The following is a 144,179-nucleotide window of genomic DNA, read 5'->3' as shown; positions in this document are numbered from 1 at the left end:
TCTTTACCTTCGTTCTGCTTTTGCTAGGTGTGTGTTCGATCACACTAAGAGATATGCTGAAAGCCAGAAGAGACATGCTTGGGAGATCCATAATACTTTGAAAACAACAATGACGACAATAAAAAAAGCATCTGGCACAGAGGAGAGGTTGCCTAAGCCTTTCTTCCCATGCTGTTTTCCTGACCAAAAATAAAGCTGTTATTAGCTTCACAAGGGGGAAAACGTGCTTGCATCAACACCATCCGTCTGTGAGGCTAAGAGCTGCTTCAATGGCCAATTTAAAGCGAATAAATGACATCTGGGGAAAACTGTTTCCCCCCAATGCTGTTCCCCAGATTCACAGTTGCTTTAAAAGTACAGTGGTACCTCTGGTTAAGAACTTAATTCGTTCTGGAGGTCCGTTCTTAACCTGAAACTATTCTTAACCTGAAGCACCACTTTAGCTAATGGGGCCTCCCGCTGCTGCTGCGCCACCACCACACAATTTCTGCTCTCATCCTGAAGTAAAGTTCTTAATCTGAGGTACTACTTCTGGGTTAGCGGAGTCTGTAACCTGAAGCATTTGTAACCCGAGGTACCACTGTAGAAAGTCCAGCCATAGGACTGTCATGTCATATCATCATATCATATCATATCATATCATAGTGTTGGTTCTTCATTCCAGACACAGCCAGCCCTTCCATTTGACAGACTGAGGCAACTGTCCCAGGCAGTTGGTTTTGGCTGTCTTGAAAGGGCAGCAAATTGTTGTTTATTTACTATTACTGTATCTTTACTGCCAGGCAGGAGGAAAACGCTTGCGAGATTTCCTGTGTCAAGTGCCAAAATAACTTGGCTGACCTTGGATGCCATGTGCCTGTTTGTGTTTGTTTGTGTGTCATTTTCTGCTCTGCCTCAAGCGACAAAAGGTCTTAGGCTGGCCTTATGCTCTCCCTTTTGAGTGGAAAGATGTTTTGAGTGTGGGGATGATTAGGGAGGCAGGAGAGGATATATTATTTAATGATATCCTTCCTAACTTGAACTAGCAAGTTCCATATTCTAGCAGAGTTCCAAACATCCCCCTTTTTTAAATTACACAGCGATCATTTTGTTGCTGACTCATCTGAGTCTTACTATTAAAGATTCCTTCCTGGTAAAATCCCTTCTAAACCCTCTTAAAAAGAATAAACACAAGAATCTGATTAACGCTAACATAAAAGTAGTTTACTCACAGATTCATTCAGGTTCACAGATACAGTGGGACCTCGGGTTAAGAACTTAATTTGTTCTGGAGGTCCGTTCTTAACCTGAAACTGTTCTTAACCTGAGGTACCACTTTAGCTAATGGGGCCTCCTGCTGCTGCCACACAATTTCTGTCCTCATCCTGAGGCAAAGTTCTTAACCCGAGGTACTGTTTCTGGGTTAGCGGAGTCTGTAACCTAAAGTGTCTGTAACCTGAAGCATCTGTAACCCGAGGTACCACTGTATATCCCTGAAGGCAGGCTTAGGTTACGTAACAACTAGAACTATTCCATAAAGATGGTGGGAATGCCCAAAGGTTACAGAATTCTGGGAAAGTATATATGATGAGATGAAAAAAATGCTAAGATATAGCTTTAATAAAAGACCAGAGGCGTTCTTGCTAGGTATGGTGGGAAAGGAAATTAAGAAGAAAGACTACAAATTGTTCCAATACGCAACAACAGCAGCAAGGGTTCTAATAGCAAAAAATTGGAAGCAGGAGAGTATTCCAACAACGGAGGAATGGAGAAGTAAATTATTAGAATATGTGGAGATGGACAGGATGACATGTAAAATTAGATATACAAAAGATCAGAGGTTTGTTGAAAATTGGGAAAGTCTTACGAAATATCTGGAAAGCTTAATCGATGAACAGACAACACTAGTAGGTTTTCAAGGAGCTCTGTAAGAGGTAAAGGGTAAGGCTAAAAGAAAATGGATGGTTGAGAATGACTTATGGCTTTACAAACATGGAAATGCGGATTTATTGTTCTAATGTTATTTTGGACGATTCGTGGAACGACTGAAGGAAGTCAACCTATTTTCTTTAAGTGAACAGATATGAGTTTTGATAAAGTTTGTTTTGTACTGTGACTTTTGTAAAACTAATAAAAATTATGCATAAAAAAAAAGAAATATTATCCCCATACGAAATGACAAAAATATAAGCTACAATGTTGTGCTACCACAAAGCTTTCAAACATGACATTTTGTAATGACAAAAGATTAAAGAGCTCAGGATAACTTCTCAAAAAAAAAAAAAAGAACTATTCCATAAAGAAGTTAGTCCCAAGTGACTGCGACTAAGCAGTCACTTCTCCAAACAAGCAGCAACATACAAAATGGAGAACACACACTGATCAGAACATAGAGGCTGTGTGCTCCTCCATGCTAGTACAACAGACCACACCCTCATCAAGTTAAATGTAATGGAAGTCTGTCACAGCTCAGGAGGAAACTGGAAGTCTTCTCCTGAGTGGTACAAAACATCCCCTAACATGTCCACTGTAGGAATGTTGTACTTGACTGCAGTTTTACGTCCCACAATGAGAGACAGGGAACTGTAGCTACTCCATGTATCTTCTTGTCTTCCTTATAATGCCTTAGTTTCACATAAGTGCAGCATCACATAATGGCTTGCATTGTCAGGACCAGATCTATCGTCAGTCAGAGTTGTGGGATGTGAAACACAAGAGCAGTTAAGTACAACATTCCTAGAGTGAACATGTTTACGCATGGGGAGGAAATTTGTCCAGCCAGCAGGTAAACTTCCTGTTTTCTTCTTGGCTCGGGCAGACTTCCTCTGCATGTGACTAGAGGTGGGTGTGGTCTCACCTGTGTACAGTGGTGCCCCGCAAGATGAATGCCTCGCAAGACGGAAAACCCGCTAGACGAAAGGGTTTTCCATTTTTGAGCTGCTTCGCAAGACGATTTCCCCTATGGGCTTGCTTTGCAAGACGAAAACGTCTTGCGAGTGTTCCGATTTTTTTCTGCTTTCCCCCCTTTTTCTAAGCCGCTAAGCCGCTAATAGCCTTTTAGCCGCTAATCCGCTAAGCCTTTAATAGCCGCTAAACCGCTAATAGCGCTAATCCGCTAAGCCGCTAATAGGGTTGCTTTGCAAGACGAAAAAACCGCTAGACGAAGAGACTCGCGGAACGGATTAATTTCGTCTTGCGAGGCACCACTGTAATGACAAAAGCACAGGGCAGGGAAGCCATCTTTTTCTCTTTGACTACATGCATCAAAGAAGCAACATCTGCTTAGCCAAAGATGCTCTCTTCCAGCCAAGAGAGGACAAAGGGACTGTCTTCTTATGGAATAGTTTCCAAGAGTATGTTACTTTTCTAAGCTAAGTCTGCTTTCTGGGATCCGATTGTGAACAGAATGATATGTGAGTAAACTCTTTTTTTAATACTTTTATAGAAGACTGTTTCGTGTCTTATCTTTTACGAGGGAATAAGGGGAAAATACCAGAACAGTTATTATAGAGGCTTTAGCGAGCCTGAGCAAATGCATCCGCTGCAAGTTTAAAAAGGGGAAAGCTACTCTGCTAAATAGTGGAACTTTTTAACACAAGTTGGAAAAAGATATAATCAGACAATATATCCTCTCCTGCATCCCTGAACATTCCCACAAGAGTGAGGCACCCCAAAAGGAGGAGAATGGTGGCAAGGCGTTTGACGAGCAGATGTGCGTGCCATGCAAGGCCTACCCTGCATCCCATAAACTAGCTTGCTGCCCTTAGGTATGGTAGCAGATGCTGTTGTCCTATCACCAGTGTTAAAATAAGATTCAGCCACTGCTCTGGTCAGTTTCTGTACATGGAATGGTGGGACACCATTTTGTCCTTTGCCTCAGGAAGCGAAATGTCTTGGGCTATCCCTGTGCATTGCATTGCTGCATTGCTGACCCCCAATGATGTACCTGCCCCGATTTTAATGAGGATGTCCCCTGGAGAATCCCTCATTTGCCAGGGATTTGGTTTGAGTCAACCTGAGAAAGGGCATTCTCGATTCAGACATCCCATTTGTGGAACTCCCTCACACCCCAGAGACCATTGGTGCTTATAAGCTTTTGGCACCAAATGAAGACCTACCCAGGCTTTTGGCTGAATCTGTGTCGCAGCACTTGGTAAAAATAGCTATTTACCTGTGTATGTGCTTTCGCCTGGTTTTATTGCATGACCTCCAAGATTTCCAAGATAGTTTATTGACTGACTGATTTTATTGTGTCTTTCGGCAATTCACTCTGCTCTGACGTTATCTTGTAATGAAAAGAGGGTAACAAAATTTACAAATAAATAAAATAGAAAGCAAATTATATGAACGGGCATTAGATCATGTAGTGGGCTAAATTAGTGGTTTCTGAAAGCAGAAAAGAAACACAGAACAAGGTCAGCCCTCATATATTTAACACACATGGCTTCCTCCGAAGAATCCTGGGGTGTTTAGTTTGTTAAGGGTGTTAGGAACTGTGGTTCTGTGACTGGTAAACTACTGTTCCCAGTAGGTTGGGGGGTGGGGGTGGGGGTGGGGGAGAAGCCATGTGCTTTAAATGCATGTCATGGATGTGACCATAAAATCTAGCACCAGCCTTCCTCACAACCATAAGATGACTTATCACAGACACAATTAGGGGACAGTCCAAGTTAAAATCCCCAAAAGAGTGAGGAATGTATAAAGAGTATCTTAAAAAACAGTGTCCTCAAATAAAAACCTGGACTTGCTTTGAGTAATTTTTGCAAAACAAAATAAGGGTTACAAGTATATTATATGGAGAAAGACAGTAATGATGAAAAGAGAAAGAAGCAGTTTATAAAGAAAGGAAAAGTAGAACCTCATAGAGGAGGAAGGAAGTCTATAAGAACAAAATAAAAATCAGGAATAGAAAAGAAGATAACGTGAGTCTGTTTGTAAGATTTTTCGGATTTACTGTATGCTTATGTGTTTGCAATTTCTTTTTGTGTGTGTTTTCTGTTTAGTTTGTTTTTCTTTTGTTTTTCTTCACGTTTTGAGTGTTTATGTGTTGTCACAAAAATTCAGTAAAAAGCACTTTAAAAAGCAAACAAACCATAAGATGACTTATGATGGTGCTTTCCCTCTTTCTATACTGCATACGCACCACACATTCAAAGTGCACGACTCCCCCCAAAGAATCCTGGGAGTTTACCCCTCACAGAGCTGGGAATTGTAGTTCTGTGAGTGGTAAGCTACAGTTCTGCATTTGCTTTCAGGGTGCCTTCAATCACGTATGGTGTGTATACAGCCAAAGAATATTTGGAAGCTAAATGGTATGCAAGAGAAATCCCTCCCACATAACAGCAGCGTGAGTTTGTGCCCTTGTTTTTTAGCTCTCCACTTATTCTTCTCTGAGTAGTATTGATCGCCTTGGCATAAGCTTGCAAACTGCCTCCATCTTTCTTACTAGCGCCACCTGCCTTGCTTCAGGCCTGCAGGAGTCTCCTCTTCCCACATCACAGTTCAATCTCCCTGTGGTTATTGCACCTCTATCTTTCAAGGATCCTCCTTCTACTCTGCAAAAACGCACACAGAGACTCCTGAGGCCTTCCAGTTCTTTGTAGCTCTCAAAATAGCAACAACAGAGCAGCGATAAACTAGCTGGCCCAGTTTGTATCAGGAACGCATTGATACTTCTTGGGTGGCATCCCTGCCATGTGCCGTGGAGGAAAATAAAATATTCCTCTCCTTAGGGCCTCTAATTATTTAACTTTGGCTTGGAAATGTGGGCCAATTCCTGGCTTGTTGGCACAGGCAACTTCCTCCGAAATCTATCCTATAACCGTAGTTTGACTTTCATGTCTGCATACTGCTGTCAGGTGATCTTTGATAAAATATAATGAAGGAGAGATCTGACGAAAGATTGTGACATACCTTTGTTTGGTGTTGCTGAAGCTCTGGGGTTGAATGCCTCTGGGCTGAACAAGGCACTTAAAGATGTGCCAGAACCTCAAAGGTCTGTTTTCTTTACCTTCCTATTGTTGTAAGAAGAACTGCTCTTTTAAGATTAGCACGTTGAGCCAACGTTTTATGTCTAAAATGAGTGAGGTGTGCTTTGTAAAATAAAGGATGGCTTTAATAATGGTGGTGTTTTTAAAAGTTAATTTTATAAAGATTTATTTTGCAATTTTTAAAAAGAGTTTGGGGGCTAACGTGAGTGTAATTTTGATACTATCAGAGTGTGCAGCCCCTGCCTTTCTGCTGGAGGGAAAGGGTGCGTCTCCACAGCTATTCCAGGAAACCTTGGTCCCAATGCCTGGAGTCACACCACTGATCTTGCCCTCTGCCAGCTCTCCAACCCAGTCAATTCTTAATTAACAAGCGGTAAAAATGCCTAGCGTGTAGGCTGGTGGGGGAGAGAAGAGGGGCCATATATTACTTCTTAATTGTTTTATTTGTTTTTTTTATGTTTTTGTTGTTGTTTAGTCGTTTAGTCATATCCGACTCTTTGTGACCCCATGGACCAGAGCACGCCAGGCACTCCTGTTTTCCACTGCCTTCCGCAGTTTGGTTAGACTCATGTCGGTAGCTTTGAGAACACTGTCCAACCATCTTGTCCTCTGTCGTCCTCTTCTCCTTGTGCCCTCCATCTTTCCCAACATCAGGGTCTTTTCCAGGGAGTCTCCTCTTCTCATGAGGTGGCCAAAGTATTGGGGCCTCAGCTTTAGGATCTGTCCTTCCAGTGAGCACCCAGGGCTGATTTCCTTCAGAATGGAGAGGTTTGATCTTCTTGCAGTCCATGGGACTCTCAAGAGTCTCCTCCAGCACCATAATTTTCATGTTACTGATCATCAAAGAGCAGTAGACAAGCAAAACTTCCTGCTCCGCTCCCCAAGAGGTGAGATTGAGGCTAGCACCCCTTAGATCAACACAAATTCCAGTCACTTATGCAAACAAATAAATTATAGTTTAAAACTACATTAGTTGGAAATTTTGTGGTTCTGCTGCATCCTTTGTAGCTTTCTTCACAAATAAAGGCACAACCAATCCATTGTAAATGTGTCCTTTCGTTCCCAACTCTTCGCAAGCATTAATTTGTTAGGTTTGGATTTGGATTTGATACCCCGCCTTCCACTCCCCTTCAGGAGTCTCAAAGCGGCTAACATTCTCCTTTCCCTTCCTCCCCCACAACAAACACTCTGTGAGGTGAGTGGGGCTGAGAGACTTCAGAGAAGTGTGACTGGCCCAAGGTCACCCAGCAGCTGCATGTGGAGGAGCGGAGACGCGAACCCGGTTCCCCAGATTACGAGACTACCGCTCTTAACCACTACACCACACTGGCTTGTGTTATCTGTCAGGAAATGGTTTGTGTTATCTGTCAGGAAATGGTTGAGCAAAGCCAGCTGAGGGGATTTAGCAAAGCTTGGGGGCATATAAATAAGACAATGTATGTATAAAATCCTCTTTTAAAGTCATCCAAGTTGGTGGCCATTACTGCCTCCTGTGGAAGCTTATTTATGCACTGTGTGCATAAGAAGTTCTTTCTCTTGCCTTTCCTGAATCTTCCAAAATTCAACTTTCTTGGATGTTCCCAAGTTCTAGTGTTATGATGGAGTGAGGAAAACATTGCTCTAGCTACTTTCTCCACATCATTCTTAAGTTTATACACCTCTTTCATTGTATATCCTCTAACCTGCATTTTCTAAAGCACCTCAGATATTCCAACCTTTCTTCACAGGGGAGTTGCTCAATCCCCTTTATCATTCTGGTTGCCATTATTATTATTATTATTATTATTATTATTATTATTATTATTATTTTATACCCTACCCATCTGGCTGGGTTTCCCCAGCCACTCTGGGCGGCTCCTAACAGAATATTAAAAACACAATAGAACATCATACATTAAAAACATCCCTAAATAGAGCTGCCTTCAGATGTCTTCTAAAAGTCAGATAGTTGTTTATTTTCTTGACATCTCACGGAAGGGCATTCCACAGGGCAGGTGCCACTACCAAGAAGGCCCTCTGCCTGGTTCCCTGTAACTTGGCTTCTCGCAGCGAGGGAACCGCCAGAAGGCCCTCGGAGCTGGATCTCAGTGTCCGGGCAGAACGATGGGGGTGGAGAGGCTCCTTCACGTTCTCTACAATATTCTTTCGAAGGTGAGGCAACCAGAACTGTACGTCCAAATGTGGTCGCACCACAGATATAATGGCATTATGATATTGGCAGTTTAATGTTGTTCTTTTATGTTTTATATGCATTATGGGAATTACACTAGTGTGTTGGTGTTTTTGTTTTTTTAACAAGGTAATGACTCACAAACATTATCAAATAAATAAAATAAAAATAAAGATCATTCAAAGATCATCGTGAACGGAAAGGTCAGCCCGTGTGGATGAGTGGTCCTCCAGTATGCTGCTACCACGACTGACGTCTCAGATAGCGAGGGCCTCTTGGTTTGCAGAACACTTTCTGTTGAGATCAACCATCTCGCTTCTAGTTCCTAGACTTGCCGCTTCCACAAATTACAGCACACAGAAATGGAGCCCAACCCCAGCAGTGGTACGCGTTGGACCCTGAGCTGGAAGAAATCCTGGTGCCAAGGAAGATGTCGATCTCCCCCCTTGAAAGCTGGCTGATGGTCCAGTATGTCCTCCCTAAAGGTGGAGGCGCTGTCAATGTTTGTGAGAAGCTAGGCTATGAACCCAACCATCAGTATGACCTCCCCACATTCTTCCTGGGATGCAGAGGCTGAGGATGACAGTGAGGAGGGAGGAGGCGAGCTGAACCGGGGCAAAATGGAATGCAAGAACATTCTGAAGATCCGGAGAAGGAAGATGAAGAGACACAAGTACAGGAAGCTGATGAAGCGGACAAAGTTTTTGCGGAAGAATGTCATGGAAGGTCGGGTGCCAGAGGAAACAAAAAAGGTTTGAATGATATCTGGAGCGCGTCTGGAGGAGACCTGGACTGGGGAAGGCTCCTGAGGGATGGACAACACCCAAGATATATCTCAAGAAGTCCGATTGATGTCTCCATGAGGTTTTTTTTTTTAAAATTAAGCAATATTTAAAGGGGGGGGAATAAAAATAAAATAAATAATAATAATAATAAAGATACACACCCAACAAACAAATGGAAATCTATACATGCTCAGCCAACGTAGCCATCTCTGGTGATGTGTGCATTTCTTTAATATGCAAAGTTTAATAATTAGGTGGTTGAATAGCTGAATGATGGTCACAGTGTGCAGAAAATCAAATGGAAAGCTAATGATCCTTGTGGGCATTAAGCTCTGCACCAAATAATAGTAATTGAATTATTTCTTGCATGGTGTGAAGCCTGAGACTTTCCTTCAGTCCCTGAAGGCTTTGCAGGGAAAAGGCAGACACAGCTCTGCATGCCCCCTGTTATTCCCTTCTCTGGAACTGACTGGCAACAGATAGGTATGGCATGAAAGTTACCCAACAGCAGCTGTGGTAGAAAATCAATGCGTGGACATTTGGAATCATCAACAAAAAAGGTGCATTTCCTGTTCTCTCTGTCGTTCTGATTTTTACAGTGTTCTCACAATGCATACACTTAAGCATATAGTGTAGGATAGATGCATCTGCCAATTTTGGCATCTCATTTTTTCCAGTTTTTTCTCCACATTTCTGCATCGGTTTGTGGATTTTTTCGAATCTTCACAAAAATTCACCAGCATTTTAATGCACACTTCTCCAAATATGTATATTTTGGCACACAGCTTTCCCTATTTTTGTGTGTGTATATTATTTTCACTACTGTGTGCATCTTAGGTACACGTCCCCCTGAAAGACACATTTATGTAGACATTATTTGGTTGAAGAACCACATGACAAAATTCAGAGAAGTGTGACTTTCATAGGGTAGCTGTGTTTTGCTTCACTTCTTGTTTTGTAAAGTTCAAATTAGGGATAATCTCGTTGAAATATAAACTGAACCATATTTTTCCTCCATTCTTAGTGTAGAGAGAGATTTCTTACATCACATCCCAGAGGAGACAGATGATCATCCCTTCTCTCACTTTGGGTGTTGGCAAAATACCCTACCTTTCTACAAACAAGACAAAATGCAACCTAAAAATAAATAAATGAGCAAAGCCTAAATACATCCAGTGGAATTTATTTATGAGTATACATCTATAGGATTGCACCGTGAGTGAGTTTAGGGAAAAGTTGTTTGTTTGGGGAAATATTATGACCTAATAATATGAACTAATTTGTTATATGATTGACTTCTTTCATTTTTGCATAAAAAGGGTTTGGACAAGGGTTTAATGGAGTGTTGTTGTTCAATATCCTGATGTTTACATATGACTATGAATTGCATCTTGTGTTGTTCTATACATTGTGGAGCGACTGGTTTTGTTGCTTTTATATTATTGTTAATTTCTTGCCAGTTTGATGAAAACTGCCTTGAGTATGCTGGCAATATTATGTATAAATATAATTGACTTTGACCTTGATTAATTGAAACCAAGAGCATTTTTCAATAACTGCTTAGGACGAAGAGCTATTTATTCTCCGATACTATACAGAATCTCCAGCAAGACAGAATGAATGCTGTAAGCAACCAGGAAGGAAAATCCAAACGACTTATCCTGTGATTAAGAAATAAAGCATCTCATTGATCTTTCATGCCTTCCTAGCTCCTGGAAGCCACGATTGTACGGAGTTGCCTTAACTGAATGAATGTCAGTAGTTGGGTCCCTAAAGCCATTACGTCATGTAATAGAACCTTCAGGAATACATCCAGTCGGAAGACATGTGCAATATGCTCTGAATCAACATCTTTCCTTTGGAATTTGCAGTGAACATAGCGACACCAAATATGTCAAGCTGACAGCCCCGGGGATTGAATTCTTTAAGAGACAAGCAGAGCAGGAAACAGCGGTAGCAGGTGTTGGCATAATAATTAGACCCATGCGCTAATGGATGGGGGAAAGATGAAAACAGAGCGACATCTAGTGTTCAGTGAGGACAAAAGCAAAACTAATTTGATTATCCAGTTGCCAGGTTGCCAACACAGAATTTTTCAAAAGGGGTCTAAAAGCCACTTCCCCACACAACCCCCCCCCCTGTTATTTTATGTATGTACTTATTAAAATGATATCCAGCCTTCCTGTCAAAGTAGCCTAGGGCAGCAAAAGCAAAAGTTCTAAAACAACAGAATTCATTCATTTATTTATTTTTTAAAAAATATTCAGGACATTTAAAAACATGCAAAACATCACATACTCGCATAGTTAACAACCTTAAGGTGGCCAGTGTATCATTCAACCATCAGATGCCTGGGCAAACAGGAATATTTTAAAATTCACCCTGAATGTTAATATGTAGGGAAAGAGATGTACTTCGCTTGGAAGGGCATTCTACAAAAAAAGGAACTATCATCCAGAAGCTTTATATCATGGTTTGCTTTATTTCGGAATGAGTCCAAAACAGGAATAATGAGGGAAAAAACTCTGCTAAAGATGAATTTGTGGAGAACAGGATGGTTTGACATGATGAACACAATCCATCACTGAGTTAAGCATTTTCCAGTGGGGTAAGGTAAAGGTAAAAGGACCCCTGACCATTAGGTCCAGTCGCGGATGACTCTGGGGTTGCAGCGCTCATCTCGCTTTACTGGCCGAGGGAGCCGGCGTACAGCTTCCAGGTCATGTGGCCAGCATGACTAAGCCGCTTCTGGCGAACCAGAGCAGCACATGGAAACGCCGTTTACCTTCCCGCTGGAGCGGTACTTATTTATCTAGTTGCATTCCGACGTGCTTTCGAACTGCTAGGTTGGCAGGAGCAGGGACCGAGCAACGGGAGCTCACCCTGTCGTGGGGATTCGAACCGCCGACCTTCTGATCGGCAAGTCCTAGGCTCTGTGGTTTAACCTGGTAGAGCTCTGTTAGTCCATTGTGATAAGACTGCTTCAGAAACAACCCTATGTGGTAGGGAGAACCGTACATTGGTTCTGAGCATGCTCAGAGCTGTTTTCCTGAAGGCCAGAAAAGCAACAAGGAACGTTTCCTACTTTGAGGAATCATAGAATTGTAGAGTTGGAAGGGACATTGAGGGTCATCTGGTCCAACGCCCTGCAATGCAGGAATATGCAGCTGTCCCATATGGGGATTTAATCTGCAACCTTGGTGTTAGAGCACCATGCTCTAACCAGCTGAGCTAACCAGGTTCATTGAGCACCTTTCTTGTTTACTTTAGTATTCGTTTTGTGACCTTGCTAGACAAAGAGAGAGAGATCAAGCAAGCAAACGACAAGTATCTATCTATAATAAACATCTATTTTTACTCAATCATTTTGCATTTATTTTTTAGAATTGGGAGGAGAAATAGTGAATGTCTTCTGTATGTGTCGCAACAAATTCTGTATTAACCGCCCCCCAATGTCATGTCAATATCCCCCCCCCCACAATGAGAGTAGGGACTGCAAACTGGATTCAGGTGTCAAATTTCCAAATGACACATTTTCCAGTTGATGGTTCATCTATAAACTATGGTGCTGTGTTATGCAGAATAGACCTATCCGAGTCATGTTAAATAATTTCTTGTCGCTCACAGAAAAGCTGGTTTTTGGCTGGCATAAGAAATATGGACCTACACCAGTGTTAAAGGACACCGTATAAAATCAAAGTAGTACATAACCAAAGCGGAGGGGACGTGTCCCATGTGGGAAACGTAGGTGCCTTTCTGAGCTGTGCAGCAAATGGAGGGTGGAAAACTGCAATGTGTAGTTTTACCTTTCGTTGCAGTGCTGTGATGATATATTAAAAACCAGCGGAACTGTTCAAAATAAAGTAGAAGGTTGTCTTGGCTGACGGCATGACAGGCAATTTTAATGCAGGGAGTCTACGGAGGCATAGCAAAGCAGCTGTATCTCAGTTGTGGAGAGCATATTTTAAACAGAGATGCTGCCTTGCACTCCTTGCTTCCGAGGAAGCTGGCTTTTCCCCCACCACTGGCCAGCAGAGTGAAAAGCCTGCCTTGCCCCGATTGATTGATTGATTGATTGATTGATTGACAGCCTACCTGGATGACTTCTGGGGAACATCTTTACCTGGGCCAATAGTAGCCAGCAGTACCCTTAGTGGTTGCAGCCTTGAAGCATCTAACGGCCAAGGCATTGCGTAGGCTTAGTCCTGATGTGAGGCAGGTAGGCTATCTTGCCAAATAGCGCCTGTTTGATTTGATCTGGGGCTCTCTTGTTTTCTCCTTGTTCTCTTGTTAGGTTTTGCCATGTGCCTGAGTCAGGATCAACTGGGGAGAGCTTGAGGCTCCCCAGTTGTAGGGGTCAGAGTAGACGAACTTTGAGGTTCCTTCCTACTATGCGAGTCTACATGTAATGACTGCGTCACAGTTCTTAGATATTTAACTTCTGGTTCCCCAGGCGCTGCTGGGTTCCAATTTCCGCCAGCCCCACCAGCATGGCCAACGATCAAGAATGATGGGCATTGTAATCAGCATTCACAACTTTCCTCTAGTGGCCTAAATATTCATGCTACAAATACTATTTTATGTGAAAATACGTTTATTCAGTGCAACATAAAATAATGCAAATTAGAGATATCCTCTGGTTCACGTAGGCTCCAATAACTCAGTATATGCTATTGCATATATGTTAGCAGCCCGGTATAGCAGTTGGTTACACATTCAATCATCTGTTTTATGTGTTTGCCCATTGATTTTGTATGTGGGTGGGTGGGTTACTTTGAAGTTCGGGTGCTCATTGTCAGCCGTGGACTAGCTTTAGACACCTTTCAGATGCATCGCAATACCTGCCTCAAATAACAGGTGCAATTTCTTTCCTCGAGCCGTTTCCTGGTAACCAGAGCATCATGTGCTTCTCACCTGCATGCAACATCGAGGGGGTTGACTTGCTGCTCTCAGATCTTCGCCATGGCTGAGGAATTCCCCCTGGCACTGAGCAATGATCAGCAAATGCGAGATCATCATGCAGATAAAAAGATATCAGATAAAGAAAGAAGCATGCAGATTCCACCTCCCACCTACCCCAAAAAACACTGAGGCTCTTTTGCTTGCTCATTAGGTCAACAAGATTTCTCGTAGCAGAAATATGTTTGTGAAGATAAGACTGCAGAGTCCAGGTGGAATTTCTTAGCAACCGCCTCCAGGAAGATCTGCTTGTCCTGTGGGAGGAAGTTCATGCTACCTGACCTGTATCTAATTGAGAGAGAATCTTCTGGGAGTATTTGCCTAGAAAGAGATAAGAGGACTGCGGGATTCACGTGAATCTGATTAGGCAATGAAGTCTGGCATCCTAGCATGGTATTGTAAATTAACTCCAGAGCAAAACAAAAACAAAACCTGCTCAGTTTTAACAAGCAAGATGTTTGTGGATTTGGAGCAATATGTGGCAAAGATATTTCTAGCTCAGAATTAAATCTGGGTGCAAACTCTGGCTTTCCAGACTGCTAATTAGTCTTCTTGTATTTTTAAAAGCTGCGTAGAACCTGTTACTATCAAATTTCCCATTTGTTATGTGAAAATGTGACTTGGAACTTGGGTGGCCTTTTATGCATTGGCCCCCAAAAGGAAAAGCATTAATTAAAAAAGGATACCAATTTGCAATAAATATGCATAAATATACAAATTTGTGTGCCTATTTGTATGTATAGATGCACATTTAGAATTGTAGATTAGAATTTAAATAGAAACAGAGTACATCTTACCCTAGTGAAGAAGACTATCCCCTGTGGCTGCTCAGTCTGCTGTCCAGGGCATTTATTTATTTATTAGATTTCTACACTGCCCTTTGTCATAAGATCTCAAGACGGTTCACAGAATAAAATATAGGATACAAACAAGTAAATGAGTAAAACAAAACAGCAAAACAATAACTCTCTCATCCCACAGGCACATTTAAAAAAAACTGTAGAAAATTAATCAGCATTCCACAAATGAGGAGCTACTACAGAAAAGGCCCTGTTCTTGTGTTGCCACCCTCCGGACCACACGTGGAGGAGGCACACAAAGAAGGGTTTCAGATGATGAATGCAGAGTCTGGGATGGTTTATATGGGGAGAGATGGTCCTCGAGGTATTGCAGTCCTGAGTCGTTTTAAGGCTTTCAAGACTTTGAATTGGGCGTGGCAGCTAATTGGCAGCCAGTGCAGTTGGGCCAGGATTGGTGTGATATGTTCAAACCGTCTTGTCACAGTGAGCATCCTGGCCTCTGAATTCTGTACCAGCTGAAGGGCAGGTTCAAGGCCTCTGAAGTCTCCCTTCTTATGGTGCTATTTTTAAACCAGACTTAGTCCATTAGGCCTTCAGATAGAGCACTCCCTCAAACAGAAGGTTCTGACAGATATTCATCTGTAAAGCAGGGTGCATGACCACCTTACTTAGAAAGAAAAGCACTCAGGTTGCAGGTGGAAAGTGGCTGGTGTCTGAGAAAATGTGTCACCTCCACCTGCTGTTTTTCTCCTAAAACAGCAACCCAAGTGACGAGACCAGAGTTTCCCACTGATTACTCGGTGTGCCCCTGAGTCTAGAAAATGTGTGGACCACTCAGAGTAGCTTTAGAAACTATTTGCGGTGACATCTTAGTTCTTCTGTATATCGTCTCTGAAAATAAGGAAATGAATAATAGAGTTTGCTGAAACTGCAGTAAACTAAAGGCCCACGTTCAAATCCCCGCGCGGTCATCAAGCTCACTGTATGACCATGTGCAAGTCTCTTTCTCTCAGCCTAAACTACCTCACAGGGCTGTTGTGAGGAGAAAATGTGTACTGGGGGTGCAGGGAGAGATTATAGGTCCTTGTGCACCATTTTAGCTACTTGGAGGAATGGTGGGATATAAATGTAATGAACCAAATAAATAACCAGAGTTCATGATTCAGTGACTAATGGAAGACAATAGGTTGGAGTGGAAAGAACTCCAGATTGTTCAAAGAACTGTGGGTGGAAGGGAAGAAACCCCTGAGGTGGTCTGCAAAGGATGATGTGGAACCTCCTGTGAAAGCTGAAGACTATCTCTGGATTTAGTTTCACAGCATGTAAAAAGCAACAACTCTTTTTGTAGTGCTGCAGCTTTTGTTCATTTCATTTGGGTTTTGTAGGGTGAATTCCTCAGTGGATTGTTCTGTATAGTATCAATTACCTCCCTGAACTCTTTTCCTTAAGTGCCACGATGGACAGCATGACATTATTATCATGGCTCCTATCTCTGTCTTAGTGATCTTTCTTGTAATCTTATGTGGACACCCATCAGGGAAAGAGTAGTTACACAGATTAGTGGCCATTAAATCCTTTAGCAGGTCTCTACAGTAAGGTTAACAGATGTCCCCGTTTCCAGGGACAGTCCCTGGATTTACAAATCAGACTCCTGACAAAATCCATCTATTTAGTAGGAAGTTGAAAAGTGTCCCCAGATTCATTGAAAAAAATCTGGTAACCTTACTCCACAGGGTACACCAGAGAGCCAGTGTGGTGTAGTGGTTAAGAGCAGTAGACTAGTAATCTGGTGAACTGGGTTCACGCCTCCGCTCCTCCACATGCAGCTGCTGGGTGACCTTGGGCTAGTCACACTTCTTTGAAGTCTCTCAGCCGCACTCACCTCACAGAGTGTTTGTTTTGGGGGAGGAAGGGAAAGGAGATTGTTAGCCGCTTTGAGACTCATTCGGGTAGTGATAAAGCGGGATATCAAATCCAAACTCCTTCTTCTCCTGTGGGCACCACAGTCTAGCAGGACCTTGGAGAGCTCCAAGAAAGCAACTTGGTCTGACAAGACCTGGGCTCCAAATCCAGCTGTTTATCTCTCTCAGCCCACTATATTCTTTTAATGATTGTCTCTTCCCCAGAGGAAGATGAGCTTAAAGGGCTGGAGCCTAGCACTCCATCTCCTGCCTATTATTTCCCTCCTGGATTGTTTCCTATGTTGGTGCTGAGGAACACAGGGCCCCAGGTGAGGAGGCAGTGGATGTTGGTTTCTGCTCTCTTCACTGTGCAGCGAAGTGCTTGTCACGAGACAATGTTTACATTCCACAGTCAGAGTACTGTTGGGTTTTCCCACGGGAATGGGAAGCTGGATGTGACGTACACTGGTTTCCTGTTTTTCACTGCTTCTTTCGGTGTTCTTCATTCCGAGGAGAAGGACAGTTGCTTCTCTGCTCCCACAGAGGCAAGATGCATGTTTGTAATTTCTCAACTTTGAACTGACAAATAAAGCAACATTAAGCATGTGGCACGTACTGTTCATCATTCCGTTGTGCAAAGGACTCTGAAATAACAACATTATGGTTATGGGCCCAGAAAGACGTAAATCAAACTGAAGAATGCCGGCAGAGGTACAGAGGAACGGATCGCGTTATCTGCTCTGCGCGTCAAGTTTGATTGATGAAGGTATGTGCTCATGCTCCGGAGCAGCCTGCCAGTTTCTAATTTATACTTTATGGCTGGACTTTGAACTTTCAAAGCCGTTTTGCCGCGATACAGGCTATGAGGCACAAGCTCACAGGCTTGGATGGCTGGGGAAAACGAAAGTACTTTTTTTAAAAGTGCTTTTGGAAGAAGCTGCAGTACTGTGACGCAGCTTGATTAAAGCAGCAATGATGGCTGATGCAAAGCTGGTTGATGCTTTTGGGATTCCTAAGCTTAATAAGAAGAATTACACGGAGTGGGTGCTTTATGCAGAGGCTGTTCTGCGGAAAGAAAGTCTGTTTAATGTTATTACAGACAACCCCCCAGCTCCAATTACAGCTGAATGGAATGCTAAGGATTCCAAAGCACGGGGAACGCTTACGTTGATAGTATCCCCAGAAGAGCTCTGTCTGTTGCGTGGAAAGACCACAGCCAAAGAAATTTGGAACACTTTAAGAGAGGCTCACTTGAGGACAGAAGCTGGTTCCTCAATGTACTACTATGCCAAGCTGCATGGTATGGCTCTTGCTGAAGGTGGAGATGTGCGTACACACCTGATGGAGATGCAGAATCTGAGACATGAGTTGCAACAGAGAGGACTCAACTTTCCAGAGGCTGTGTATTCCTTCATGATACTACATTCTTTGGGTCCAAGTTGGGAGTCCGTTGCTACTCAGATTGCTGTTCAACCAACTGCTCAGCTCACAGTAGCCTATGTTACTGCCGTGATCCAGAATGAAGCAGATCGCCGGGGTGCTAGCTGCATGGATAAGGGGGAGTCTTCACAGACGTCATCCCAGAGTGCAGTGGAACCACCAGAGGGCGCCAAAGCTTTGAAGGCAGTGAAATGCTACTCGTGTGGACGTCTAGGCCATATGAAGAGGGAATGCAAATATCCCAGGGCCAAGACAGAGCAGCGCAGCGGAAGCTCATCGCGTGGAAAAGGCCAAAGCAAAGGCAAAGGTCCGGTGTCCAGGACAACGCAGCACAAGGCAATGGTCTCACGCTTCACTCCAAACGTCGCAAAGGTCCAGAAGACGTCTAGATCTTTCTTCGTTGTTGATTCAGCAGCTACCCACCACATGTGCAACGATAAGCGACTGTTCGTGTCTTTTACACCGCAGGAAGGTGCGATTCACCAGGCGGATGACCACACGATCCCCAGTCAAGGCTACGGAACTGTTGTTCTTCACAGTTTGGACTTATCGATACAGGATGTACTTTATGTTCCAGATGCCACACACAATCTTCTAAGTGTGATGCAGCTGAATGAACGGAACATTGACGTTTCCTTCAAGAACAAGAAATGCACCATCACAAAGAAAGACGATTATGTTTTGCATGCTGAATGTGTTGATCGTTTGTTTGTTTTGTATTATGATGATGTTGTGCAGAATGAGACTTGTTGCATTGCAGGTTCTAACAAAAGTTTGCATGCAGGATGTATTCATGATTTTCACAGGAAATTTGGTCATTTGCATTTTGAGGCAGTATCTAAAATGCCTGCCTTGGTTGAAGGTATGACTATTAACCCTGCAGGTACCACATGAAGTGCAAGGCATGCGCAGCAAACAAAGTGAAAATGGCTGCGAAAGGTAAGGTGTCTAGTAGGCAAGCTACAGAACCATACCAGATTGTTCATGCTGATTTAGTCGGTCCACTATCGCCCTCTTTGGGTGGCAATAGGTTCTTCATGGTTCTCATTGATGCATTTTCCAGGTATATTTACGTGTACAATCTCAAGCAGAAATCAGAGGCTTTTCCAAGGTTCAAGGAATTCTGTGCTTGGTTGGATAATGTGCATGGTAAGAAGATAAAAATTCTTTTCACAGATCGCGGGGGAGAATTCACTTCTCAGCAGTTTGAAGCTTTTCTGACTGAGAAAGGAATTCAACACGATTTGTCCAGTCCTCGCTCGCCATGGCAGAATGGGCTTTGCGAAAGGGCAAATCAAACATTGCTTCAAGGGTTAAAAACCTTGCTGCATGATGCCAATCTTCCAGAGAGTTATTGGGCCGAAGCTCTCTCATGTTTTGTTTACAGTTACAATCGCAGGTTATCTTCAGCGATTGGTTGTACCCCCTATGAGAAGATGTTTGGCAAGAAACCGTACATCAAACACATGAAAATCTTTGGTTCTGACATGTGGATTCATTCACCACAAAGCTCCAAGTTAGGCAAACGTGGTTTGCATGGTATCTTTCTAGGTTATCAGAAAGGTTCTTACAGAATAATGATGACTGACTCTAAGACAATTAAACTCACAAGAAGTGTTGAGTACAATGCCAAGTGGGGGGAGAACGTGGGAATTTTCCAATGTTATCCTGATGACAGTGATGAGACTGAGGATAAGCAACAACAACCCACACCCACTGATGAAGGTTCTGATTCTGAGTCTGAAACTGAATCGGATACTTCAGAGGATTTCAAGAGTGCGAAAGCCTCTATGCGACCCTCTGAAAGCTCTGATCAGGAATTGGAAGAACCATTGTTCACAATAGGTCATTTTTCTCCTAAGAAGGAAGAGGAGAGTGTTGAAGACCAAAGGCTGATTCGCAGGTGACAAAGAGCCACAAAAGGCAGACCTCCAAAGAGATTTGCTGATGAATTTGCTAAGACAGCAGTAGCAGCTGTTAAAAGCTCCAAGAAGGTATTTGAACCTTCAAGTTTCCAAGAAATCCAGGATTTGGATTCTAAGGAAGCTGAGCCATGTTTAAATGCTATGAAGGCTGAGCTTGATTCCTTAGAAAGGAACAAAACTTGGGAGCTAGTTCCAGTAGTTCCAGGAATGAAACTGCTTGGAAGCAAATGGGTCTTCAAAGCGAAGACTGATCAAAATGGCAAGATAGTCAGACACAAAGCCAGATTGGTAGCCAGAGGTTTTGCACAGGTACCAGGTGAAGACTATCACGAGACCTACTCACCCACTGTGAGATATGAGAGCATTAGGCTTATGTTCAAGCTAGCTGCAGAGGAGAATCTACACATTAGTCACCACGATGTGAATACAGCGTTTTTGTACGGATCTCTAGGTGAATCACTTTATATGCTTCCACCTGATGGCGTACAGGTAAAACAGGGATTTGTTTGTGCTCTGAAAAAGTCCCTTTATGGTCTCAAACAAAGTGCACGGTGTTGGCACACTAAACTCACTGAAGCACTGTTTTCTCTAGGTTTTCAGCAAGGGAAAGCTGATCCATGTGTGTTTGTCAAAGAGGAGGGGCAAAAGAAGCTGTATTGTTTATTTTATGTTGATGATATTTTATTCTTTTGGAAAGATGTCACAATGTACAATAACGCCCTAGCTCAACTGAAAGAGCACTTTGACATGAAAGATCTTGGTGAGGTAAACAATTACCTATCTCTGGAAATAGAGAAAGATCAAAGTGGTAACATTCTAGTACACCAGTCAAGGAAAATTGCTGATGTGTTAAGCAAACTAAACCTGATGGATGCTAACCCTGTAGACACACCGATGACAACAGGTTATCAGGTAGAAGACACTGAAGAAGCATTTTCTGACACTACACTGTACAGAAGTGTGCTAGGTAAGCTAAACTTCATTGCCAGATGTTCAAGACCTGACATTGCTGTTAGCTGTAATTTGCTAAGCAGACAAGTCAACAATCCTACTGTTAAGGATTGGAAAGCTCTGAAACGCATAGCACGCTATTTGAAAGGCACTATGCATTACAGACTAAGATTTAACAATCAGAAGTCTAGTGGTCTTGAGATTTTTGCAGATGCAAGTTTTGGAAGTGACACTACAGACAGGAAAAGTACGTCTGGAGTTTGCTACATGTACAATCAGAGTCTATTTGATTGGTCATGCAAGAAGCAAACAACAATTAGCTTAAGCACTTGTGAAGCTGAACTGAATGCACTGTCTTATTCACTTAAGGATTGTGAATGGTTGTTACAATTGTGCAAAGACATGAAAATTCCTGTCAAATGTCCAATCCAGGTTTACCAGGACAACAAAGCATGTTTGGCTTTGCTGAATTCGGAAGGTTGTAAGCAAAGCACGAAGCACTTGCAATTGAAGTTGCAACATGCTAGGGAACATATTCAGAAGGGACTCGTAACGGTGTCCTATATGCCAGGTAATGAAATTCCTGCTGATGTATTGTCCAAGGTTGTATCAAGGGATCAACACTGTACCTATGTACAGAAGTTGGGTTTGTACTGATATTGTACGAACACGCTGCCCAGTGATGTTCACAGAAAGGGGGAGGATGTTGGTTTCTGCTCTCTTCACTGTGCAGCGAAGTGCTTGTCACGAGACAATGTTTACATTCCACAGTCAGAGTACTGCTGGGTTTTCCCACGGGAATGGGAAGCTGGATGTGACGTACACTGGTTTCCTGTTTTTCACTGCTTCTCTCGGTGTTCTTCATTCCGAGGAGAAGGACGGTTGCTTCTCTGCTCCCACAGAGGCAAGATGCATGTTTGTAATTTCTCAACTTTGAACTGACAAATAAAGCAACATTAAGCATGTGGCACGTACTGTTCATCATTCCGTTGTGCAAAGGACTCTGAAATAACAACAGTGGATTCATGAGGGGCCTCAGGCATTCTCTGGGGATAATTGTTTGAAGATTTCTTGGTAGACAGGCTCTGTCTTAGCCCAGCATCTAGTTCTTCTGTGGCCTTTGCTGCTGGTTCTTCTGATCTAGCTCACTCCTCCTCATTTACTCTGGACTCCAGTCTGCTTCCCAGGTTGGGATTCACAGCAGTGGAAATGGCAGACCATAATTTAATGCAGAGTTGTGAGACCATACAACTGCATGGATTGAGTGTGTTAACGATTAATGCAGCTGAGATAAGAGAAATGTGTGTGTGTGTGTGTGTGTTTAATGGCGCATTATTGCTCAACATCTTGCATTTTCCATGACAACATATGTTGAATGTCACTAGGTAGATAAATCTCAAATTGTTTGGAGGGATTATTTAGGCTGCAAAAGAAAGGGTTGCTATGAGAAGCGGAAAAGCTGAAGCTGTTCTGTCTTGTCAGTAATGGCAGTAAAATGTTACCTCCCCTCAGTTATATCAACAAAGGAGCAGATACAAGTGATTTATAGTTCTCCAGCTGACATGACAAGCTTACCATGAGAGAAACCAAGAAGTTCAACTACAAAGTTGAACCATCTGACAAGTACAAGAACTAAAGGGTGGGTTGAGGCTCAACTACGAGCCTGTGGCAAAGTGTTTCTCATATCCTTGCCTCCTTCAACTTCATATGTCATTGGGAAACCCAGCCAGATGGGCAGGGTATAAATAAATTATTATTATTATTATTATTATTATTATTATTATTATTATTATTATTATGTCATGGTGAGCTTACCTGATGGTGGCAGCAGCTGGGAGACACCATTTTTACTTTTCAAAATAACCCAGAAGTAGCATTGCTCTGTGACATTGTGTTATGTTAAAATAGTGGTTTATAGATTCAGCTATATGGAGGTAATTAAAGGGTGGGAGGTGCTATGGGGAACAAAGAATTGAATACACCACATGAGTTCTGTAGTGTGAGGAAGAGGACAGGCATGCATACCTATAGCCATTATCTATAGCATCCATGGCCAAGTAAAATTCTGCAAGTCAAGTAAATCCTATAAAGCAAACCCCTACCCCCTGTCCTCTGCAGACACACCAAACCCAAGTGTGGGGTATTTGTCATCAATATTTTCATTTGTTAGAAAATAAAAATTGTTTTCAAAAGGGTGTGAGAAACTGAGCTGCATATCTGTGTTGCTTGTGTATGTATGTACATATTTGAATATTTTATTATATAACTATTGTAAAGGCTGATAAAATACATTTCTGGCTCATCACTCTGTGATGTTTCTTTGCTTAGGAACACCTCTGCATGGGAATTCTGCAGCAATTATTTCACTGGGTTATTGTGGAAAATAAAAATGGGGACACCCAGCTGCCTGGGAGCTACAGCAATGGCTCGTATCTCCCAATGGGTATGGGAGAATGTGATGCTAATATTCTGGCAATGAACTGTCAGGAGCTCGTCCTACACTAGAGTAGGACCCTGGCAGAGAGACATGCCCGGCTGGCATGTTCTCTCCCTCCTGGTCGATTGTTCGGGATCTTCAAAAGCTTTCTTCAGCCCGAACACCACAGCAACGGATGCCAACAGACATCGGCACACTTGTGTAGAATTCACCCAGCGGTCTGGATATTGACCTCCTTTTGTTGTCTCAAGTACAATATACTTATTATATATTTATTATCTCCCACCTTTTTCCCTGAAAGGAATTTAAGGCTGCTTACAGATAAAATAGGAACAGCTAAAAATACAGAAACTAAGTTGTTATTTTTTTAAGTGTGTGTGTGAGAGGGAGAGAACTATTAATATGTGATTTTGAAATGTAATAGCATAATAGGTAAAGGTAAAGGTACCCCTGCCCGAACGGGCCAGTCTTGACAGACTCTGGGGTTTGTGCGCCCATCTCACATCTATTGGCCGGGGGCCAGCGCTGTCCGCAGACACTTCCGGGTCACGTGGCCAGCGTGACAACGCTGCTCTGGCGAGCCAGAGCCGCACACGGAACGCCGTTTACCTTCCCGCTGGTAAGCGGTACCTATTTATCTACTTGCACCCGGGGGTGCTTTCGAACTGCTAGGTGGGCAGGCGCTGGGACCGAGCAGCGGGAGCGCACCCCGCCGCGGGGATTCGAACCGCCGACCTTTCGATCGGCAAGCCCTAGGCGCTGAGGCTTTAGCCCACAGCGCCACCCGCGTCCCTAGTAGCATAATATGTAATAATAATAAGCACAGTAATAATAAATGCTATGTAAAACTGTCTGGCCACAGCAACAAGAGTAAGAAGAATCAGGTGTGGGATCAATGCCTTATGAAGCGGACTGAAGCATTAAGGCTCATCTGTGAAACATAGGAGATGAACAGTCTCATTCCTTCCAAATGAGTCATAGCCCTGTAGCCAGACACACAGATTCCAAGCCCCAGGAAGCAGCAGCAGCAGCAGTATGAAGCCCAGATATGGCAGGCAAGATCAAATTGCTGATCAGGCTGGAAGAAAGCAGATTTTTCACAGAAATTTTTTTTGAAAGGCTGCATTAAGTTATCCAGTTCAATCTAAATCATGCTCTCATGGTTAAAAAAATATATTTAAAAATAAAATCCAGTTCCCTTAAGATAAGAACAGTCTTAGTGGATAATATTCCATTACTGTATTTTTTCTTGTTTTTAGTTATTTCTTGATGGCCACTTCAAGTATTATTTTAGCAGAATTGCAGAGTATATAAATAATTATGCAAATAAGATCAGAGATTCTTCTAAATCGGAATAATCTGTCCAGTGATAGACAAATGCATACCACACACAACAACATGCATCGTGGGTAGGCATCTCTTTGGACAGACAAGACAATTGCACTAGAAAGTGCAGGATAACAACCACATTTAGTGTGAATAAGCAGCCCATCTGAAAGTGCTCTGGGTAACTTTTACTGGGTATCATGGATGGAGTTGGTACACTGGTTAACTGACTAATCAAAATATTGCCAATAGATTGGTCAAACATTGTCAATTGTCCCATGACACCATGACATTGATAAGTAAAGAATAGACCTGCTGCTTACTTAGCAAAACTGTCTTTAAAACATGATACTTCAGTACAGGTGTGTGTGTGTGCTTGAGCCCCATGGCCCCACATATATGGTACACCTATTTTAATAGTTTCTGCTACTTTATTTGTTTTCATTTTAATTTTAAAAAATGTAACTGTAGGCTAACCCTGGAATTTCAATACGAAACCCAAAGGGAAGAGTGGTTTTGTGAACGAATCATTCACACTTATAGAAACCTTGCCTAATGAAGTTCAAACTTTTGTCCTCTGGGACCCCATAATGCTGTAGATTTCAAGGCCAAATTAGATATCAGGGTAAAAATACAACTGCCTCTGGAGTTACTGGGGTGAGGGGTGTCACAGGATGTGTTTTGCCCCCATCCCTGTACTGTTCTCAAGCGTATCCAGTTATTTTCTCCCAGGAAAGTGAATGGCTGTCATTTATTCCCTCGGAGCAAAGGAAAATGTTGCAGAGGAGATATAGCTGTGATGGTGGCAGCTACTCCTTCCCTCCCCACCACCTGTGACCCTGGTCAGCGTGGCCTTCGCTAGCAGAGGAGCCACATGAGGAGGGCATTTTGTGGGTTCCCACAATTTATATATTCCATCTCATGCTCCAGGCATAGTTAAGTGCTTTTCCGTTCCATTGTTCCTCTGTAGAAGTGATTTAAGCATGCAGAAAGCTAGGGAACTTAAAACCTCTTCAATCAATCTAATCCCTCATGTGAAAAGAAAGAGTACGTATATGACTATATGACTGTCCATTGGTAGTCCCATCGGCTTCCATCAGCTGGAGAGGTGGCTTCTGTGGCAGGGAACTTTTTTAAGTTGTGTGGACTCTATGCATAACTTAGAACCCTGTTCTTCCGGGGTTCTAAGTCATGCAGGGAGAAGAAGAAGAGTTTGGATTTGATATCCCACTTTATCACTACCCGAAGGAGTCTCAAAGCGGCTAACATTCTCCTTTCCCTTCCTCCCCCATAACAAACACTCTGTGAGGTGAGTGGGGCTGAGAGACTTCAGAGAAGTGTGACTGACCCAAGGTCACCCAGCAGCTGCATGTGGAGGAGAGGAGATGAGAACCCAGTTCACCAGATTACGAGTCCACTGCTCTTAACCACTACACCACACTGGCTCTCCGCACAAGTAAATCAGGGTCGGGGTGAGTAGAGCTAGCACAATCACTCCCAGTCTTCTTCTTGCAGTCATTACTATTACTATTACTATTACTATTACTATTACTATTACTATTATGTTTACATTTATTTATACCCCACCTTTTCCCCTCATAGGGACTCAAGGCGGCTTACAGATAAAATAAGAACAGCTAAAAAGATAGACAAAAGGTCATTTTGAAAAACAATTAAACATTCATAGATATATACGAGGTATTAAAATCATACAGGCAATGGCAAGAAAAACAGCACAGCACCAGCCTCCTCGTTTAAAGCCATTGGTTCCCAAAAACCTGTTGGAGCAAGGTCTTCACTTGCCTCTGGACGGACGAGAAGGAGGCAGCCTGTCTAACTTCTCTAGGCAAGGAATTCCAAAAGTCTCTCCCATGTCCCTACCAAGTGTGCCTGTGAAGGTGGCAGAGGGGCCTCCCCAGAAAATCTCATAATCTAGGCACATGCCCAAAGAGATATTCCTGAGTCATTTATACAGTAGATGTAATGTTATTGATCTCAACTCTGGTCTATTCCTTTGTTGTGTTATGCTGGTCTTGTTAGCAACCAGCATTTTCACTTCTTCTACTTCCTTAATATTCTCTCTCCCCCTCTCCCTTTTTTCAAATTAGATTAAGAAAAGCCTCCTTTTCAACAAGCCCTACTTGTGTGCTACGGTAAACTGGCTCTGCACAATTGTGCCACATAAGCCAATCTGCGCTGCCCTTTAATCTGCAGCAGCTGCAAGGACCACATGAGAAAGTGGTGACAAAAAGAAACAGGAAACTTGCCTCTATCCGGCCAGCACCTGCTTTTGTAGGAAGGAAACAAACTTGACAATAGCATTGGGTTAAATCTATATTTAGTAGAATCCTGTAGTTTGGTAATCACAGAGATAGCTGATGGCACGTCGATTCATATCCAGTGGCTTTCCTCTCTAGAAACGGGCAACCTGCTTCGAAAGAGATTAATCTATGTCATACTAAATTTTCAAAGGCTTTCCGAGAGGGACCGGTGTGTAATTTTAGCTTTGGGTATACATTTCAACTCCCAAGTTCATAAGCCCTTGCTGGAGAAGGACAGCTGATGGCTCATCAAACACTTTGATGGACACCCTCCTTTGTTCTGAGCCGAGGTCATCATAGTGTTGCTGGAGTCACTTTCTGTATTTTTTTTTAATGTTCAGAATCTGCGGGCAGGGGGATGCAACTGCTGCTTGCATAGGTTTGTTTTAAAAAGGTTTTTTGTTTTTTAAAAAACCCTTATATATGATAGAATCGTGGCAAATTGAAGCGCATTTATTTCAGTGAGTCTAATCTGAGTATGACTGAGGGTGAATTCAGACATGTGGAATATTGTTCTTCTCCCACTTACATTGCTGGCCCTTCTGTCCTGATTTCTAACATACCTTTCCAAGTTCAGTACCTGTTGCCTTAAAGAACTGTGGCTATTTGGCCAATATACCTGCATGTCCTGCTAAATTTCATTCACGCCAGTAGATGTGCCATTGAACAATGAATGTTGCTGGGCAAACATCTCTACTCCTCCAACCTTTTCTGCAGATGTGTACTTCTGATCCCTCATGATTTTTTACCCATGCAAACAGCAGGAAAGAACTGTATACCAGCATATCGCCCCAAATTTCACACTTTACCCCATCATTTTTGGGATTCATGGGATTTCAGACAGATTTTTCTGGAAGTAATCAACATGGAAATGAGCACTAAACTTCTGCTAAATTCTACTAGAGTTCCAGAAGTGGCTTTTACATTGTGTGAAAGCTCAAATACAGGCAACTCCCCAGTTACGTGGCGGTTACATTCCAATGTTTAAGTGAAAACACGTATTTTGGGAACACCATTGAAAAAGCCTGCAAATGCCACAATTTATGTCTTCTTGCTCAAACACCAGCTCTCCACAGGCCTCAAAGATTGGTGCAAGGGCTCCTGGAATTGCACTTGCAAAGGTTGGCGGGATTCCTAGATGATGTTTTCATGCTATTTTTGCATTTTTCATGTTCTTTTAGGGTCGTTTTTGCCCATTTTATAGCCATTTTTCAGGTTTGCAGCAATGCGTATGTGCACCTTTGCAGGTGGCTTGAATGCTTAAATGGGGAGTTGCCTGTATAATGAGAAATCAACAGTTATGGGGAAGTCGGGGAAACTGAATAAACTGCTGTGTGAAAGCAGCTAGTATCAGATACCACCCTATGGATTTATTAATTTTGCTACACCCATGCTGCCTTCTATCTGACCCTGGGCAACAATACAATTTAACAAAACAAAATCCATTAATACTGTAGCCTTTTTTTTTTTCATAAGCTGTTCCACCATATTCAATACTAAGCAATTACTAAATGTCAAATATATTGTAGTGCTTGTTTTTCAACATGTTCATCTACCTTCTCATTTCTGCCCAGCTTTTTTATTAATTATCTGCCTTCTCGTATCCTCTCCAAATATCACCACGACAAGCTAAACTCTCAGTGAGTTTCCAGCACTTAGAAGAGAGTGGTAAGTTTAAAACACAAAAGCAAAAAGCGGGGTGCGGGATAGGGGAGAGAGGGTGTGCCTAACATTTTCACAGATGAAATTACTGAGATACCTGTAATACTTTGATTTGCACATTAAGAGTGCCTCCAGCTTGCTGCTATTTTGGGGTGGGATTCAAGTATGCGCCAGGGAATGCAGGCTGCCCAGTGATAGTGGATTGGGAGTTCTTGCGTAACAAGTCTGCTTTCCCCAAAAACCAGACTTCTCCTGATAAGGGAAATGTGGGAGAAATGCCCTCAAAAGTGCTGCATGACACTTGCTTTGACGCAACATCACCTAACTCCCAACTTCTCTGCAAACAAGTCGGATGAACGTTCAGTAAACTGGAAGCACCCTCAGAATCACCATGGGGTGTCTCTGCCCCCCCCCCCGTCACACATTGCTAAATGCGCTTCTCTGGTGATTGTGTTATATTGGCTGCGCCTGTCACTCACCCGCCATTGATTTAAAACTGAGCAAGAGTGTTTGTTCTTTGGGCTCAAGAGAAATGTGGAGGGGGGGGTACCATAATTGCCTTACAATATGTTATCAGCAGGTTGGAATCTGCCTCAGCAGCTGCAGTGTGGGAAATGGTAGGCCGTGCACTGCAGGATGCCTTCGTGTTTATGCACATGCATTTACCTGGATCTCTGTTAGACACAAGATATATCTCAGGGATTTAACTTCTAGAGACCCTGGACAGGGATATAAAACCCTGAAGAATGCAACTCAGCACGGGAGAGAATGGCAACGCTAGCAACTTAAGTTTTAGCAAGGCATTCCCCAAAGGCAAAAACAAGGACAAAGCAGAGGTAGCAGATTTGCCAGGGGATCAAACAATATCTTCTGCCTCTTCTAAATAAGGATATTTGGAGCATATGAAGTGGCCTGGCCTCTTCATCATTTGAGTGGTTATCGGCTGCGGCTGTTCGTGCAGCTACCAGCATGACTCACTGTGCAGAAAGGCAGAGATCACCTCCAGACACTTAGCATTTTTTTGCAGTGTGGATTTGCGTGCATTCTGAAAATTTAGGTTTGCATAGTTAGAATGGATTAAAGTGCTCTGCTCCCCTGGTGCAGCACACCCACTTTATATATATTTTTTCTTTATTCGGTCTGTATACTGCCCTCCATCCGAAGATGACAGGGCAGTTTACAGCATAAAAATACAAAACAAGAACACAGCATGCATAACAAAAACAAACAAACAAACAAACAAACAAACAAACAAACAAACAAGCCAATAACCTCCACACCCACAAGCACATTTTAAAGGCCCTAGATTGTTTAATCAGCCAAAGACCTAGTTATAGAGGAACGTTTTTGCCTCACGCCTAAAGATACATATCAAATGACTTTTTGAAGTTAGGAAAGGTACGGGGAAATGGACTCAAAAGTGTGGGGTGAACGAATGATGTACACACACTCTCATGTGCTAGCAATAAAGCAGGTAAATATTGAATAAATCAGGAAATATCACATCCACACAATACACTTAAAGTGAGGTGGGTGGGTCCCATGATAGAATGGAAATAATTGCTTGCACACACTAAACTGCCATTTCAGGAAGAGTACACTAAATCCAGGGAATTTGAAAAACTGAGTAGTATTCAGTCCTGTAGCGTTCATCTAAAGGAGATAGTCCCAAGATAGATTTCCTGTTTCAGTGAGAATTCTACAGTGAGCTCAACTCTTGACATCCTCAGCCATCACACCCTATTCTCTTTGGCCCATTGTGAAATGCCTTGCCCAGATTAGATGTTCTCTAATTAATCCTGCAGCTTCCCTCCCATATTTACTAAAGCTATTTGCTGTAGATATGGATGTCTCATACACCCCAGGTAGTGTGGTTGCTGACCTTGAGCCAGACATCCTGGAGAGTGAAGTCAAATGGGCCTTAGAAAGCACTGCAAATAACAAGGCCAGTGGAAGTGATGGTATTCCAGCTGAACTGTTTAAAATTTTAAAAGATGATGCTGTTAAGGTGCTACACTCAATATGCCAGCAAGTTTGGAAAACTCAGCAGTGGCCAGAGGATTGGAGAAGATCAGTCTACATTCCAATTCCAAAGAAAGGCAGTGCCAAAGAATGCTCCAACTACCGCACAATTTCACTCATTTCACATGCTAGCAAGGTTATGCTTAAAATTCTACAAGGAAGGCTCAAGCAGTATGTGGACCGAGAACTCCCATAATAATAATAATAATAATAATTTATTATTTATACCCCGCCCATCTGGCTGGGCCTCCCCAGCCACTCTGGGCGGCTTCCATAAAAACCAAAAATACAATAAAATATCACACGTTAAAAACTTCCCTGAACAGGGCTGCCTTAAGATGTCTCCTGAATGTCAGGTAGTTGTTTATCGCCTTGACATCTGCTGGAAGGGTGTTCCACAGGGCGGGCGCCACTACCGAGAAGGCCCTCTGCCTGGTTCCCTGTAGCTTTGCTTCTCGCAGTGAGGGAACCGCCAGAAGGCCCTCGGCGCTGGACCTCAGCGTCCGGGCAGACTGATGGGGGTGGAGACGCTCCTTCAGGTATACTGGACCGAGGCCGTTTAGGGCTTTAAAGGTCAGCACCAACACTTTGAATTGTGCTCGGAAACGTACTGGGAGCCAATGCAGGTCTTTCAAGACCGGTGTTATATGGTCTCGGCGGCCGCTCCCAGTCACCAGTCTAGCTGCCGCATTCTGGATTAGTTGTAGTTTCCGAGTCACCTTCAAAGGTAGCCCCATGTAGAGTGCATTGCAGTAGTCCAAGCGGGAGATAACCAGAGCATGCACCACTCTGGCGAGACAGTCCGCAGGCAGATAGGGTCTCAGCCTACGTACCAGATGGAGCTGGTAAACAGCTGCCCTGGACACAGATTTGACCTGTGCCTCCATGGACAGCTGTGAGTCCAAAATGACTCCCAGGCTGCGCACCTGGTCCTTCAGGGGCACAGTTACCCCATTCAGGACCAGGGAATCCTCCACACCTGCCCGCCTCCTGTCCCCCCAAAACAGTACTTCTGTCTTGTCAGGATTCAACCTCAATCTGTTAGCCGCCATCCATCCTCCATCCTCCCAGAAGTGCAAGCTGGATTTAGAAGAGGCAGAGGAACCAGAGACCAAATTGCAAACATGCGCTGGATTATGGAGAAAGCCAGAGAGTTCCAGAAAGACATCTACTTCTGCTTCATTGACTATGCAAAAGCCTTTGACTGTGTTGACCACAGCAAACTATGGCAAGTTCTTAAAGAAATGGGAGTGCCTGATCACCTCATCTGTCTCCTGCGAAATCTCTATGTGGGACAAGAAGCTACAGTTAGAACTGGATATGGAACAACTGATTGGTTCAAAATTGGGAAAGGAGTACGGCAAGGCTGTATATTGTCTCCCTGCTTATTTAACTTATATGCAGAATTCATCATGCGAAAGGCTGGGCTGGATGAATCCCAAGCCGGAATTAAGATTGCCGGAAGAAATATCAACAACCTCAGATATGCAGATGACACAACCTTGATGGCAGAAAGTGAAGAGGAATTAAAGAACCTTTTAATGAGGGTGAAAGAGGAGAGCGCAAAATATGGTCTGAAGCTCAACATCAAAAAAACGAAGATCATGGCCACTGGGCCCATCACCTCCTGGCAAATAGATGGGGAAGAAATGGAGGCAGTGAGAGATTTTACTTTCTTGGGCTCCATGATCAGTGCAGATGGTGACAGCAGTCACGAAATTAAAAGACGCCTGCTCCTTGGGAGAAAGGCGATGGCAAACCTAGACAACATCTTAAAAAGCAGAGACATCACCTTGCCAACAAAGGTCCGTATAGTAAAAGCCATGGTTTTCCCAGTAGTGATGTATGGAAGTGAGAGCTGGACCATAAAGAAGGCTGATCGCCGAAGAATTGATGCTTTTGAATTATGGTGCTGGAGGAGACTCTTGAGAGTCCCATGGACTGCAAGAAGATCAAACCTCTCCATTCTGAAGGAAATCAGCCCTGAGTGCTCACTGGAAGGACAGATCGTGAAGCTGAGGCTCCAATACTTTGGCCACCTCATGAGAAGAGAGGACTCCCTGGAAAAGACCCTGATGTTGGGAAAGATGGAGGGCACAAGGAGAAGGGGACGACAGAGAATGAGATGGTTGGATGGTGTTCTTGAAGCTACTAGCATGAGTTTGATCAAACTGCGGGAGGCAGTGGAGGACAGAAGTGCCTGGCGTGCTCTGGTCCATGGGGTCACGAAGAGTCGGACACGACTAAACGACTAAACAACAACATTTGCTGTAGAACTCTATAGCAAGTCTCTTTGCTTAATATAAGCTCCCTCTAGTGAAGATCTTCTCGGTGGGCTCTAAGTCAAGAAAAATGATGCAGGTATTAGATTTCAACCCTCCTTGGAGGGATTCCAAAAGTTCTAAAACTCCAGCAGCCGCTGTGCTCTTTTGGACATGCTAGCCCCAGACAAGGAAGAATCATGAAGTCCCATTGCAAATTTTTTTGGGGGGAATGGAGGCTTTGATAAGCCATTTTAGGTCTGAGTAAGATCATGGCCACTGGTCCCATCACCTCCTGGCAAATAGAAGGGGAAGAAATAGAGGCAGTCAGAGATCTTACTTTCTTGGGCTCCATGATCACTGCAGATGGTGACAGCAGTCACAAAATTAAAAGATGCCTGCTTCTTGGGAGAAAAGTGAAGACAAACCTGGACAGCATCTTAAAAAGCAGAGACATCACCTTGCCAACAAAGGTCCGTATAGTTAAAGCTATGGTTTTCCCAGTAGTGATGTATGGAAGTGAGAGCTGGACCATAAAGAAGGCTGATTGCTGAAGAATTGATGCTTTTGAATTATGGTGCTCTTGAGAGTCCCATGGACTGCAAGAAGATCAAACCTATCCATTCTTAAGGAAATCAGCCCTGAGTGCTCACTAGAAGGACAGATCGTGAAGCTGAGGCTCCAATACTTTGGCCACCTCATGAGAAGAGAAGACTCCCTAGAAAAGACCCTGATGTTGGGAAAGATGGAGGGCACAAGGAGAAGGGGACGACAGAGGACGAGATGGTTGAATAGTGTTCTCGAAGCTACCAACATGAGTTTGACCAAACTGCGGGAGGCAGTGGAAGACAGGAGTTCCTGGCGTGCTCTGGTCCATGGGGTCATGAAGATTCAGACACGACTAAACGACTAAACAACAACAAAATCAACTTTAACGTCACACACATACCCACACCCCACACACATGTATAAAAGATGTCTCCACCGTCTGCTGTCCACACATACAGCCAACATCCGAAGGGGTTCTACACATGGACATTATTATGTACAATCAGAGGACCTGGAGGGAATGGCTGCAGTGGGCACCAGCAGAAGGGGTCATCTGAACCCCTTTGCATCTCTTTGCTTCCAATACATAAAGCAGCCTCCACACATGCCCTATAGCTCCCCAGATATTGTTGGATTCAACTCCCATCATCGCCAGACAACATGGCCAATGGCCTGGGAGGGTGGAATTTACAGTACAAAACATCTTCTAGAGGGCACCAGCCTGAGGGAGACTGGCATTCAAGAAAGAAGCCTTTTCCTTCATAAGCTTGTTTGTTTTTCTTGTCTGCTGAAGTTTCTGTTTATTTTTACTTCCTGGCCAGATGTGGCAGTTACTCAGGAATAATTCCTCAAACACCAGGACTAGCCCTGCTGTGCAGCAGAGTGAAGTGACCCTATTCAGGCCGCACCATGAAGTGGAGAGAACGGGATAGATTACTGCTGGCCTTAGTGAGGGGGGTGGACACCATTTGATGCAAGCAGCAAATTGCCCTGGAAGAGCACTGTTGGGTAACTTCAGTTAGTTTACAGGCCCAAACCCTAACATAACCAGGCTGAACAAGCTGCACAATCATACCTCTCATAGTTTACAGCTGAGTGCTGCTTTTTCTTCCGGTCCTCACTCCCAGAGTGAGTAAGAGATTTGGCAGACACACTTTGGCTGTGTGGACATTAGCAGCCTGAAACGCAGTGATGCTGTTTCCATCTGCGGCATTTCAAGCTTCACTCTTAAGTAACCCTGACCAAAGAAGAATGGCAAACCAAGTTGCGTGTGAAGACCCCCAAAACCACCCCCAAATGAAGACACAATGGACACAGATTTTAGTTTAAGGTTTTTGGCATTAATTTTGGCTACAACATTATTGATTACAGCATGTGAGCGGCTGCTTAGGCATTGGTTCCAGACTACCTGAACCTGCACGGTGGCAGGAACAGGACTGACACTGGGCACCACCATATGTCAGTAAGGGAAAGCGTCCTGGGGGAGCGAGAACTCCTTCGATCTCACATCTCACCCCAGATGCTCCCAGGGGCTCTGGCGTGGCCCTAGCCCCTTGACAGGGTTCGGACAAAAGCAAGGCGAGCCCCTGGATTCCTTTAACAGAATTCCCTAGCAGCAGCAATGGAGGGGCAGGCACAGCCAACCATGTCCCCTCCCCAAAACATTGAACCAAATGCCTAACCGCCAACCTTACAAAGCTGTGATGATGTGCTACATGGTAGGCAAAAACCAAATGGCACCAGCCAATCAGCCAAATGGCAAAATTCCTACAGGGCCCCTGCTCCAAAACAGACGGCCCACAGACAGGCATAGCAAGCCCATAAGAACAACCCAAATATAGGGAGAGGAGAGCGGGCGATCCGCTGCACGTTGCAAGAAAGTGAAACTCTCCAGCGATGTGCAGCAGCTTAAGTAGCCCCACAGCAGCCAATAGCCAACCCAACTGACCAAATTTCTGCCCCAGCAACCAATGGGGTGCTGTGGTCATCCAAATGGTCCTGCCCCACAACAGGGAGGCAGTTTCTGGTGATCTCACCGCAACACATGCCCTCCTTGATGGAGGACCCAGCTTGATGGACTATGCCCAAATGGCAATATTAACAGGGAAGCTCAGAAGCCATGAAGATGAGAACTTTAAGAAAGAATGGGAAAAGCTTGTAATTTATTTATGAGACCACTGTAAGCAGGTCAAAACATTAGCAGGCTTTTAATCAGAGTTGTAAAGTAACAGAAAGTATGGATGATTTAGAAGGATAAAATTTTGGATAAGTATTGATATGCAGCTGTAAAGATTATCACTAGGGCCCATGAAAGGGATGGGGGAAAGTCAGAATAATCTCAATATTTGGATTTGGATTTTTTTTTGTTACATGTTTATACTTTAAAAATAAATAAAGGTCAAGGGACAGCCTGGGCTGACAGGTATAAGGTGGCTGTGCCAGCCCTCAGACAATTCAAGTAATGTTTTCCTGAACTGTCAACATGTATACAAGTTAGTCTTATATGATCTGGAAGATAAAGAATCCATAGCCTAGTCCTTCTTGGATGTTCAGCCACATGGAAAACATCTGTCTGGAGCTTTCATCCTTTCCCAGTTGACTTTGGACGCATGTGCAGCTGTGGCTGGGTTAATTCATGGCTGGTCCAGTGTGAAAAATCCAAATTCATCTCCACTGCCTCCAGCGGGTCCCAGGAGAGATTATATATTCGATGCATTTGGACAGGTTTTTCAGACCCCCTAACAGATGCCTGATTAAACCTGTGCTGTTCACCACATTGGGAACTAATTGCCTGAATGCAAAGAAGCTATGGAGCCAATATATAAAGAGCACCAGTATCTAAGCACAGTCTTTCCACTGTTCCCACCCAATTTCATACATTTCAGACACAGGCAGCTGATCTACATTTTTCAGTATTAGTGGCGGAAAAGAAACTCTCAAGACTGATATCATATGAACCAACTTGCAGCCAAAATGGAATGTGCAACACTGAACTATACATTCCAACAAACAGGAGTCTGTGGTGGGAACGATTTGCCAAAATTAACAGTTGGGGCAGAGGGAAATCCTATACTTAAAATCTTTACAGTTTTCAGTCAGCCTCACAAACAACCATACTAATTTTCTTTAATGACTAGGTCTTATCCACAAACCCTAGAAAATGTACTTGCCCTGTAACCAGTTTTAAGTTGAAAACAATTTGCTTTTAAGTGGCCTGCACAGGTAGATAACTATTTTTAAAGCAGTGAGGAAATATACATTATTTCTGCTTAGATACCACAAAGCCAGTTCTGCAACATGCAAGCAAATGCTGCGATAGAAGCAACCATTGCTTGTGAAGTATGTAGATAAAGATTGCATTACGGAACAAGCTTAATCTATCAAGCCAGAGCAAGCCAAGTCCTTTGTTTACAAAACCTGTTCCTAGCGGCAAAAGCTGCATGAACCCAACTTGTCTCCCAAGAACTCTATAATACCCATCATCAACAACTGATAGCCTTGTAATCCATTCAAAAAGTGGAATTGCCAGTTGAACTGGGGTAGGAGGTATTCGTGTCAAACTAGCTATTTCTGGGAGCACTGCTAATGCTGTTAATCCAATATGGTTGAAACACACCTGGCACAAACTGGGATTGGCTTCTCTCCAAAAGCACCTGAAATCATGAGGCCACTAGGGAATGAAGGGCTATTACTGGTTCTAGAGCCAAGGAGTAAAATGTGACTTTCTCCTTCCCAACCATGCAACTGACTGTGCCAGTTTAAAACAAACAAATGGCAAGCAAGAGGCCTTTTGAAGAAGAAGAAGAAGAAGAAGAGTTTGGATTTGATATCCCGCCTTTCACTCCCCTTCAGGAGTCTCAAAGCGGCTAACAATCTCCTTTCCCTTCCTCCCCCACAACAAACACTCTGTGAGGTGAGTGGGGCTGAGAGACTTCAAAGAAGTGTGACTGGCCCAAGGTCACCCAGCAGCTGCATGTGGAGGAGCGGAGACGCGAACCCGGTTACCCAGATTACGTGACTACCGCTCTTAACCACTACACCACACTGGCCCTCGAATTGTACTCAAAATACAATTTTGAGTTTTCTAGGAAAAGATGGAGGCTGTAGCTACATTCTGTCATTGCATTCTCCCACAGGAGGCCGTGATGCCCACCAACTTGGACGACTTTAACTCTCTCTGCATTAATGCCCAGGTTGTAAACATGTGTAAATAAACCATGTTTCATAAAGACACTGCAGACTCCGTTATGCCTCATTTCCCACCCCCCAAAAGGAAACACAAACCCTGGTTAAGTGCCAAGACTTCTGGAATCTCGGCAGAGATCGGGGTGGCCTGTAACACTAGTATTTCACAATATTAGTTTTGCTGTTGTCAAGCTCATTTCCTTTCGGAGGAGCGGAAAAACAGGAAATTTGGATTTGGTCTGTTGGCGGTACTGCACAGCTCCATAGTTTACAGTGGTACCTCTGGTTGCTAACGGGATCCGTTCCGGAGGCCCGTTCACAACATGAAAAGAGCGCAACCTGCAGCAGAGCATCTGTGCACGCGCAGGTTGCAATTCACCGCTTCTGTGCATGTGCGTGACATCATTTTGCGCTTCTGCGCATGAGCAAGCGGCGAAACCCGGAAGTAATCCTTTCCGGTACTTCCAAGTCGCTGTGGGACGTAACCTGAAAGAACGTAACATGAAGCGGACGTAACATGAGGTATGACTGTATTGGGCAAATGTGCTTACCTTATGTACACCTTTTTTGCTGCAGCAAATACGCAGCAGGTCTCTCTCTCTCATACAAAGACACAATCCTTAAGCACCCGTCTGTACTCAGCCCAATCAGGGTCACTCCACATGTGTTTGCATGGGCATTTAAAGATGCATGCACATGTGTGTATGTTGTCCAGCATATATATTCACTGCATATGTATAGAGCTGCCCTGAAGCCCCACAAACCAGCATCTCTGCTATTTTAAGCAGCACATATATTTATCTCCCTAAATGACTTGCTGTCTTTCGTTGGTCAAAATCTGCCTGCTTATGATCTTCTGATTTCCACTAGAGGGAGCATTGATAATTCTCAAACAGGAGTTGAGGATTTTACAAAGGACCCTTTGCTCTAGGCAGCACCCACGCTCTCAGGTATGCTTCCTCAAGGATAATGTTCCAGTCCTAAATAAGGCAGGCATTTGTGTTAAGGGTAGAATGGGCCGAGATGCAAATGTATCTGTGTAAGATTATAAGGGTGGGATATATCTGTACAGACCAGGCAGCTTTGAAAACAACCAGGAACGTTCAAGAACAGGAGGGCTACATCCTCACAATACATTGAAACCACCAGGCTTCTCCCAAAGAACCCTGGCATCTGTAGCTTAAGGTGTCTAGGAATTGAAGCTCTGTAAGGACTAAAATACAATTCCCAGTACTCCTTGGAAGAAATATGTGTGCTTAAAATGTATGACGTGGATGTGACTGAGGTCTGGAAATACACGCAGAAGAACAATTGGGAAAGGGAATGGCAGGTAGCATCCTAAAAAGCATGGGGGATTCAAGTATAGCATTGCTTTTGCTGCTGGTTCTATACACAGCCCTTTCTAAAAGTCAGCTGGGTAGATGCCCCAGTAGAGGAGAAGGGAAGAAGGTAGCCTCAAAAGAAATACTAAATCAAAACACAACACATTCAACACCAGGTCTCCTCAAATCACGGGGCAGTTCTAAGGAATTGAATGGTGGTGACAATATTGGAAATGCCTCTGGAAGTCATTGGTTGAGTTGCTGGCACTGAATGCCAGAAATGGGTGTAAATAGGGACACTCTATGGCTGCCGTTTGTTTAGGTGTTCTCATCCAAAGGATCTCCGGCAGCTATTGCCTGAACAAATAAGCCGGCCAGATATTTGTCTGCAAGACTTAGGAGCAGTAAATGCGCTTGTCTGGGAAAGTAGCACATTTTCCCAGGTACGAAAGATGCAATATCCCCACTAGAGATGCCTGGCCTTGAAGGAAGGTATGAGAGCTGTGTTCAACAGTAAATAAGCAGGGAGTGTCTGGGGAAATCTGGTTGGCTGCTGTGAGGATGCTGTGGTCTAGATGTGCCATTGGCTTGATCCAGCAGAGCTCTTCTTGTGAAATAATTGCCATGAAGAAAAGCTTCTCCCGTCTGAAACTCTGGAGAGCTGCTGCCAGTCAGTGTAGACAATACTGGGCTAGATGGACCACAGATCTGACTCAGTATAAGGCAGCTTCCTATATTTCTGTGGTAATTTTGATGGTGGCTGTGGCGATCACACAGGGTCCCCGGTCGTTTGACGGTCTATTAATCCCTGTGCCACCACTGTGATTGCCTCTTCGCTGCCACCAATCTGTTTCTCTCGGGTACACACGGAGTCCAGACAGTTTTTAACATTAACAAATAATCAAGTTTATTTTTATAAGCATGAACAAGTTTAAGGTTTCAGTTAATTTTTCTTGTCAGTTTCTTAATCTTAGTTTCTTTACTGACCTATTTGTTCCTAACAACCTCAAACTGATCATCCCAACTATCTATCTGACCCCACCTAACAGTTCCTCTTACTCTCTCACAACACAACTCAACCAAACTCACAAACTATCCTCCCTCTTCCTTCTCCAACTCCCCACACTCAACTAACTTCCACACAACTCCAACCCTAACTCTAACCACTCTAACTCCTCCCCTTGGGTTCCCACTGGCCAATCACTTCACACTCATTTAACCCTTTCCTTATGTCCCACCTAGGAGGCAAACGCCACAGTGACAATTGTGGGAAGCGTTATATAAAATTCGGCACCTTAGAAAATCCTGTGTGAATGATAATGCATGCATCATTGTACCCGGGTTTAATATACTTAAACTAACCTTCCCCCTGTTGTTCATTAGCTTTCATCATTAAAGAACTGAATCCTCTTGGTAGAAAACTAAACCCAGTCAGGAAATTCTTAACAAACTACTACACAACAGAAAATAGCTTTTCCGGCATTACAGTGTTTAGACAGAAAGTAAGAACTCTACTCCTCTCCAGTCTACTCCTGGAAGAATTTTCCTTTGGGATGAAATTTTGACTGACAAAAATTCCCATGTTATCAGAACCAGCAACCTAAAAATATTCACATCTGAATATCTCGAATAAAGCTTTCATTTTGGGCATAGCGAGTTTGCCTGCAATGAATCCGTCACGGAAAAAAAAGCCCCTTTGAGAGCACTGTAGGCATGTCAAGTTTTCTTCCTGATTCCGAACAAAAAATGTAATTCAGCTCAGGACTTTGGAATTTCCTGTGGGATGGGAAACCTGATTCCTGACCAGTTCTAAAAGGTTGCAATAAAGAGGACAAGGATCATTTGTTCACCTTGACCACTCTGGTTAGAACGAGAAGCAATGGATTTAAATTGCAGGAAGGAAAACTCACTCCTAGGATATATTAGGGCAAACAAGCCAAAAAGAAAAAAGAAAAACGAGATGATGTGAAAACCTGTTTTGTGGCATGAATTTTGAAAGAATCTCTGTTATTCAACATTTAAAGCCATATGCCGTAAATTCACTTCAGAGTGCGCTCTGCATATTTGTATGCAAAGTGGTACAGCTGTCTTTCTTGATGCAGCAGTCATTCTCTCCTCACACCCCTCCCCCAGTTATAAGTCAATTTGGTGTCAGGAGCAAGCCAGCAAAAAATCACACGGAGTAAGTGAAATTAACTTTTTATTAGAAGAAACAGGATCTGCTCAGGAGTGCCAGGCCTAATGAGCACAGCAACACTTCTTCGGTAGGTCTTGTCCCTATGAGGCAGTTGCAGAGACTGAAGGTCCCTGCCTTCCCAAAACTTCGTAAGTCTCCTCCTCTCCAGGGTTTTCCCTAAGCAATTGGAGACTGTGCCGGAGTCTCTACTCCTGCCGCTTCATGCCTCCCCTAGTCCAGGGGAGCTTGTAGCAGCAGGAGCGAGAGACATCCATTCTTCTGATGCATCTGTGCCTCTTGGCTTCTCTCATCCCACCCTCCTGCTTCAGCTTCTGGACTTCTCTCTGCCACTGATTCTCCCTTCCCATTAAGCCCTGTTACGTTTTCAGCTTCCAGCACCTCCTCCTCCCAGTCTTCTCTGTCATCTTCCTCTGGCCACTCATCCACCAATCCCCAGGCTCTGGGCCTTCTTCCCTTGGAGGTTCCCCAGCTAGTGCCTCCCACCCAGTCTCAGCATCCAACCAGTCCGTGACACTCATGTTGGGATTGTTGAAGCGGACTGAAATATACTCAGAGTCGCAAAGTGATTTCATGCTCTTTATTCAGCTCATAGTGGTGAGGAGGAATGAATGAATGTCCCCTCACAGTATCTGCTTTATATACATTATTTACACAATGGGCTGCACATGATTGGCTAATTCCGGAATTCTACTGTAAGCCAATCAGGTTGTGGATTCACTTCTATCTGGAGCAGGATTGGGTGGTTCCTGCCAACCAATCATACTGCTGCATTGTTCTAGGACCAATCAGACTGCTGCATTCTGAATCCTATTGTTCTAGGACCAATCAGACTGCTGCAGTTTGGATCCTATTCAACTTAGTACATAACACGGACTGAGCATCTTTGGTGCTACTGTGTTACAGGAAACTGAATGTACAGTCCCTTGCGCCCATGTAAATGAGCAAGGTGGATCACAGAGGTGTAAATAAATACTTTCCAATAGACTTCATGTTTAAAACTGATGGGGAAATCTGCATATAATTTTAAGCCCTCTCTGGGATGGAGGACATGCTTTGCATGCTAAAAGGCCCAGGTTTAATTCCCAGCATCTCCAGGCAGCGCTGGGAAAGACACCTGGCTGAAACCCTAGAAAGCCACGACCAATCAGTATACAGCTAGGGACATGGAACCACTGGGCTGGGTGCCAAATGCAGCCCTCCAAGCATTTCTACCTGTCCTGTGAGACTCCCTGAAGACCACAGCCCTCCCCAGCCGCATCTGCTATTGCCTATTGCCTCATACCTTCCTTGAGTGCTTTTGTGTAGCTGGCCTGGTTCTGGAGCTCTGATGGTGCTTCCTGCTTCCCTGGATTGAGAGGGGTGAATGAAAACTAGCCTACCGTATGAAAGTAAACTTCACGGTCATTGTTCTGACCACATCTGCCTCTGGCTCCACAAACAATTGGCATGTGTGCCCTAGAAGGTTGCACAGAGGGGAATGTGGTAAAATGTTCCTAAGACATATTGTTGTGTTCTACACTTGGGGTCTACAGGCCACCATTATTCTGTGAGCTTCATTTTGGTGGTCTGTGGCATGTCTGCATTAAATGTCCACATTAAGTACCGTATTTTTTGCACCATAACACTCACTTTTTTCCTCCTAAAAAGTAAGGGGAAATGTCTGTGCGTGTTATGGAGGGAATGCCTACGGGTGGCATGCCTACAGATTTTCCTCCTCTAAAAGCTACGTGCGTGTTATGGTCGGGTGCGTGTTATAGAGCGAAAAATACGGTATATTGATTTTAATCCCCCCATAGTTTTTTTTATTCCTTAGATTTTATTTTATTGTAATACAACATAAGAAATAAAAGATGCAATAGAAATACAATTAAAAATCAAACAGCATCTAGCACAGCACAGTACAATTTCTATCGAAGGCAGAAAAACCATTAAGTGGTCCACAAAGACTATCAGCAATTTTCAAGGGGTCGGGGGAGTTTGTGAACTGCTGTTCTATACAATGTGATTATTTTAAGTAGAGCCATTAGCACATTAGTTCCCAGATACCAAAATTAAAACTATTTTTTTATTAACTTTTTTTCCTGCTAGAACAGTATTGAGCAAGAAATAACACTTTTCTGACAAGTAAATTCAAAAGAAGCATAATATCTTCCTTTTTGACTCCGACACCACCCATCAATGCAAAGGTTGTTTCATTGTTGTTACATTAAGGAACAAACAGGGTGTGGGGGATTGGTGTGCATACATTGGTATGCCTCCAAACAGGGAAAAAAATCGTGTTGGCTATTCATCTTCTTTTTTCCCCCCTAGCAAGTCTACCGTGCCTTTAACAACTTTATGACAAGTAGAAATTTAACTGAAAAAGCAGCCCACAGCCTATTTTTGCAGCAACGTTAAAGCTGAGATTTGTTAAATTTTGTGGTCAAAAAGAAATCAGCCAGGGCAGGGGGCCATTGCTAAAGCAAAAGGATCTTAGTTTTTGGTTCAGCAAATGAACAGTTGTGCTTTGTTTTCCTGTTGGGATCCGAGATGGTTCTCCAGCAACAGAACAATATCGGGACCTAGGATCCGTCTGCTAGTAACTTCATGATATTTACAAAATGGCAAAACTCTAATCCTGAGAGTCAGAGAGAGCTGTCTGGCACAAGAATAGGAGTTTGTAGTGCCCGGAAAGTGAGGACGCTGACCAAATTCAGTGCAAACAGAGGTCCTTTAGACCAAGCTGCTTTTGCCTTACCCTGGGTCAGTCAGGCTCCAGTTCTAAAATATAAGACCTTGTAATTTCAGTCTACACAACTAGAAGATGAATCAATAAAAGAACACTCAGTCCCAGAGTTGAATTCCTTCAGCGGGAGAAACATGCCTGTAAGGCACTGTACGCCACAGAATTTACCTTTTGTGTCGTTCGCTGAACTGCCTTGACCCTTATTAATCTGGAAGTATTCTCATTGTGAAAGGTTTGGAGGACAAGGTCTGAGCTGTAGAAGCTGCGTAACCCATGCTAAAAATGTGTCTCCATGGGGAAAACATATCCAACTACAGATACAGTGGTAAGAACTTAATTCGTTCTGGAGGTCCGTGCTTAACCTGAAACTGTTCTTAACCACTTTAGCTAATGGGGCCTCCCGCTGCCGCCATGCCACTGCTGCGCAATTTCTGTTTTCATTCTGAAGCAAAGTTCTTAACCCGAGGTACTATTTCTGGGTTAGCAGGGTCTGTAACCTGAAGCATCTGTAACCTGAAGTGTATGTAACCCGAGGTACCACTGCATCTGTGATATGGGTGGGGATATGGGTCTTCCCCTGCATCTGTGATATGGGTGGGGATACTGGGGCCCTCCATCTGCTGTTGGACTCCAATTCCCACCAGCCCCAGCCAACGCAATCAATGGCCAGGAACGATGGGAGATGGGAGTCCACAGGACCCCCCATCCTGCTCTGGGGAGAATATCCATCTAGGAGTAAGGATCATAGATCAGTAGCAGAGCAAAGACTCTGCATGCAAAAGGTCCCTGCTTCAATCTACTGAGCAAGTCTGAATCCTACCAATCAGCTTTTGTTTCTTTGCTTTTTCAGTATTCCATTAGCCACTGTGAGCACACATGTTTTTGTCAAGGTCTGGGAAATAAATAAATCAGTAATAGAAGCAGGTAAACCAGCGTAACATTCGCCATATGGTCAGAACAAAACAAATATTTTGTTAACTCTCCCCAGCTTTGCAACATGTGCATTTGAACTTCAGCTTTTCCAAAAAAATGTGCAGTGGTTTTAGTTACTTTACATTTTACTCATAATAAAAATAAAAATAAAAATAAAAATTTATTATTTATACCCCGCCCATCTGGCTGGGTTTCCCCAGCCACTCTGGGCAGCTCCCAACAGAATATTAAAAGCACAATAAAGCTCATCTTTAATGTGGATTCTTAGGTTTGTTGATAAAATCGTATAGAAATACATAACTTAATGGAGGATATGGTTTGGGGCCCCAGTTACAGGACAATTGCAAACATAGGCCTTTGATTTTAATATGAAAGTCTGCCACAAATATGTTTGGAAACTGCAGCAATGGTACAAAAATATTAATTTATTCTGAGATAAACATTTACTGCCCCCGCCTTGTCAACAATTCAGTGCAGCAATAGAAAACTTTCTCTTGGCACACTAAAAGTGAATTATGTTTGCTGGTAAATCAGTTGTTGGTTCTGTTTTGGATTATATTTTAAAACACCTTTTCATCATTATATAAAGAGCTACTTTCACTTTCAGCACGAATGGCTGGAGTTGGAAGAGTGTTTTGGGTCAAGGCTTCATGTTAAACTGAAACGAGGGCCTCAAAGCACATATTCCTGGAAAACCTGCCTGCTTTGAAAGTACGCGTTCCTTGTAGTTTTAGGCATTAGCTTATATGATGCTTTACACATACTCAAAGATGATATTTTCTTTTTCGCTGAACATATAATCTGCTGATCCTTCAAGATCTTTATGGATAGATTTGGGGTTTTGATGGGCGATCATGCAATAAAGGCTTTGCAATATGGGGTATAGAATAGCATGTAATTTGATGCACTTGACAGGCACTCCAACTTTTTCCATGTGTTAAGCAATTGGTATGCTATGGATTTCAGGGCTTCTCTTGCTAAATATAGCACACATTCAATGTGACTCAATGGTATTGCCATGCCAGGCTTTGACCCTGTCCACAAGTTGTACCACAGCTGTGTCAGCAGGATCCAAATGAAAATGGCCCGCGCTTTGAAAACAGCAGACAATGTCCTGGCTATTGTGCATTAAGCATATCAGTTTTATTTTACTGTTAAGATATGAAGGGCAGCCAAGTAGCGCTTTTTCTTTTGACGTTGCCAAAGCTCTTCCTTCCTTTGGCAAACAGCATTCTCATCTCCAGTTGCTACTGCTAGGAATGCTTGGAAAACAGGAGTGACCCTATTGGCTGGACGGCTCTCCATTCCCCTCCACTTTGGCTGTACAGAGGTCCGTAAAGGTTTGCATCAATGTCACTTTATTTACACATTCCTTAGATGCAGCCTCCAGCTCTTCTGAGTTCTAAAGCTACTATCCAAATATGCTAAAAAGAGCTGCATCTGTATAAACATCAGGAAGCCAGGTATCAGATTTCCACCTCCTTTTAAAAGCAGTCGCTGGAAGAATCCAGACACAGCAGGTAATGGGATTTATAAGATCAGATATCTTGGGTGGTTGGGAGGTGGAGGGGGGAGGATTTGTATGATTTTCTTCAGCTTATGAATGTACTATACACTTTTTAAAAGTGTGTTTCTGGTGTGTTATGGTGTATGTAATACAGACTCAAGCTGGTGCGTGCCACCTGGAAAATCTTGATTCATAAATCCAAGCTAAGCCACAGAACTATTGGCTTATCTTGGGCAAGCCTCTATCTCTCTGCTTTATTAGTTTCCCCGTGTTTAAAATTGGAGTAATAGTGACTTCCCAGTGAAGACGAATGAAATACGCCTTTTAAAGGACTTTGCACATTCCGAGAGCTGTATAAGCGATTCATTCATCCCAGAGTACCACATGAGTAAAGAGATGACAAGCCTAAATCCTGGAGAGTGAGCTCACTGACAAGCTCAGGAGATCCGTATTCTGCTTGCAGATAGGTAAGGCTAGGAGGAAACAGGAAACAGGGCCTGAGTTCTGGCAGCTTTCCCTCTGACTACCCTTTCATTTGCCAAGGAGAGAGACAAGAGTGTGAGGAGGCTGTACTCCAGCTCTGCTGGGGATCTGGAAGAAAGAGGAAGGTTCTTTCCTCTGAAATTTGCCATAACCTAACATGGGTGGTGCTGTAGGTTAAACCACAGAGCCTAGGACTTGCCGATCAGAAGGTTGGTGGCTTGAATCCCCGCGACGGGGTGAGCTCCCGTTGCTCGGTCCCTGCTCCTGCCAACCTAGCAGTTCGAAAGCATGTCAAAGTACAAGTAGATAAATAGGTACCACTCCGGCAGGAAGGTAAACAGCGTTTCCGTGTGCTGCTCTGGTTTGCCAGAAGCGGCTTAGTCATGCTGGCCACATGACCCGGAAACTGTACGCCGGCTCCCTCGGCCAGTAAAGCGAGATGAGTGCCGTAACCCCAGAGTCAGCCATGATTGGACCTAATGGTCAGGGGTCCCTTTACTTTTACCTTTACCTAACACATGGAGAGATGGCCGGGGCTGATCAGTTTGTTTCCTTTACAGAGGAGAGTCCTTCTTTTTTGGAGGGCTATCCCAGGAGAGTCTGCTATCTGAAGACATCCTCCTTTTGGAAAGGTGCTTGGCCACTTTAAATATAAGGTACCATCAGAAGTTGCCCATCAACAATTAAAGACCAGAGTACAGCCTTATTATGGAGCAGGCAGAGCGTCCCCAAGCACATATCAAACTGCATTTTAAAGTTGAGATTTAGGAAGCAGTTTCTAGATGAGCAAAGCACCTAATGTCTAACCAGGTAAGTTCTTGGAGATTTGCATGGAATACGATACTTAGCACCTCTCTAGCCAAGGGAAATATATGAAAAGATTCAGGTACATTTCTCTATTTTCCTTCTGCCAGATGCTTCTTTGTGTACAGGGAGGGTGGACTTTGTATATGTCCATTTCCTCTAGAATGGTGTAGATCAACCTTCCCCAGCCAGTTGCTGTCCAGATGTTTCCCATCGACTCCCATAATCTCTGGCCATTGGCTACTCTGGGTGGGGTTTATGGGAGTTGAAGTCCACCAACAAGTTCAAGAAGGCTGGCATAGGAACCAGACCATCTGGTCAAAGACAGGATTTAAGAGAAAAGGAGAAAGGGAGAGAAGCTGGTGCTTTCATTTACAGCCCTGCAGGAGTCATAGTCATCGCTTTGGTTTATGTAGGATCAAAGAGTAAGTAGCACTAAGCTGAATCACATATTTGGTCCTCTCATCTCTCTTAATTCACCCTACTTCCTTCCCTTCTGTGATCACCGCAGAGTGAGTACAAATCCACAGCTACTTCTACAGCTTTTCTATTCAATCGCAGCTGACTCAGCCCAGACTGAATGTGCATGGGGTGTAGCCCCGTTCCCATATTTAGCTGTGGATACGTGATCACAATATTTCAGATGAGTGACGACTCAAATGCAAGAGGTCTGAAATGAACTGGCACCATGTTTAATGTGGTGGTGGTGGTTGCTTTTTGTCTTGGCCGCCTTAGCATATGTGCTGTCTTCAGCTTTTTCTCTGGCTCAGCCATGTCTGGCAACAGGCACCACGCAGAGATCTAAGTCACTGTGATAATATGTTTTCTTGCAGTATGTTTTTTTGCAGAAGCTCAGAGAGAAAGAGACTCTCTGACAGTTCTGCGGTGAAATTTCTCACCTTCCTGGACTTGTGATATACAGCTCAGTGTGTGTGCTAAATAAAGCCAGAGGAACAGCAGTAATTAAAAAATAATTGCAGCCGAGAATCCAGGAGAAATAATAATTGGAGCACAGACTGTGGTGAGGAAGAAGAAAGTTTGGAACATGGAACTTGCAATCAGCCTCCGAGGTCTACTTAATGATATTCTGCTGGGGGGGGGTATTCTGCTTTTGTGTCACCTCCTAGTTTAGCCAGCCTATTGTTTGAAGAGATGATTCAGCAGTTTCATTCTGCTGTAGGAATGCATTCAGAAACAGGAATCCCACTGACTCAGGGTTTTTGATACCCATCCATTAAAAAAAAAAGCAAGCAAAAAAAGCACCCCACATCTCAACAGCGCAATCTTATAAATTAGTCAGGTTCAGCACTGCTAAACTACAAAAGAACCGGGAAAATAAGGTGGAAGGAAAATAAGCTGCAACAGAACTGACCCTGACATTTCATAATAGAACAATGTTCTCTTTTTTTGCAACCATATTGACAGTCATTTATTCAGGAAGTCATCTGAGTCAATTAAGTGTGGGCATTGAATTGGCATATGAAGGTTACAGAGATATCCTGGCTTCTCTCAAGCAGAATAGAAGAAAGCGATGAATGCTGTCCTTTTTTGTTACCATGGGAAGTCAGTCACATCCAGTCCTTTTTTCCTAAAAAAATGTTTATGGGTACTTTCATTTTCCTACTCATATTGAAATACTCATATTGAAATGGCCCTCAGTGAGGCCAAACTTAGATTCACCAAATGTATAGAGGTATGTGTACCCCTGCGTCCCCTCAGGAAAAAAGCACTGGTCACACCCACTTTCAAAATATCTGTGAATACAGTGGTACCTTGGTTTTCGAACGTCTCACAAGTTGAATGTTTCGGTTTTCGAACACCGAAAACCTGGAAGTAACTGCTTCAGTTTTCGAATGCTTTTCGGAAATCAAATGTGCCACACGGCTTCCGTATTGAGTTTTCCTTAAATAAATGCTTCCAGAAATGCATGCTTCGGTTTTTGAACGTTTCAGAAATCGAACAGTCTTCCGGAGCAGATTACATTCAAAAACCGAGGTTCCACTGTATACTGTTTTCTTATTGTAGGCTAGTGTAGCTCAAATATATACAACCCAGCCCCAAATATGACATGAATGAAAGGGCATACCTAGAAACATATTGGTGTTGTGTCTTGGTAGTTTGGTAAAGCCATTGAGAATAATCTTAGCGATCCATTGCCTAGCCCATTTTCTTCCTGGGGGAAGAAATGTCTACCAATAGGGAGAGAGAGACAGAGAGAGAGAAAGAGAGATTAAAGTGTGCAGATGTGCAGGTAAAGCCCAACTCACTCTATCTTTGTGTCATCATCATCCTCCAGATTAGAACAATCCCATTTCTTTCCAAATAGCCACACTGATCTACAAATGCCACACCTGTCTTGTCTCTTAATATGTCTGTTTCAGGTAACATAACTTACAGGAGCCACCAGCTTTTTACCTTCAGGCTAGCCTGAAGTATGTGTTTGCAAAAAAAGAAAAGGGAGAATCAAGCCTTTTTGAATATGTGTTTGATGCATGATGAGAAGTAGAAACCCAATTTTCCAAATGCAAAATATATTATACTCGAGCTTCTGCGGAAAAAAGAGACTTCCATTAGTTATTTATTTATTTGCAGAAATGAAGCAAAGAGACTCTTTGTATCAAAGTAACATTAGCCTAAGTTATTTGTAGAAGGCAGATAAGTATTCCCTTTTAGGTATCCCACTGATATGCTCCTGAGATATGACAAATATGATCCAGCAGTTAATGATATCCCTTATAACATGCTCTTTGTCTTTCCGTCTCTTTATTGGGAACGGAATGTGCAGGGAGACATATTTGTATGAAGAAAGGCTAAGTGATATAGTCAGGTTTCAGTACAAAAAAAAATAACGCTCTTGGATCATGATAATATGGGCATTTGGAACTATCCAGTGAGCACTGAGTTCTGCTGATTTGGGTCTTTTGCAAAGAGGAGCTGATTTCCCAGAAAAGTCCTTCCTCTTCCGATCTTTCTGTACCTCTTAAAGTACCCCAAAAGTTCAGAATTAATATACATCCCATCGCGCTTGAGATCGGGTTTCCCTGAATTATGTAGATGGGCTCATCTCATGTGTTGAAATCCATCTTGCAGCCATGGATGGTTTTTGGTGCAGGTGACCCAAATGGTCACCTGCGCTGCCAGCTGTAGGGTGCACCTGTGATGGGCTGCCAACTCAGTCATCTGCCCAGCATTTCATCTTCACTTGTAAAGCTGGCAATGTTGACCCACACAGTCAGTGTTACGTTAGAAAAGAGAGTGAACAACCAGTCACTGTGCATGTTATAAAGATGAATGTCTGGTTTTGGTCCCTTCCTTCCTTATGCACATTTTAAGGATGCCAGCAAGGCTAATTATTATGGGAGGAAGCAGCTCTTAAGCTATAGCAGGGGTCAGCAACCTTTTTCAGCCGTGGGCCAGTCCACCGTCCCTCAGACCTTGTGGGGGGCCGGACTATATATATTTTTTTTGGTGGGGGGGGGATGAACAAATTCCTATGCCCCACAAATAACCCAGAGATGCATTTTAAATAAAAGGACACATTCTACTCATGTAAAAACACACTGATTCCTGGACCGTCCGTGGACCGAATTTAGAAGGCGAATGGGCCACATCTGGCCCCCGGGCCTTAGTTTGCCTACCCCTGAGCCATAGCATTCATTCAGTACTTTTCTGCAGGCTCCTCATACATTATGGTTGTGGCTGTGGACTGTCCTTCATTGGATGTTTAGTTGAGATCCCTGCATTTCAGGGGGTTGGACCAGATGACCCTGGGGTCCCTTCCAGCTCAACAATTCTACGATTATCACAGTAATGCACAAAAAGCCCCAAGGAATGCCCAATGTTGTTGTTTCAATGTATGGCACATGAAGACTGAGAAATAGGCTGGATTCAGATGCAATATAAATTCCTTCTTAGTATGAGTTGGAGAAGGTAGGCGAGAATCAGTGCACAGGGGAAACGGGGAGTGTGCAAGGCTCTGACACATTTTTAATTCTTCATACTCTGGTCTGAACTCCGGTAAAGGTAAAGGACCCCTGGACGGTTAAGTCCAGTCAAAGGAGACTATGGGGTTGAGGTGCTCATCTTGCTTTCAGGCCAAGGGAGCCGGCGTTTGTCCGCAGACAGCATTTCAGGTCATGTGGCCAGCATGACTTAACCACTTCTGGCACAACGGAACACCGTGATGGAAACCAGAGCGCAGGGAAACGCTGTTTACCTTCCCACAGTTGAGATAACTTATTTATCTACAGTGGTACCTCAGGTTACAGACGCTTCAGGTTACAGACTCCGCTAACCCAGGAAATAGTACCTCGTGTTAAGAACTTTGCTTCAGGATGGGAACAGAAATCGTGCTCCGGTGACGCGGCAGCAGTGGGAGGCCCCATTCGCTAAAGTGGTGCTTCAGGTTAAGAACAGTTTTAGGTTAAGAACAGGACCTCCCGAATGAATTAGGTTCTTAACCCAAGATACCACTGTACTTGTCCTGTTGTGCTTTTGAACTGCTAGGTTGGCAGGAGCTGGGACAGAGCAACGGGAGCTCGCTCTGTTGCAGGGATTCAAACTGCCAACCTTCCGGGATTTGAACCGCCGACCTTCCGATCGGCAAGCCCAAGAGGCTCAGTGGTTTAGACAACAGCGCCACCCACATCCAGTAGCATTTGCTAATGTGACATTTGGACCAAGCTAACCAGATCCACAGTGGGATGCAGGTGGCACAGTGGGTTAAACCACAGAGCCTAGGACTTGCCAATCCGAAGGTCGGCGGTTCGAATTCCCGTAACGGGGTAAGCGCCTATTGCTCGGTCCCTGCTCCTGCCAACCTAGCAGTTCGAAAGCACTTTAAAGTGCAAGTAGATAAATAGGTACCACTCTGGCGGGAAGGTAAACGGCGTTTCTGTGTGCTGTTCTGGTTCGCCAGAAGCAGCTTAGTCATGCTGGCCACATGACCCGGAAGCTGTACACCGGCTCCCTCAGCCAATAAAGCAAGATGAGCACTGCAACCCCAGAGTTGGTCATGACTGGACCTAACGGTCAGGGGTCCCTTTACCTTTACTAACCAGATCCACACCATACCATTGAAGCAGATCCACAACATGCACTCTGACACATATTAAAAGCACACAATTTCTGACCAAGAATATTTAGAATGGCAGTTTCTCCCTCACAGAGTTACAGTTCCCAGCACTCTCAATAAACAACTGTTCCCAGGATTCTTTAGGGGGGAGGAATTCATGTACTCTGAATATGCATTGGGTGTGCTTTGAATGTGCTGTGTGGATGTGCCCTCAAGTAGCACGCCTGAGGTCATCGGTAGCTGAAATTAGAAGTGGGTCTTTTCCAGGTCACAGCTCGTAGTGTCTTAGTTTCTAGGAAGGAAGGATCATTTGAGCACCAGCTTTCCTAGAAAAATCTCTTTTAAAAAAATTGAAACGTATTATGAAAAACAGGGATGTTGAGCGACATGTGCCCTAGAATTATTATTGCTCTGCAACTCTTCGTTCCAAAGCTGCATTTATTATATTTCTGGATGTTTTGAACTTGCACATGATGGGAATCATTATGAGGATTATGTGTTCATGGGGTGTGAGAGAGGGGGGGATGAGAGGGAGGAGTGTTGCTGCAACCAGTCACATGAGAGTCGAGAGCATTTGCCAGGTTGTTAAACAAATTGCCCAAGGATGTATTCAATAAGCAGGAAAGTAACTGAGCTGTATAAAAGGAATGCACAATTGCTTCTACTTTATATACAAAAACGCTTTCCTGGACAGTGGCTCACAGGCTCTCCGCTGAATGATCTCTAGCTGGAGAAATGCGTATACAGAACCTGGTCCAGTGAAAGTGCATATGAACATAACTTATCAGAGTTTAAGAAGAGCCCTGCTACATCAGAACAAAGCCCATCTTGGACCAACCAGAGGCCGGTCAGATGTCCATGGGAAGCCCACAAGGAGGAGCTGAGGCCAATAGCAATCTCCAGCTCCTGTCCCCAGTGACTGGAATTTAGAGGCCTGCTACTCTTGAGCTTGGAGCAGAGGAGCCAACTCCTAGTCGCCAGGTTCTTTTGACCCCCCTCAAATATTTGAGGGGACAGCCCCCCTCCCAAGTTGTTGGGCATTGCCGTTCAAATGGTGTGTGTGTTCTCTTAATGAAACCTGAACTTCAAAGAGACACAAGTGATTGACTGTGTTAGCTAAGTTCTAAAATCTGGAGTTTTAATTGTGTATTGACAAATGTTTTTTTCTGACTGATGGTCGAATAAAGAAGTGATTGATCAAAGAGACACGTCTCTTTTTATTCACACTTTAGCTGTGAAGGAAATGGACTTTCTAAGATGGACTTTAGTAGCTTAAGTGGCCTTTTAAGGGAGAATTAGACACATCAGTGGAGGAGAAGGCTAGTCATGAGAGCTGTGTACTCCCTCCAAGACAGGGGTGCCAACTTGAATAAAATATTGGGGGAACCCGTGTAAGCCCCACTCCACATAATCGAACACAAGACTCAGCTCACGCACACCGTTTAAATGGAAATGCCCATTAACTTGGGAGGGGTGTGGCTGCTAAAATATTTTATTAGATGGGCTGATGGGACCTCTGCCCCCAGGAGTTGGCTCCTATGGACTGATGGATGTTCTCTGAGGCCTGAGGCTGATTAAGATTTTGTTATCCACACAGAAGCCCTCAGATTCATCTGGAATGCTGTAGACAAACTTGAACCTTATTCCTAACCTGGATTCATTCATATCAAATGTATTATTTAGGTTCAAAAAAACCCCCAAACCTAATAGAAAATACTTTTCTCAAGACGCCGCTTCTGGTAGCACCACCTGATAACTCAACAGGAAAGTAGAATGCCTCAGCCATTAATTCAAATACTGATATTAATTATGGACAAATGGACACTATGGACAAATATGGAAAATGAATAATAATATATAAAATGGAAGAAAATAATGCAATAAAATTATATGTGATATAAAAAACCAGAAGAAGGAAGGAGGGAAGTCAGCTCTGAAGAGAAAGTATAAATGTAAAATGGAATACAATATGTGTAAGTGGAGTATCTAATTGAAAAACTAATAAAGATTATTTGGGAAAAGAGGCATTCCCTGCCCCAGGCAAGAAATGGAAGGGTGCCACTTTTTTAAAAAAAAAAACCAAACTTTAATTAAAAATTAATTAAATGGCTGCATAGAAATTCAATAAAAAAAGAAAACAGCTCAAATACTGGTATTAATTTACTGTCATCTCCAAAAATCCAAATATTTCAAAATCTCTTCAAACCATTCCATAATACCCCCCCCAAATGTAACCCCTTCCCCATAATTGAAATTTGCACCCACACCAAACTGTGATACGCACCAGGCCTTAGCTTCAAGGAAGACTATATTTCACTAAATGATTTCCTCAGCATTCATGCTATTCTTCTATTTCAATCCCTTTCTTAATCTCATTAACATTTTTCAAAGTCTTTCTGGAGCAAAAATTATGACAACTGAGTGTCAAAGGCTTGAAAAAGAGTATTTATGGCTCAATTCTTAAAGGTGTTAAGTCAGAGTGCTTGGTTTTCAATAGATTTAAATTGCCATGAGATCACTGGGACCAAGGAAGGATGCGCCCAAAATCACATTAGTTTGGAAGTTAAGTTCTTTTGAAAGCAATGGTCTTAACTTCCAGGCATGTTTGGGCTTGGGGTTAGCAAATGGCTTAAATCCAAATATTGTGGTTTTGCTGGTTTCGGGATTAGTCTGTTGCTTTTATCAGATTGCTGATGACTGCTGTTGTTTTTATAAGATAGTTTGAAGGTTGTTCCTGACAAGAGGTACCCTGATGACTATTAAGGTTGATGACAGAAGCGACAATGAGGTTGTGTTCTTGGCAGGTCCAGTGAGCTTTGCGTTGCGCTATAGATATGGAGACTTGCCTGATATTGTTTGCCGCGAACCCGCTGCCCTTGGAATAGAGCTTTCTTCAAACCACTGGCGTGTCCTTGGTCAGCGCCATCCTTCATTTTAGCTTTGATCCTGTCGGAACGTCCTCAAGAAGATGTATATGCAGAAGGGCGGAGAAAGCTAAATAAATACACAACCCCTGTGCTGCAGAAAAGAGCAACCAAAATGAGCAGAAGGTTGCAGCAGCAGCACCTCATGAGGTGACAATGTTTGAGGCTTTCCAGTTTAGGAAAATGGCGAGTAAATGGGGGTGGGGAGGGAACGACGTGACAGAGGTTCCTAAAATAATGCATGCATGTGTAGATAAAAGTTTGTGCTCCCTTTCTTATAACATTAGAACCAGGGGCGTCCAATAACACAGAATGGTAGGAGATTCAGGACTGGTAAGAGGAAGGGCAAATTTGCTACAACAAGACACGACAATAACCATCAACTCAGGTGGTTTTAAAAACTGGATTAGGATTAATTAATGGAGGATAAGGCTGCCACTGGCTTCTAATCATGATGGTCAATGGCTGCCTCTAGGATCATGGGCAGCAAGCCTCTGAATACCAGTGGCTGGGAATCACAAGCAGAGAACTCTGTTCCTGCTCATAGGCTTCCCACGGCCATCTGGTTGGCTACTGTGGGAACAGAATGGTGGATTAGACAGGACTCCTTAAATCTGGAAGATCCAAGGGGAAAATCAAGACCACTTCTGCACGAACAAATCTACTTATTGATTTAGATATGGGGATGCTCTGCCTGAAGGGCTTAGTGTGTTACCGATATTACAAAGGTGGAGCTGTGTCTCAGATGGTCACAATTTAAGAGCCTAAACTTTAAAAGGGTAGCTGTGTCAACCTAATTAGGGGTGCCTAGCCTTCCAGATGTTGCTGAACTAAAATGCCCATCAGCCCCAGATGGCACAGGGAATGCTCAGGGCTTTGGGGAGTTGTTCAGCAATATCTAGAGGCCCACAGGTTAGCCACCACTGGCCTACAAAGCCAGTAAGGCTGACAACAGCCTGTCGAGTCCAACACCCACACCCTTATGATAGATAAATGTGCATGGGTGGGTGTGGAGAGAGGTCAGATTAGCACATGCTGTCCCCACTCCTAGCCCCCATGCATTCAGCTTCACATCCCTACGGAGGCTATAAATGCTGTACCATTGTATGCCTATAGGGCTTTCCCCTTCAAAAACCAGGACCTCAGTTCCCCTTCAGGTCTTCAGTGTGGACTGTGAAGGGACAACTGGGAATGTTTGGGGCCAGCCCCGATCCCCAGTGATGTGCCTGCATTGGACATCCCAAACATCCCTGTTGCTGCTGATTCCAATCCTGCCCTCTGCAGTTGTGGGGCAGTTGTTATAAAGCATATTCAGCCAAACACACAAAGACTCTCTCCCTTCAGCTCAGTCTTACATGCTATTAGCTTGGGGTCAGAGCTGGTGGGGACGTGGGACACTGGGTGGAGCAGGCTGGAGCAGTGTCTCCCCATGTCTTCCCAGTCCTCCTTGGATGCTACAACAGTGGTTTGCAACCGACAAATTACTTAGGGCGGATGGTGTAATTATGCTGTCAGAACTTTCCCTTGCAACCACAACATTTCTTCTTCTTCTTCTTCTTTAAATGAAAGCTGAAGCAGTCGCATTTATTCAAAGTGTCTGGTTTCTCGGATTAACCTGTCACACAATGAATAGGCGAATCCAATCCGACACCCATGCCAAAAGCATAAAACAGCAGTCTATTTTTTTAAAAGTCAAAAAAATAAAAATAAAAGTATAGTTTTTTACTGTGGTCTAGAAGGCCATTCAATCTACCTTGCTCTCATAAGACTCTAAAATATATTCTATGTTGGCTCCTGTCACACTGAATCCCTGCAGGGTTGAAGTTTTTTTCTGTTTTAGATTTAAAGCCTCCCTTTGCTCAAGACTACAAGAAGGGGGAATATTTTAACATTCTGCGATACAGTGCTGGGGGATACTGCTGCCGACGTCTACTAGAAAAGAGGTGTCGGGTTGTTTTAACCAGTCGAAGTAATCCAGTTGGCAGAAGACACAGTTAATTCACTAAGCAGAACTGAAAAATGCCAGCATGTATTTTTGGTTTTGTTTTTTTTGCAAAGCCAGAGACTACAAGATTGAGTTCCAGCTTCTGCATAATTCCTCCCCACTCCTGCTGCCGCCCACTCTGACTTTCTCTTTCTTTCTGTTCCTCTCCGCATCTTACTGCCTCTTCCTGTTGCACTGCACAAAATCATGGTGGGTGCATGTCCTATGTATTTCTGCTGATAAATAGCTGCAAAGGAATAGTTGATCTGGGCAGGGGCAGCAGTGGAGCCATTTCCATGTTAATTCCATACATGCAATTATAAGTGTAACATGGAAAGAGGTTCTTTAAATAACTTATTTTAACTTTGCGTGGAACGAGAAGCATAGAATTAAACGACGAAATGATATTTTATTAGGACAACTATTTAAAGCCTTCAAAAAATAATTAAAGCCAACAATAAGCAAGAAACCAAATGAAAACAGATGCTTAAAAATGCTACATATCTAGGTAAGGTAAAGGGACCCCTGACCATTAGGTCCAGTCGTGGCCGACTCTGGGGTTGCAGCACTCATCTCGCTTTATTGGCCGAGGGAGCCGGTGTGCAGCTTCCAGGTCATGTGGCCAGCATGCCTAAGCCGCTTCTGGCAAACCAGAGCAGTGCACGGAAACGCCGTTTACCTTCCTGCCGGAGTGGTACCTATTTATCTACTTGCACTTTGACATGCTTTCGAACTGCTAGGTTGGCAGGAGCAGGGACCGAGCAACGGGAGCTCACTCTGTCGTGGGGATTTGAACCGCCGACCTTCTGATCGGCAAGTCCTAGGTTCTGTGGTTTAACCCACAGCGCCACCCGTGTCCCTTACATATCTAGGTAGGCATGCCTAAACAAACATGTTTTTAGCAGGTGCGAAAAGAGTAGTGAAGGTGCCTGCCTGGTGGCAATATGCGGGGAGTTCCAAAGTTTGTGGAGCTGCCACACTATCTAAATTATAGTAATTGTTTCTAGATCAGCATCTACACATACACATGAGCGCATGCAGATTTTGTGCACTTGGTTTTAATAGTGTGCTTCCTCTTCTGGATGATACACAAGTGGCCACCCTAAAGGTGAGTGCTACTTCGATTTCGCCTGCTACCTAGCTTGAGTAACCTATATACTAGGATGATGTCATCTGATTGCGATGCAATGGTGAGATGGTAGGAATCAATGGGTGCCCCATACTTCGTAGTCTCCTGAACCTCTTTTCAGTGCATGACCACACAATACGGTGGTACCTCGCATTACAGACGCATCAGGTTACAGACTCCGCTAGCCCAGAAATAGTACCTCGGGTTAAGAAATTTGCTTCAGGATAAGATCAGAAATTGTGCGGCAGTGGCACGGCAGCAGCAGGAGGCCCCATTAGCTAAAGTGGTATCTCAGGTTAAGAACAGTTTCAGGTTAAGCACGGACCTCCTGAACGAATTAAGTTCTTAACCCAAGGTACCACTGTACATGCCTTCTTGGACCCAACCAAAGGTCCATCAAGAACAGCATTCTGTCTTGGGAGGTGCAGCCAGAGGCCTCTGGAGGGCTCCACAGGCAAGAGGCGAAGGGAAGCATCCTTACCTGTTGTAAAAGGAGTGATGGTGGAGGAGATAAGGATTGGAAGGCTACATTTCTCCAACAGTAGGGATTCACTCTTAAAAGACGGGAAAAGCTCCTGCCTGCAATTTATCATTCCTGCTCATTCTTTTCACCCCCACCCCTCCCCACCCCCTTCCCAGTGGAAAAAGGATCCCTGGTAAACAAACCCAAGTCTTTCAAGGAGGAGTTCTGTGTTCTCTACTCACACAGTCAATAGCAGAGACTCTTGCCTGTTTACTCTGTCATGCTTTGGCAGACTGAAAGAGGCAGACAGATTTACTGCCCTTAGTAAGATTGGCAGCTGAGCTATCTAAGGAAAAACCCCAAGGAAAGAGCAGGAATCCCCAAAACCAAAGCATAACTCTTGTTATCAAGTTGCTACTTTCTAGCAAACATAGATCAGGTAATGTGTGTCTCCTGAGATCTGCCGCAGCAGTTGCAATAGCTTCTTATCGTTGCTTAAAAATCATTTCTAAAAAGACCTGGTTTTAATCACGCTCGTTACTGAGGGGATTTCAAAAAGATGTGCTCGCCCCCCCTTTTTTTGGCAGAGGCAAAGCTTCATCCACAATTGCATTGACTGCAAACTTTAATCAGGTCTGGATGCTCTTTGCATCCAAATCTGGCACAGAGGAGAAGCAAATATGCCACTAGGAATAAATTATTCAAATGGCGGAATTAGCACTGATTTATGCCATGCATAATTCATTCTCAATGTGATATGAGGCAACTGGCAGGGGCGGAGGTGTTTGGGAATTCGGAGTCTTATGACAAAAACAGGTGTGAGAAGGGGAAAGGGAGAACGCAGGCCCTGGAAGCAGAATTTACTAACAAACACATGGTGAGCACAGCACTGAAATTCAAGTTGTGCAAATAAAAGCAAGCACCATAGCTCAGTGTTAGAGCACATGCTTTGACTGCAGAACCTCCCAGTTCAATCCCTGGCATCTCCACTTGAAAGGCTCACAGAACAGGAGGTTGGAGAAGCCTGAGACCCTGGATTGCTGTTGCCAGTCAGAGTAGACAATATAGGCTAGCAAGGGGTGCTGTCTGTTCACATTTTAATGCCATCCTACCAGATTGGCACTGCTTGAAACAATCCATGAACCCCAATGCAGCTGTCATTAGAAATTTGCACTTCTCAAAATTGCAGTTCTCCAACCAATGTATACGTGTTTAGAAATGCATACGTTAGGGCAAAGTATTCATTTCAAAAAAAAACATAAAATGTATAGCATCAGGGTAAATTGCTTGCTAAAAATATATCTGTTAGGGAAAATGTGTACTTAAATGTTGAAGAATAGGTTTGCCATTTTGTTTCTTAAAAATAAAATTCGGTTGCAGAAATCTAGCAAACTGTACTTAAGATTAGGAAAAACAAGCAACCGAAATCAACAGGTTTATCAATCAATGGATTTGCTGTTGGAGTCGATGTGCACATTTGTGATTCTGAGAGCGCCTCATGGGCTCCCTCTGGTTACTTCTCCTTCCCCTTCCTCAGAAAGAGAAATCATATGATTGCGCATGCACGCACACATACAGACAGAGATTCTTTTGTTTTTCGATGGAGTGTGGGTAAAAGTTGGACCGAGTAGAATTAAAACAGATCCTCTTGAATTTGCATCCCTTTACAGGGTTTCCCCCCAAAATGACAATCAGAATTAAAACTGACAGTAGTGGACTGCACAGTAAAAATCACAGATCTGGTGCCTTACTGTTGTTGTTGAGTCGTTTAGTCGTGTCCGACTCTTCGTGACCCCATGGACCAGAGCACGCCAGGCACTTCTGTCTTCCACTGCCTCCCGCAGTTTGGTCAAACTCATGCTGGTAGCTTCAAGAACACTATCCAACCATCTTGTCCTCTGTTGTCCCCTTCTCCTTGTGCCCTCCATCTTTCCCAACGTCAGGGTCTTTTCCAGGGAGTCTTCTCTTCTCATGAGGTGGCCAAAGTACCGGAGCCTCAGCTTCACGATCTGTCCTTCCAGTGAGCACTCAGGGCTGATTTCCTTAAGAATTGAGAGGTTTGATCTTCTTGCAGTCCATGGAACTCTCAAGAGTCTCCTCCAGCACCATCATTCAAAAGCATCAATTCTTCGGTGATCAGTCTTCTTAGCATCACATAAACTTTAGTTTGTCTCCAACGTATCACAGATAATCCCTTTCCACCTTTATGTGCTTGTGGGTGCCAATCTGAGCCTCTAAAAGCCCACAGAGCTGAAGGAGGAAGTGGGGAAAAGCAACGCTCTTTCTCACTTCTTCCGTAAACTCTATGCCCTTTTCAGGGAAGGGGAGGAGAGAAGGTCACCCTTGTCTCTCATGAGGGTGCAGGGATTTCATGGGTGCTAAGGGAAGTCATTACGCTTGTGGGTACCACACTGGCAATCCTAGAACCAGATGGGCAAATAAGTCTGACCTGGTAAAAGGCAGGATCTTTGGAGCATGAGCACATCCCCTTTTATTCCACAGTGGTGGTAGGAGGAACAATAATCCAGCGCAGTGGTTCTCAAACATTTTTGTTATTATGGATCACCTGAGAAATGTGGGAGGTCTAAGTAGGCTGCTTATTAACCCCATTTTTTAATTTTTTTACAAGTCAAAGCACATGCCTAGCTCATAATCTAATAACATTGTTTTCTCTAGCATGCCAGCATCATAATCAAAACCAGCATGGTATTATGAAAATCACAGGCTGTAGGCCAGGCTGCTGAGAAGACCTCCTTTAACTGGTAAATTTTAAAAGGGGAAATTAGCACTGTATTCAAAGGCTGAAAATGAGGGCCTTGTTATACTGCTTGATAACCCAGCACAGGTCAAAACAACCTCAGTCATTAAAAAGAAATCAAGTGCATTGCCAAGTACAAATATTCTCAGCTGTTCCATATCCTTTCTGTGGACAAGCAGGACAGAGATCACAGACCACCAGTGGCTCATGGAACTTCTGATTTAGCTGGGAAAGTTGAGCAACCCCCCCCCCCCAAAAGGGCACCAGGCTCTGTCATCCACCAGCCCACCTCTTGGAGCCCTCTCCCAATTCCATGAAGAAAATCCCCCCAAAATGGCAGGCGAAACTTATTTCCCAGCTTGGTCACTTAGACTTAGATCATCTGTAGATGCACCACTGGTTGTTCCCTGAGTTGGTGAGGCTCATTTAAAGTCGACATGAAAATAATCCCTTCGTGTCAATGTGGAATGCTCTTCCAACAGAGATTTAGCAGGGATCTTAAACAAATGTTTGCTGAAAACGTCACTTTTTTTTGCCACCAAGCTTATGCAATAATGCTAGAAAAATGCAACCTGTGCTGTTGATAGAAGTAGTGCAATTCATGCAACACATTGGCGAGTGATATACACAGAACAATAATTATACATACTTTATCAACCTTCTGAGAAAAATACAAAATATTAAACAAAGCCACAGAGACTTGCGAACTACCCCGCCTCTTGATTACTTGGACTGCCAGGGCGAAACAGGTGCAAAACGCCGTCACCCAGTCATCTACAACTTTATTAACATCTATCTACAACTCCACTAGCATCTCTCGGTATTGTGAATAACACCGAACTTACCTTTTGTTGGTATCTTCATGAACGTATCTAAAAGACTGAGTTAAGCATTTGAAAAATCTATTGAAGCCAGACGTTATAAGTTCATTTTAGGCTGGGTGGTTCGCAAGTCTCTATGGCTTTGTTTAATGTTTTGTATTTTTCTCAGAAGGTTGATAAAGTATGTATAATTATAGTTCTGTGTGTATTAATCGCCAGCGTGTTGCATGAGTGGCACTACCAAGCTTATGCAGACAATCAAGAATTCTGTAATAGCTAGTTGGTGATCTGTCTTTTAGAACAAATCTGTGGTTTTTATTGCGATTTTAAAAAAGAAAATGGGAAATTGGGGCATGCAAGCATTTATGTACATTTACAAGGGCTTAAAGCTCATCTTAGATGGGCAAGGTATTGGAAAGAGAGATCAGAGATCTGCAATGGGTTGGGAGTTTAGGGAAAGGCTGTAACCCAGGTCCAATCCCCACCATCTCCAGGTAGGGCTAGGTTAGGTAGGACCCCTGTCTAAAATCCTGAAGAGCAGCTGCCAATCAGTGTAAATACTGAACTAGATGGACCCAGTTTCCTGTGTCCTGGCATCACCTACATAGAATCTAGTTTTATATTTCCAGGAGGGCTAGAAACTTAGCATTTCTACAAACAAGTTTCTAGCCCTCCTAGAACAAGGCTACAGTCTGAGAAATTTATCCACTTTTTCTTTTTAAGAAAATTCCGGTTTGTCCTGTATGTCTGCTCAAATTCTACTACCTTTGCACAGGAGTAACAGAGCCAGTAACAAAGCGTCCCCAATGAGGCTAAAATACCTCCAAAGAACCACCATCACTTGTAGCTGCAGAGGTTTCACAAGCAACAGATCATCACTTGTTTTGTTTTTCAGATGTGCTGTTCTAATGCTAAGTAAGCATGGCTGCTACTGGAAATCAAAGCAAAAGGAAGGCATTGTTGAAAATCTGAATGCTTCCACTCCAAATTATCATTCAGCTCACATTTCAGTTTCTAATCTTTTTGACAAGAGTATTTTTAGTTCCTTGGTTTGAAAGGTATAAAAGTGATAAGCTGGAAAGGGTAAAACAAAACTGGGAAGCAGATCATCTTCTTGAAAACACAAACACTACTCGCAGTCAAACACCTTCAAAGTGCCATGGAATCCTAAAATTAAGGATGCTAGCTATATTGCAAAGCTGCAAGGAGAGAGAAAGTATGCATTGGGGTAACCTAAAACAACACATTCTTTTCCTCTCCCCAGCGACCTCTAAACACAGTAGAACATTTATTCTCAAAATAATCTGCCTAGCATTCACAATAAAGCGGTGATGTTCACTACCAAACTACCAAAAATTGTAGGAGAAAAAGCAATTCCAAGGACCACGGGATGCCAATATCTATATAAATGGGCCTGCCAAAATACCATAAAATAATGAGCAAGCTTTCAGCTTCCACAAGATTCTTCATTAGGCAGGATGTTAAACAAAATGGGCAGGGAAGTGGGGAGAGAAAAAGTTGGGTGATGCGTTTCTGTCTGAAAAATCTGTTCTTTGTAAGAGTCTTCTGATAGAACATGCGGAATTTTTGCAGCTCTGGGCTGTGTGCATCCTGTAAATTTCCTTCCTAAAGAATCACAGGAACCATAGCTCTGTGAGAGGTAAAGTACAGTTCTGAGAATTATTTGAGGGAAGTCATGTAATTTAAATATATGGTGCATAAAGGTAAAGGACCCTGACCGTTAGGTCCAGTCGCGGACAACTCTGGGATTGTGGCACTCATCTCGCTTTACTGGCTGAGGGAGCCGGTGTACAGCTTCTGGGTCATGTGGCCAGCATGACTGAGCCGCTTCTGGTGAACCAGAGCAGCGCATGGAAACGCCGTTTACCTTTCCGCTGGAGCAGTACCTATTTATCTACTATTTATCTACCTATTTATGTATTGACGTGCTTTCAAACTGCTAGGTTGGCAGGAGCTGGGACCAAGCAACGGGAGCGCACCCCGTCACGGGGATTCGAACCGCCGACCTTCTGATCGGCAAATCCTAGGCTCTCTGGTTTAGACCACAGCACCACCCGCGTCCCTGTATGGTGCATACACAGATGTAATTAGATGGCAGGCTGCACCTAGGCTGATGGAACAAAGAAACCAGAATGGTTGCTTCCCCATTTTTGAAATTGAGACTTCTTATGGTTACACAGCTCTAACCAAAACACAAAGCTTGCTTGTGAGGCAGAGAGGAGAAGTAAACGTGATGGTATATTGCATTAGTGAAGCTAGCGATTAATTTAAGCTAGTTAATTTAGCAGCATCCTATTTATCACAGCTTTCACATTGTGCTGAAACAGTTGCTTCCCTTGAATCCCAGCAATTAATGCCAGCATGCCTCTCTTTCTGCTATGAGTATACAGCACTGGATAAACTGCATGGGATGCAGTATAAAATATCTGAAAGGATAAGTGTGAATCTACCTTTAAGGCAGGGGAGGGGGGATAGTTTTAAGTCTGAGGTCCACATTTCTGTCTGATCAACTTGCCATATATCAATACTGGGTAGTTCTAGAGCAGGGGTCAGCAACCTTTTTCAGCAGGGGGCTGGTCCACTGTCCCTCAGACCTTGTGGGGGGGGGGCAGACTATATTTTTTTTGGGGGGGGAATGAAGGAATTCCTATGCCCCACAAATAACCCAGAGATGCATTTTAAATTAAAGGACACATTCTACTCATGTAAAAACACACTGATTCCTGAACTGTCCGCGGGCCGGATTTAGAAGGCGATTGGGCCGGATCCGGCCCCCGGCCCTTAGTTTGCCCACCCATGTTCTAGAGACAAAGGGGAACAGAACAATAAATGTAAATTTTACATTGAGGTTTCCCACCCTTGGTTTAAGGACATCTTCCCCAATTGAGTCAAGACACCCTTCTTCAACCTGGTGCCTTACATTTCAGTTCAGAGACAGTAAGCATCATTTGACTAAAGGAGCATGGAAGGAGGACTTCTCCACTGTTGGCTACAGAAGTGGAAAGATCTCCATCTCCCATGGCCTATAGAGGGAAGTCTGCACACAACTGTGTCAGGAACTGTCCACAGGCAGTGTTTGGAAAATCCAGCAGCATGAAAAACTCCCCGCAGCACCCAAAAATGTAATGGGGAGGGGGAATCAACTGCTACAGGCTATTCCCAAAAGTTTGAAATATATTTCTATCACCACACACATGAATATATAATGATATTTTTTAAAATAACGAGGAGGAGGAGGATAGGATTGAAAACCAAGCCCTTCATAGTCTGGGGGTGGTAGTTTGAGATTCACCTCGGCTGGAAAGCAAACATTGGCGTGAATGCTTTAAGGATATTGCTTCTTTGCAAAGTACTGCATAAATGCAATTGAAAGGGATCATTGTGTTACATCAGCAAATAAAAAGGCACAGGCAGAACAGAGAACATGAGATCATGCAGCAGCCTTTCAAAGATACAAATAAAGTGAATAAAACACAGCTTGTTTATGCTGTGGTGAAAGGATTGCAACATCTTAGGTTCATGGCGAAAGATGGTGGCATTATTAAAAATGTAATAAAGCCATACTGCTGCTTCTGATTACGGCTAAGAACCGGCTAGAAATACATTTCAAGGCAATTATGGGCAGTCTTTCATAATCTTAAAGAAAGCTTTTCATATGATCTCAGCTTCTTTTACACAAAGAGTTGGGCTTTGTTCAAAGTTTGCTTCATTACCCTCATATGTTTTGCTGGTTATTTTAAAAACAAAAACAAAAAGAGGATATTGTCATGGATTTGGCCACCTTGATCACTGTGATTAACCGGCCGGAGACTTTAAGAAAGGAACTTTACTGACCTTGAATTACTGAGGGATGCTTTTTCTGATGGGCTAGGATCCAGCCTTCAGGAGGTAACTGCTCTTCATGCTAGAGGCAAGGATAGGCAAACAAATGAAAATAAATTTGCATATGAAGCTGAGTAAAATGAGAAGCATCTTGGGGTACAGGGGGCCCTATTTGGAAATCAGGTTCAGGTGTACAGATTTACTACAGAAGCATTTGTAAATAAATGTTGCAAAAACCACTGCAATTCTCTAGTGCAGGCATAGGCAAACTCGGCCCTCCAGATGTTTTGGGACTGCAACTCCCATCATCCCTCACTAACAGGACCGGTGGTCAGGGATTATGGGAGTTGTAGTCCCAAAACATCTAGAGGGCCGAGTTTGCCTATGCCTTCTCTAGTGTCTTCTTCTCCCAGGGAAACACTGTAGTGTTAAGACTGGAACCTCTCTAAGCATAAAACTGGGGTCAGTAGTGGGATGCTTCTTCCTTGGAGAGAAAACTGTGTGCGAATATGATAGAGCCTGAATGGAGGAAATGAGAGCGGGATTCCTAGTAGAAATGGGGGTGGTCTGATGGCTTAAAATTAACCTTAAAATAAGAACTAAAAGCACAGTGAGCAGAATACAAGGATCTAGGAGTCTTGGTTGACCACAAACTTGACATGAGCCAACAGTGTGACGCGGCAGCTAAAAAAGCCAATGCAATTCTGGGCTGCATCAATAGGAGTATAGCATCTAGATCAAGGGAAGTAATAGTGCCACTGTATTCTGCTCTGGTCAGAGCTCACCTGGAGTACTGTGTCCAGTTCTGGGCACCACAGTTCAAGAAGGACACTGACAAACTGGAACGTGTCCAGAGGAGGGCAACCAAAATGGTCAAAGGCCTGGAAACGATGCCTTATGAGGAACGGCTAAGGGAGCTGGGCATGTTTAGCCTGGAGAAGAGGAGGTTAAGGGGTGATATGATAGCCATGTTCAAATATATAAAAGGATGTCACATAGAGGAGGGAGAAAGGTTGTTTTCTGCTGCTCCAGAGAAGCAGACACGGAGCAATGGATCCAAACTACAAGAAAGAAGATTCCACCTAAACATTAGGAAGAACTTCCTGACAGTAAGAGCTGTTCGACAGTGGAATTTGCTGCCAAGGCGTGTGGTGGAGTCTCCTACTTTGGAAGTCTTTAAGCAGAGGCTTGACAACCATATGTCAGGAGTGCTCTGATGGTGTTTCCTGCTTGGCAGGGGGTTGGACTCAATGGCCCTTGTGGTCTCTTCCAACTCTATGATCAGGGACGCGGACTTATAAAAAATATTGGGGGGGCCGGGAAAGCTCGTGAAATGTAAATAAGCTCATGAATATGCAAATAAGCTCATGAATATGCAAATGAAGTGGCGCCGCCCCCTCGTGAGCGAATAGGGGAGAGCGTGCTGCTGCCTATTAATCAGCTCCGGAACAGCTGATATGCGGGAAACCTGGGGCTAGAGGCAGAAGCCCCCGCCCCCGGGGATTCCCCTGTTCTCGCGGGGGACGGCCGGGGCTCTCCAGCTAGGGCGCGCGGCTGGCTGGCTGGCTGGGGAGGGAGCAGGTGGGGAGGAGGCGGGGGACGGCAGCAAGGGCGCCCGAGATTATTGGGGGGGCTGAGCCCCCCCAAAAATTTTTTTGAGGGGGCTCAAGCCCCCTCAAGCCCCATGGAGTCGGCGCCTATGTCTATGATTCTATGATTCTATGATTCTACAACCCTCCCAAATGCACCTGCCTGGAGGTGAACACTTTGCTTGTTCAACTACTACAAGGGGTCAAAGCTGACCTAGAGGTCTGCCCAGATAGATAGATAGATAGATAGATAGATAGATAGATAGATAGATAGATAGATAGATACTGTATATATATATATATATAGTTGCTCAGATGGGGTCTCTCTTTCGATAAACCTTCACCAGCTTTTCATGCTCCAAGTGTTTCCGGTTACAATAGTATGAAACTTTGGACCCCCATATGACTATGTGAAGGACAGGGGAAGAGCCTGCCACTGCAATCCTGCCCTCCCCCTGCTCTCCTCCTATGCATTTATCTGAAAAGGATTCCAGTCTTTTTGTTCTGCTAATGGTGAATACTGGCTGAGTAGCCGGTTTGTCTGGGGGTGGAAACTGCTGGTGTCGAGAAACGGGATTGCAATGACCTAAAGTACTTGACAGGAGCGGGTGGGAGGGGAATTCCTATGAAAATAGGTAAGAACTTTTTATGTTCTTTTTTTGTTAAGCTGTCCATTTACATTTATTTGTTTTCCAGGAGAAACTGCTATGCATTATGAAAAGACCTGACCTTTGGGGGAGAGAGGGAGGGGACGGGCTGCAAGTTGGATCATCTGAATCACTAGGAATGTGCCCAGAGATTTAAACAAAAGAATCCTAGTGGTCCTTAATGACTAGAAGTAAGGTGTTGTTGTTGTTCCTTCCTGGAAGGATGAACAGCAAAAGAGACTTGAGCGATAGATCCAGTTACAGATAGGTAGCCGTGTTGGTCTGCCATAGTCAAAATAAAAAAATTCCTTCCAGTAGCACCTTAAAGACCGACTAAGTTAGTTCTTGGTATGAGCTTTCGTGTGCATGCACACTTCTTCAGATACACATCTTAGTTGGTCTTTAAGGTGCTACTGGAAGGAATTTTTTTATTTTGAGCAATGGAGACAGCCTCTTTTCTTTTGGCCTTAGGCCCACCCCTGGCCAGCCGTCTATTGTCCTCCCTGGCCAATGGCAGGTCAAAGGCCGGCCCAAGCAGGTGGGTGGCACCTGCCCAGGTGAGCCCCGCTCGGTGCCGCAAACCCCGCCCACCTGTGGGGAAGGGAGGGCAGATATTGTTGTTGGTTTTTGCTTTTTTATGGTCTGAGATCCAGTCTTCAGGGGATGATATTCTGAAGTCTAGAAAGAGAGACAGAGGGACAGTTTGAAGCAGGATTTACCACTGAGATAGGGCGAGAGAGAGGGGCAAAGCACCTTGGCTAGATGTAAAGAGCCTTGGGGCATAGGGCCTCTTCTCAATCTCTGGCATCTCCAGTTGAATGTTCAAGAAGCAAGTGACATGAAAAACTCTCTTCCCAAGTCTCTGGACTGTGCTCCCAGCCTGAGTGGACAGTATTGGGCTAGCTCATCATGGCCAAACTTGCTGCCCTCCAGATGTTCTAGGCTGCTACAAGAAGAAGAAGAAGAAGAGTTTGGATTTGATATCCCACTTTATCACTACCCGAAGGAGTCTCAAAGCGGCTAACATTCTCCTTTCCCTTCCTCCCCCATGACAAACACTCTGTGAGGTGAGTGGGGCTGAGAGACTTCAGAGAAGTGTGACTAGCCCAAGGTCACCCAGCAGCTGCATGTGGAGGAGCGGAGACGCAAACCTGGTTCACCAGATTACAAGTCTACCAGGTTGGGCAAGGCAAGGCTAGATGGACACAGTGGTGGACCTACATTTTGGGGGCATTGAAGCTTGAACTCTTATGGGGGCCCCTTCTCAACCAGCAACAAGGTCTGGGTAACCGCTGTTATCTTCTTCAGTGGGGTTGTACCACAACAGATCACCACAAATTTCCCATGAGTTTGCGTTTTTGGTATCTACTGAAGTACTTTTGTGACCCTGTTGTTGCTTTTCTGGGGGCTTGACCTCTGTCAAAAAAAAGGGGAGGGGGGAATTACATTAGCCATGGCAGAACAGCCAACTTGCTGTGGAATAGGGAGTGCCAACTTGAATAAAATATGGGGGAGGGGGCAGGTAAGCTCCGCCCCACATAATCGATCACAAGACACACACACCAGTTGAATGGCAATCCCCGCCAACTGGGGGGGGGGGGCTCCCTCAAATATTTTGTTGAAGGGGGCCAAAGGGACCTCGGCCCCTAGGAGTTGGCTCCTATGCCATGACATTTCACCTTTGCACCATCTATGCTACTGACTCTCAAGATTTGGGATTGTCGAAATATATACAAAAAGTGTGAATTGTGTGGTTCAGATGGGATCTACTAGACTCTTTTTTTTAAAAAAAAGGAATTTGAACTAAAGTCACTTATGGGGCCCCTCTGGGATTAGGGTCCCTGAAGCTTAAGATTCATTCGTTTCATAGTATGGACATATCTGAAGGAAGGCGATCAGGTTCTGTATACAACCCTCACTTGCCCAGCAAGGTATTTTTCAACCTCTGCCCCATCCCCTTTGTTTGGGTCTGGACAAGGAGAAGAGCATGAGAAGCCAAGCATCATTAGGACTGCTTGAAAACAGCAGCAGCAGCAGCAGCACACATAAACAGTTTTAAAACAACATTTGGGCTGTGGTATACGGTATGGTGTACTGCAGCCTGCACAAATTTCATGGACCTTGTTGAAAGGACCAGGGTATAATTCCCAGACATCAAACACTTCATTTGTGGTTTGCAGGCACCTCGCAGCAATGTGGTTATACAGGCTTTTTTAAAAACTAGGTGAAAGACTGTAGGCAAGAGGGTCATCTTTATTTAACCAGTGTAAACACAAGCCAAGTGAAGTGTGCAGAGTTACTCTGGAATTACACCTCATTTACAAACAAGATCCTGCAGGGGTGCATTTCCTTCCCCCTTCATTGAGTCTATATATATGAGAGAGAGAAATGAGCCAAATATATTAGAATCGTTACAGCCAGGGGAAATGTCACAAAAGCCACAAACAACCCTTAATATACCCTTAAAGATTTACTCACTGTGCAAGGTTTGTATCATCATATACATGAAATTAAGTTTTATTTACCTTATCTTTGCATTACTATCACTGACCTTACTAAGTAATGGTGATTTGAGTCCTTAAAAGTGAAGATATTTGAGCCTTTCCTATTCATCTAGGATTTACCTGGATGGAAATATAGCAAATAATTAGTCACTAGCACATATTCAAAATCTGCATCAGTAAGAAAAATAAGAGAAATAGAGTATTATTTACACCTCAACGGAACCGCAACCTTGAGGAAAGACTATGAAATCAATAAGAAACCATTGTGCATTTAACACACACTGATTATGTGGACAAGCCACAGGTGTCTGTAATAGAGATCCAATATTGTTGCCAAGGCCCAGGTTTCGATATAATTTTATCTATTTATACAATTTATTGTTAGCCTTATGTACCAGAGAGCTCCAACCTCAACATCAGAAAGTTCTCCACAGTTGCCAACTTTTAAAAGTGCCTGACAATTGGAGAGCTAAGGATACAGCAATGGTTAGAACACATGTTTGCGAAACTTGGGAGAGTTCATGTCAGCTACAATATTATAGTATTTGTGAATGTTTTTATTAAACTTTTTATGTACAACAATATCCCCAAAGTGCAATGCATAACTAGGTAAAACCAAATATGGAAAACTGCTTAAGAATTCAATATCGTCCATCAAATAAAGACCATTTGTGTTATTTTTCAAGATTAGTGTTTCCTGACATATCTTTCTACAGTAAGCCATGAGCAGCAGGAGGCTGTCAATCATTTTACTTTTGTGCAATGTATGTATGCAATACCATGCTGTTTGAAAATTTTCCTTGTTTTTTGTTAAGCTTCTCCTGTCTTTTATTTGTTTTTCCATTAAAACAATTGCCCATATTTGCTGATACTATTCATTCATCAAGTTTTCTCCCAGAATTTCCCCATATTCTGGCTATTGTTAATCTTGCTGCTATAAACATTTTAGTCATAAGACTTTTGTGTTTCCCATCTTGTACTTTTTCATCAAGGAATGGAGCAATGCTTGGCTCCAAAGTAAGTAATTGTCCTATCATCAATCCTATTTCATGAAAGACTCTCCTTCAAAATCTCTTATCTTTACATAGGAGTTCCACATGTAGAAGAAAATATCTGATTCCCAACACGCCCTTCACACAATACCAGCCACAATATTGCTGATCTAGTCTAGTGACAGTGGACCATACTGATCATACAGCTAGTCTAGTGAGAGCAATGCGTGGATCAGGGTGAGCCATAGCTGTCAACCGTCCCTTATTGGCAGGAAAGTCCCTTATCCCAGCGTTGTGTTCCACTGCTGTCCCTTATTGATGATGTCCCTTAAATTTACCGTGTTTCAAAGGAAGCAGCTCCTCTCCCTCCCTGCCTGCCGGCCAGGGAGGAGAGAGGCTCCAACTGTGTTGCTTGGCTGCGTTGCTCACCCAATAAGGAGTCTAAGAACGACTGGGGGGTGGAGCTTGCATGCCTTGTGCCGATCAAATCGGCTGCGTTGCCTGGGGACTCGCCTTTGCTCAGCGCTTCCCAGCAGAGAGGTGATGGTGGTTTTCCTTGCTGCATCCCCTTTGCCAGGTTGCTGCACTGTGGGAACCACTACTTGAGGCTTCGTTTGGCTGCTGGCTGGGCTTTCTGCCTTTGGCTCGGAGGGGCTCAGAAGTTGAACATACCTGTGTCCAGAAAATCCCTTATTTTGGCTGCTGGTCTCTTATTTTCAAATCTGTAAGTTGACAGCTATGGGTGAGTCAGATCCCACAAGTGAATCCACTGGATCTGTTTAGGTACCTGTGATTTACGTGTCCCATGCAGCCAGCTTTTACATCACATTGGTGGAACCCAGATGCCACCTTCCTTCCTAGAAGTGACTGGTGTTGTCCAAGCTTGATCATGTCAACTGTCTCTTTGGAGGTCATTCACCATAGCTACATGTGAAGATTTCTGAACTAGAGATTCTGAACACTACATTTCCTTGCCTGTATATAAAATTTCAGGCCTTTGCTGAAAGTTCTTCACTCTTAAGGTACACCAGTGATTTTCAGGACTGTCCTTCATATCAAGAGAAAGCTGGTAAGGCTCCTTTTGATCATGGGGGATCTTTAGTCCCAAAGCAAATGTACAGGAAGCATGTCACTGAAGTTTGTAGCAGGAGGAACAGGTGGAAATGTGGAGTTGTGACTACTTAGCAGGGCCTACAATACCGACGACTGACCAAGGGCTGCATTCCTAAGGTTTCAACTTGGCAGATGTAATGGTACATCCGCCCATGCCGATGTATCAAAGGAAGAGCGAAAATGTGCCAACTGGTGACCTAGGCTCACTGGCTATGTTCCAAAAGCAATAAAGACTAGGTCCATTGTGCCAGCACCCTGCTCTGCTTCAGCAGCCAAAACTGCAATTTCTACAAATCGTAGTAAGGATCGTTGACACCAAGAAGTGCACCCCATGCTAATTCCATTTCTTTATGTCTCTCTGTGTTACCTCTGAGCAGCTATAATGTTTATGAACATTCCGTGTCACCATAGCTTCTCAAGTTACCAGCTCACAACCATCAGCTAGTTTTCAGCCTGTTCTATAAATAAGTTTTGGCTTAGCTACCCTTTGCAACAAAAGGGTCAGAAACAAAGGCAATTTTGTGCCAGATTTTCCCCACTTTAAACACGGTATACAAATTAATCAAATTAATAAGAAATTTAAAGAAGGGAAAGGAACAGAGAAACATGAAACCCCTTGATTAACCCATTTCTTTCTCCTTTTAGATCTTCTTATCAGCACATCTCTCTCATGTCTTGCCCAAGGGAGTGTCCTTTCTGTTACCCAGTTCAAGAATCCTTCTTCAGTTTATAGATCCTTACTCTAAGAGGGTGTAGCTGTTGTTCCTTAGTTGTATAATTTCTCTCTTTAACCCACCTCCACCCTCTCCTCCAGTCTATTAAACAATCACCTTTTGTGCCTCTTTCACAGAAACACACATTCTTCTGCTGCGCAAGATATTTAAGTTTTAATGGTTACAAAGTTTGAGAAAGTAGCTTGAAACATTACTCTCAAATATCTGATCTACCAACAAGCCTCCAAGGTATAATTACCTGAAGTCTGCTAACCAGTTCAGCCAATTTCCATTCAAAATGATTTTCCAAGCTCACCCATCCATGAAAGGGTTAGCGATTGTAAACTGGAGGGCAAATGGGAGGAGGAACATTAGTGGGTAGAGGAAAATAAATTAGAGATTCTTTTGATTTAGTTTAGTTTCAAGGACAAACACGTGCCCCTTTCTGGCACAGGAACACACACAAAAAAAGAAGTCTGGAGAGAGTTCATGAAATACCGGTTGCAAACAAAGTTGTTATAAGGCATGTCATACTCTTTTAACAGTGTAAAGCTTACCAGTGAAAACTTGTTTCTCCATGCAAATGCAAAGGCCTGGTTTACCTTTAAACAATATTAACATTAAATCTAATTATGCAGGAATCTGCTGTCAAGCTGAATTATTTAAGATCTCATGTACACAGTATTACAAATGTGGAATATCTTCAATGACCTAGGGTGGGTTTCAAATTATTTATATTAACTCCAGAATTACTCAGAATGCTTTGATATGTCTGCCACGGAAGGTATTTTGCATTAAAAACTAAGCAAGAAGGGCCCCCTAAATTTGACGCGGTCTTGCATCCTACTGAACTCTACACCACTGTTTTCCAAATGTTGGGTAAGGATCCCAAATGAATCCTGGTCAGATCTAAGGAGAGTTTGCACCTGTGAAGCCAGAGCTATTGTATTTTCATTTACAGTGTGTTAGCAAATGGAGAGAGAACAATGACCAAAAACAAAACAGTGAAGAGGCTGTGGATGTGCTGGACCATTGTCATGACCTTGGTAATGGACTGGATGAGAGCCAATAAACTGAAGCTCAAACCAGATAAGATTGAGGTCTTGTTAGTGGGTGGTTTCCTAGACCAGATGGATGGGAGGCTGCCTGCTCTTGGTGAGGTTACAGACCTACTGAAGAAGCAGCTCCACAGCCTGGGAGTACATATGGATCCTTTGCTGTTGCTGGAGGCTCAGGTGGCCTCAGTGTCACAGAGTGCCAACCATCAGCTTTATAACCCTGCCAACAAAGGTCCATATAGTTAAAGCTATGGTTTTCCCAGTAGTGATGTACAGAAGTGAGAGCTGGACCATAAAGAAGGCTGATTGCCGAAGAATTGATGCTTTTGAATTATGGTGCTGGAGGAGACTCTTCAGAGTCCCATGGACTGCAAGAAGATCAAACATGTCCATTCTTAAGGAAATCAGCCCTGAGTGCTCACAGGAAGGACAGATCCTGAATCTGAGGCTCCAATACTTTGGCCACCTCATGAGAAGAGAAGACTCCCTGGAAAAGACCCTGATGTTGGGAAAGATGGAGGACACAAGGAGAAGAGGACGACAGAGGACAAGATGGTTGGATAGTGTTCTTGAAGCTACCAGCATGTGTTTGACTAAACTGCGGGAGGCAGTGGAAGACAGGAGTGCCTGGCGTGCTCTGGTCCATGGGGGTCAGGAAGAGTCGGACACGACTAAACGACTAAACAACAACAACAACTTTTGTTGTCTGTGCTTTGGTAACCTCTAGGTTAGATTACTGCAACATGCTATACATGGGGCTGCCTCTGAAGATGATCCAGAAACTTCAGCTGGTGCCGAATTCAGCAGTCAGGTTGCTCACCGGGGCATGGCGGTTTGAGCATACTGTATAATACCAGTCCTGGCCTGACTGCAATGGGTAACGATCCATTTCCAAGTCCAATTCAAAGTGCTTGTTATGACCTAAAAAGGTAAAGGTAAAGAACCCCTGACAGTTAAGTCCAGTCGCGACCTATCAAGTCTTAAATGGCTCAGAACTGTAAAACCTCAAAGACCACCTCTCCTCATATGAACTGAGCCAGATCCTGTGCTCATCATCTGAAGCCTTTCTTCATGTGCCTCCTCCTCAGGAGGTCCAGAGGGCAGCAAGGTGAGAACGAGCCTTTTTTTGTGGTGGCTCACCACTTGTGGAGTGCTCTCCCCAGGAAGGCTCGCCTGGCACCTTCATCACATATCTCTAGGTGCCAGGTCCATCATTCTAACCACTACACCACACCAGCTTTCTGGTTGAAATATGAAGAACTGTAAGAAGAAAGAGCAGCAGGGGTCTTGAAGGTGCCCACAAACGCTTCACCCCTGGGTTGCAAAACTAGGCAGGCACACACACCATAGTCTTGTTCCATATTATGGTGAGGGGCATTATATTTTAATGAAATTGCAGCGAATGGTTCTAGATTTGGAATTATACATACAAATTGGCACATGCAGATTTGTATCTTCTTTTGTGGTAATGCGTTTATTTTAGCAATGCCTAAGGGTCCTCTGGACGCGAGTGGCGCTGTGGGTTAAACCACAGAGCCTAGGACTTGCCGATCAGAAGGTCGGCAGTTTGAATCCCCGCGATGGGGTTAGCTCCCGTTGCTCGGTCCCTGCTCCTGCCAACCTAGCAGTTTGAAAGCACATCAAAGTGCAAGTAGATAAATAGGTACTGCTCTGGCAGGAAGGTAAACATCGTTTCCATGCACTGCTCTGGTCTGCCAGAAGCGGCTTAGTCATGCTGGCCACATGACCCGGAAGCTGTACGCCGGCTCCCTCGGCCAATAAAGCAAGATGAGCTCCGCAACCCCAGAGTCGGTCACGACTGGACCTAATGGTCGGGGTCCCTTTACCTTTACCTTTAAGGGTCCTCCAGACGTCCTTTTTGTTGCTCACCCATGATGCTTTGAGCTCATGATGGTGTCAGAACAGTTATACCCAGGTGCCTACAAAGGTTTGGGTGAAGTCACGCTGTTGCATTTCCAGTCAGTACATGTCCCATAGCCTTCTGCTGAAATCACATGATTTATTTTTATATATATACCACAAATGTTCCTGGGTGTTTTTTCTCCCACTTTTATTGTGCTTCTTCTGACGTCAATAAAGCAGAAATATTGGGGGTGCACCTTTAAGAATGTTGCGGCTTATGAGAGAGTCAAGCAAAGGAAACACAGCCCAGAATAACTAAGGAGATAGTACAAGAATATTTGGCTAGTTTAGATGTATTCAAGTCTCCAGGGCCAGATGAACTGCATCCAAGAGTATTAAAAGAACTGGCAGATGTGATCTCAGAACCACTGGCAGTCATCTTTGAGAATTCCTGGAGAACAGGCGAAGTCCCGGCAGACTGGAGGAGGGCAAATGTTGTCCCTATTTTCAAAAAGGGGAAAAGAGAGGACCCAAATAATTACCGCCCAGTCAGTCTGACATCAATACCAGGGAAGATTCTGGAACAGATCATTAAGCAAACAGTCTGTGAGCACCTAGAAAGGAATGCTGTGATCACCAATAGTCAGCATGGATTTCTGAAAAATAAGTCATGTCAGACTAACCTGATCTCGTTTTTTGACAGAATTACAAGCCTGGTAGATGAAGGGAACGCAGTGGATGTAGCCTACCTTGATTTCAGCAAGGCATTTGACAAGGTGCCCCATGATATTCTTGTAAAGAAGCTGGTAAAATGCGGTCTTGACTATGCTACCACTCAGTGGATTTGTAACTGGCTGACTGCCCGAACCCAAAGGGTGCTCATCAATGGTTCCTCTTCATCCTGGAGAAGAGTGACTAGTGGGGTGCCACAGGGTTCTGTCTTGGGCCCGGTCTTATTCAACATCTTTATCAACGACTTGGATGATGGACTCAAGGGCATCCTGATCAAATTTGCAGATGACACCAAACTGGGAGGGGTGGCTAACACCCCAGAGGACAGGATCACACTTCAAAACGACCTTGACAGATTAGAGAACTGGGCCAAAACAAACAAGATGAATTTTAACAGGGAGAAATGTAAAGTATTGCACTTGGGCAAAAAAAATGAGAGGCACAAATACAAGATGGGTGACACCTGGCTTGAGAGCAGTACATGTGAAAAGGATCTAGGAGTCTTGGTTGACCACAAACTTGACATGAGCCAACAGTGTGACGCGGCAGCTAAAAAAGCCAATGCAATTCTGGGCTGCATCAATAGGAGTATAGCATCTAGATCAAGGGAAGTAATAGTGCCACTGTATTCTGCTCTGGTCAGACCACACCTGGAGTACTGTGTCCAGTTCTGGGCACCACAATTCAAGAAGGACACTGACAAACTGGAACGTGTCCAGAGGAGGGCAACCAAAATGGTCAAAGGCCTGGAAATGATGCCTTATGAGGAACGGCTAAGGGAGCTGGGCATGTTTAGCCTGGAGAAGAGGAGGTTAAGGGGTGATATGATAGCCATGTTCAAATATATAAAAGGATGTCACATAGAGGAGGGAGAAAGGTTGTTTTCTGCTGCTCCAGAGAAGCGGACACGGAGCAATGGATCCAAACTACAAGAAAGAAGATTCCACCTAAACATTCGGAAGAACTTCCTGACAGTAAGAGCTGTTCGACAGTGGAATTTGCTGCCAAGGAGTGTGGTGGAGTCTCCTACTTTGGAGGTCTTTAAGCAGAGGCTTGACAACCATATGTCAGGAGTGCTCTGATGGTGTTTCCTGCTTGGCAGGGGGTTGGACTCGATGGCCCTTGTGGTCTCTTCCAACTCTATGATTCTATGATTCTATGATTCTATGATTCTAAGTGTGCTTCATTTGAGTATTGTGACTTTGCTGCCATGTGTTTGAGCATGAAGAAGCTCAGGTCCGGGGGTTTCCAGCACACACTACTTAGCTACATGGCTGGGATTACTGAAGGCTCTCCAAATGTCCTCTTTCATACCAGATAGACCAGTATTTCTGGTGTGGCCTAAACTGGTGTCCACTTTCAATTTGTCCAAGTTCCTTCAGTTTTGCAAGGTGGCCAGCAAGTAGTGTATTCTGCTTCTTCTAAATGTAAAAAAAGGAATTGGCAATTCAGACTCTTCCCCAGGGAATCGTGCAGGCCCTGACTGTATCCTTAAAAAAAAAGAAGGGAAAAAAGTAGAGTATTATTTTCCTGCCCTTGGGGACCCCTTCCAACCCCACAGTTCTCTGATTCTCTGAGTTCTGGCCCCTTCCTTCGTCTTTCCCAAAACCCCTAGTCTGAAACCTCTGTTTTAAAAGCACACCTTTTTTCCTGTGGTGACATCACACCCTCTGTTAACCCTGGCAACCTCCCCCTCTCAGTTCTTCTGTTTCTGACCAATTCTCCTTGTGTTCTTAATAGCGTCTTCGCTATCAGCAATCTCCTGAACAGGAGAACTGGTTCAGCCTGTATTTTTCACTGGCCAGGAATCTTCCCTTCGTGCTCCAAATATTAGCTAAACTCTGCCCTTTACTAAAGTTAGGATTATGGGGAACTTGTCCCCACTGCCCCAAATTCATAACAACAATATAGTGGTGGTTTAAAATAAAATCAATTAAATGACATAAAATAAGGAACAAAAGCCGAACCTTAAATCAAATTAATTCCCCCAAAATGTTTGGCAAAACAGAAACAGTTTCAGGCCTCTGTTTTTTTAAAAGGACAACATTTTTCCTCTGTGTAATCTAACACCTATGTTACCCCCTTGTTTCATACATCCAAACATCTTCCTTTGATGGGCCATCAACACATTTGTCATGCTTCCATCCCAGGGGAAGACTGCATGCATTTATTAATTTCTAGCATTCAATAATGTCTAACATTCACTAACTTCTTAGAATGATGGAGACTTTTGCACCCCTAAATTCTGGTACCCGAAATCTGTACCAATACTTTGCTTCTTCCACATCCCACCTGAAACTCAACAGGACCTAGATCCAATGCTTAAGAAGCATCAGGGCTGCTTGTAAAATGGAAGGACTGGAGCTTAAGGCTGTGTATCAATAAACAGAGGTCAAAAGTCCTGTAGCACTTTCAGGACATTCCGCCCAGTGAAATGGATCTGCATCTTTTGCACACGTCCTCAACTAGGGCTGTCATTTATTACCACGGTAAGATTTCCAGTAGCTGTGAGTCAGCTGAAATTGGAACTCCACCGGTTTTACACCTCTGGAAGTAAATACACAAGAGTTGAAGAAGAAATGTCACCGCTGCAGAACTCTTCCCATCTGTAACATTTGGTTGTGTGGGTGAGAGAGTTGCTGCTGAAGTAGATGAAACAAGGCTTTGAACAGTCCAGGGAGAGGAATGTTTTAGACAAGCGAACCATCTTCTCTTTTCAAAATGATCAAAAGGATGAGAAATTCCGACAACGAGAGCAAAACCCCCAAGAATGCTAGCCAAAAAAATGACTCCATTACTGTACCGACTTTCCTATACTGTATTTCTGGAAGCACCCTTTAATCATCAATGGGCAGATTTTATGCTAAGTTCTGATGAAGATGTGGTGGTGTGCTCTGGATCGCAGCCACTATATAATTTCCCTTTGGATAAAAATAAAATGTGTTGTAAGTGTTTACGGTGGCTGCCATATTTTCCCCTCTTTGGATAGGGGTGTCTCTGGTAACAGTGTTAACATGCTGGTGACTTCCAAAACCCTACATTTGTGACCAGTATTTACAAAAAAAAGCGCATATTTTTAAGGCTCCCTTTCAAAAAATTACTGCGGAAACATTATTCAGAGATAGTGACTTGGTACAGAACTTTTTGATCAGAATTTTGGCAATCTAGTAAATAGACATCCATCTGTCTTAAGAGACAATGCAGTCCATCTCCAGGGGAGGCCAAACCACTGGAGAATCACAGCACCTGCTGTAGCTGCAGAGACCAGTAACTCATAACTGCTTCCTCCCACATTGTTTTTGCTGCGTTAGCGGCACCAACATGACTTCTCCAGGGTGGAAGCCTGGGCAGTGTGTATGGAGGTCCTGAGCTGCCAAAACAACAAGACCCCATTCTTGGCCTCCCTGTGGTTCAAAGGAAAGCAGAGCAGTATGTTTGGCACCAACTTGGCTGCAGGAGTTACTGAAAGGAGGCGTACAAGGCACCATCCAACCATCTTAGGGACTCCATTCCAGATTTGTGTAGGGTTTACTCCTTAGCCTTCTCTTTTCCTGAAGATGTTCCATAAGGTAACTCAGAAGTAAGCCAGAGCGATTTCAAAAGAGCTTAGCTTCAAATGATTGTAAATGGAGCATAGTCGTAACTTGGTTTTTGAACAGCTTCGTTCACAAACAACTCGGAACTCGAACGTCACAAACCCAGAAGTAGGTGTTCCGGTTTGCAGACTTTGCCTCAGAAGCCGAACGTCCAGCGTGGCTTCTGCGACTTCTGATTGGCTGTAGGAGTGTCCTGCAGCCAATCGGAAGCTGCGCCTTGGTTTCCAAACATTTTGGAAGTCGAACTGACGCATTCTGTTCGGAAACCAAGGTACGACCGTACAAAATAAATAAATGAACCCACAACTGCTTCTTCCCCAAATTGCTGCTTAATTTTCCAACACCCTTTTCCTGATTTTTATAGTTTGATCCACAAGAAAATGCTGCTTTTAAAAAAAATGCAAGGAAGTTTAGCTAGATTATTCAAATGCAAGCTTCTCTAGTCTTACACTTAACAGGTATAAGACTCATTGATACAGAAAGTGTAAGGTTCATGCAAACAGACATTTAACTAGGGCTTCGTGGGAGGAGCTGGCCTGCATTCTGCCTTCACAATACATTCAGCTGACATACCTATCTGTGATTCAAATACCAATCTCAGCTGTCTGTCTTCTTTTCTTTTTCCAGCAGGCTACCTGCATTGTTATTTTTGAAAGTGCAATGTTAATGCCTACTCATTTCTATGTTCGTTTACTGCCTTATGTTTACATCCATTTAAAAACAGTGAAATTGTTCTGAGGATGTGGATCTAAGACATCAAAAGCACCAGCCTATTAGTTTTGTGCACAGCTACTTTCTGCAGCTAAACCACAGAGCCTAGGGCTTACTAATCAGAAGGTTGGTGGTTCGAATCCCCATGACGAGGTGAGCTCCCGTTGCTCAGTCCCTGCTCCTGCCAACCTAGCAGTTCGAAAGCACGTCAAAGTGCAAGTAGATAAATAGGTACCACTCTGGCGGGAAGGTAAACAGTGTTTCCGTGTGCTGCTGTAGTTCGCCAGAAGCGGCTTAGTCATGCTGGCCACATGACTTGGAAGCTGTCTGCAGACAAATGCCGGCTCCTCAGCCTACAGAGCGAGATGAGCGCCGCAACCCCAGAGTCGTCTACGACTGGACCTAACGGTCGGGGTGCCTTTACCTTAGTTTCTGAAGCAAGATCCCAAGTTTGATCCTGGCTATGAAATTTCATTCAACACGGTGAGTGCACTTCCATAGTGGCCTCATTCAAACGGAATGCTAAGCTTATCATTATGCAAATGCGCCTGGGCAAATATCAGATCCCCATATTTTATTGCTCACTCTTCCAACATGGGATCAGAAACTTTCACTTCCATTTTCGATGAACCACAGTTGCGTTTAGGGCTGGCCCAATGCATTTTGGCACCTGAGGCGAACCACAAAATGGTGCACCGTAGCAGCAGCAGGCAATGCATTCCTTGGTCGGCTGCCCTTGAGAATCCTGTTGCCTGAGGCGGTTGCCTCAACTTGCCTCATAGGTGGGCCGGCACTGGTTGTGTTACACCCACACTCAGAACCCAGATTCTTAAGCTATGGTATGAAACTGGATTGTTTTAATAAGACATAGTTAAGAGTAACCACTGTTTGTCTAGGTTCAGAAATAATGCTAAACTGCAGTTAGTTAAAAATAGCAGCAAAAGCTTATAAGCCCTTCCCTGGAGGGGGAGAACGCATAAGTTCAAGGCTTTTGCATGTAATACTAAACCGTAGTTTTGTGCTACATCCGACCAAAGCCAGTGCCCATTTAAACAACATACGTCTGCATGCACCCTTCAATTCAAGGAGGCCGAATAAAGTGATTTGCCCATCAAGCAATTAAAAACCATTTCAAGCCCTGGCCCAGGGCAGCAGCTGACATGCTTAACAATCTGTGTTAGCAAGGCTCGGAATCCATGCTTGTCTGTACAAAGTTCACAGCCCTCTAGTATTCACAAAGTGTTAATTATGTGGCACAGATGGGATGTTTCAACTTACGGAATAAAGCTGCTTCAGGCAGCCTGTTTCTTTTTGGGAGCATGTCGTCTGTTTAACAGCTGATTCTGAGAAGGAGCTGACAGGAGACAGATTCTGCAGCACTGCATTCCCTGCGTTTCCTGCTGAAAAGAGCACGTTCTCGGCGGTTGAATTCTGAAATAAATGCACTTGGGAAAGTCAAACTCTATGGGAAAGCCCTCAGCTAACCGAGTTGCGGAAGGGAAAAGAGACACTGAAAATATATTTGCATATTTTGCAGTCTGAAAGGGAAAACATAACACTATGATAAGGAAATTCGACAGATGCCGTCTGCGAGCATCTTATGTTGGCAACTATGCTGCCAAAACTATGGAGAACAACAAAGAGAATGCCATTATGGAGAGAATTACAGCACATGTGTTTAGGAAACACCCTATGTTCCTTCCTAAAGCACTCAAGTGAAACATTCCTCTCCATTCCCCAAAACAGGAATATTGTAGCACAGAAGAATTCATTAACAACAGTCATCACTCCTGTCAATGTAAAAATGTACCCCCATGCTAGCCTTCTCTCTATCATTTATTATTATTTATTTTCTTATTAGAACTTGCACCCAGCCCTTCAAACACAGGATGAAGGCTGCTTATGATGAAACAGAAAAATAAGCTAAAAACAGAAAATCTATAGCAGCTGAATAAAAAATAACCCGAGTAAAACAGATCAACACAAATTAAACTGCCTGGAAAGTTATTTGCCTGGCAGTGGAAAGTCACCAGAATGGGCAACAGGTGAGCTTTTCTGGGAACAGCATTCCAAAGCTAAGGCTCCACCACTAAAAAGGCCCTGTCCCCTGTTACCAGTTGAAGCCATTGGTTCAAGTCCTACCCCCAGGGCAGGATAAAACAAGCTTGTTCCCTCTTCCATGTGACAGCCCTTGAGATATTTGAAGATGGCTACCGTATATCTCCTCTCAGTCTCCTCCTTTTCAGGCTAAATGTTCTCAGCTCCTTCAACCATTCCTCATAAGGCTTGGGTTCCAGACTCTTGACCATCTTGGTTGCCCTCCTCTGCACACATTCCAGCTCAACATCCTTCGTAAATTGTGGTGCCCAGAATTGCATACAGTATGACCAAGGCAGACTAGAGTGGTACTATGACTTCCCTTGATCTGGACACTAGACTTCTGTTGAGGCAGCCTAGGATAGTGTTAGCTTTTTATTGCCTCATGTTGACTCATGTTAAGCTTGTGGTCCGCTAAAACCCCAAGATCCTTTTCACATGTACTGCTTGTAAGCCAGGTGTCCCCTATCTTATATTTGTGCATTTGGTTCTTCCTGCCTAAGTTCAGGAGAAAGAATTGGGGTAGAAACACAGGACAATAAATGAGAGTAAAATATGCCATGTGGTCAACATTGTAGTGGTGCCTAACAGCTCACCTTAAGATGATGGAGACAGCCGATGGTCACTTTTGAAAGGGTTGTGGATCGTGGATAGAAAACAACAACACTGTTTAATGCACTTAAAGGCACTTTGGGCTGCTTGAGCCGATAAGTCTTTGAGAACCTGTTAAAGGCTGGTTCACACATAGCTCTGTGTTACTCGACTAGCAGCTGACTGTGCGGATTGACTTCAGTGCTGCTTTTGAGGAGGCGTGGCACTGCCTGATATTAAAAGATTTGTCTAAGGTTTTAGATCTGCGACGGTTCATTCACACACTTAGATCAACATACAATGCAGCTGTCATCTAGTTTTATGAATATACAGGTGTAAACCAGCCATGAGTCACACTGAATAGAGGTGAGAAGTCTGCTAGAATAATAAGTAGTCTAAGAATAAGTTCTGTGTTGCACAGACAGCCGGAGAGCAACGAGCTAAGATTTAAAGGGAAATTATATACACAGAGGAAACTGAAATGTATCCTATTAATTTTAACTGCACCAAAAATAGATTCTCTGCCTTTCACCAGCTCCTCCAAAGCACACCAAAAGCTCGCTGTTTTCATCCTCTTAACAATTTACTACAGTCAATGTTTTGATCTGCCTCATTCTACTGCTTTGTCAAAATAAAAAAATGCTTATACTGGGGATGTAGGAGGTTTACTGTCCTGAGTATTTCCTAAATTGGCAGTTGCTTGGGTGGGGTGGGGATTAATAGATGAAGAATCAAATCTGGAGTGGAAAGATAGCCAACATCTGGGGTGTGGGGTAATCACAAAAATCTTGAAAGGAGAGCTATTCCTTTCTTAACCTGGAAATAAAATGATGATGTAAATCATGGGTAGGCAAACTAAGGCCCGGGGGACGGATCCGGCCCAATCACCTTCTAAATCTGGCCCGCGGACAGTCCAGGAATCAGCGTGTTTTTACATGAGTAGAATGTATGGTTTTATTTTAAATGCGTCTTTGGGTTATTTGTGAGGCATAGGAATTCGTTCATCCCCCCCAAAAAAAATATATAGTACGGCCCTCCACAAGGTTTGCGGGACAGTGGACCAGCTGAAAAAGTTTGCTGACCCCTGATGTAAATGATCACAGCTTAATAAACCTGTCTGCATCCAGTCAAGGCATTTCTCCAACAGCCAGTGTGGTGTAGTGATTATAAGTGTCAGACTAGGACCTGGGAGACCAGGGTTCAAATCCCCACTCACTGACTGACCTTGGGCCAATTACTGCCTCCCCACCTAACCTTCCTCACAGGGTATTGTCAGGAGTAACTGAGGAGTGGGAGAATCATGTACGCCGCCATGAGCTCCTTGGAGGAAAGGAAAGATATCAATGTAATAAACAAGATAAATAATAAACCGCAATAAACAGCCCTTAATGTTGACCTTGCCTGCAGTCAGAGTCTCAAGTCATTTATACATTTGTGAGGTGATGGGAGCAACTGCATGGTGGTCCTTCTCCATTCCTGTGTGGCTCAGGGCCGGCCCTCCCATTAGGCAGAGTGAGTCAGTTCCTGGATGGGAAGAGGGGGGAACTGTGTGCGTACAATGCCCTGCTCTGCTTCTCCTAAGCTAGACTGCTGCCTTCAGGTGCAGCAGAAGGCAATGTTGACAGCATCCAAGTATGATTCAGCTACAATTCCGGTCAGTTTTTGTACATGAAATGCGAGGAGCCATCATCTTGTCGTTTGCCTCAGGCAGCAAAATGTCTTGGGCGAATTTTAGTATACAGCCCAATATTTGGGAATGGTGACAGCGCTAAGACTAACCCTGGCCCTGTAGAAGGGTTTGAGGTGTGGTTCATTCTCACGCTGTAATTCTCTTGACAGCTATGTCATGGTGTAGGAAATCTACCACATACTGAACCCTTCAGCAGACATGGGGCAGCATGCAACGGAATAGCTGCACACGCACAAGGCTTAGTGCTGGTGCAACAGGATTCCCATCCGCTCCTCCCCATGTGAGTTCTGTACCATCCTTAAATCTGATCTTGAGGGTTGGGGAAAACCCCAGAAGAGATTTAAGGAGTATCTAAGGGGGAACATTCCATTGTGTGGGGTGGGGAGAAGGTGGGAATAATTGCAATGAAGAGATGATGATTCTGCAAGCTGCACCTGCTGAAATTGCCTCTTATACTCAGCTATTAAAAGTATAAGGAGTCCTGTTCTTTTTTTGCATCTGCCCACTGTACCTGCAGAAGTCAGGGAGCTGCTTATGCACTCAAAGATGGAGCCTGGGGTTCAAAATGGAGCCCGAAAAGAGACCTGTGCCAATGTGCTTAAACTGGTCACACCAGCAGGTCTTCCCACATAAGCCAACCTGGAATGGACTGTTTATTTACTATCCTGCAATAATAATAAGAATTACAGCAGCAGCAGCTCCGCTCTACCCAGCTCTCAAGGACTGCCTGTTAGAGGCATCCCACGCCATCTAGACATATTTGTTTAGAAGCCTTCAATACTTGTATCTCTAATTTATTTCTCTTTCCGCAACATAATCCAGTGTCCTCGATTTCCCCTACACAGAATGTCTTTTTATCCAATAACATTCCTCTGTTTGATGACTTCCATTTTCAAACACCTGTCCCTCCTGGCTGGTATTTTTGTATAACTCCGTATTAACCCTTTATTGTCAGTACTGGATATTAAGAGTGGAAGTTTTGTGAATAAAATCACATAAGTCCCCTCAGACCAGAGGTTAAAGTAAGGAGAGGTGGTAGCCTCCAGATCTTCTGGTCTAGAACTTATACCAGCCCCACCCAGCATAACAGGGCTAGTAGCCCACAACATCTTGAGGAGACCACATTAGAGTGTGTTGGACTAGGACAGGGGAGACCAGGGTTGAAATCTTCCCCAAGCTGTGAAGATGACTCTATGATCTTGGGCCTATCACTGTCTCTCAGCCCAACCTATCTCACAGGGTCCTTCCAAGAATAAATTAGGGGGCGTAGGGCATGTGCAATGCCTCAAGCTCTTTATAGGAAAGGTGGGGTGCAAATGTAGCAAGCAAATAAGACTTCCACACCCCACTGTTTCCTTTTCAAATAATCTTACAAAATCTCTCAATCTGCAGCTTGGAAAAAGCAATAACCGAGCTGTCGTCATGCTTTTAATATGTTGGGTAATCAGATTCCTCAGCGCTGAAGAGATAGGTAGATAGATTGGCCCCATTTATTACTTTTCTTTTGTTTTCTTTTGTAAGGTTAAGATCCTTCTGAAGAGCATTCGTCATTTGAAGACGAATGGGGGAAAATGTGGATGTTTTCACTCTAAAAGTGTTATTGTTGTTGTTGCATTTCTGCATCATAAAATATGCTAATAGCCCCTATATTATTTGGAATATACATTTGGTTTACAACTGCCAAAGGGATAGCTATGTTAGCCTGTTGCAGAAAAAAACTATAGAGCAGTGCTCTCCAAACTGTGTGCCGTGACACTTTAGTGCAGTGGTTTTCAACCAAGTGGTTTTCAACCAGTGTGTCGTGACACCCTGGGGTGCCTTGAATAATGGTCAGGGGTGCTGTGGGCAACACTGGCTTCTGTCCCTCTTTCCTTCCCTCCATCCTCTGATGCCCTCTCGCGTCTCTGCCTCCCAAAGGCTTGCAAAGCTGTTTGTTGCAGCAGCCCTGGCTACAAGCTCCCCAGGCTGATCAGAGGCTGGCAAGGGGGTGCTTCCCAGGCTCCTGTGGGGCAGTGTGAGGAGGCACCTCTCTTTGCAGTGGGGCAGCTGAGAGACCAGGGGCAGCAGCAGCAGCTGCCCAGAGGACTCCCAAGGAGAAGGGAGAGGAGAGGAGGCTGAGGGAACCCTTCACAAGGGAGGGTGTTTGAAAAAGAGTGAGGGGCTGCCAGCTCTGCAGGCAAGGGGTGACATAACTGGGATCCTGAGCCCCACAGGGGTGCCGCAGAAATAATGTAGTTGGTCAAGGGAGCTGTGGACCCAAAAACCTCTGCTTTAGTGTGTTGGGTGCAGTGTGTAGGTTTGTTGTGCAAACGTTCCCCGTGCTTCTCCCAGGTCTGGAAAGAGGTTAGCGTAACCTCCAGTTTGCTACTAAAACTGAATGACTGTGTCACAAAATGATGCATGTCTAAAAAGTGTGTCACCAACATGAAAAGTTTGGAAAGCTCTGCTATAGAGTGTCTTAGAGGTCAAGGCCTGCCTCAGCCATTTTGCAACAAGACACACACTCACATGCACGTACACCCTGCTGCTACATCCCACAGTGTTGGGACCCACTATGTGTTGCAGGCTCTGCAGAGATGCTGCCCTAACTCTTGCAAGGCTTTAGCCAAGGTAACTGGCCAAACAGGAGCTCACATTTCACAGCGAAGGGTCCATGCTCATTCTGGCAGCCCAGCAATCCAGGGGCAGGCAGAAGGAAGGATTCACTTCACAGCTGGGGCTGATGGGAGTTGTCCAAAACATCGGGCAGGGGGAAATAAAGTTAGTGAAGGCTGGTGTAGGGCCATGCTCCTTTACCCTAACCTCAGCTGACTCCGATTTGAATTGCTTTACTCCCAAACAAGTGTTACGAAGGCCAGATCTGCACCATACATTTAGAGCACATTGAATGTGCTTCTAGAGCACATGGCATCCCCCAAAGAACCCTTAGAACTGTGGTTTTCCTCTTCAATCAACTACAATTCCCAGCATCCTTAGCAAACTACACTTCCCAGGATGCTTTGGGGGCAAGACATGTGCTTGAAGAGCGCATTGAACGTGCTTGAAAGGTATGGTGTACATCTGCCTACTTCTGGCCAGGGAGAAGTTCCAGAGACAGGATCACTGGTTTCAGTTTTGTTCTTAGATGAGATAGTATTGGAGATCACACATACACATGCGCAGGGTGGTATTGTAATATTTGCTTTATTTACAAATATGCAAGCAGAGCAACATCCAGGGCAAACAGGAACTACCTCAGCAGATCCCCAGAGGACAGTTTCTGGTGCTGCCTCTCTCCTCAGAGCTTGCAGCCCCTAGCTCTGGCGAGTAACTCTCCTCTCTTTCCCTCCCCGAATTTCCCATTCAAGTTCCAAAAACAACAGTAGCAGCAACAGAACTATCTCTGATCTTTGACCTATTGATCTATGGAGTGGAAATTACAGCCCATTCAGAAAACATCCCACAGCCTTCGATAAGAAAATCAAGGTGCTTTAGTTAAAAAATAATAATAGTCCTGACTCCAGTCAAATGCTTTAAACTCATCTTGCAAGCACAAATATTTTGCTGGTTAAAATAATTGTAGGAAACTGCCTTTCGGAACTAACACCCCACCCCATCCCACCCATTTCAAAACACCTGATAACAGGAAGAGCTCTCCTTGCCGCCCATAAAGAAGCCTAGTAATGGTGCAATTCTTTACAAGCCTAACCTACCTCATAGGGTAGTTGTGAGGATCAAATGAGGAGGAGGCCTGTGTACCACACTTTGAGCTCCTTGGAGGAAAAGTGGGTTATAAATGCAATTAATCAATCAATCATCTACTCAGAGGTAAGCCCCACCAAGCTCAATGGGGCTTGCCCTAGGTCAGAATGTCTAGGTCTAAGGTAAAGGTAAAGGGACCCCTGACCGTTAGGTCCAGTCGCGACTGACTCTGGGGTTGTGGTGCTCATCTCGCTTTAGTGGCCGAGGGAGCCGGTGTACAGCTTCCGGGTCATATGGCCATCATGACTAAGCCGCTTCTGGCGAACCAGAGCAGTGCATGGAAACACCGTTTACCTTCCTGCCAGAGCAGTACCTATTTATCTACTTGCACTTTGTCGTGCTTTCGAACTGCTAGGTTTGCAGGAGCAGGGACCGAGCAATGGGAGCTCACCCCGTCGCAGGGATTCGAACCACCGACCTTCTGATTGGCAAGTCCTAGGCTCTGAGGTTTAACCCACAGCGCCACCTGCGTCCAATGTCTGGGTCTACTTGGTAGTAAACCCTATTGAACCCAATGCAACCCCATGCATATTTACTAGGAAGCAGGTCCTACAGTGTGCTCAACTAGGTTTACTCCCAAGTAAGTCTATAAAGCTCTGCAGCTTTGGTGCCTAAAATGTGAGGCGGTGCTTTTTTCCAGAGCTCTGCATTTTTAGCTTTATTTTAAGCTTCAAAAACGTCTTAACTTTCCACCTTCAAAGGGTCTTGCTATGCAGAAAGATGGGTTGTGCCTGGGCCTGAACTTCAGGATAGCTCACTAGATAGAGCTAAGAGCCTCTTAATCTCAAGGTCGTGGGTTCGAGCCCCACGTTGGGTGAAAGATTCCTGCATTTGCAGCGGGTTGCGCTAGATGACCCCCAGGGTCCCTTTCCAACTCTTGCAATTCCGCGAGTGATGGAAGGTTGCACCAGCTTTCCAAGAGCCCCTGGCTGCCGTTCCCTTCGCCGCAGGGTTGCAGTACTCCCGAGAGGGCGCTAGATGTCATGCGGCCGAGACCCATTCAAAGGCTCCTCATGCAACTTGGGCACGTGCGAGTTAAAACGGAGCGCCGGCGTTGTCTCTGTAAAGATCGCTGCTTAAACGCTTCCATTTAGAGAGAGAGAGAGAGAGAGAGAGAGAGAGAGAGAGAGAGAGAGAGAGAAGGGGGGGGGGCCGGTCGAGGGCCCTAATCAGCAACGGCCCCCTTTGCAGCGCGCATTTTGCCAGCTCCGGCTCGCCCGCCCCCCGCGTGAGCTCACCTCTCCTTGACCCTCCGCCACTCCTCTACTGCGGCGACCGACCAATCAAGCCCTGGCTCCTCGGCCACTTCGCTGAATGCAAACGTCTCTGGCCGTGCCTCTATTTCTATGGTAACCCAGCAGAAGAGATGCGGTCGCGCGCATTACAGGGCTGGAATAAGCAATGGGGAGATGGGAAGCCCTTCACTTTCAAAACAAACAAAAAAAACCTCGTATTTTTTTTGAGGGGGGGGCGCCGTCTTGGCTTGTTCTAAGCTTCGCTGCAGAGATAGTCGCTTCTCTCCCCGCCCCGCGCAGCTTTATGGATTTCTTTGCAACGAATCTAATAGCTGGTTTTGCCGATGAATGGTGAATTGTGTCAGTAAGGATTGCCTTAAAAAACAACAACACCACACACAGACACATATTTCCTTTAACAACAACTGGACAGGCAGAAGTTCAGCAGGTGAAGTTCCCTTCTCCCGACCCCCACCCTGTGCAAGTTTGCTAATATTATTACTGTGTTGTATTACCCTCGGGGTCCCTTCCATCTATGCGATTCTCTGATTTTGTTATATATTTGTTTATACCCAGCCTTCTTCCCTAAGGCAGTTAAAAGAACAACTAAAACTTGGGGAGGGGGGAATCCTAATCATTTAAAAACATTTAAGCATTTATTGGATTAAATAGATCATTATATGTTGTATGTATGCATACAATCACAACCAAAACAGCACAGCACCAACCCCCTCATTCATAGAATTGTAACGCTTGTGGTGGTGGTGAATTGTGAACTGAAAAAAAAGTACTATGAGCAAGACCCCTGGAGAATCAAACTCTGTGATGACAGCTATTGCCCATCTGTGCTTGTTTTGTGAACTGAAGTACAGCCTGTGAATAATTTCTCCTCTGGAAAGCCCACCAAAATGAATGGGAGTTGTACAACAACAGCAGTACATCATCTGCAGTTGTATACAGACTTACCTGGGAGTATGTCCCATGGGACTACGTTTAAGTAGATGTTAATAGCATTGCCCTGTTTGGCCCTGTTCACACACTTGCTTCTTCATATTCATTCTCCTTTATAGGAGAAGTCTCTGGTGGCACATTATGAAACTATCATGTGATGCCCCAACATATACCCAACTTGCAACTTAAGCTATATTTAGTCTGCCAACAGTCAGCCCCTATTTGTTCTGCTGACACCGAATCTAATTTTAGAAGTTTTGTGATGGAACAATAAACGTGGATTATGTAGTATCATGGAGCCGGGATCTGCACATCCAGTTCCACATTAGTAATATTCATCTCTTATTTTCAGTTATCTTGTACAAAGGTTTTGTGTGGGTGTGTTTGTGTGGGTGGGTAACATTTCCAACTAAACTATTAAAACATTGAATTCATGCACAATCCTGTTTATGAAAATCTAAACTACCATTAATTCATTTGGTTATGAATTGCTTCCCATGAGGCATCCCAGAGCAATTTGCATTACAATAAAAACATATATGGAGCAACTGCACATATAAAGGCCCAATTCTGACATATGAAATGGACCTCCTGATAGGATTGGATTTTTTTAGGATGCCCTCCTGTAGAACACAGTTATCTTCTTCTTCAGCGATCACTCATAGCTGAGTAAGATTGTCTTCCATAAACACAGTTTTAAGAATGATTCCATAAGTTACTGTGGAGGCCAGTTCTGGATCCAATGTCCTTCCACAGTGGGGACATTGGTTTCCAGTCGGGAGTTGATCATGGTGTGGATTTGCCAAGCGTGCCTTCCTCTTAGCACTTTTCTCCCTTAAGTCCTGACTTTGAGTGTCTTCAAAGCCCATGACCCTTTGGTATAGGCTGTTCTCCAGCTGGAGTGCTCGCAGGCAAGTGTTTCCCGATTGCTGGTGTTTATACTACATTTTTTAAGATTTGCCTTGAGACAGTCTTTAAACCTCTTTCATTGACCACCAGCATTACGCTTTCCATTTTTAAGTTTGGAATAGAGTAGTTGCTTTGGAAGACGATAATCAGGCATCCGCACAACATGACCAATCCAACAAAGTTGATGTTGAAGAATCATTGCTTCAACACTGGTGATCTTTGCTTCTTCCAGTACACTGGTATTAGTTTGCTGGGTATGAAGGGAATGAGACAATCTTTTAGGCATTCTGGTTCCAAGGGATGCAGGGCTTTATGTATCAGTACCAGCTCCTTGAACTTAGCCCAGTAGCCAATTGGCAGCCAATTCTTTCATCAGCAATATACTGGCAGTATTGCACCCCTAGTTAGCAGTCTCGCTTTTACATTTTGCACTAGCTGCAGTTTCCAGATCAGCCCAAAGGACAGACCCACCTTGGAAGAATCCAATCTGGAGGTTAGCAGCACATGGATGACAGCGGTTAGGCTATCCTGGTCCAGAAACTGTAGCTGGTAAAAAGGCACTCATAGCCTGGGACTCTAGTGACAGAGATGGTTCCAAGTGCCCACCAAAACTATGAATCTTCTCCTTCCAGGGGTGTATGACCCCATCCAAAGCAGGCTATTGACCAATAATCCAGACTTAGGAACTGCTCACCCCCAGCATCTCCTCCTTGGCAGGACTCAGAGAGTCAATTCTTTGGCTCCCATCCAGCCTACCACTGAAACCAGGCACCAGTCCAGAACTTGCATGGCTTCTCCTGATTTAGATGTTACAGAGAAATGGAGCTTAGTATCATCTGCATACCGATGACAGCTCTCAACAGCTTCATGTAGATGTTAAATCGAAACAGGGACAGGATGGTACCCTGAGGCACCCTGAAGCAGAACTTCTAGGGGAACGAGAGATAATCACCCAACGCTGTGCTCTGAAACTGACCCTGAAGGTGGGAACCAAACCATAGTAAAACATTGCCCCTTTCACGGAGCAGGTTCAGGAAGCTACCATGTCTGATAGAATCAAAGTCCCTGAGATCAAGTAAAACTAACAGGGTTTTAATCCTCCAGTCCTGCTGATAAGGTCATCCACCAGGGCAACGAAGGCTGATTCAGTCCCATAATCAGGTCTGAAACCCAACTGGAATGGGCAAGATCACCATTTCATCCAAGAGTATTTATGACTGTTGTACCACAACCCTCTCAATCACCTTCCGTTGAAAGGGGGAATTGACAACAGGGTGGTAGTTGTCACAAGCCAATTGGTCGGTCCAGGGTGGGCTTTTTCAGGAGTGGCCATATCACTGCCTCTTTCAAGATGGTGACCCTTTTGAAATCTTCCAAACAATCACTGCCATTGCAATCACAATGACAAAACTCTTAACAACAACATAAAAGACTACATGCTTTAAAAAGTATTCTGTGTGTGTTTTTTTATACAGATGAACCATTTCTCAACAAAACTTTTCAATTGCATATCTTCTCTAATCTTAAAAGTAGTTTTATCATAACGTGCCAAGTCTTATAATCTTAACATCTGTTCCAATAAAGAGGGCACATCTTTTTGTTTCCACTTGCATCTTTTATATTTCCAATTATAAATGATTTTGTAAGTATTTAAGTAGGATTGTATAATAGGGTCCCCACTATGGTGGCCCATCGGTGCCATGGTGCCTCATGTGATCGTCCCTTGGCACCCACAAAGCCTATGAGACCTACCCCTCTCCCACCCTCTACCTCCTTGGCCATGGAAAATTGCATGCAGCTGCAGGAGAAAGTTAGGAGGAGGATGCTCTTTCCCACTTCCTCTTTGAGCTTGGTGTGCTTCTCAAGACTTAAGGATATGTTCAAATTAGCAACGTAAAATGCAGCGAGCTTGTTCTGCCCAACCCGTGTATTTCAAGCCACATTCACACAGTGTTGGTCACATCAGAGAGAGAGTGGGGATGTCTTCACTCAGTATGCAGGACCTTTTTGGTTTTGCTGACCATGCACATACACACACCCCGGACACTTACTCCAGTGGCGGAGGAAGCCACTTGGGCACCTGGGCATGCTCCCAGGGGCAGGGTGAGCCATCCATAGGGGCAGGGTGCAGCGCGGGGCCTCCAGAGTCTGCCTGCCTCCTCCCAATCAGCCACCCTACAGCTGGGGGGGAGGCAGTGGGTGGGCCATTTGGGCAGCGTGGAGCCTGCGCGCGCCCAGGCCACCTCATCTCTCCCAGGAGAGACATGTGGCTCGGGCGCACTGCAGGCCCCATGGTGAGTGCTGCCTGGCATTTTGTCACCCTCCTTAGTGGTGACACCCGGAGCGACCCACCCCCACTGCACCCCGCTTCCTCAGCGCCTGTCTTACTCATGAAGCTGTTATCTGTGCATGTGGAACGGCTGTCTCGAATGTGCACACCGTTCACAAAGTGAATGTGGCATCATAATAATAATAATAATAATAATAATAATAATAATAATAATAATATAAGAATTTATTATTTATACCCCGCCCATCTGGCTGAGTTTCCCCAGCCACTCTGGGCAGCTCCCAATCAAGTGTTAAAAACAATACAACATTAAATATTAAAAACTTCCCTAAACAGGGCTGCCTTCAGATGTCTTTTAAAGATAAGATAGCTGCTTATTTCCTTCAGATCTGAAGGGAGGGCATTCCACAGGGCTGGCGCCACTACCGAGAAGGCCCTCTGTCTGGTTCCCTGTAACCTCATTTCTCGCAATGGGGGAACCACCAGAAGGCCCTTTTCTAGTCAGACTGAAGCTGGTTTGAGGGAAAACACATCAAGCAGCAGTACCTGTCAAGGAGCTGCAGGATCTAATACCACAGAAACTAATGCTAATACGCCCAAGAACCTCATCAAAATGCTGATGAAGCTGCACCTCCACAGGCACATTCCTCCACATGTGGTGGGAATGTCCTAAAATCCAACTGTTCTGGACATCAATCATACAAGAAATATGCAAAATAACTAAGCAAGTATTAGAATTCACCCCAGAACTGGCCCCACTGAACATCTTCCAAGATAATAATGCCCACTCACATCACAAAGAGCTCATAACCCATCTACTCTCAGCAGCCAGAAGCATCACAGCCAGACACTGGAGAGACCTGTCAGGAGTAAGCATAGACCAATGGTATAGTATGGGAAACAGCCTTACTGTATTAGAAAAACTAGCCAATAAACTGAAACTGACATGGGGACAAATAGAAGAAGACGCCTTCACCCTGGTATGGTTACTCTTTATCACATACACAGCCCAGCAAGACAACAGCAAGAACCCGCCAACAGCATATGAATCAATCTGGCTAACCACACAAACATACACCACTCACACACAAAAACAAATTTCACTACAGCCAATCAGAGACAACCCTAGGCCACCCCCAATTTCTCTCACCACCAAATAAATACAAGCGAATAGTAAAGAGAACCCACACAAGTGACGCTGACATAAAACCCCACATGTACACTAAGTGGAAGACTAGAAACATTGCCACCTGACCCCACCCCACTAACCAGTCTCCCTCCATCTCTTTCCCCCTTTCCTTTCTCACCTAACATTGTGTGTATATATTTAAAAGGAGCTGCAGGATCGATATGGGTTGTGGCTAAAGTCGTGTGTAAAGGTAAAGGTAAAGGGACCCCTGACCATTAGGTCCAGTCGTGACCAACTCTGGGGTTGCGGCACTCATCTCGCTTTACTGGCCGAGGGAGCCGACATTTGTCTGCAGACAGTCTTTCTGGGTCATGTGGCCAGCATGACTAAGCCGCTTCTGGCGAACCAGAATGGAACCAGCATGGAAACTCTGTTTACCTTCCCGCCGGAATGGTACCTATTTATCCACTTGCACTTTGATGTGCTTTCGAACTGCTAGGTTGGCAGGAGCAGGGACCGAACTGCTAGGTTGGCAGGAGCTGGGTGCTCACCCCGTCGCGGGGATTCGAACCACCAACCTTCTGATCGGCAAGTCCTAGGCTCTGTGGTTTAACCCACAGCGCCACCCGCGTTGTGTGTATGCAGCTTCAAAAACTAGCAATGGGAGCACACTGGATCTAGAGTAAGCGGTGATGCGAACATGCCCTCCGATTCATTCTGTGGGATCTAACTTTTACACAGATTCCTTGGGAAAGTGAAGTGTGTGTCTTGGGGTGAGGGTGAGCAGCAGTAACCAGAAGGAGTGGCGACTGCAGCACTTGCTCAAAAATCCAGTCTTAGATCTGCTACCTTATGGTTCATTTACCTGATTTATTTGATGAACGGGGCTCAGCGGGTTCAGTAAAAGTGCACATATTAAAAAGTTATTATATAATGTGCCTGCCCCCCCCCCACAAATCCCACCATGCAAACCTTTTAATTCCTCTTTGCACCTGTCTAGTAAACTGTTAACAAGAGTATAGAGCTTAGTCACAGTGGCAAGAATTATTGAGAGACAGCTTAAAATGACATGGAAAAGCCTTGTGGCAGAAATACCTTCGTTTTCACTTGAATAAATACATAAAACCTGGATGTTAGCTCTTGGACCATTAAGCTGCTTTACTGGTGCATTACCATGTAAATCGGGATGTGTCTCGACTTCATTAGTCATTTGCTTGAGAAAAAAGGAGTAAAAGTGACAGCTTCAAAAATTAAGGAGACTATAGGTAAGTGACACACACACAAAATCTCTTTGGCTTTTTAAAGGCATTTTCTCTTTAAAGAACAGGTATTATATAATTTAGTGTATACTTCAAAATGTAACTTGTGCATGCAACTAACATAGTTATTTATTGAATTTATATCCTGCTCTTCCTCCCCAAGGAGCCCAGGGTGGCAGATACCTATGCAATTTTAAAACAAAACAAATACCTGCTAAAACATGTAAAAACAACCATAGTTAAAAACATTCAAAAAGTGATCACAATTAAAAATCAGCTTCCATCCAATAGTCTTGAGGTTGCCAGGAACTGTATTTTTGAGCCACTAAATGCCTGTGTAAACAGGAATGCTTTTAGGTTCCTCCTAAAGATTAATAATGATGCAAGCAGGTGGACCTCACTAGGGAGGGCATTCCACAATCAGGGAACCACCACTGAAAAGGCCCTGACATGAGCTATTGCCAACTGGGCAGCACTGGGCACCACTAACAAGGCCTCATCTGCCTATTTTTGGGTCTGAGCAGTTGTGTATAAACTAGAGTGTTAATGGACATGAGAGGATCGAACAAATCCATATATCTTTCCAAACAACAGGGATTTTTGTACACTACAGGCTTAAATTGGTTTAACGGTCTTGCTTCTCCTCCAGGAAAACTGCAAAGTGAGTGTGGTAGGGATTTCTTAGTATACTCCCTGAACTACAATTCCCATAATTCTTTGAGAGGAACCAGGGCAGTTACCAGGTATAAAACTGCTAAAAGCTTGTCACACACAAATATACTCCACGTGTACCCTACATGTGTACACAACTATTCACAGGCTGGATATTCAGGGGCCGGGGAACTTTAAAATAACCAATAGGGGCACCCATTTCAAAAGTGGGATTCCCCCCTCTTTTCCCCTGTGTGCCCCCCAAATCAGCTTCAGGGTGTTGAGAAGGGGAAACAAGAAACTAGAACTCCCATTGTGCAATCAGATTTCTCTCCCCACCCCCTCTTTTTACAAACTTTATTTAAGAAAGAAAAAACTCCCCAAGCAGATTTCTGTTGTGCAAGTGGATGGACAGCACTGGATGTCACCCAAGATAATTCGACATATTAAAGCACATTAAAACAGCAGCCAGCCCTGTAAAGATCATAAAACAAATTCAGCATGCTGACTTCAGCGTCTACCTCACCACTGAGGAAGTATGGCAATCTAACAATGGTAGTTTAATCAGCCCTTTGCAATGGGGAACTCATTGAGGCTAAATCCCCGTGACTCTTAGCCATAATTGTGCCAGCTATTTATATTCATGTCTTACCTGTTGGGCGGCTAAGCCAGCCTGGCGAAACACATGTGTGTGTGTGTCTCATGATTTCTTTTGTTCTTCCCTGTCTGAGTAGCTGGCAATGCCTTTGATCAAGATCATTGGCATGTATTAGGAAAGCACACTCATCTTTTGCCAGGTTCTTCAGTGTTTGCTAAAGGTGATTAATATCTCTATTTTTTGTGTGTCTCTTAATTCCAGTGAACTACAAAAGGTGAGTAGACCTGAGCAATAGCTCTTGGCATATGTGGGGCAATGGTTATGTATTAAACTTAGTAATTGCTTGTCACCAAAGAAGGTTTCCAAGCAACTCACACAGAAAAATCTATGAACAAATACAATTTATAATAGAAGGGGGGGAGAGAATAATATAAACATATTAATATAAACATAAACATACCATACAGCACACATCCAAAGCAGCCCTCTCCCATAACAGCAAAAACAACATTGGCAGCGCAGTAACAAAAACCAAATGTATACTCCCACCCGCTAACCAGCAGAGAAAATAAAATTTTACAGAATAAGTAAGTAAGTTTTTGACAATAGTCTAAAGACTGCAAATAGTGGATCACCCGAAATAGGTGACTGCATAGTAGATCACCCGAAATAGGTAGTTTTGCAGTGCAGTTGCTATCACCCAAAACCAACTGTTTCCAGTGGAATATGCCCTCCAGTGGCCCTTGGTCCTCAGCAGTGAATGTGGCCTTTGAGCTAGAAATGATTCCCCATCCCTGCTATACATGTAGAAGAGGGTGTATCTTGTGACTACTCTTCTACTCTAGCCCTTAGCAGCTAGTTTGGAAGTAAGGTGTTTCCATTAAAGTACAGAGTATCTCCAATTTTCTGCAATTGGTGCTCTCCTACAAGACAATTTCTACTTGGTCCTTGCACAGGGATCTTCTTGCCATGCTTCTTCCTTGCCTCTCTCCATGCCTCACCCATCCCTTGATGAAACAGATCTTCTCTTGCGTCTTGTTATTAAAAATTCACACTCAGTTTATAGTGTTTCTTTTTGACTCCAAGATCTGAAGTTCTTTCCACTGAGCTCAGCTGAAGCCAAAGTGGATTGCGCTGTCATCCCAACAAAAAAATATAGTTGACCAAGAATTCTGTCTCCACAGTACCGTTGCGTTTTCACACAGTTCCTTTTGTCTACTCACTAAAACACATTCTACATCTTACATAGGAACCCATAATTCTTTTTTTTTTGTATATAATTTTTATTAATTTTCCAATAAAAACAAATTTATAACACAATTAAACATTAGGAACTCATCACACGTCTTTTTTCTTTTAGACTTCCATCAACATGTCTGATAATTTTCTGTAGTTATTACATATCTTCACATTTCTTCATTTATATTGCACTATGTATGACTAAGTGGCTTAGTCATGCTGGCCACATGACCCGGAAGCTGTACGCTGGCTCCCTCAGCCAATAAAGCGAGATGAGCGCCGCAACCCCAGAGTCGGCCACGACTGGACCTAATGGTCAGGAGTCCCTTTACCTTTACCTATTATCATATGAACGTAAGGAGAACATGTCATTATCTCCATCTAGTTTGGTGTTGCCTACACTGACGGGCAGTGTCTCTTTGGGATTTAAAGAGTGAGGCCATTCTCAGTCTTACCAGGCAGTGCCAGGGATTGAACTTGGAACCTCCTGCATGCAAAACAAATGCTCAAGTACTGAGCTACGGTCTTTGTGAAAGCAAATGGGGCAAGGAAGTTCTAGCTACAACTGGCAGCTTTTGGACATTTCTGCATTCCATTGCAGCGTGTCCACTGCAGCACATGCCTTAAACAGCTTTGCCTTACATATGGGACGCAGCTTTTGTCTGCCCTTTTCTGTGACTGCGCTGCTTCCAGTATTTGACAGTGGAAAATATGCACGCAGTTCATTCATGGCCAGTGAGGACACTTAAGGAAACAATAACTCAACAGCATGAAATACCAGTGTTAACAGTGTGCAATCCTATGCATGCTAATTGTGAGGCAAGTTCCATTAGGATTGCTGCTTAAGTGGAGTCACCAGAGCAAACATCTGCCAGATTGTGTGTTGTTGTTTTTGTTTGTTTAGTTACAAAACAGAGTGCTGGTTTCGCAAGGGGGTAGAGCCATGGGGGTAGGATGTGTGGTAATTTGGGGGTTTTGTTTTCTATACTGTAGCTTGATGTGGGCCATTGTGATAGGCTAGGATTAAAAATTAAAGTTACAATAATTCAAATGGAAGAAAATGGGACCTGGGGTTGGCTGGGATCGGAATCCCGAGCTAGACTGCCAGGGAGACTAACAACACTGAGCAAATGTCCAGGAGTTCCATTTTAGAAATGTAATAGAGATGTTTGGGAATGACGAAAATATGATGGAAAGACTTTCATTGAAATGAAATGGACTACAGCCGCCTAAATGGCCTGGGAAATCTCTCCACCAACAACTTGTATCATGTACACAGGTTTGTTTTATTTTCTTTTAAATCCCCTTCTATGGTCTCTGGTTTATTCTTACATAACTCCTCGTGGTTATTTTTACATTCCGAAATCCAACTTGTCTGGTTTTAAATTAGGCTATAAAATTGAACTGCTATCAACTTCCCTTCCCACTCAGTCTCAATGTGTTGGCCATATTAATCAGACTAATTGGGAGCAATTGTACCAGATTACATAGATAAATCATCATGATTACGGAATCTTCACTACGGGAAAACAGAACTCAAAACAGCTCTGAATGATTGCAAGCAGGGGTGTTGCTGATGGGAAAGAACTCTGCAAATGCAAACTGCAGAGCTCAAATAAACAATCTGTTTGTTCTTGCCTTGAGCTGCGCCATTGCCAGCCTGTAAGGGCAACGTGACTGTGGAAGAAAGCTATTTCAATGCAATTTCTGGACCTCTCAGCCTAATCTACTTTGCAGGGTTGTTGTAAAGTAGGGCATGGGTGGAAAGAACCAAACCTTGAGTTCCTTGTAGGAAAAGCAGGTCGTAAATTTATTCTGTGCTCACTGTAATCTAATTTATTGTGGTTTGAGTTCCGCTGAATTTTCGCCCATCTGGAAAGCTCATTTGTGAAATCATCCCAGATGTCGCTTCAAAATAAAATGAACTGGGTTGAGGAATGAGATGTTAACAGATAAGTACCATTTTACGGGGCAGCCTGGCCAGTGCAAATATACTGACAGATTTTTGAAAGGCTATAAAACTCAAAGTGCATGGGAGAGAAGGTGCACAATGTAGCTGTTTTCAGAAGGAACTCAGTGTATAGCTTTCAATCTCTCTCTTCCCCACATGACTCAGGGTCCACTTGTAACCCCAACTTGCTTCTTGAAACACTTTTAAAAAATTGGACTAGATTTGTTTTCCTTAAAAAATATTGCCCACTTTTCGACCTCTCTCTCTCTCTCTCTCTCTCTCTCTCTCTCTCTCGTGTGTGTGTGTGTGTGTGCATGCAAAGGGAAGTGTGCAAAGGAAGAGGAAGGCCACAAAACCCTGACTATGGGGGTTTTCCTTCTGGGTATTAGAGACACCAGAAAAGGAAGAGGAGGTGACAGTCAGCCATAGTGAGCACATTTGTGTAGTGGCTCATTCTGCCAAAAATATGCTCCACACACACACACACACACACACACACCTGGATTTCCCCAGGAAAAGGAAGGACCCAGGAGTGTGACGTCATGGTTTGCTTCCTAGAGCTATTGTCAGCTTAATCTCTAAGTACTGCTGTCAACATCCTCTTTCTCTGGGTTCAACAAGGGCTACCCGGGCTGAAGTCCCTCATCCTAGTTCAGCTGGAGATACATCTGGGTAAGTTAGGGTTGTCATAGTTCAAAAAGTGAAAATCTGGACACCACCTTTTGCAAAATCTCAAGAAAAGAAAGAGGTTGCTGAGCTATTTTGAAGCAAATTCGCCAAAATCTTGACTTCTGAAATTTTCATGGGCATTCAAGTGATTTCCACCTGAACACTGCTTCCAATGGTTGTTTTCAAGCTATGTCCAGAAAATTCCAGACGTATGGCAAGCCTAGGGAAATTTCCCTATCCCATCTCAACTGAGGGTTAGCTGAAGCTGGCTGACCCAGCACTAAGTCCCAAGAAAGGGGAGGCAGGGCAGGTGCAGAATGACCCCAGTTCTAATCTCCATTCAGCTTGGGCATGTGACCTAGCAACCCAGTGGAAGTTACACTGGCACAAAGGGTGTGTATGTAAGAACAAACTCTATTTTAAAGGCTCCCCCCCCCTTTCTGGCAGTCTCTGGCTGACTCCGCCAGCAGTTCCCCCAGTTCTGACCAGAGTCTGGAATAGGGTTAAATTATCCCTCCTTAAGTTCTGAAGGTTTCCTACCATTGGGCTTGCTCTGCAAGTTTACTCTGAATTTATTAGCTATTTCACTCCGGTCGGCCATGCAAACTCTAGCCCATGATGTACTTCCCATGTGTTTGGGAAACCCCCAGTCTTTTCTAGATTCAGAACATTTTTATCTTTCTGCAATTGCTGCCACTTTCACTTCTTTCAATGCCGGTGCCATTTTTGGACATCTTTTTTTACCCTTGAAGCAGAAATGTGACACCCTACTGCTCCATTACGGTGTGTGGGGTGGGAAGGCACACAGAGTGGTTGAAGGCAGAAACGTGATGTTCCTCCAGAATCTGCTGCACAAAGCAATTGCATTGCATTGCTTCATCATGGTATGACTTGTTCCACTACTTAAGAAATATATCCTAACATCATAGCCTTGGTCCTGGATTCTTGAGGGGACATTTCCATTGAGCCTACCCTCTGGAGTTCAACCTTTGTAGCCCTGCGATACCTTCTCCCATTTGAAAGGCCTGTAGAAGTGCAGACCCCAACATTTCCTGTTCCGACTCTGAAGCTGCGGGATGCATTATGCATTAGCAAAAGGAATCGCCTGGTATCTCCTTCCATTGTTTTGGAAGGTGGTTTTTCATTTTATTTAAAAAGGTTATCCTTTGATAACGTTTACTGCCAGAACTCGCTGATGATGTAGACTCAGAGGTAGGCAGCTTGATGTTTGCCAGATGTTTGGGACTACCATTCTAGGGTCCCGTCTGCACTGGACATTTAAAACACTATTTCGCCGCTTTAAATAGCCATGGTGAAATATACTCGGAGTCGAGAGTGGATTTCATGCTCTTTATTCAGCTCATAGTGGTGAGGAGGAATGGAAGTTCCCCCTGAATGTCTGCTTTATATACATTATTTACACAATGGGCCCCACGTGATTGGCTAATTCCGGGATTCACCTGTAGGCCAATCAGGTTGTGGATTCACTTCCACCTGGAGCTGGATTGGGTGGCTCCTGTGGACCAATCAGACTGCTGCATTCTGAATCCTATTCAACTCAGTACATAACACATGGCTTCTCCCAAAGCATCTTGGGAAAGGTAGTTTGGTGCTGAGTGTTGTTCGGAGACCCCTCTTCCCTCCTCAGAGCTTCAATTCTCAAGGGTGGTTTTACAGTCAAGCCATCTTCCCAGGGCACTCTGAGAACTGAAGGAGGAGGTCTCCTCACAATGCTCACCACCCTTAACAAATTGCAGATCCCAGGATTCTCGTCGGGCCAGGGAGCCCTGACTATTCAAGGTGGTATGATACTGCTTTAAATGTACAGTGCAAATGGGCCTTGGAGATACAGGTGGAAGACTATCTCAAAGCCTGGTCCAGCATCTGTGTACAGGGCCCTCTACCATCAACTGCCCTGTGGGAAAGATTTTCCTTAGGATGGGAAGAGAGAAGACAAGCAAAGACCACCTTAGAACCACTGCCAGCTGAACTTTCTCCTTCCCTGTGCCGTATATACCACCAACTGCCCTGTGAGAAGGAGTCAGTGAAAGAGAGGCAAGCCAAGACCCCCTCAGAGCCTGAATTACCCCCACCCCATTGGCTTTGTCTTTCTTGTAAGCCGCCTTGGAAGGATTTGTATTGTTGAAATGCAGGATATAAATGATTGTAATAGATAAATAAGCCCCATCAGCATGGGCAATGATCAGAAGGATGGGAGTTGTAGTCCAAAAATATCTAGAAGGCACCATGTTGACTTAATTGTGTTGCAAGGTACAGTGGTACCTCGGTTTAAGTACTTAATTCGTTCTGGAGGTCCGTTCTTAACCTGAAACTGTTCTTAACCTGAAGCACCACTTTAGCTAATGGGGCCTCTTGCTGCTGCCGCGCCGCCGGAGCACAATTTCTGTTCTCATCCTGAAGCAAAGTTCTTAACCCGAGGTACTATTTCTGGGTTAGCGGAGTCTGTAACCTGAAGTGTATGTAACCTGAAGCGTATGTAACCTGAGGTACCACTGTATTGGGATCTGCCTTTCAGCTGCTCTTGCCTGTTGCATTTGCTTTTAATAGGTTCTTAACTGGTTTTAGATGGCATATTCTATTATCAGGCTGAGCTACCTTGAGTGATTTGTTTTTCTTTTCTGAAATAAAACAAATGATCAATAATGCACTGAATGGATCTCTACCCACCCAGTGGTTATGATAGATGCAAGCGAGCTGCTTATTTTATAAGCCTCTTGCGTTTCTGTGGGTGAACTCTCAGTTATTCAGCTAGCTCTGTGGCTGATGAGTCATTCCTCGCCCTTGAATCATTTCTGATGGATGTGAAACACCTCCCTCTGAATTGCTACCTTGATGAGACATTTGCATGACCAGTTTCATGAGAGAATGGGAGCAGTCTCATGATTTCCCATTCATGCGCTCCAGCTGATCTGGAGACACGTGTCTAATTTCTCCCAATGTCTTCCTGTGTTGGGTGGCATTCTGCAACTGACCGGAAGAAGTAAAATGCCAGGAACTCTGTTGTCATATGTGTTTAGGGTGCAAGCAAGCAATTAAACCGTAGGACATTAAAGTCTCACCAGGGTATCTCTTGGCTTCATCCCATGACAGTCACTAAGCAGACATGAGGTGGTTGATAGACTGTGAATATTTCAGGACTAGGAAAGATTCCTTTCCTTATTTTTACTGGCCTTTCAGCTATCTTGCACTCAGAGCAGAGTTGGGTCTGCTGTTCTTTATTTGGTTCTTTCAATATTTATTTCATCTGCCTTGCCATGTGGGTAATTTGCCACTTGTATTACGTTAGTCAGAAAACTCAATAAAAGTATGTTGTTTTTTAAGTGGGTGTAAGCATTCAGTAGGTTTATTAGGACAAGCCCAGATAATTGGGGTGTGCCTCCAAAAAAATACAGGGCATGGATTATCTGTTATAACACACATCACTGTGACGTCTGTCTGATGGTAGTAGACACTGTTGCTAAATGACACCGCTTATGGATTTGGGTGGGAGAAGTGGTGCACTCAACTAATTCTGGGACATACATGTGACAAAACTGCTTACAGCATCCTTCTCCAATTTGGCTTTATCCAATACTGAGGATATAATGACATACCTATTTGGGAAGCAAGCTCCAGAGGTCCAGTGGCTCCCAAGAGTTCATCCATATTTGTGGACTGCTCTTGGTTTTCATTCCACAGTGGTATCCAGGCAACAGGTTTGTTGACCTAACCTGGGTGGTAAAGGATGGAGTGCTTAGTCAACAGTATCTTAAGTACTGACCTGACCTGCAGACAGTATAATGACTTGGGCTGTGATTGGTTATCTAGCCAAATGTAGCCTGCATAGACAGTGTGATGCAGTGGTTAGGGTGTTGGGCTGGGACCTGAGGAATCAGGGTTGAAACCTCCACTTAGCCATGAAGTTCAATCCATGAAGCTCACTGAGTGATTTGAGGCCAGGCTAACTTGCCTCCCAGGGTTGTCGTGAGAATGAAATGTGACAGTGGAAAGCCATACATACCACCTTGAGCTCTTGGGAGGAAAGACATGCCATGATAAAATAAATATCTAGCACAAGAAATAGGAGTGGGTCCAACCTGCATCTACAGTTCATTTCCAACATGGCCTTCACCATTAATACTGGTGTTTGTCTATTCTTACTGGTTTCCCCAAGTAAGCAAGGCAATACTGGTATTCTAAAGCAATGTCCTCTGCAGTTTACATGTGCCCTGATCTCCAGTAAAAATCCTCAAATGATACTTCGGTTACCCCATGTGTAAGAAACAGGTTTACATATGGATGTGTATTAGACACATGAGTGGATTACAAGAGCTATCCATTGACTTCTTAAAGTGTTCTAAAACAACCCAAATCACACATTCAATGATCACTCACATTGGCGCCACTTGTAAGCAACTGGTGCTAAGCTTTTTGTGTAAATTGGTTCACTGTGAAGTTGCAATGCCCTGTTTTCAGGCATTTCTAATAGCATTCCTAAAATATCTGCAACTACAGCGAGGACCTGTTTCTGACAAATACTTTATTGCATGTTGTACATGCAGCTACCTTGCTGCCGCCACCTTTCAGAATAAAGGAGGGGAGTTGTGAGATGCTTTGGTTGGAAGCCCTAACCAACCACAGATCTGTTACACAGAGAGTTAAAATATGCATCTTCCTGACTCACAGCTAGCTTTGAACCACCAGAAGTGCTTGCTCAGCAACTCCATGTAGATGGATTGCCACAGAGTATTTCAGCGCTTGCTGCATCTATCAGTGATATGGCATCTGTGCTTCCTTAAAAGGAAGAAGAATTTGCACGAAGTGAAGCTCCCAGTGGAGCTCTTGACAGGTTTGCCCTCCTCAGAAGTGACACAATCTCTGCCCATTGCAAAGGATGGGCTTCTTTGCACGTATCAATGAATGTCATGTTAACTATTAAGCAACTCACAGCCGTTTTGGGTTAGGCTGTAGCACACCACCTCAAGAGGCAGTCTTCTGTCACATAACGTACATGGGGAAGGGCCATGGCCTGGCATGTTCCATATGCAGAAAGACCCAGGTTCAATCTCTCTAGGTAGGGCAGGGAGAGAACCATCCCTGAGACCCTGGAGAGCAGCTGCCAGACAGTGTCAGCAATACTGAGTTGGATGGTCCAATAGTCAGACTCAGTATATGGCAGCACCCTATCTTCCTATGGCTTTTTAGTGGTTCCATGAGAGTTGGTTCCCAAAGCTGTTGCTCAGGGATTTCTGCTCAAGATCTTCATTTTCTTTTTAAGCTTTCTTCATTGCTCCCACCACCAACAGAAGTACAGTTGGTGAGGACAGGCAAGGAGACCTTTTTGGGTAACTTATGGAAGAGCTTTTGTTTTATTCCAGCAAGGTAATAGAGCCTGCAATGATAGATGTTATTTCCTGTTTGTTGACATGCTTTTATGATGTGGTTTGATTTTTGTTTTATTGTTAGGATTGTATTTTATAAATGTTATAAATCTATATCTCTCTTAGTGCGGGTGTGAGCTTTGGATCTTCTTCTGCCTGCAGACAAGAAATGAAAGCAATATTCTGTCCTTGCATCTGAATGTAATGGCAAACCTGGGTTTGTGGAAGTGAGTTGTGGAACTGGAGCATGTGAGGGAGAAGAAAGACAGGGGTGCACAAGCACAAATAGCCAAACCATGGTTTGCCACTACATGCGAACCAAGCCCAAGTGTCTTGGAAGCATTCACTTGCGATACACACCATGTTCACCGAAATCAACTCATGCAAGTACATGATGCACCAAATTCTGTTGAAAAGTTTGCATGCCAAAGAACATTCTATACTTGATGTATTCCATGAATACAATAAATGTATAAAGAAAAGCTGTCAGCACTCTGAACGGAATGAACATGCCTTAGAACTGCACCTGGGATATGAAGAGTTTGACCAGGCAACAGGTGTCCCTGTGGCAAAGGATTGTTATCTTTCTTCCATGAATTTTGAAGGAGCTGCAGAACAAGAGACTTTGAGCTATGCCTTAAGAAGTCCTTCGAATCTGTTTTTTACATAGGAGTCAAGCCAAGTAAACAAAGTGATTACTGTTATTTCATGGCAGCTTACTGAAAATAGACGAATATTGTGCAGAAATCAAAGGCAAATTCCACAAGGGCACCTTTACAATCCAAACAATGCACAGGAACATGTCACTGAGACTTACTGGCTTGACCATGGATCAAAGAGTTCGTGTTGCAATCGGGCTGAAAGGGGTTGCAACATTCACCACCTCTATTTCAGCAAGTCAAAATGGGCACATTCCCACATGAGAACCACCTTGCCTTCCTTCACATCAACTTGATGTTTCTTGTTTCAACCCCACCAAGTCAGAAGGAACACCGAGGATATAAAGAGAGGAACTGAGACTGCGACCTGATGCATACTTACCTAGGGGTAATCCCTGGACTTCTGAGTAAGCATGCACAAGATTGCACCATGAGGGGATCAAAGAGTTCCTCAATCCCTTTGAGGGCAGCATAAAGACAATGCAATCTCTTCTCGATCAGTTCTAGAATAATTGCAGTCAAGGACTCCCTCCTGAATGGCAAACAATTGCTAGGAGGCACTGATCACTGAATCATTTTAGTGGATTGGAATAACCCACCACGACACAGAAGGGGCTAATTGTGTTTTTGGAAGCATGAAAATAAAGAAACTGTTAATTAAAATTCCTCCAAATGAAGCTGGAAATAGAGTGGGAAGAATCCTCCAAACTAGGGGTGGGGAACTTCTGACCCACAAACCAAATTTGGCCCAATAAGCTTCACCCCTTTGGCCCGCCAGGCCCTTTCCACCAAAGCATGCCCAATGGTATCACACCTTTTGCCATATGTGGGGGCAGGTATGTAGCAGGTAAGGATATGACTCCACAGGAACAACCAGGAGGTTAAAGTGAGCTCCTAGTTGTTCCACTGCAAGCAGGTTTCACTTCCAGAGCAGATCAACTGATTGGTGCTGACAGGGAGCCCCACTGGGATCAGCTGCACTGGGGAGTTTCAGTCTAAAAGGTCTAAAATACTCAGAATAAATAAATTATATAATGTCTAGGGGGGCCAGCTAAATTATGGCAAGATTCAATATTTTATGTTGAGTCTGGAAACCAAGAAAGCAGAGATGAGACATTCAAGCGGATTATTCTAAGTGCTACAAAACTTAAATAACTGGCTTCTACTTGATTTCCTCTTCCCTCTTTATCACCTTTTCCTTTTAGACTATTTCTGTGGGGTGGGGATATCTTGTTTTAAATCTGTGTGCCGCACTTATTAAATGATAACCACTGTATAAAGTATTATTGTGAAAACTATTATTAATAAAACTGGTTGACAGGAATAGTCAATAAGTGTTCTGTATAAGATTTTATATATATATATATATATATATATATATATATATATATATATATATGGGCTGATTTAGGTGAAATAAGAAACTGTGTCAAGAGAAGAGCTTGACACTAATTGACATTTCAAGTCAAATAAAAAGTGGTCACTCTTGATCACTGAGGATAGCGGAATGCTAGGGCAACGTCTCAGTGTTGGACCCTTATCATAATCCAGTTCTTTGTGTATTTCATTTGGCACTTGGGTTATTTTAAAATATCATTGTGCAATGGAATATGTTAATAGTTTGAGTTTAGAGGCACTCCCTTACAGGATGTTCCACTACGGAGATAGGAATTGCAAGAGAAATGCTAATCTGATATCGAAAATTGTTGAACCAATTTCAGAGATGAAGCCTTTTATCTCTTTTTTTAAAGTTATTAATTTCTCGCTCATGAGTGCTTGGACTTGGGAAACTCACCACGACAGATTCCGCTTTGAATATCTCCTCTTCCAAATTAGCTTTTCTCTCAGATGAAATCATGATTTAGAAATCTCTCAGGTCCACGATGCTGCTGATGAGAAAAGCCTTGATCTAATGTAGGTACTTAAATAATTACATTTTTCTTATTTCTTATTCTAACATGTCAGTCTACATAAATGCGCCCAGGTAAGTGCTCTGTCACTAAGCAGTACTAAGCATTAGTACTGCTGGATGAAGGCAAATAATTAGGAAACGAAATTAAAGGGACATATCACATTACCTGCACAATATCTTTCTAAAATCCACTTTGGGACATTTTCATGAGCTACTCCATCTTGACAATATTTATTAATTTTTCTCCTTGTGGAAAGGTACAAGGCAAGGAGGGTGGGGAAATGAGGACGACGACTATGGAGGAAGCTTTGTGCAAATAGAATCTGTGGTGTAGATCCAAGAAGTGACTTTCCAGCATTGGAAGGGCCCAATTCCTATTTGAGATGAGCACAAGGCTGCACCCCATTCCCAGGAAGCAGGAACGGCAGTTAATTCAACGTGTGAAGCAACTTGTGAACATGAGGCGGACTGAGGCAGACGCCTCAGGTGGCGGAATCTCAAGAGGCAACACCCCACCCCCACCCCATGGGCTGTTCTCCACCCCTGCCACTGCTGCCAGAGAAGTGAGAAGAAGAACCTGCAACATCTTCCGGCGAGATCTCGCGAGATCTTGAGCTCACATGAGATCTTAACACTGCCATCACTTCTCCTCACTTCTCCCGGGGGGGGGGGCACACTCCAGCTGACACAACCAGAGAAGCAAGGAGCAGTGACTGTGGCTTCTTGGTTCCAGTGAAATCTCACAGACTTCTCACGAGATCTCACCGTAACCCAGAAGCTGCAGGTGAAGCCACACAACCCTGGTATATGAGAGGCTTTGGCCTCAGGTGGCAAAATGGGATGGGGCATCCCTGTTGTGAAGATATCCCCTAAGGCCAGGGGTAGGGATTCTGCAGTCTCCCAGATTTCCTGGAATACAAACTCCCACCTTCCCTTAATCCTTGTTTCTGCTGTCTGGGGCTAATGGGACTTGGAGTCCAACAATATTTGGAGGACCACATGTTCCTCACCCCTGCCTTAGGCAAAGACAGGGGTAGCCAATGTGATGCTGTCAGAGATGTTGCAAACTACAACTCCTAACATCTCTGACTATTGGCCATGCTGGGACTTGAAGTTCTTAATAGGATGGCACCATGTTGGCTATAAGAGAAGAGTGATTTGTCCAAGGCCATGAATAGCTAAGGTGGGAATAAACCCAGCTCCATGGTTTCTCTAGCTGACGGAACCATGTTGGCTGCAAGTAGTTAAGAATATTAAATCTGTAATCAGATTACTGCTATGGATAGCAGCCAGATCACTAGTAGGCGATTAAAACAAAACCTACCGTATTTTTCACCCTATAGGATGCCCCGTCCCATAAGGCACACCTAGTTTTTTTGGGGGGGAATAAGGGGGGGGGGAATTATTTTTTCCCCAGGCGCGGGGCTGGGGCGGGGGAAGCCCAAGCCCAAGAACAGGCAACTCTCCACAAGCCGTGGGAGCCCGGCACCGGGCTCCCATGGCTTGCGGAGAGCTGCACGAAGCTCAAAGCCTGGGCGCGCTGAGAACAGTGCGCCCAGGCTTCAGCATGCAGGCAACTCTCCACAAGCCACGGGAGCCCATCGCCGGGCTCCCATGCCTTGTGGAGAGCTGCGCGAAGCCTGGGCACGCTGAACATGCAGGCAACTCTCCGCAAGCCGCGGGAGCCCAGCGTGGGCTCCCACGGCTTGTGGAGAGCTGCGCGAATCCTGGAGAGCGAGAGGGGCCGGTGCGCACCGACCCCTCACGCTCTCCAGGCTTCAGCGAAAGCCTGCATTTGCCCCATAGGACACACACACATTTCCCCTTCATTTCTGGAGGGGGGGGAGTGCGTCCTATAGGGCGAAAAATATGGTATTTTGAAAGGAAAAAGAAATCACTATGATAGCTGCTTTTCTAAGAAGGAGTGATGTTTGAATATGTCCGCCCTTTGATTTCATTTCTCAGACATGTGTCCCTGCAGGTACCCTCATTCTATCAAGCGAGTGTTATTACTTACATGAATATGGGCTGTGGGTCCCTGCCTCTTGGAAACCCTGCTTTAAAGAGAACTGGCTGCTTTTATATGTGCAGCTGTGATTTCATCTATAGGCTGTGTTCAACATAAATATATAGCATTTTCCTTTAATAGACTCCAGAAATCCCTGTTGCCAGCAGTAAATTTTCAGGCCGAGATAACACATTTAGGGGGGAAATGCTTAGCTTGTATTTATTTCAGATGCTTAGAATTTTCTCTCTGGTCGTGTTATCTTTTAGTGACTTTCCCAGAGTTGTGTGCAAGCGAACTTTATTTGTTGCTGTCAGAGACACAAAGCCCTTAAGCAATCATAAATGTCGAGTCTAAGAGCGATGAACATTCAGACGTTTTCTCACATTACAGCTGCTGCCAACTGCTGATGTAGAGGGGGGAAAATGAAGCACATTAAGCACCTAAGAATTAAAAATAAATTATGTATAACATAGGCCAGGCGCTCATATAAAAAGCATTATTAATGCCTGTGTTGTGTGCAACAGTTCAGCTCCAATCATGTTTTATTATGATAGTCTCAGTATGTTTTCTACTGAGTTTCAAGACACCTGGAAATAAAATGGCTTCGGTTCTGAATGAGCTAATACAGTATATCCCCAGAAGAACAATCGTTTACCATGCAGCCAATTTTGTTTTTATTTTATTTTTACCCAGCACTTGCTTGCTTCCTCTATTTTTTTTTTTATTATCCCTAAATAATAATAAAAAATAAAAAATGAATGTTTCATTTCTCTCTCCTCCTCCGTCCCAAAGGACCTGATCTGTAAAGCAGAAAAGCCCATGGAAGCAGAACTCATGGACAGGTTCCTATTGGGAAAACCTGCATGCTTTGTTGCTACAGTGGAAATAGCTGGCTCCTCCCTTCCGTGCAAGGCAGCTGTATCCTGCATACTCTATAAAATAATTGTGCATTCTTCAGGGCTGGAACAAGCCCATCAGATGATTCCCATTGAGGTGCTAAGTTTAGAGTAGTTGGATTTCCTTTGCAATCAAATGAAGAAATAAATATAAACAATACAAATTCAAGTATTAGTATTAGTACAGTGGTACCTCGGGTTACATACGCTTCAGGTTACAGACTCCGCTAACCCAGAAATAGTGCTTCAGGTTAAGAAATTTGCTTCAGGATAAGAACAGAAATCAGGCTCCGGCGGTGTGGCAGCAGCAGGAGGCCCCATTAGCTAAAGTGGTGCTTCAGGTTAAGAACAGTTTCAGGTTAAGAACAGACCTCCGGAACGAATTAAGTACTTAACCCGAGGTACCACTGTATTATTATTCAGCAGCAAAGGGCAGAGAACTATCAAGAACTGTATTCATGATGAAACATGGTATCCAACACAGCAATTGACAGCATCCAGATGTTTGGAAGAGCTGGGTGTCCCTCCCTACCTTGACAAGCTGAAGAACATCATCAACTCCCAGGGACATGGGAAAGCTGCAGGACAGGGTGGAATCCCAACAGAAGTGCTGAAAGCCAGCCTCAATCCCTCCTTCATGACACACCGCCATGGCCTCCTCTTGCAGGGTTGGGGAAAAGGATTCGTGCCACAAGATATGTGTGACTCCGGCATTGTGACCCCCTATAACAGGCACATCCAACTCCCAAGAGATTGCGATCCCTTCACAGTATTAAAAAAACTGGCAGTGATCTACCCATTGCCATTGGAGGATGGACCAGAGTTGTTGAGATTTTTTTTAGGGAGCAAGAGTTGTTGAGCTATAAGGACAACGGTGATTGTAACAACTACCATGGTGGAATATCCCTTCTGAGTACTGCGGGATTACAGTTACAGTGGTACCTCGGGTTACATACGCTTTAGGTTACGTACACCTCAGATTACAGACTCCGCTAATCCAGAAATAGTACCTCGGGTTAAGAACTTTGCTTCAGGATGAGAACAGAAATCATCTCCAGCGGCACGGCGGCAACAGGAGGCCCCATTAGCTAAAGTGGGGCTTCAGGTTAAGAACAGTTTCAGATTAAGAACGGACCTCCAGAACGAATTAAGTACTTAACCCGAGGTACCACTGTACTTGCTGACAGGGTCTATCCCAAGTCACAATGTAGCTTTCGAGCTGAGAGGTCAACATTTGACATGATTTTCTCACTGTTCCAGTGCAGGAGAACTACCAAGAGCATCGCCTTCGTAGACCTGATGAAGGACTTTGACCTTGTCAGCTGAAAAGGACTCTTCACGTAGCTCAACGAGATAGGATGCCCTCCTCCTCTGACTAATACATTTAACAAACCATTGTTGTTGTTTAGTCGTTTAGTTGTTTAGTCGTTTAGTCATTTAGTTGTGTCCAACTCTTTGCGACCCCATGGACCAGAGCACGCCAGGCGGTTCTGTCTTCCACTGCCTCCCACAGTTTAGTCAAACTCATGCTGGTAGCTTCGAGAACACTATCCAACCATCTCGTCCTTAACAAACCATAGACTATTATAATGCTAAGAGATAACCAATGTGAAGTAAGGCATAGAATCACAGAATTGTAGAGCTGGATGGGTCACCTTGTCCAACCTTCCTGCAATGTTGGAATCTCAACTAAAACTCAACTAAACTATCCATAACAGATAAACTGAACTGCAAAGATAGAAACCTGTTTGAGTTTCCTACAAAAGTTAGTAAGGTAAATGTTCGAGCCTACCATTGATGGTGTAGCAGTGTAAGTACAGTAGACTATGTATTGTTCATCCTATTTTGGGGCCTCAGTAAATATCACATATTGCCAAAATGAACTTTCTTCCAAATGATCTATCACTTTCTCTGAATTTTTAACTGGAATGATGTGTTTTATGTAAGGTAAGACTTATGTGTCAAGTGACTAATAAAATCACCATCATCGACCTTGTGCAGGTGGTGCCCAAGAAGGTAGCCCATAAATTTGTTTACAGACAAACTCAAAGTTTAGAATAGTGGTTTTCAAGCTTTCTCTCTTCCAGAAAACCTTTTCATAGTAACTGTAAGATTAGGGTTAGGACAGGAGAAGGCCAGTGGAGCCTGGTGAATGGCAACAAACGTTCTTTGATAGTCTGTGGCAAACCTCTAACAGTAGCTAGAAAACCCACCAACTTCCAACACAGTCTCTACCACTGTCCAACAGCTAGTATCCTGAGGACATTAGCCTTAATGTTTAGCCTAAATACTTTCTCTTGTAATTTAAGCTGAGTGATCCAGGTCTTGTCTTCTGGGTCCTATCCTCTGCGGGAGATTTCTTCCTCATCCCTTATGCCTAATGAGACTAAAGCTTCTTAGTTTGGAACCTGGGGTTTGACTGCATGCTTTTGACCACCAATTATTTCTCCCCTCGTATGCCAGATTGCTTGTGACACACTTTTACAGTACTGGCAAAGGAAAAACTGACTGAATTCATCCAGCACTGAATGGGGAGTTAGCTAGTAGTTGTGCCCTCAAACTCGCAAATCTTGGAGTTGCCCTCATACAAGTTCTGGGGTTGAAGTGAGGCGTGGTGACAAAGAAGAAATATTACGGGCTGGTCTAATCTGCAGGAGAGCTGGGAACTTCTTCACACTCAGGTCAATGGGTTGCATTCAGACAGGTCGTATGTTGCGAAAGGTGTGATATAATCTCCCTGTAGGTTTGTCCACAGTACAATGCGATCACATAACACAATCATGACACAATATGCAGACTAGAGCCAGATGGGTAGAGAGACAAACTACCCTAGAAGGAGCATGAGAGGTACTGCCCCTCCCTTAACATCCCACACACCCCAATTGCCAGTGTACAAATGATTCCCCACCACCACCCCAGCTTCTTGAGGCCCCACTGAGTATAAATCGAGTTATAATTGTTTTAAAGGCCCATGGTTTCAGTCATAAAGAAAAGGAAGTGGTTTTCAACAGTTGTGCCTGACAGAAAGCTACCCCACATTTTAAATGTTACATCTTTCTCTGAGTTGTGTGCAGGGTATAGGCGGCCTGAGGCAAGCAGCAAGAGACACCCCCAACTCTTCTTTTCCTCTTCCTGTTGCTGCTGTCGTCTCCCCTTCTCCCAGCTCCACTTATATGTATTTTATTTCATTGCTGCATTAGTGGCAGGAGCAGAAACTAGTTCTCCTCCTCCTTTCCCTTCCTCTCTCTTATTCTGGAAAAAAACACACAACCCAGCTCCAGTCTTGTGCACCACAGGGGCCTGACTGGGCCTCTTTCTGGGGAATACACTTGTTTGGGATCCACTGGGTCCCTATCCATCCCACCCTGAAATGCCCCATTGTGGGTTCTCATGACAGACACATGAAACACAGTTTAAGGTAGTGTGCACAGGGAGCTCTGAGAAATGCAATCTTCCCAGAGTGATCAGCTTCCCCCTCCTACTTAGTCACAGTCTTGTCCTCTTGAACTCAGAAGGGGGGTGGATGGGAACAGCTCTAGAATTAGATGGCTTTGCCTCTCATTGGCTCCTGTGCCACCTACATTTGCTCTCAGAAGGGAGCCCTACCAGTCCCAATGGGCACCACCCACCACTGGAAGCCTCTGTCCTTTTGCATAACTGCAATGTGGCCTGTACAATGGTTAGAGCAGCATCCTTTGCCTCACCTGCTAGTATGAATATTTTCCACTGGGAAATTCAACCCCCAGACTGAAAAATATTCCCCATCCAGGAAACAGGACTCCCACTGCTTACCTTTCCCTCTCCTATATATTATGTTTCAGTGCATGATTCTAAGTAGGAACAAACAAGTTTTGTCCTCTATCAAATTAAACATACAGCTACTGCCTTGGGTCAAACCTACACAGCAGCTGAACAGGAAAGTCACTTTCTTAAAAAGAAAAAGGGGGGTGGGGAGAGAGATCTGGTTTCATCATTCTGCCTTTAGCTACAAATGCCAATTTGGTGTGTTTGAACAGAATGAGTCAGTGATTGCCAGAAAGCCTCTTTGCTGTTGGAGACAGGACAGGCACTAGCAGAAAATGTGCTCAGACTGCATTCCCTCAAGCTTGAGCCATTAGATTGACAAACCCCGGAGGACTTCGGGCAAGGGAATGTGTAGAATGACCTTTGTCAACCTGGTGCCAATCTCAGCGCTTTGGCCTACTGCACTCATCGGCCCCGGTGAGCAATGTCGAAAGTCAGGAATGAGGGGCGATGTAGCCCAAAATCTCTGGAGGACCCCCGGTTTGGTTGAGGAGGGCCTGCAACTATAGATTTGTAACCCTGGGGTTCTACTTATCAACATGAGCCAAAATGGCCCTAGGCTTAACTGGAAGTGACCTCTGTGGCAATTTTGTTTCAAGAAAGACTGCTGGGAATTCAGCTTGCAGCGTCTAACCCATTTCCAAAAATATATTTTTAGTTATTTACACGTAGTTTGATCATGCTTTCCCAAAGGAATTCACACAACAACAATAAAAAGCACAGCACACATCTAAGCTCAAAACCACCTGTATTGACTTGGGTGCTTCTCTTGCCCCATGCCAGGGCAAGTATTATTTCCTTAACAGATTCATTAGTATGCTGTAAGACCCCTGCAGAATCAGACGAAAGGCCTGTGCCAGCCTTGGTTCAAACATCTTGAAGGCAGCAGGTTGGCATGGGCTGACCCAGTAGAGGGTGTTGTTGTATGTGCCACTCACCTGACCTTCGACCTACTCCATCACGGCAGCAGTATACTAAGATGGAGAGAGAGGGGCTGGCATGGTGCAAACACGCTGGTGGAGCCAATCTGGTGCTCTTGCTGCCGTGTTAGCACTGCACCAATCTTTCCCACACCACATCCACTCTCTGTATGCTGCAGTGACTCTGCTGGATGGAGGTCAGGAGAAAGGCACAGCCACGCCATGCCTCCAGCTACTAGGCTGGCCTGCGTAGTCCAGCCTCCTGTTTTCTACACTGGCTGACCAGATACCTCTGGAAATCTCACCAGAAGGACATGGAGGTAACCACACATTCCAGTTTGTCATTCCCAACAACTGGTATTCAGAAGCATACTGTCTCTGATGCTGGAGATAACATGGGGCCATAATGACCAGTAGCCGTTGATAACGCTATCCTGCACGTATTCAGTGCCAACTCCCGATTCCTAATCATGAAGAGGGTTTTTGTTTTGTTTTGTTTTAAGGCCTCAAATACTGCCATTGTACAGAACGGGAAAGGAGTCTGAGTTCAGTCAGGATTTGGTTCTGTTGAGATTTGTATCCAAATAGCTCCTTTGCAAAAAGCCAGAGTCTGATGTCAGCATAGCACTGCCTTGGGAAAGATTAACAGGCGTGATCATTAAGTGGCCTTATCTTTTCATGCCTTTGGCTTGTAAATCTATATTGCTAAGATCCCGAAGGAGAGAAAGCTACACATCAACGATATTCCCCCTCCTGAGGTCAGAGGAAGTGAGGAGTGATAAAAGTGTCTAGAAGTTATATAGCTGGGATGGGTACTTTGTGGCCCTCCAGAAGTCATTGGACTACAAAGTCCATCATGCCAGACCCTTGGCCTTGCTGGCTGGGGGCCAGAGGAGCTGACTTCTGATTACATCTGGAGGGCCACAGAATACCCAACCTGGCTGTAAGGGATTCTGCAACATTAATATCCTTTCAAGTCCATTGGAATTAATGTAATTTAAATTTGCATAGGTAGCCTCTTTTGCTGTAAAAGCTTCCCCTCTCAGGAAAATATTTGGGAAGAGTCTGGTTTTTAAGGGTCTTATCCTGATGGGTAATTTTCTCATTATTGTTCATTTCCAGTTTTTGTAAATACAACATAAAATTTTGTCTCTGTGTTCTGCATAATGATATGTGAAGCTTTTGCCTTCTAATGTGTTTGATTTGGGCTTTCTGTTCTTGATATGGTCCACGTGCTCATCCCATTTTTTGTTTCCTTCCTTCCTACTCGTTTCATTAAAGCTGTCTGCTTAAGGCTGCAATGCTATAACTCGCTTACCTGCTGAACCCCATGTGTTGAGTAGATTGTACTATGTATGTTTCACTTACGAGTATACTTTAAAAGTCCTGACAGGAGAAGGAAGGTGGTCTGGCAGCGTTTGAGCAGTTTCTGTTTCTTATCATACAGACACAGGAAATGAAGGAATCTCTTTCATTCTAGCTATGACTGTTGCTCAATACATGTGCCAATGAGCAGATTATCATTCCTTGCAGCCACTTGTGAGCACAGCGTAGCATAAAGAGCAAAATCCCTGCCAACTTTACAGTCATATATCCTGTCACATGGGAGGGATGACACATCAAGAGTAGAATCTGAACCATTATGTTAAACAGTGAAAGTGGGAAGAGTTCAGTATGCTTCTTTTGAACTTGACATCTCTTTAACCCCCTGGGCTGGGAAGTTGTTGCTTACAATAGCACAATCCTGGACACATTATTTTCCCTTTTACAATATTTCCCTTTTTCTAAATTGCAATAAATTGCAGTCCCAACAGTAACCTGCAGCAAACAAATAGAAAAAGGTAATTTACAGCAAAGAAAACACAGGGCCTGTTATCTTTAATTTTCTCTTTTCATATTCAACAAAAAAATAAAATAATTTTTAAAATAAAATTTCTTCCAATCCATATCCCCATATCTCCACGTGGTGATAGCTTCATCATTTTACCATCTTTACCTATTTTCCTCAATTGTCAATATTGTAATAATTTTTTATTCTTTTATCTTGGGGTGGTATTCAACTTCATTTTACTCAGAGTAGACCCATTGAACTTAATGGCACTGTTATACAATGGTTCAGCTCCTTTCTCCTGGGCAGTGTCCAGAAAGTGGTGGTGGGGCTGCTTTATACCCAGTCAGACCCTTGGTCCATCTACCTCAGTTATGTCTACACTGATTGGCTGCAGCTCTTCAGGGTTTCTTACTATGGGTTAAAAGACTAGCATGTAGCTGGAAAAAGACTCTTCCACTAATAATAATAATAATAATAATAATAATAATAATAATAATAAGGCACTCATCTGACTGGGTTGCCCTGGCCACTCTGAGTAGCTTCCAACAAATTATAAAACCACAGTAAAACACGAAACATTAAAAGCGTCCCTATACAGGGTTGCCTTCAGATGTCTTCCAAAAGTAAGATAGTTGCTTATTTCCTTGACATCTGATGGAAGGGCATTCCACAGGGCAGGCACCACTACTGAGAAGGCTAGTTCCCTGTAACTTCATTTCTTGCAGTGAGGAAACCACCAGAAGGCCTTCAGACCTGGACCTCAATGTCCAGGCTGAATGATGGGAGTAGAGACGCTCCTTCAGGTATACAGGGCCAAATCCATTTAGGGCTTTAAAGGTCAGCACCAACACTTTGGGTTGTGCTCAGAAATGTACTGGGAGCCAATGTAGATCTTTTAGGACTGGTGTTATATGGTCTCGGCAGCCTGCTCCCAGTCACCAGTTTAGCTGCCATATTCTGGATTCATTGTTGTTTCTGAATCACCTTCAAAGGAAGTTCTATGTACTTGTAGTTTTCGAGTCACCCATCCCAAAAATGCTTGGCACCTGGAGAAAACAAGCAAAAGCCTAGGCAGAAGTATGATAGAATCACAGAACTGTAGACTTGGAAGGGACCCCAAGGGTCATCTAGTCCAAACCCCTGCAATGCAGGGAACTCAGATAAAGCCTCCATGACAGATGAATAAAGGAGATAACTCTGCATCTGTTATACATTAATCTCTCCCAGTCCGTGTATTCTGCTTTGAACTGCTGCTTTTGCAAGCAACCCAAAGTCCCCCAACAGTGGGCCAGAAGTAGAAAGAAACATACTTATTGACCGGTTTTCTGCCAAGGGCCAGTTCATTATTACTCTTCTAGCACAGAGCTTACCTGTAATTCAGCAGCAATTTTTAAGAGTCACTTACAGGAGAGATGCAAGCCAGGCTGTGAACCAACACCAGGCAAGCGTGGGTTTCTGTTCCCTGCAACACAGACAGACAGACCCTTAGGGCCAGTTGTGTTGCAAGCCTCTGACGTCACCAGGTTCTAGAATTTATGGATAATTGTAATCTGGATAGGCTTCCACTGTTGTTCTCATCTGGGGGACAGGCCAGCTCTTAGGATAATGCTGGCTGGACTCCCTTTGCTGATGTTACAAACTATTTGCTCAATCAGCAAAAGTGTAGTTCTCATGCCTGTGCAGTTCCCTGTTTGGCTTGTCTTCTGCACTGATGCTGACCAGTCGTGTGTGTGTGTGTGTGTGTGTGTGTGTGTGTGTGTGTGTAGGGGGAAGCACTCGCAGCGGCAAAACCATGTGGTGCCAATACAAGAGAACCAAGCTGTAAGTTACATCTCAATCAAGTAGTTGCCTGCTAGCTTGTCTGTCATCTGTAACATTTTGGGGGAAATGAGTGATACAACAATAGAAGATCGCCCAGACATGTGCATTAATCTGGGAACCCGTGTGTGTGTACTGAGATCATGGGGATATTTATGTATGCCACTACTGCGGCCCATGTTTCGTTAGCCCAAAAAATGGAAAAGGAGCGAGGCCCCAACCAAAGAATAGTGGCAACTTAAGTCGACAGAATATGCACAGCTTGCAGATTTAACATACAGAATAAGAGAACAAGAAGAACATATGTTTAGAGAAGATTGGAAAATGTTTATTGACTATATGGGACATAACTGTGTGCCGCTGAAAACGCTGGCAGCATTAAGATAAATTCAACTGTGTAAATAAGTCATGATGGATGTAATAATGGAATACTGAATGGTATAGTTTCTGTAAAATATGCAGGGATTTATGATATGTAAAATGGACCATGGAAGAAGAAGATGGGAATTGGTTGATATTTTAAGGATGTAAAAATGAGTACTTTAAATTGTAAGAGAACATTTAATAAAAATTATATACAAAAAGAAGAGAGAGATCATGGGGATATCTATTTGGAGACAAAAAGCATCCCATGAAAAGGGCAGAACACAATTTTGCAGAGGGGGTGAGTCACAAGGAGACAGTTACGGTTGCAAAAATGGGACAGACTGGTATGGAATGTGCATAGAGTTTGGGGATAATAGCATGTTGCCAGCAAAACATGTAATCTACTTTCACCACAGCTGTTATACTAGTGCTCCAAAGTTTGCACTGGCTCCCTATTGTCTTCTTTCTAGGCACAATTCAAGGGCCTTTCCGGACAGTGGTCTTCTTCCCAGGGATATCACAAAAATTTCTGCCAGAGCCAAAGCAATTGAGGCAAATATACATCAGTCCTCCTTTAATGATACAGAGTAAGGTTGTTGCCTGACAATAGCCTTGTAAGGAGACATAGCGTTCACATTTTGGGGGAAATGAGTGATACAACAATAGACTAGGGTAAAGAACCTCAGGGCGGTTGATGAATGCAGCCTCACAGGCCCTCTATCTGGCTGAGGGGCCACCTTCTCCAGAGGACTGAGGGGGCCCACGTGCGATACTTTTGTGGGTGGTCTCTATCCCCACGCTCCTGTTTCTGTTTGATCCTCACCTGAGCACAAGCCAATCATTTTGCTTCTAGCTAGCAGTCCAAACAATACACAACTGTGATTTCCACCAATTGCCTCATGCTGAGGGCAAGTGGGACTTTCAGGGACTGAGTTCTAAGGAGCTATTTTCTCAAGCTCTTAACAATTGTGGAGGGTTACACTGAAAACCATTACCACAATGATGGAGCAGGACTTCATTAATTAATTAAATTTATTAGGTGCCTTGTCTCACTGCAGACAGCTCAAGGGTGTCTTTACAAAAACGACAAAACACACACACACATTCATTAAAACTGGGTGAGGGGGAACAACCCATTAGAAAGCACCCTGTGTTGGACTTCCTGAGCAACTCTCCCTTACATATATTTTGAGTTATGGTAGCAGTTTCCACTTAGTTCCACCTCTAGGGAAGTCATGTGTCTTGCTTTACAGACACGTTCTATTTATGGGGATTCCTCTCTTTGAGGATATTTCCAGTCCAGGTCTGGTTTAAAAATGAAAAACTCTTCTAAGAAGGGGAGAGTAAAAGCCTGGTTGGCTGCTGTGGGAGTATATGAGCCTTTGCCCTGATTCAACGGGCTCATTTTATGTTCTCGTGCATAAAAACGGACATTTGCACATTTCCTGTAAATCTCTGCCCTCTTTTGTCCTCTTTTCGGGTGATGTCTAAGTGGCCCACCTAGCATCATTTAGCTGTTACATCAGGTTGTGGGGCTCCACTAAGGATTAAGCCCAGGAACACATGAGAGCCAGTGTGGTGTAGTGGTTAAGAGCAGTTGACTCGTAATCTGGTGAACCGGGTTCGATTACCTGCTCCTCCACATGCAGCTGCTGGGTGACCTTGGGCTAGTCACACTTCTCTGAATTCTCTCGGCCTCACTCACCTCACAGAGTGTTTGTTGTGGTGGAGGAAGGGAAAGGAGATTGTTAGCTGCTTTGAGACTCCTTAGGGTAATGATAAAGCAGGATATCAAATTCAAACTCTTCTTCTTCTTCTTCTTCTTCTTCTTCTTCTTCTTCTTCTTCTTCTTCTTCATCTCTGGTGGGTTCCATTACTAGAGCCACATTCATGTAAGGCACCAGGATACCACTTCAAACAGCATCAAAGAATCCTGGGAAGTGTAATTTGTCAAGGCGACTGAGTGTTATTAGGAGCCGTCATGGAACTACAATTCCCAGAGTTCCCTGGGAAAAGGGACTGACTGTTAAACCGCCCTGTGGATTGTGGCTCTGTAGGGGAACGGGGACCTCCTTACAACTCTCAGCACCCTAAACAAACTACATTTCTCAGGGTTCTTTAGGGGAAGCCATGGCTTTTTAAAGTAGCATCATAGTGATTTAAATGTATGGTGTGAATATGGCCCCAGTGTCCTAGGATAGAGGTGTTCCTCTTAATTTGCCTAGTGGGAGAAACTTCACTGTAGTTACTACATCGTAAGTCCCATCACGGGCAGGATTGAACTTCTTACTTATTTCATTTATTAATCGCTTAGCATTCAATATCCTGAAGGGATTTAACAATAAAAACAGCAACAATAAACACATGTAAAAAATACCATTTCAATCCAAGGCAGATAAAAACTCTGAACAAAATCCCACTTGAAAGGCTTGCTGTTAAAAGGCTTAACATTTTAAACGCTGGAAGGAGATGGCAAAGTCTTTTCCAGTGCAACTTTAGATGAAATGTAGCTTGCAGTGCTGCCACGAGTTATTTAAAGGTGGAGTCGCTCCCATTGGGTTTATGCATGAGTAGATAGGCACAGCATTGCAGCCTTGGCATTCAAAAATTGCATTACACATCTTTAAACTCCATGTCCCTGGTTGTTACTGAAGCTCTGCTCTTGCTGAATGGATGGGTGCGAAGGAGGACACGTTCTTTCAAGATTACTCAGAGCCAAGATGTCTGAGCTTGTAGAACAAGTTCCCTCTCAGTGATGGGAAAGTGGCAATATGTGGTGGAGCTTATGCTCTCCTTAGGAGAATTCACCGTCTGCCGCAAGCAGCGTATTATACAAATAAGGTCAGTGGGACTGGGTCGCATTCAAGACCTCCTCCTTCTCCACCACCATGCCCAGATAATAATGATTTTATGCCACGCTTTTCCACCGGCAAACCAACACTAATGAAACAGAAGCCGCTCTCCAAAAATGAAGTAATCAAATTTGTGATTTGAGGACTCAGTAAATGATGGGACTGCTCCTCCCATTTCATCCAATCTTACTGGAATAACTGAACATCCTGTGTTTGGGATGATTCTCATTTCCTTATTTTTTTTTAAAAAAATTAATTGTTAGCAGCCATTGTTAACCTCTGCATTATGAGGCTAAGATATTTTAAACCCATGCTATTCTGAATGGCAGAAGTACAGTATATCCCACCTTTCTTTCAAGTAGTTCAAGGTGGCATACAAGGTAGCTTTCTTCCTCCTCATTTTATCCACACAACAACCCTGTGAGGTGGATTAGGCTGAGAGACAGTGACTGGCCCAAGGTCACCCAGTGAGTTTTCAGGGCTGAGCAAGGATTTGAACCCTGGTCTCCCAGGTATCAATTAATGTCATCACCTATAATTTGAACTTATATAACACATACATGGCACATTCCACAGGGGTAGCTATATTAGTCTGTTACAACCATCTTTTGTCACTTTATCCTCTTGCACAATGGGTCTTGCTAGATAAGCCATAAGGAACACCCACGGACTAACGTCTCAGCCACTGAATCACTGTGGCACCCTGAGTAATTGGTTTTGAAGTTGACTCAGTTTAACCCTCTGTAAAATCGGTATTATTTTTGACTATGATTATTTAAAATTATATACAGTGCTTAGAGAAAAAGGTGCCAGAACTCACCACGAACGCCTTCCTTGTTCTCTTATAATGGCAATGGTGCCCATCTGGGAGGTGCCAGAATTGAGTTCCTGCCAGTTCCAGCTGAAAAAAAAAGCCCTGGGTATATTCCTCCCCCCAAGAGAGCCCAGGTCGGCAAACACACAAAAAAGAAGACAATGAAATATTGTTAAAGCAATTCCAGTACAGATTCAGATTGGGAATGATCTCTAGTTAAAAGATTTGTTGGAGGAGGGAGGTCCAGTGGGCATCTAAAAGACAATAGAGGTGGTGTCTGTCTAATACAGGGGTCAGCAACCTTTTTCAGCCATGGGCCGGTCCACTGTCCCTCAGACCATGTGGTGGGCTGGACTGTATTGTGGGGTGGGGGGAAATGAACGAATTCCTATGCCCCACAAATAACCCAGAGATGCATTTTATATAAAAGGGCACATTCTACTCATGTAAAAACATGCTGATTCCCGGACTGTCCATGGGCTGGATTGAGAAGGCGATTGGGCTGCATCCAGCCCATGGACCTTAGGTTGCCTACCCCTGGTCTAATATTTAAGGAAAGGGTAGGTGTCCTGTTTTCTAAATTCTGCAGCACTGACTTCCCGATAAGATGGTATCTGCAGGAAGCCCTCACCTGCAGAGTACAGTGATTGGCTGTGTTTACAATGGGTAAGATACTCGTGGCATCCGTCTGTCTCGGAAAACAATAAAGGAGTGTGTCAAAGTGTTGGAGAGTTGCAGTGCCTGCTGTGGCTATAGAGACCGATACAGGAGAGACTTGTTTTGTTGCAGGTGAGGCAGATTAAAGCGTCGGGTTTTGTTACTGCAGATGCACCATGGAGTTTCTTCTCTCTGCGCTCGCCCCCCCCCAGTGGTCATTCCTCCTCTGGTCACTGCTGTGGATACACGACTTGACTGTCCTGTCTCCAGGCATTGCGGTGGCCTGCAAGGATGGGCAAGCACTTTGGTGAGGCAGCTGTAGAAATGGCTTGCCTCTCCAAAAGGGTATGGTAGAATGTGATGCTAAGATATTGCAAAGAAAGTGATGGCTATGGGTCCAACTTATCCAATTTCCCCCAGGAAAGTTCAATCCAGATATTAAAACATTGATGGTGGTGGTTGGGGATGCGGGCTGCCATTAGGGTGCCAACATTGTCATGCAAGGTTACAGGGAACCAGGGAGAGGGCCCTCCCACCAAATATCAAGGAAATAAGCAACTATCTGACTTTTAGAAGACATCTGAAGGCAGCCCTGTTTAGGGAAGTTGTTAATGTTTGATGTTTTATCGTGTTTTCAATATTCTGTTGGGAGCTGCCCAGAGTGGCTGGGGTCAGATGGGTGGGGTATAAGTAATAAATTAATAATAATTATTGTTATTACTAGTGGTAGTAGTACCCAAAACATGCATTCAGGAGGAGTACCAATCTCACAATAAACACCTATCTGGAAGCACCTTAAATTACAATGTAATGCACACACATGCTAGGTTGCCTCTTGATAAATTGATATCTATTCCATTGTTTGTTAAGGTTGCTGGGAATTGTAGCTCTGTGAGGGGTGGGGTAAACTATACTTCCCAGTATTCTTTTGAGGGTTAATGTGGTTTAAAGGAATGGTATGTATGCAGCCAGCCATTCCTTCTCTTTTTTTAGAAGTATCAAAGAGCTTCTCTTTAAAAAAAAAAAAGGCAAGAAAGATTCTAGACATACTATTGCTCTCTTACACACACTTATCATAATTCAAGTGGCAATTTCCAGTGCTAAAGGGCTAGCAACTCAGGAAGTCTTATCCCCCCCCCCTTTCTTCATTTAACCTTCTTTTGGTATGATTATGTCATCTATAAATTATGCAATCTGAATTGGTGCTGAAGACAAGCCAAAAATTCCTGTAATACAGAGCTCACAGTGAAACTGCTTATGAGATAAATTAGTCATAATGTACATTTCAGATAACACGGCATATTCGCGAACGTATGAATAACTGCCAAGGCAAACATACTATTGTCTGATTATGAAGACCGTATACTTCCTCTGTAGACCTTTAAAAATAAAAATCTAATCCTAGCTAGTCCTCTATCAGAGTGATATAGCTTGTCCTGTCCTTCTGCAAACATATAAAAAGTAAAGTAAAAAGTAAAAACGCAGGGATCTAGAGCAGCATGGAGTCGGCTGCAAACTTCTTGTTTATTTTTAAGAGGCATTTTGTTTCTGACTATTTCTCTGTACCTATAGGGCTGGCCTTACCATGGAACAAGATGGGGTTTTCTTTTGCTACACAGAACTATAGCACTTAATGATGGGGTTTCAAAATACAAACATCAAGTTGTAAGCAGTTGTCAACTTTCAAGTAACAGATTTCAGAAGGGGCTCGTTCTCTGACCTCCACCCTACAACCTGCTTGACCAATTGGATCCATGTAGAATTAAGCATTATTTTGTTATAAGTTTGGGGGGGGACCACCCTAGACCCTAGACATTAATAAATGGTAGGATTTTGCTTATTTGAGACATGAATGGAAATATGAGCTGTAGAACTGTGCCAGACAAGGAATCCCTGGGCTGGCTTATGTAGGGCTGCCATATGCCCAGAATTTCCTGGACATAGCCAGGATTCGTCCTTCGAAAATGGTGACCAGGCGGAATTTCTGTAAGGTGGCAAAAATGTCTGGGGAAGCCCGGGAATATGGCAGCCAGCCCATATCAGAATTGTGGATATTTGGGTGATGTTCATTAAAAATAGGTAAAAAAGCTCATCAGCTTTTGTGTTCAAATTTTCACTTTTTGAAATATAGCCGTACCTTGGTTCTCAAACACCTTGGTTCCCGAACAAATCGGCTCCTGAACGATCAAAACCCGGAAGTGGGTGTTCTGGTTTTCGAATGATTTTCAGAAGCCAAATGTCCGGTGTGGCGTCCACGGCATCCGATTGGCTACAGGAGCTTCCTGCAGTCAATCAGAAGCTGCACTTTGATTTCCAAACGTTTTGGAAGTCAAATGGACTTCTGGAACAGATTCTGTTCGACTTCCAAGGTATGACTGTATGGCAACCCTACTGTAGCTTATGCAAACCAGCCTGGCCAGGCTAGTGATGAGCAAAGGTGTTAACATGACAAAAGGGGTTAATGACCTATCTAAGAGGAATCCTTGGGCCTGGGCAGACAGAGGTTGCCAAGGTGATGGGGTTTGTGTGAGAGGTGACAGGGAAAGAGTGGTTTTTGAGCAACGTGTGCTGGGAAGAAGGAAAAAAAACCCATAGAGATCCATCTTGGGCAGGCTGGCTGAAGGTAGCCTGGAAGAGATGCCTTGGACAGCAGTGCTGCACTGCTGTGGGGAACAAGCTCCTTTGAGATGACCATGCTGTAAGATCTGGACTCTCTTGATCTAAATTCAGGTGTAAACATGTGAATAAATCACATTTCTGAAAGCTAAGACAGCCTCTGCCACATCTTCAGTTCTCCAAAGGAGCAGAGACCCTGGTTGAGGGCCAAGACCCCTGGAATCCTATGTGGCAGGGACTGGGGTGGTCTGTAACAATATAGTCTGATCCCATATATATATTTACTTGAAAGTAAATTCCTGCAGGAGGCAGTGGAAGACAGGAGTGCCTGGCATGCTGCGGTCCATGGGGTCACGAAGAGTCTGACACGACTAAACGACTAAACAACAACAAAATAATTCCAATGAGTTTAAAAATGGATTTGCACACAGGTAAATGTGCATATGACCAAAGTTTTTAACATCCATTTCAGTGGAAGCGTCAAGTATGTGCTTTTCAAGCCCATTTGAGTAAACAGCGGAATCTGAAATAGCTCCCTCTCCTTACCTGTGTTTTACCTCTAGAGCCAACACAGCAACAAGCGTCAGTACCAAACAGATCATTTAAAATATTCTGTGTATTTAGCTACGCATGAAGAAGTCATATGGCGTTCCTTCTGATTCAATGGCTGGCTGAATCACTAGGAAAATAACATTCTCTTATCTGCTCCTTGCGTGTACGCTGAGATTTGTATTTGCTTTTCCTGACTTAAGATACACGGCAGGAGGAGGGGTTACTTCCCTTCTACACCCTTTGTCGCCACACACAATAGAAAGCAAGCAGGATTTCTTGCAACCTGCAGTATTAAAGGGGGCAGTTAACTATAGTCCTGCTGTGCAGATGTATTGTTATGACTTACAAATACTGAGCAAACTGCGAGAGAAAATACACAAGGCCCTCCTATTATGGAGGAAGCAGTGGCGAAGACCAATTTGGCCTGTTATAAAAGGTGGCTGATATATAAACAGAAACACTATGTGGCTGGTTTCTAACACGGCTGTTTTAAGCAAGGTTGTGTGTGCTACGTAGTAACTCACATTTCTGAAAAGGCAAAATGGAAATTGTGGGTTCATGTGACCACTCAGATACTGTACACACACACACACACACACACACACACTGCTCTTGCAACATTTCTAAGAGTTTCTCCTCTGCAACCTTAGAATTTTTCACAGTTCAGCTGCAATCCTATCTGCACTTCTAACCCCATTTAACTCAATGGGACTTCAAAGGAAAAAACACATAGGGTCATCCTGTTTATAACGTATAAAACCATGCTCATTACATTTCCCAACATGGAACTTCCAGAGCACCTGAACTACATACAGTGGAACCTCTACTTACAGACATAATTTTTCTGGAAGTCCGCCCGCTGGTCGAAACGGGACGCTAGAAGAGGTGTTTTGTGTGTGTGCACATTCGGCGGTAGCAAGCTTCTGCACATGCACAAATGGCGGCAGCCGCTTCTGCGCACGTGCAGATGGCAGAAGCTGCTTCCGCACATGTGCAAATGGCAGCAAACCCGGTTTGCCGCGGACGCAACTTGGAACATCTGCGAGATGAGGTGTATGTAAGTCAAGGTTCCACTGCATTGCATATTAATATGGGGCACTTCCTATATGTTCCCTAAGAAAACAGCTACCATTGCTTTACGTTAACTGGTATGGTTTTATACCAGCGCATTGCAGGGAGCAAATAGAAGTTCATGGCATCAAGACCTCCAAAGAGATGGCTCATGAAACCAGAGGTCATCTCCTGCAACTCACACTCGCTTTCAGAGACTAGGCTTCCCACCCACCAGTTCTCTACAGATCGGCCTCCGCAACTGAAACTGCAGCATGTGCCAAAAGCTGAGTAAACATGCAGAAGGACTTGAGACTTGAAAGAAGCAAATCATTCCAAGTTATTCAAACAAGAGAGTCATATATTTCCCTACAACCTGATTCCATTCTCCCAGAGGCTCTGAATGGGAGTAATGAGAGGAGGTACAGATTATTAGGCAACAGATATGGAGAAGGGGCATGGAGCCGTGGCTGAGATGCTAGAGGACAGAGCTGCGTGATCCATGGGGCAGGAATGGGGGGATAGGATCCAGTTAGTGGGCTTTTCTCTTTTCCATGCCACGTGGGCTGTTTTGACAAGTGGGAAGGGCTTCCCAACAGCTTCTAGTTACAAGAAAGGAGATTCTGACTAAACATCTGGAAGAACTTTCTGACAGACCTCCCCAGAAAGCAGTGGACTCCTCTCCCTTGGAGGTTTCTAAGCTGAGGTTGGGTGGCCGTCTGTCATGGATGCTTTACTTGAGATTCCTGCACTGGAGGAGGTTGGACTAGATGACCCCTGGCGTCCCTTCCAACTCTTCAGTTCTATTATTCTTTGCCAATTCTTTACTTTCTTCCCTGCCAAGATGAATTTGCTGTCTGTTGCAACCAGTAGGGCTGCCCGGCTGCCCTATAGCCCTAATCTTTGGCCCCTGGATTAGGCCCTTTCTCTCTGTGCTGTCCCAGGGACTGCGCACCCCACCCTAGATGTTGTCAGGCTTTTTCAATGGTGTTCCAAACATATATGATTTATCTATGGGGTGCCTTGGAATGTAATCCTCATGTAAATAGGGAGCTGCATGTATACAAAATATGTACAGATTCAACAGAATACAGTGGATGCTTGGGTTGCAAACATGATCCATGTGGGAAGCACGTTCACAATCCGCACGTTCGCAACCCGCAGTGGTGTGTCTGTACATGCACATGTTGCGTTTGGCACTTCTGCGCATGCACAAAGTGTGATTTAGCGCTTTTGCGCATGCGCGACCACCGAAACCCGAGGTACTTCCAGGTCCGTAACCCAAAAAAATGCAAACTGAAGCGTCTGTAACCCGAGGTATGACTGTAGTAGAAACCCAGAAAAGGGCATTCTCTGTGGAAGTCCCTAAATTGTGGGGTTTCCCAACTCAAAGAGGTGTGTCTGACACCTTCGTTATATTGTTTTTGTTGCATGCTGAAGACACACCTCTTCGCTGCTGTAATTGGCTTCAAACTGTTTTCAATCCTAGTGGTGTAGTGATAAAACCACTAGCACATTCGCAAAGTTAAGCAGGGTCTGGTATGGTTTCGAATTGGATGGGGAACCACATGTTAAGATACTTACATTACGGGGCTTGGACTGGATGAACCTTGGGGTCACTTCTGAGTCTACGAGAAAACAGTAACTGGTTCCCAAGAGGGAGAGCAGAAATATAGCTGGAGGGCATGGAATTGGCATTCCCTGTTGCCCCCGCTTGCCTTCTGCCACATATGGTGGCTACTTTTGTTCTGATACAAGCGGCTGGAAGTCATAATGGTACATGCCTTTTATGAGTTTGACACCACATTTTGATTTCCTTCCTCCTCCGGCCCCTTCCCCTGTTTAACACTTCTGTGTCCTGCCTGCACTGCTGTCGCACTTACGACTTCCTTTTGAGGGGGTTTGAATGCATTTCCTTCTCTAGGTTTCAGTTTGTCTGAAGTTGATTTTACATGGTTATCAGTCAGAAAACTAGGTTAAAGATTGTATTAGGTGTATAATGGAAGAAGAAAAATTGCTTGAGGGGATGATTTAGTTGGGGCGGGGGGACAGCTGGCATGTAAAAGTGAAGCAGAACCTCCTCTCAGATTTCCCTACTTCCTACTTCATGAAGACATCGTCCTGCAGCTGCTGTTCATTAAAAGATACCTTCTTGTTGGCATTTTACAAAACAACAACATGGATAACGTGAAAATACAGAAAAATAGAGTTGGTTTATGTTGATGCAACCCAAGTCTTCTTGCCTATTTATGGCAGCGTAACTGCACTGTCTAGTTAAGTGTGGTGTATGGTGATGGATGGCAGGAAACTGGAAACCCATAAATGATGATACAGTAGAAGCTCAGAGATGCAAACTGACCAGTCAGTCATAGCCTCATTTCCTCAGAGGACCAAAAGCAAAGGAAGCCATGAGGAGTCATTCTTCAGCTGGTCTGTTCAGAGCTTGTCTCCTGGGGTTAGGACATAAAGGACTGTGTTGGTAATACGGGCTCGGGAAACATGAGAGGGAAACCAAGAATTTCTGATCCACAAACAACAGTTGCCGTTGCTAAAACATTTGAGGCTGCAATGTTGGGCTGAAAACAAAATCAGTGCTGGATCCAATATTTGGGGACCCCAACCTGGAAGAGGAAGGACATCTAAATTCAGAATTCCAGTAGGAGGAACCTGACCTTCTTGGGTACTCTAGGCCAGGAATATTTGACCTTTGTAGACCCAGGACCCACTTTTAACCTTTTGTTTTTTGTTTTTGTTGAGACCTATCTTGGATCAGGCCACAACCCATTAGTGGGTCTCTTGAAGACCGGTGCTCTAGGCAAACTGGAAATGATAGCATGGTTACTGCACTGGGCTCTTTGCTGGTCTTGGGCCCTGGAAAATGCCTAGACAAACCACCTTCTGGAAACAGTCCCAGTGGACCTGATGTCAACACATTCAGTGTTTGCTGCCACTTGGGTCCCCAGCTGCCAGTCACCCCTCTCACCACACACTTATGTGTAGGCTTACCCAGCAGTGGCCTGTCATGGGCTGGGAGCCTACAGAACCTAAATCAGCACATGCAAATTATTTACAAATCTATGGGAAACATAACTATGCATGAGTGCAAGTTAATGCATGAAGGGGTTAAGACCACGGAGCTGTGTTCCTAGACTCAATTAGGTCACAACCCTCACCTCCAGTGCTATGTAGCACTTGCTTTCCTCATTCCGACCAGGTAGCTCAGACTGCATGTGTGAAACTACAGTCTGTATTTTGTACTCAATAGTATTGTACCTGTGCTCTCCTTAATAAACTACAGCTCCCAGAACTATAATGTTGCAATCCGCTGAATGAAATGGGAATTGCTTCTGAGTAGACACCATACTTCCTTGGGAGTAAATAAGCCCTACTGAAGCCAGCAAGATTTGCTTCTAAGCCAACATGGATAAGATCAGGCTGCACATTGTGTCCTCAGCATGTGTTGGCAAACTTAAAAGAATAGGGATTGTTTTAAGGGGCCCAAAATGAAAGAGGATTTAGGGCAGCGAGGAAAGAATTACTAGTGCATGATGCCCCTAGCACAATATTTATAGAGGTCAGGGCAAATTATTCAGCCTCACAGTCTGAGGCAAGGGTCTCCGTTTCCACATCTTCCGCCACCTGGGAAGACTTGGAAACATTTCCAAAGAAAATTGGTGCTTTTAAGTTCCAGCTCCCAAGTCCTGTTTCTCTGGTAAAGAGTGGATAGCAATCACAGCACACTTGTCTAATCCCCCTTGCAGCCTCCGTTGTAACAGAATTTAATAACGACGGCAGGAAGCTGAGTGCTTCATGCTGGCTGGATTGTCTCGGGGTGCTTCCATGAGGGCTTAATTTGGAAATGGGTCATTGAGATACCACAAGTGGGATGTTGGCAAAAGGTTGCTGGTTGTTGTTGTTTTTTCAATACAATATTTTATTGGTCTTTTCCATTTTACATCATAATATAAATAAACCAAAGCCATCACCACATCCTCCACACACACCCCATATATCCATCAATCAAACCTGATATTCTTTTGTCCCTCCCCCCGCTTCCCTCCGCCCCCACTCGATTTCCTCTACATTCTGAGATTACATTTATCTTTGCATTTTACAATCTTCTCAAATCTTCTATATATTCTTATTATCTTTCCTTACTAATTTACCTTCCCTCAGATACTTTACATTTTAATCTAGGCATATTAGCATATCTTTTTTGAGCAGTATTTTACCATATATTCATCAAAACATTCCCACTCCTTTTTTTTACTTTTTGATTTGATTGGTTTCTTACAATAGCTGTTAGTTTTGCCAGAGTTAAGTATTCATTTAGTTTACAAAACCATTCCTCCCTTAAGGGTAGAGTTTGTGACTTCCACTTAGCAGTAATCACTACTCTAGCTGCTGTACTTGCATATAAGAAGATTATTGCCCCCCGCCCGCTGGTAGTATCTCTTCCCCTATCAATCCAAGGAGATATAGCTCTGATTTTTTTATTACTGATATTTTCAACATCTTCTTTAATCCTTCATGTATTACTGTCCAAAATTTCTTAATTTCCTCACACCTCCACCACATATGTATTGTTGTTCCTATTTCTTTACCACATCTCCAACAAAGGTTGGATTTCAATTTACCGTATTTTTTTGCACCATAACACTCACTTTTTTCCTCCTAAAAAGTAAGGGGAAATGTCTGTGCGTGTTATGGAGGGAATGCCTACGGGTGGTATGCCTATGGATTTTCCTCCTCTAAAAACTATGTGCGTGTTATGGTCGGGTGCGTGTTATAGAGCGAAAAATACGGTATATATCCTTGCCATGGTTGCTGTTGTTTTAAACCTCGTGGCTTTCCGCTAGAAGGAGTAAATCTGGCTTAAATGGTAGAGAAACACGGACTCTGGCATTTTGATGCCAAAAATGTCAGGTAGATGTAATTTTCCATTGAAGAGAGTTTCTTGCATTCAGGAGCATTTTTTAAAAAATGACATCATTCACCTGCAATATTATTATTATTATTATTATTATTATTATTATTATTATTATTATTATTATCGTCGTCATCATCATCATCATCATCATCATTATTTATCATCTTTGTCAGGCTGATGGTGAGGCTGAACTCCACGCAGCCTAAGCACAAGTGAGTTGCACAAGCTGTTTTCCGAAGCGCTTCTTAAATTAATTTTAAAAAATAAAATAGGAAGTTTGGAGGTTTGAAACAGAAAAGAAGTAGCAGGAAAATGAGCAAAGGTGCTGAGAAATGAGTAATGGAAAGTACCATGGCTGGTGTTATAACTGCAAAGGACTTCCCACCGCCCTCGCTCTCAACTCTAGAAACTTGCCAGTGACACAAGCTTTGGATACAGCTGCCGCTCTTAGCTTCTTGGGGTATCTGCCAGAGCTCTGATGCCATTTGTTCAGCTAAAGCATGGGGGGATTAGACAGGCCCATTTGCCGGTCTGGGACAGGGTGTTCGTTTTCCAGGTCAAATTCAGGCATCATGATGATATTGCAGGATCCGCCTCTGGGACACAGCAAAGGAAAGAATCCTACTGCCTGTGCATCTGCTGATGCAGCTGCCTTGCGTAGCTAGGCAGCCATGCATAGGCTGTCACATCTGAATGAGACCAACATTCTTGAGCCTTCAGTTTGCTCGTAGTTGCTACAACTTGATATTTCTGATCTGTAATCCACATGCTGCCCTGACCCCGTTGTTTCCACCCCTCCCATCACGTTATCATTGGATAGAACATGTTATGTGTGGTCAAACAAGCTAAAATGGCTAGGTGTACTGTTTTGCTTGAACAACATTGTGCCAGACCATTCTGTTTCAACTTAGGAAGACATACTGTACAGTGGTACCTCGGGTTAAGTACTTAATTCGTTCTGGAGGTCTGTTCTTAACCTGAAACTGTTCTTAACCTGAAGCACCACTTTAGCTAATGGGGCCTCCTCCTGCTGCTGCGCCACCGGAGCACAATTTCTGTTCTCATCCTGAAGCAAAGTTCTTAATCTGAAGCACTATTTCTGGGTTAGCGGAGTCTGTAACCTGAAGCATATGTAACCCGAGGTACCACTGTACAAGGAATTGCTGATGACGCTGCAATTCCTTCTTTTATGTGGGCACTTATGCCTCTGCAGTATAAAGTGGTATATCTGCACTATATCTGCACTACAAAGTGGTATAATAGTGGTTTATATGTAAACAGTCATGGCTTCCCCCAAAGAATCGTGGGAACGGTAGTTTGCTAAGGGCACACTGTTAAGAGTTGGTGGAGACCTCTATTCCCCTCACAGAGCTATAGCCACCTGAGTGGTTTAATAATCAATTCATCTTCCCAGAGAACTCTGAGGGTTGTAGCACTGTGAGGGGAATTGGGGTCTCCCAATGACTCTCAGCACCCTGAACAAACTACAGCTCCCAGGATTCTCTGGGAGAAGCGGTGGCTGTTAAAACGGTATGATACTGCTTTAAATGTACCGTGTAGATGGAGCTTCAGCCAAGTGATGAATGAATTTAACAGCATATGTGGCAAGACTGGCTTACTGTATCCAGGAGATAAGATGATGACTTGCATCAGCTCGGGACCCTTCCTCAGATCATATATTTCACTGCTGCTGACTACTACACTATAGAAAATATACAAATTCCACACCCTGTCTTGGTGGCAACCTTTGGGGTGGAAGCAAAAGATCAAGAGCAAATTGGTCACCACCCCAAGGCCTCATATTCATGAGTGGTTACAGCTCCTATTGGTATAGTACTGGTGCATGGCTAACTTGCTAGAGAGTAAGCCTAACTCCCCAGTCATATTATCAGCACTAGCTGCAACTGCTGTGATGCAGGCTGAGCCTTTTTGTATCAGTCGTGTTGAAGAGATAATGCCGCATGCATCATCAAATATTACTTGTGTTCAGTGGCATAGCGTGGGTTGTCAGCACCCGGGGCAAGGCAAGTAATTTGTGCCCCCTAACCCGTGGATTTGCGCCCCCTAACCCTAACCCCCAGATGTTGCACCCAGTGCGGCCGGCCCCCCCTGCACCCCCCCACGCTATGCCACTGCTTGCGTTATACTGTCTCTGGTTTTAATGACCTGGCAGGCAACAGCTGGTGGAGAAGATATGCACCAATGTTATCTGAGTGTTGTAACACTTTGCCAATCACCCTGGAATGGACATGGAATCCAGGCTGATTCCATGCAGGTTTATTTAGATGCAGGTCCCATTTATAATAATAGGGAGCTGCCTTATACCTAGACCAGGCAACTGGTCGATTTAGCTCCGTGCAATCTATGTTCTGGCAGTGACTGTGTTTCAGACAGGAGTCTTCCTGGCCCTGTTTGGAGATGGCAGGGATTGAACCTGGGACCTTTTGCATACAGATCATGTGCTCTACCACTGAGCTATGGCCCTTCCTTAATTTTGGTTCTCTCCCAAATACCTGTCCATAACATTTCAGCCTGAAGTAAACAAAACCCCTATCTACAAACCATCCCTCTGCTTATCAACAGTGATGCTTATTTTGTGATTGCCCAGGAATCTCTTACGTACTTTCCATCTGTGTTCCTGCTAAATCATGTTCTCTGTTTTGCCTTTTGGGAAATCCTTAAAAAAAATATGTTAAGGTAAACTTGCTTCCATTTCACAGTGTTAGTGAACTGACTGTGTCATGTTTTAACACATCTGTTTCAAAAAAAAAAAAAAAGGGCAGGACAGGCTTTTGCAAGTGTTACCCCCTTGTTATTGGACTACAAGTCCCATCTGCCCCAGCAAGCATGACCAATGGTCTAGCATGATGGGAATTGTAGTTCAGAAAAATCTGGAGGTTACCATGTTCGCTTCCCCAGGGCTATAGCAGAGCATATGATTGTCAGCTTTTCAGCATCTACTTACAGTTGTGCCTTTAAAGAGCTGATTGAGCTTGAGCAGGTGATAATGTCTATTTCACTATGCCTTGCAAAGTGTTTATTGGCTGCAGATCAAGCTGCTCCTGAAAGTAATAGTAGCAAGGCTTGGTTGAACAGCTGGCAGCCCTAGAGGAGGAGTCTTATTCAGACATTTGTAATAAGTGCTATGAGGTTGGGGGTGGGGAGGCTGTATACTTGAACCACCTTCTAATTCCTGGATCCAGCATGGATTCAGTTCCTGGAATAGTCAGGCTAGCTTCCTGGTGAGGTAATGGTCCTCTATGTATGGGCGACTAAGGTAACAAAGGAAGTGGCTCTGTGCCAGACTGAAAATGGGTGAGGGCCCCTCCCTCAACTCACTTGTAGTTAGAAAGACAAAGGCCAGAGTGGAGAGTTGAGTTACTGGTATGTGAGTGAGAAGGTAAAGCAAAAGCTGCAGTCTGGGAAGCCAGAGATAGAGAGCCTTGCCTGATGAATCCAAGGCTGTGGCAAGACCTTGTGAATGCCAAATGATCACTGGGTGGGGTTAAGAAGACAGGCAATGCAAGCTCAATTTACTTGCATTTCTGTGCCCTCTACCTAATCTTCCAGCATCCTTTGTAAAAGAAAGCAGAAAGAAATTGTTTCTGTCTTGATCTCCTCGCTGCGTCATCTTGTATCCCTGAGCTTCCTCGTCTCTGATTTTTCCTAACCTCGTTATTCGGAGTCTTCTCTGTGTTTGACTGCTCCTTCCTTATCCTGTATTCCCTAGCCAAGCCGGGCCAAAAATAATCCCCACATCCCCTGATTCATCTATTATGCTAACCATCTGAAAGCATTTGGGCAATCAGTTATATATCCCCACAGGTTTGCTAGATCCTGCCTAGATCTTTAAAAGTTCTGAGCAACAGTAGGGGCTGCAGCTGTAGCTGTAGCTTTTCCTGCTCTGTATCTTTAAAAAAGTGGTCTCTCACCCCAATTCCCCACATTGTCTATGGTGAGGACTGAGGACTGCAGTTTTGCTACAAAGAAGATAGGAAAGAGCACAAGCGCTGGTGGAGACCTAGAACATATTCAGAGCAGAAGTGATGACATCATTGGCTGGAGCAGCAGAATAATTGACAGGCTCTCCTCTCTCGGGTGAGTGAACGAAGTAATAAAGAGCCTTTCAAGTTTGTTTGAGGCTGATTAGCATAGAGGAAGTCAGAAAAGAATTGAGCAGAAACTGGATACTTTTCTCATTTTCTTTGATAAGGTTTCCCTGCTTCGTTTTTTGATTGCAGTTTGAATGGTAGCACTTCTTTGCAAGATGGTCGGCGTTTCTAATTTAAAAGCCTCAGGTTGTGTTTCAGAAGGCTGGAGATCCTTTGTTAAAGCTCAGTGCGTTTTGCAAGTTTGAAACTATGCAGTCGGAAGCAGGCCCCACCACTGAATTCAATGGAGCTTACTCCCGGAAAAACTATGCATGGGATTGCAATCTTGCTAATCCTGATGAATTGCGTATTATCTTATGTACTGCATGTGTATGAAAAGGATCAACCCAATGGCCTGGATCTTTGGAATCTCCTTGTGGATGCAGTCATGGACTCTCTTTGTGGGCGTGGCTATGGGGGCTGTGATGCTAAGCTTTGGCACTTCAAAATTTATATAGGAAACAGGCCTTTAGTGCTGTGGTTCCTACCCTATGGAATTCAGCTCCCTAAATATTAGACAGGCGCCATCTCTGTTGTCTTTTTGGTGCCTGCTAAAGTCCTTCCTCTTCCAACCAGCCTTGTATGCTGAGATCTTTTCCAGTCTGCATCTGTATTGTAATTGTTTTAGGATAATTTAAAGACATTTTAAATTGTTCTATCCGTGTTTGCCACTCTTGTCTTCTTTGATAAGGGTAGAATATTAATTTAATAAATAAACGAATAACATTCACCACTATCATCATCATCATCATCATCATCTGTTATTTATACCCCGCCCATCTGGCTGGGTTTTCCCAGCCACTCTGGGCGGCTCCCAACAGAATATTATTAATAAAAAAGTGATAAAACATCAAACATTTAAAACTTCTCTAAACAGGAATGCCTTCATATGTCTTCTAAAAGTCAGATAGTTGTTTATTTCCTTGACATCTGATGGGAAGGCATTCCACAGAGTGGACACCACTACCGAGAAGGCACTGAAAACAGCCATATCCTCTTCCACTGCCTTAGAACCTATGCCCAAGATTTCTGGGCACCCAGAACACAACAACACAGTCTCCCCCCCCCCAAAAAAAAACTTATTCCCTTAGAAGGTGCATGCCTGAGTACTGCATTCTGTGGTGTATATGGGCTTCAAGAAAAAAAGCACACTCCCAGTTTCCTCACAGACGAAATCCCATGGATAAGGAATTTGTTTTGAAATCTAGAATACTCCTGAAAGAATTCTCTCTTCAATCTTACGAAAGTCTCCATTTCACCCAGAACCAAACTGAGACACTTCCAGTCGAGCATGAGAGTTTCCACTGCTTATCTCTGCATTCTTACAAGCGTTAAATTCTTCAGTGTGCTGCACCCTCGTTCAGATAATAGTAACCTTGACCAGATACCTCTCTCAAATCAGATGTCCCGGCTCAGTTTTCCTAACATTGTTATGCTGCCATGGAAACATGAATACACACTTTCTCAAGTTTGCATCGCACTTCATTGGGATGAGCAGCACTTGCAGACTGAAGGTTAAGTATTAATATTCCCTTTCTTAACGTCATACGGCTGAAAGTAAGCAGGTTCCATAGACCTCCTGAATAGATTGCCTCCTCCTAAACTTTCATTTCTAATGGCATTCAGCCCCACATTTAGACTCCCAGTTGTGTGAAAGGATGGAGAGCTGAAGATGCAATGTAACATAAATTGAAAGGCAGCTGAGAAATCATCCCTTGGACCTGAGGTGGAAGCCACAGAAATTACTGGAATAGATGTTGACTATTCACTGAGCCAGGCTTCCTCAACCTCGGCCCTCCAGATGGTTTGAGACTACCATTCCCATCATCCCTGACCCCTGGTCCTGCTAGCTAAGGATCATGGGAGTTGTAGGCTAAAAAACATCTGGAGGGCCGGGGTTGAGGAAGCCTGGATTAGAGCAAGGATGTAGAAACTGTGGCTGCCCATATCTTGTTGGACTCCAACTCCTATAAGCCCTGGTTAACACAGATAGTGGTCAGGGATGATGGAAGCTGTAGTCCAGCGGTTCTCAACCTGTGGGTCCCCAGATGTCGTTGGACTACAACTCCCATCATCCCTGAGCTCTGGCCTTGCTAGCTGGGGGTGATGGGAGTTGTAGTCCAAGAACATCTGGGGACCCATAGGTTGAGAAAGGCTGCTGTAGTCTAACAAGACTGGCCATGTTTGCTGGGAGTTGTAATTCAACGACGTCTTGGAAGGCAAAAAGTTATCCAACCCCTGTTCTAATCTGTACTGAGCTATGATGCTTTCATTGAGATTCCTGCATTTCAGGGAGTTGGAGTAGATTGCTCTTGGGGTCCCTTCCAACTCTACAATTCTATGAAACTCACTGGGTGTGCTCGGGTCAATTGCTGCCTCTCAGCCAAAGCTACTCCACAGAGCTGCTGTCAGGATAAAATGAAGCAGGACTATCTGTAGGAAGGGGAAGATAAAAAATGGCTTTTTATAGACATAAAATACTCTATGGTTTCTACATTCAGGAGGCTGTGGAAGCTAAGCTGAGCAACTTCTCTCCTCCATTCCAGACAAGCACAATTCTATATAATTTTTTTATTAAATGTTAATTTACATTTCAAAATATTCATTTGTTGTTGTTGTTTAGTCGTTTAGTCGTGTCCGACTCTTCGTGACCCCATGGACCAGAGCACGCCAGGCACTTCTGTCTTCCACTGCCTCCCGCAGTTTGGTCAAACTCATGTTTGTAGCTTTGAGAACACTGTCCAACCATCTCGTCCTCTGTCGTCCCCTTCTCCTTGTGCCCTCCATCTTTCCCAACATCAGGGTCTTTTCCAGGGAGTCTTCTCTTCTCATGAGGTGGCCAAAGTATTGGAGCCTCAGCTTCAGGATCTGTCCTTCCAGTGAGCACTCAGGGCTGATTTCCTTAAGAATGGAGAGGTTTGATCTTCTTGCAGTCCATGGGACTCTCAAGAGTCTCCTCCAGCACCATAATTCAAAAGCATCAATTCTTCGGCGATCAGCCTTCTTTATGGTCCAGCTCTCACTTCCATACATCACTACTGGGAAAACCATGGCTTTTACTATACGGACCTTTGTTGGCAAGGTGATGTCTCTGCTTTTTAAGATGTTGTCTAGGCTTGCCATCGCCTTTCTCCCAAGGAGCAGGCGTCTTTTAATTTCGTGACTGCTGTCACCATCTGCACTGATCATGGAGCCCAAGAAAGTAAAATCTCTCACTGCCTCCATTTCTTCCCCATCTATTTGCCAGGAGGTGATGGGCCCAGTGGCCATGATCTTCGTTTTTTTGATGTTGAGCTTCAGACCATATTTTGCGCTCTCCTCTTTCACCCTCATTAAAAGGTTCTTTAATTCCTCTTCACTTTCTGCCATCAAGGTTGTGTCATCTGCATATCTGAGGTTGTTGATATTTCTTCCGGCAATCTTAATTCCGGCTTGGGATTCATCCAGCCCAGCCTTTCGCATGATGAATTCCGCATATAAGTTAAATAAGCAGGGAGACAATATACAGCCTTGCCGTACTCCTTTCCCAATTTGGAACCAATCAGTTGTTCCATATCCAGTTCTAACTGTAGCTTCTTGTCCCACATAGAGATTTCGCAGGAGACAGATGAGGTGATCAGGCACTCCCATTTCTTTAAGAACTTGCCATAGTTTGCTGTGGTCAACACAGTCAAAGGCTTTTGCATAGTCAATGAAGCAGAAGTAGATGTCTTTCTGGAACTCTCTAGCTTTCTCCATAATCCAGCGCATGTTTGCAATTTGGTCTCTGGTTCCTCTGCCTCTTCTAAATCCAGCTTGCACTTCTGGGAGTTCT

At 44.0% G+C, this 144,179-nt stretch overlaps 3 long non-coding RNA genes and 1 pseudogene across 5 annotated transcripts; 1 reads left to right on the top strand and 3 right to left on the bottom strand.

Annotated features, from left to right (window-relative positions):
* Positions 1-8,330: 8,330 nt before the first annotated feature.
* LOC309533559 (small ribosomal subunit protein mS38-like) lies at positions 8,331-8,961 on the top strand (annotated as a pseudogene). The gene has a single exon. The product of its transcript is annotated as a small ribosomal subunit protein mS38-like (transcript).
* Positions 8,962-79,021: 70,060 nt separating this feature from the next.
* Positions 79,022-106,874, bottom strand: LOC309533374. 2 transcript variants are annotated; one of them, XR_014220183.1, is made up of 4 exons: positions 106,763-106,874; positions 91,506-91,656; positions 83,427-83,579; positions 79,022-79,331 (listed from the first exon to the last, which is right to left on the bottom strand). It is a non-coding gene; the product is annotated as an uncharacterized lncRNA (long non-coding RNA). The 2 variants fall into 2 exon arrangements; XR_014220184.1 differs by lacking the exon at positions 91,506-91,656 and having other exon boundaries at positions 106,763-106,872.
* Positions 106,875-113,388: 6,514 nt separating this feature from the next.
* LOC309533692 lies at positions 113,389-118,736 on the bottom strand. The gene is made up of 2 exons (XR_014220410.1): positions 118,555-118,736; positions 113,389-113,511 (listed from the first exon to the last, which is right to left on the bottom strand). It is a non-coding gene; the product is annotated as an uncharacterized lncRNA (long non-coding RNA).
* Positions 118,737-120,354: 1,618 nt separating this feature from the next.
* On the bottom strand, positions 120,355-122,032 carry LOC309533691. Its single transcript, XR_014220409.1, has 2 exons — positions 121,930-122,032; positions 120,355-120,546 (listed from the first exon to the last, which is right to left on the bottom strand). It is a non-coding gene; the product is annotated as an uncharacterized lncRNA (long non-coding RNA).
* Positions 122,033-144,179: the final 22,147 nt, after the last annotated feature.

Source organism: Podarcis vaucheri (assembly GCF_965113315.1).
Source record: "Podarcis vaucheri genome assembly, chromosome: 5".
Lineage (NCBI taxonomy): Eukaryota > Metazoa > Chordata > Lepidosauria > Squamata > Lacertidae > Podarcis > Podarcis vaucheri.
The sequence above is the reverse complement of the archived record's forward strand: the minus strand, read 5'-3'. Positions and strand labels throughout refer to the sequence as shown.